Here is a 115,282-nt window from a genome sequence, read left to right on the forward strand (position 1 = left end):
CATTCCTTGGCAAAACCCCTCAAATCAACATTTTGAGAAAAACAAGTACAAAGATGAGCTGTTTTGCCATAAACACAGGAAGAACCTGTAAAAGCTGAGATAGGACATTTATATTTAAAGGAACATAACAGAATTGGTTTTGCTAACAAAATATGTGGTGGCAGTGTAAGCACTCTATGTAATCCACCATTACATGAACTGCCAAATGTGTAGAAGTTTGAGATCGATCGGCCATCTGGGTCACGAGAAAATAGTGAAAACCGATTACACATTTTGCATGACATCGATGGAAGAAAAAAAGGAATAAAACGCTCACTGAGCGATAAACTCAGTTGGGATTCAAACCAGCAACCCTCACTTTATAGAGAAGATGCCTGACCTACAGTGAGTAGACAACATACAGTTCTTATCACAGTTAACACACACAATATAGTAGTCTTAAGGCCGAGTTATAGTCGGTCGGGCGATGGAAATCTTGACGTGCGATCAAAAAAAGACACAGTTTTTAGGCCTCAGCGATGACTATAAACTGTGTTTTTTAGGATCGCGCGTCAAGATTTCCATCCCGCGACCGACTATAAACCGACCTTTACATTCCCAATGCAATTACTATTAAATGATTTACGCCTGGATTTCAAACATAATCAGTTGTCATTGAAGATTGCTTTTTCATTTTCCACAAGTTTGTCCAATCAAAGAGATGAATATCATAAAAACCCTGATGTGACCCTTGACGATGTGGTCTTCCCAATACAAGAACTAATTTACAATACATCGTTCCTGGAATACATTACTGAGGTCCGACTGTTTGATCAGAGTGTTTTTACTTGGCAATGTTTGAATACAATGTGCATAAAGGAATTTAGTTTGATACAGAATACATGTTGCAACTTACATAGAAATTAACTCAAAGGATTGCTTGTCTAGATACAAAATTATTGTACTCAAATAGTTATTTTTGTATATCATGCAATAGACTAGTCAATCCAGCTTCAAAGTTCAGTTCAGTTCAGTTCAGTACAACATTTATTTCCAATTCCTCAATCAATAGGCCTATAAATACAATGTTAGCAAAGTGATACACAAAATGCAGGAAACTGAATATCAAAATGAGTTGTATGAGATGGAATGTTGATTAGAGATAATTAAGTTCCACAAATTAAAGACAATAAACTAATTCAACAAAATGAATCTCCAGATTAATATGGAATGTTCCTGGATAAACCAACCAACTTAAACCCTTCAAAATCCAATTGCATGTTTTGTTTGATTCCATTGGACTGAGGATTGCACTACTGGTAATCTGATTGAATGCTTTCCTCATCAATGTCTAGTGTTAGATTATGTGATGAAGAGTGGTGCAGGATTCTACCAGTAGAAAATAATTCATGGGAGCCATGGTTGATGCAATTTAAGTACAATGATCTATGTACATGTAGAAGGTTTAATGCATAATCTAATTTATAGACAGTGATTATTACAAAACCTAAGTTAGTGCAGCTGCTGAAGTCACATCATACTTAGAACACTACTATAAAAAAAATGTCTCTACAACTACTGCCTAAAAAGTGAAAATTTCAAATATTGAAATATATTACTTTTCATGAATCTCATGATTTGCTTAAATTGGAATCGGGATGATAAATTTTTTATTATTATTAAAAGTTGTTTATGAAAATGTATGATATTTAATTCCTTCAATTTCTTACTTCGGATAAATCTCTCTGTTAAAAAAATACTTGTATGTTATACAATATATAAAAGCCTTCACTTATTCATCATAAACTTAAAATGCATCCAAAATATTTACATTTTGTTTTGGTTTGATGTAATTTTGAAAATATGTCTTCACCAAAATTGGGCTGGAATACTTTTGTTTAAATGGTCCTGGAAAATAATTGGAAAGTCTCATAAGTATAAAAAGAGTATCTGGTTTTTGGTCTATCATGGAGAGTTGTGTATCTGGGTAACAAAAACAGTAGGAGCTTACGCACCCGGTTTCATAAAGCTGCTTAAGCACACAAACTTGCTAAAGTTTACATCGTTACACGTGAAGCCCCACTAATATTTTGCTTAGCAAAGAAACTTGCTAAGGCATGTTTTCTGCTTTTAAACAGCTGTATGAAATTTGGCCCAGGTGTCAAAAACTAACGTCTTATAAAAACTTGAGTACTTCAATGATTTTGTAAAAAGTCTAATTTGTTATATGACAGAAGACCAATTCTAGTTTCCATATAAAGACATAGATGGGATGTCATGAATATCTACATTTACATGTGATATAAACACCATGCAACAGTAAACTAACCCTTGATATTGACCTTTACTCCCCAACTTCCTCTTGAACTTTACTCCCCAACTTCCTCATGACCTTTACTCCCCAACTTCCTCTTGAACTTTACTTACAACTTTCCCTGACCTTTACTCCCCAACTTTCTCATGACCTTTACTCCCAAACTTCCTCTTGACCTTTACTCTCCATCTTTCTCCTGACCTTTACTCTCTCTATCTTTCTCCTGACCTTTACTTTTGACCTTTACTCCCCAACTTCCTCTTCTGCCTCTCCTTCTTGCCAGTCTACTTCCTGTTTCTTGATGAGAGCTTCCAGCATTCCTTCAATACGATCGTTCTGAACTCTTAGCATCTTCAGTCGATATTTCACATTCTTCACAGTGTCTGTCAGATCATCTTGCTGCATTTTAATTTCCTCAAGCTTTGTCTACAACAAATTAGCAAGAAAACAATTTGATATCCACATCTTCTTTTCCCTGATTCTCAAACATCACTCCCTATGTATTGCTTATTTTGATGGATGGGGTGCTGCAGTGAATAACAGGCAGATGCTTGGAATTACACAAGTCTATCTGGTTTGATGTTTTGATGGGTTCTTTGGTTATTGAAGGCTCTTTGACCATATGGGTTAAATCGTGTAGATCACAAGGACATCAATTTCAGGTATGCATCTTCCATGAAGATAGTCAGCAAGATGGCGAGTAACAACAGGTCTACATCCACTGGTATATAGTTTGAAATACAGTTTTTCAGTTAACACAAAGCAGTATTCTCTCCAAGTAGTAAGGCAACCCAGATTCTTAAACACCTACCTGAGCGGAATGTTTTCAACGGAAATAATAATAATAATAATAATAATAGTGGCCTCTTATAAAGCGCTCAGGTCCGTCAGGCATGACGCTCATGGCGCCGTACAAGCAAAAATTTACACAAATACAAAACAGAATAAAGTACAATAAATATCTATACAACAATTAATGACACTGTTACAAGACTAACTAAGTTAGAAATGCTGGGGTGGATTTCACAAAGAGCTGGGACTAGTCCTATCTCGAGTTAGGACGAGATACTAGTCCTAACTCGGGACTATCCATGCAATTTGTATAAATGGTATTGTAACTTATTTATAATGCACTTGTTCACCATTTTAATGTCATTTTGATATGTGTACATTTCTGAATTTTTCGTAATTATCGATTAAAAAATCAGGCCCCAACCTAAAGGTTTTGAAAAAACTAAAAACACTTCTGCCGTTGAGAGCGCGCGTCGAAGGACAATGCCGCTGACTTCATTTGTGGGAGTTTGCTTTGTTATACCTCCATGCTGCAACAAAGCGGCTTTTCAAATTGGAGCTCCCAACTATGACGTTTTGAGAGTGATTACGTAACGGGGCTTTTCGCAAATCTCTCAGAAAAAGCGCTGGATAAGGGCATTCGAAATGATTGTTTTTTTACACAATTGAAATCTATTTATAATCATATGACTCAATTTACTTATTCATTGAAAACATTTGAAGTGAAATTCAGCAACATTCACGACTTGACATTTCCGTTCAAGCAGGTCTTTAACTTTACTGGAATGCAACAGTTAGGATATAAACATACATCCCAAGTAAACAATCATGTTTAACAGCTATCAATACAGGAGTTTCCCTTGGTAATTGATTACAGCGATGAGTGTTATCTTACCATGGGTGGATTGAGTGCAGTGTTTATAGCATCACCAATAAGTTCTTCCCGTCCAGAATACCATCTATAGAACTTTGCCCAAATACTTCTGCTTTGTTGGTTTGGATAAACAGTCAGTTTCTTCATGATTGAACGTCTCCACATAAACCTCGGTAAGGCTTCCTGTACCTCCATGGCTAGGTTCACCTATCCAACACACAAAATAAAGCTGATTTATAAACATGTTGAACATTCCAAAAGTAAGCATAACACTTGTTTAAAGGAAAAGTGAATCATGTTAAAGGATTGTGTCCACCATGACAGCAAATCAGTTCAAAATATTACATTGGTCAGTTTTGCAGACATAAGTCTCATTTTCGTGACCTGTTGTTACAAAGGTGTTCTAGCTCACTGGACTCAATTTATTGTGGCAAAGTAATCAGGGCATGGGATGATGATCCTTATGCATGTGTCATAGAGCAACTTGGAGCAACACACTTCTAGTATTACTTCTCTTCCCTCGGGGGTGGCATCATTAAGGGTAGTAGGTGTTACTGTGGCATAGGCCGCATCAACTCAAGGGAGCTTGGATGGGTTAAAGGAATGAAGCAACTGGAACATCACCCGGTTATGATGTTCAGTTACCATGAGCATCAAACATCATGCAGAAACTAAATTTATATTTCTAGAGAAAATAAGCAATGTAGAAAATGCTAAAGGCCACCAGTGAATTTGGGTATAATAAGGATCTGCTGACTGACCTGCATACCAAGGCGTTGCAACTTTGCTTGTTCCTGGACACCTTTGATGTCATCTACAGCCAGACCAACCTACATGTAGGACAGGAGGAAAAAGTGTACATAAATTCCTGTTCTAGACTTGGTTTGTGATGATGTCACATCATTCACCTTGCCAATTCTTTCTATTCAGTGGGCGTTTACTTTATGGGGTTTTCAAGGGCAAGGGTACCAATGTGTCGTCTCCTTGGTGAAGGGTGCCTCTTTGAAAAAATGTGAGATTTCTGATGGAACATTTCAAGGGCCACAAGGCAATGACCTGGGGCAACAGAGGCAATTCTGAAGCCTCAACCTGAAGACTACCTTAACTTCTTGTTTTCTTTCAAGGATGAAATCAACAGTGGCATCTATGTAAGTGGCCCTTAGATTTGTGACTTACATCTAAGCTGGTTATTACTGTCTTCAAGAAAATTTGAATCCCAGATTCTCACTAATCAATCCATGGCAATGAGTTTGATACCTTACCATATTGCATGGTCCATTTCACACTCAGGTTATCTGCTATTTTAAGCTGTGCATCAAATATACACTGATAGAGAAATTGAGAACAGGGCATTATCCTCTTACTAAGCCTTCTTGCACTTTGAACCCAATTGAGATGTGAAAGATTCACAGAGAAAGCATATTATTAAAATTACTCACCAGTAAGTTCATGACAATGATTGACAGTAGAATGACAAAGATGGTGAAGACAAAGTATGTAACTTCCTTGTAATGAACCTTAACCAAGAACAGCTCCTTGGCATTGCCTTCTTTTTCTTCATAAGAAACGTCTAGATAATCCAGTTGGTGGAAGATGCCGTCAAACTCAAACTCTCCTATCATCATCACAAATGTCTTAAACAATGAGTAGTGAACACGATGAAAGGGTTCCTTTAAAAGAAAAATATTAATTAGCTGTTTAGTTCCATTATTCTTACTTATATTACATATAATGGAACCAAGGATGAATCATAAAGGAACTTAATCACTGTAGCTTGTAAGCATGAGGAAACCTGTAAAAAACATGCTTGCCATCTAAACCAGAAGAAAAACCTACGTCAATCCCTACTGCTCCACGATAAGTGTTTTAAAATTAGTTTTTTTTTGTGAGCACTTTATATAGCAATCCTCGTAGGGACCTAAAATATAATGAATGACAAAGAATTTTATGGAAGTAGTTTGCTCAAGGACACAAATGTTATGACCGAGACTCGACCACAACTCTCTTTAAAAACACCTGAGAGTCTGGTTCTCATTACAGCTTGGCCACGACATGCCATAATCTGTAACCTTGTATCAAACAATACTTTCAACTGTACAATTTTAAATGATTTTACCTGGTTCATGAGCAAGGCATAAAAAGCCAATCCAAAGGCAATGATGAAGAGAAAGAACACAATGGCAAACTGCAGAAAGGTCTTCAACACATCTGTACAAAAAGATCAACATCGATATTGCTGAGAACGAGTTTAGATTCATTACCATGTGAGGCAAGATCCTAGTAAATTCCTCATGGGATCAGGCAATACCAACATACTCAGAGTCCAACAGTTTGGCTGCTGAGTTACCATATGGTGTATGGTTTTGTTAGAGTGTGGAAGGATCCTAGTAAATCACTCATGGGATCAGACATACCACCATAATCAGAATCCAACAGTTTGGGTGCTGAGTTACCATATGGTGTTGGGTTTTGTTAGAATGAGGAAGGATCTTAATAAATCACTCATGAGATCAGGCAAACCACCATAATCAGAGTCAAACAGTTTGGCTGCTGAGTTACCATATGGTGTTGGGTTTTGTTAGAATGACAAGGATCTTAATAAATCACTCATGAGATCAGGCAAACCACCATAATCAGAGTCAAACAGTTTGGCTGCTGAGTTACCGGTGTATGGTTTTGTTAGAGTGAGGAAGAATCCTAATAAATCACTCATGGGATCAGGCAACCTGGCAAACCACCATAAACAGAGTCCTATAGTTTGGACATTGAGTTACCATGGAGATTTATAAATCATCAGAGCATGAGTCTTGAATTTAAAATGTGTGCACTACCAAGTCTGACAACTGCCCCTGAATAAGTAGACAAAACAGACTAGAGTTCCACGGGTCATTTAGTTGGTAGCACTGTGATATAAAAACCAAAAATAACATCATCTCAAAATGAACCAAGTAGATTAAGAATTCTCGAACTACTACTGTACCAACCTGTAAACATGACAATATAAATGCCAAACTGGGGGAACTTTCTCAGGAATAGGATAAGGTTTATCCATGCTAAGAAGACAGCCACAGCGCCACACTGCCATTGCCAGACCTGAAAACAAACCATTCCATCAACTAATGAATGTATTGCTCAGGTGTTATTCAAAATCTACATTATGGAAACTCAAGGGAACATATTGGCAACAAAATCCGAACACAATTCAACTATCCTGAATTTATGTAACATTTAACTTTGATGTTTCCTTCAGAATAATTATTGACTGATCTAGTTCTGAAAGGACAACTAAAAGATAAAGGTTTGAATGTTAAGCACTGACACTAACGTTACTTGCAACCAAGAACTTACATCCTTTCCACCATTCAAAACATTTTATCTGAAAATACAATATGATACTCTAATTTCTGTTCTAACAAAAGAAGAACGTTGGGGATCTGTTTCAGTGTGTATTAACAGCTCGATGATTTTCATTTAAAAAAAAGACAGAGGACTCCTTAAATCCCTCCACTGGCATCCCGTAAAAGATAGAATTCTCTTCAAAGTATTTTTGTTTGTTTTTAAAATGACCAGACGCCATTATATATCAAGGATTGCTTTACCAATTTTTGCTTACCATTCCTGGGACCCATTGCAAATCTGGCGATTCGCACATTCACTGTAACTGCATCCACAGAATGGAACAACGTCCTTTCTTTCATTAAAGCTGCAAAATTTACTTCTGAAAACACATTCTCCCTGTTAAAGCTTTTCTCTTTTTCTCATTCTTTTCAAACCTTGTATGTAGCTTTTCCGGTAAGATTTCCTTATTAATTGTGCATTTTTAGTTTTTGTTAGCGCTTTGATGTGGTTTTCTACGGGGAATGTTTCTGTATACCTGTTTTTATTATTATTATTATTATTGTTATTGTTGTGCAACCCACAAAAGGGGCCTACAATCCTGGTGAAAATGAATGAGAAACATGACAATAAATGTAACCTTAATACATAAAGCTGGTGCAAAGGGCCATGCACAATGACCAGTGGTCAAGAGGGATGAAGGCCCAGTAAGATTGACCAGGATAGTAAAAGAGTACCTTGATATTACCAACAATGACCAGTGGTCAAGAGGGATGAAGGCCCAGTAAGATTGACCAGGATAGTAAAAGAGTACCTTGATATTACCAACAATGACCAGTGGTCAAGAGGGATGAAGGCCCAGTAAGATTTGACCAGGATAGTAAAAGAGTACCTTGATATTACCAACAATGACCAGTGGTCAAGAGGGATGAAGGCCCAGTAAGATTTGACCAGGATAGTAAAAGAGTACCTTGATATTACCAACAATGACCAGTGGTCAAGAGGGATGAAGGCCCAGTAGGATTTGACCAGGATAGTAAAAGGGTACCTTGATATTACCAACAATGACCAGTGGTCAAGAGGGATGAAGGCCCAGTAAGATTTGACCAGGATAGTAAAAGGGTACCTTGATATTACCAACAATGACCAGTGGTCAAGAGGGATGAAGGCCCAGTAAGATTTGACCAGGATAGTAAAAGAGTACCTTGATATTACCAACAATGACCAGTGGTCAAGAGGGGTGAAGGCCCAGTAAGATTTGACCAGGATAGTAAAAGAGTACCTTGATATTACCAACAATGACCAGTGGTCAAGAGGGATGAAGGCCCAGTAAGATTTGACCAGGATAGTAAAAGGGTACCTTGATATTACCAACAATGACCAGTGGTCAAGAGGGATGAAGGCCCAGTAAGATTTGACCAGGATAGTAAAAGGGTACCTTGATCTTACCAACAATGACCAGTGGTCAAGAGGGATGAAGGCCCAGTAGGATTAGACCAGGATAGTAAAACGGTACCTTACCAGAGTCACAGAGACACATGCTGCACCAGACTCAGTGCAGTCTGCTCCGTCCATGTATGGATACGATACTCCAGATAGAGGTAGCACAAACAAGATGGACAGTATGTAGATAAACCATTCAAGTATATTCACAAAGCCAATGTAGTTCAGTTTCTGATGGTACATCTGGACTAGCTGTAAAATGAATGGGAGACAGAGTTCCAACTTAAAAATAACAGGTACTGTTTCTATAGCCCAACAAATATAAGATGGATTTATAAAACTCAATACTTTTAGTTGCCAGTTCATTATCCTATCATGCACACATTAATTCTCTTGTTTTAAGTCTTTTCAGATTGTCACTTGCAAACATTCTGTGCAATAAATGCATTCAACAAAATAAAGTCTTAAATTTCTCAGTACTGTGATCAGGATTTTTCAATATATGTTTTGTTTTGTGACGTTTTGGGGGAACTAACGACACAAATCACGAAATTGCTACCTGACTTGTTCTACCCCCGAGTCTTCATTTCCAAGCTAAAGAGGGCGCACTTCAAGGTCAAACTATGATAGGTTGTGTGTAAAGACTGATGCCACTACTTATGTTTTTCCGACTATTTTTAAAAAGCCCCATACCCAAAGAATGTTTCAAATCCAATGACACTTAAAGCTGTGGTTTCGGAAGGACCTAAGTTGCTATCTGTGATAAGCAGCAGACCTTGGTAATGTAATTATTAAAGTAACTCGACCTTACCTCCTTTAAGATGTTGAATCCTGATAACCCAATGATGACCCAATCACCGACTGTTCCAAATATGAAGTGAGTAATGGGATTGAAACCCATTTCCCAACGCTTCTTACCATCTGTATTCCAAGTGACTGTCTTATTGTCCTCCATGTTGAAATAAAAAGGAGGTGGGTTCGTTGTCACATAACCTGCGGAGAGAGGCAAAAAATGGTATTGTTGCAATAATTATTAATTAATCAAACAAGGGATTGAATAACATAGTGGCAAATTAAGTCAAACAGAAAAACCAATTGATCATTTAAAAAAAATTACTTCATCATTTTATAAAAGATGTACAGTATATTTTAATGCTACAAATATCACACACTTGCACTTCATAAATAGGGATAAAGATTTGTACAACAAAACAAAATACGTACAAATAAAACCTTTATAAAATAAAAAAAAAAATAAAAAAAATAAAAAAAATCCCAAAACCAAACAAAAAACAAACCAGTCAAGAAGATGAGGTATAGAATGTAAAACATCAGTGATATGTAGTAGAAGAATCTGCCGTAGCTGTCCCATTTATGCTGAAGTAAACTGGTGACTAATGGATGACCTAGCAACTCATCCCGCCTAGAATTAACCTACACAAGAAATACAAAAACATATAGAAGGGGAAATGTTTGAATAATAAGCAGCTCATACTGTCACCAGAAAATACTGCTCGACTTAGTTGTTTGCTGAGCAAAAATCAAGGCACCAGAAACTTAATGTAATTTTGGCTTGAAACCTATTTCTATTAAGCAATACTTTTTGTTGGTTATCAGGCTAAATGAAATTGGTCCCAGGTGAGGTGGTTCTACTGGTTAAGACATCTGATCTAGAATGTGGAAGGAAGGTCAATGGTTTTAATTTCACCAAACAAGCCATTCGATGTTTTTAATCCGCATTGACTCGGAATACGCCCAGTTACAGTTCTCATTCTATACTGGTGTAACACAAACTCTACTATATTGTACCGATAAATTATTTGCTTAAAAACACAATTTCCTGTAAGGTGTATTTGTCTATCAACTCAATAAAGAAGACACCAAAAACATTCATGGAACAAACCATTATCGTCAGGGGGTGGTTCTTTCTCAAGATCTCTGCATCTGTTGTGTAAGGAGTGGCAGAGGAAATCAGATTTCCATTGTCATGAAACGGCGAGTCATCAGATCCTCCAGACTTCTCAGATGTGTTATCTAGAGAAAAAAAAGAAGAAGATAATTTCAATTATTTCATTCATTCATTCATTCATTCAAACTTACATTTATTTCCATACTTGGACGAAAGCTTCCTAGGGTATTTAATTAACTGCTGGTTTAGATGAGGGAAAGGTTTCCGTATGGCGCCACCACTTTTTCATTCAATATGAAATAATATAGTCTCTAATTTACCTCAATGAGATATCCCTTTTTGTACAAATGAGTGAAAAAGTGATGGCGCCATACAGAAAGTTATCCTAGATGAGTGTTGAATTTATCAATGATTAGGTCTTCAATGGAAATAAATGGTAACAAACAACAAATTTCAGTAACAAATGAAAATCACAAGACCAAATACTTTAAAGGCTTACTGTCAAAGCACACAACGACTTACAATGACTTTACGAAACATTCTTGTTTTCTACTGGCTTACTTGCTGCTTATTCATTTATTACTAAAAGATGTGTACAATATCCAAGCAGCTGACAACGAGGATCATATTGAAGTATATAGCCATACATTACAAAACAGCAAGTAATTGGCAAAAGAAAACGGGATTACATCGTCATTTAATTAACCATGCCAAGAAATTGATGCCAACTCATCTGTCCTTTGTATAAATTACTTTTTTCACATAGCCATTAGCCTACAAGCAATTCCTTAAAATCAATGGGAAAACAAAACGCTACAAAAAACTACAGTGACATTTAAATCATGCTATTCAACACTCAACACATCAAAACAAAATTTTTTTTTCTTGTTTTCTTTTTTTTTTTTTTTTAGGGGGGGGGGGGGGTGGTTTTGTGGAATGTATACCCCTAAGGGGGGTGCTGCACCTATTCAATGAAGGTATTGGTTGTGTGTTTGCATTTGAAGCGGTGAGAACCTGGTATGTTACGAGTCATGGGTTATGGGTCATTGTCAATACATATTCTCAAAATAATGCTTGGATTTTCTAAGACATTGTGAGTAAAGGGGCACTTTCCTGTAACCTTAGCAACGCCATGGCAACACCATAGCTTTATGGCAACTCTACTGACTGGTTTTGAATTCCTTTCAGCTATGGTTTATGCATTAATTACCCTTTCAACAAAACCTGAACCAAGGTTTTTTGATACCATGGGGGTTTGTAAAGTTGTAGTACTATTACTCTCTTGAAATTTACAACAGGAAAAGACATGATAGACAAAATTGTACAAATAAAATATTACACAGCTCAACATGAGAGATACAAATACAACAGTGAGAAACACTAGCTAACAAAGGTGCAAGCAATACTATACAGGCTATATTATCCTATCAAATGCAGACCATGAAATTAATACAAAATCAAATATAATGACCAAAACTACCAAAGCGAGCAACTCAACGTTAGGGACGAGTTTTAGAATTGCTTTTTGGTAAAAATCAAGTCACAAATGAACTGGAATGTCACCATCGGTTACCTGAATCAAAGTGCGAGTGATTTTTACTTCCTAGAAAGGCATTTAGTTAGAGAAATAAACAGGCAATATTATTCAATTAGTTGAGTTGAAATATAGCACATCTGACTTTAAAGTAATTAAACACAACTTATTTCTGAAACAAAGTACAATATTCTTTTTAAAAACCTATTTTTTATGAAGCATAAAGCTAAACAGGGGCTTGTGTTTATCTGAGGACTGTATTTTCTTTAAAGTTGTAATTATTTATGCAGAAAATGTTCTTGGTATAAAACTATGTGATTACAATAAAGTGACAAACACACAGTAAGACCATGGTGGGATGCAGTTGTACAGTAAATGTCATGGTTGAGTGGTCAAGTGCACTGGAACCATGTTCTGGTTGAGTGGTCAAGTGCACTGGAACCATGTCATGGTTGAGTGGTCAAGTGCACTGGAACCATGTTCTGGTTCACAAACACACAGTAAGACCATGGTGGGATGCAGTTGTACAGTAAATGTCATGGTTGAGTGGTCAAGTGCACTGGAACCATGTTCTGGTTCACAAACACACAGTAAGACCATGGTGGGATGCAGTTGTACAGTAAATGTCATGGTTGAGTGGTCAAGTGCACTGGAACCATGTTCTGGTTCACAAACACACAGTAAGACCATGGTGGGATGCAGTTGTACAGTAAATGTCATGGTTGAGTGGTCAAGTGCACTGGAACCATGTTCTGGTTCATTAGAGTGCTTTCATGCTTTCTACCTCTCTTTTTATTTCTATCCATCTGACTGTTTTTTGTTACACCAATATTTCTGTTACACCAATATTTCTGTTTGTGTGTTGTCATTTGTCTTTTCGAGAAAGACTCTGCCAGGGTTGAACAAAACCTGGTTTGCAGCTTGAAATAACACAATTTGTGGCATTAGCACACCATGTTAGAAAAGAGTTTGATATGGACCAAGTAATATAAATGATAACACTCTTGTTGCTATACGTATCAACCAATCAAAATAAAGAATTAAAGTTTGCTTGAAGATAGTTATTATTGTCCTGCTTTCAGCATAACCCTGTTTGAAAACGTTTCTTGAGGAATCAAGGTGAATTCTCTTACCTGAAGAATTATCATCCCACTTGGAGAACATATCATCAAGGAGCTCATAGTCAAATGTAATGCAATACTTGTAATGCTCAGGTGGGTAGTCATTCTCCATCAAACACTTATTGAAAACCACCTCTGCAACATCTGAAAGAAAAGCAAGATGCACACTTATAAATAAAACACATTTCCACAGGCAGTAAGGGGTAGGGGCCTGGACAGTCCGCTTGGCAACACCTAATATCAGTAGGTATCTGTTTTATAAAATGTTCATCGAGAGGAAAAAGAGAAACAATGATACCGTTTTAAGTTGGTGTATTTCTTACCTGGCATCTTCTTGATAAGTTTTCTCATTGGAGTCAACCTCATCTTGGTATATTTATCCTTGCTAACTGAGCACATTGCATGAAGCCAGTTCTTCAGGCCGATAATAGCGAGGGCAACATTTCTACAAATGGAAAACGATAAAATGGTTGAATGCGAATTCTTGAAGTAATCCAACCATCTCCACACAGTTGCAACTGTGGAAACTCTGATAAAAATAATGTCGACGTGATATTTAAAGTAAACAGAAGTATATAGGATTTGAGGCATTGCATGGTGAGGTATCAATGTATATTTGGTTTGCAGTAACACCATGTGTATCTACTTGCCAGGTAGAGTTTGTTCTTAGAGGACTGTCTTTCTTTATTCTACTACCATGGAGTAGATTTACCCGAAGTAGATTAAACAGAAGTAGATTAAACAAAAGTAGATTTATCAGAAGTAGATTAAACAGAAGTAGATTTATCAGAAGTAGATTAAACAGAAGTAAGTGCAAATTTATTGTTGTTGGGTGTAATTTATTTAAACATACTGATGTCCTTTGTCGACAGCCAAATCAAGGCAGTTGCGATTATCGGCATCCTTGAGCGATAGATCAGCTCCCCAGGTTGCAAGAAGCTTCACCATCTCAACATGGCCATTCCTGCAAGCTAGATGAAGAGGGGTCGTCTAAGGAAATAGTAAATAAAATCATAAATTAAGGAAATAATCAAGAAGTCATAAAGTATTATAACAATGTGACAATGTATTAACTGATATTCATTGAAATGATCGGAAGTGTCAATCGTTACAGTAGGATACAAAATTACCGCAATTATAGCAAGCTGGCTTGTAAAAGAGAAGATGATAAGTAAGTTATCTAACCTTGGATTTATCAATGGGATCCACAGGGCTGTCATTCTCTAGGAGAGCAGTGGCACACTTCACCCATCCATTGGCAGCAGAACAATCCAATGGAGTCCATAAGGTGTGGTTTCTAATCAACAACAGAAAGAAATGCAATTCATTATGACTCAGATTTTGAAAAAAATGCAGTATTTCTTAAACCATAAATCCTTGAGAAAATGAGCACAAAGGTAACCATGTAGCCAACTTTTATCAATATTAAAATATACTTGGGTAAATACCAAGAATGCCTCAAAAGCAAACTTTATCAATGTAGCTCAGAAGCGTCACAGAATAAGGATGCTTGCTTTGAACTGAAACGCATTGTATATATAAGTAATAAAAATCAAACTGCCTCTAGCCACTGGGCTAGCTCAGTGGTCTAGTGGAAAGACATCTGCTCTAGCAGTGTAAAGGTCATGGGTTTGAATCCCACCGGAGTGATTTGCCAACACATAGGATTCAAACTGTCTCTAGCCACTGGGCTAGCTCAGTGGTCTAGTGGTAAGCCATCTGCTCTAGCAGTGTAAAGGTAGTGGGTTTGAATCCCACCGGAGTGATTTGCCAACACATAGGATTCAAACTGCCTCTAGCCACTGGGCTAGCTCAGTGGTCTAGTGGTAAGACATCTGCTCTAGCAGTGTTAAGGTCATGGGTTTGAATCCCACCGGAGTGATTTGCCAACACATAGGATTCAAACTGTCTCTAGCCACTGGGCTAGCTCAGTGGTCAAGTGGTAAGACATCTGCTCTAGCAGTGTTAAGGTCATGGGTTTGAAACACACCGGAGTGATTTGCCAACACATAGGATTCAAACTGCCTCTAGCCACTGGGCTAGCTCAGTGGTCTAGTGGTAAGCCATCTGCTCTAGAATGCAAAGGTAGTGGGTTTGAATCCCACCGGAGTGATTTGCCAACACATAGGATTCAAACTGTCTCTAGCCACTGGGCTAGCTCAGTGGTCAAGTGGTAAGACATCTGCTCTAGCAGTGTTAAGGTCATGGGTTTGAAACTCACCGGAGTGATTTGCCAACACATAGGATTCAAACTGTCTCTAGCCACTGGGCTAGCTCAGTGGTCAAGTGGTAAGACATCTGCTCTAGCAGTGTTAAGGTCATGGGTTTGAAACACACCGGAGTGATTTGCCAACACATAGGATTCAAACTGTCTCTAGCCACTGGGCTAGCTCAGTGGTCTAGTGGTAAGCCATCTGCTCTAGAATGCAAAGGTAGTGGGTTTGAATCCCACCTGCGTCATGTGGCTGTGGAAATATATCGGTGTAAAAAGAGTATAAAACAAATAATAGTATGGGTTCATTTACTCATGGGATCCCTGACTTCACTGTGTGAATTAAACCACTCAGATACAATATAGGATGGACTGATTTGCTTAATACCTTGCTTCAATATCAGCACCAGCTGCAATTAGAGCTAGCACACACTTCGCATGACCCTCTGTAGCTGCTAGATGTAACGGAGAATTAGAGTTTTCATCTTCATCATTGATTCCTGTAATGTCTTGACGTACAAGCTCATTTAGAGTGCTGTGAACAGAAAAAACATATCTCAATAGAGGGTTGCACTGATGGGAGGAAAATCTTATCAATTTCTGCTGGGACTGAAGAGTGGAGAAAAATGCAATTAAGACAACAACATAAGTATTGCAGTAGTGTAAGACAACAACATAAGTATTGCAGTAGTGTAAGACAACAACATAAGTATTGCAGTAGTGTAAGACAACAACATAAGTATTGCAGTAGTGTAAGACAACAACATAAGTATTGCAGTAGTGTAAGACAACAACATAAGTATTGCAGTAGTGTAAGACAACAACATAAGTATTGCAGTAGTGTAAGACAACAACATAAGTATTGCAGTAGTGTAAGACAACAACATAAGTATTGCAGTAGTGTAATTGAAATCTCTCACAAATCTTCAGCAAACTGTCAACTGTACAAAGTGATCCATTTTGTAACTAACAGGTTTTTTTTTTTTGAAAGCTGGTCCTTTCTGTGGCTGAAGCTGATGCTTTAAATAACCTCACTAAAAATAATCTACAAAAGAAAGACATTACAACAATGCTCAAAAATGCCATAAGCTTGATATTTGCTTACTGGACTCGTCCATGCTTAGAAGCAAGGTGCAACGCTGTCTGCTCCTCCTCATTCTTAGCTTCAAGACTTGCTCCTCTTTCCAGTAAAATCTATCATGAAAGTACACAAAAATATCACCATAAATTGAATAACACCAAATCAACCGAGAAACTGGTATTAGCTGTTGCAAACAACTTACCAACCAAATTGACCCATGGTTTAAAGACAAACAATAGTTAATGGCCTGGCAATTTCGACCGACCCTAAAAGAGTCTTTCAAAACTGCTCATTGTATGGCAACAAATTGCTTCTCACTTACCTCAAGCTCACATAATTAATGTTAAATGATTAAGGTGGTACCTTGACTATTTGGATGTAACCTTTCTCAGCAGCAATGTGTAAGGGTGTGTTATTGTAGCGATCTGATTCCATCAATAGCTTCTTAGCCTTGTGTTTACGATGGTCAAGCAGAACCTGCAACCAAAGAAAACAAATTCAGTTCTCTTTTTAGATAGTTTAATTAGATTTGTTTGTTTCTTTTACATTCTTGGCAAACGGCCAAATTAAAGTAAAAACTACAGTTCATACAAAAATTAGTTTACATACAAAAAAGTTACAATATAAAAATATACAGCTTACAATGAAATAGTTCAAACCTTGATCTGCAGATTGGCTTTGAAATAGTTCAAACCTTGATCTGCAGATTGGCTTTGAAATAGTTCAAACCTTGATCTGCAGATTGGCTTTGAAATAGTTCAAACCTTGATCTGCAGATTGGCTTTGAAATAGTTCAAACCTTGATCTGCAGATTGGCTTTGAAATAGTTCAAACCTTGATCTGCAGATTGGCTTTGAAATAGTTCAAACCTTGATCTGCAGATTGGCTTTGAAATAGTTCAAACCTTGATCTGCAGATTGGATTTGAAATAGTTGAAACCTTGATCTGCAGATTGGCTTTGAAATAGTTCAAACCTTGATCTGCAGATTGGCTTTGAAATAGTTCAAACCTTGATCTGCAGATTGGCTTTGAAATAGTTCAAACCTTGATCTGCAGATTGGCTTTGAAATAGTTCAAACCTTGATCTGCAGATTGGCTTTGAAATAGTTCAAACCTTGATCTGCAGATTGGATTTGAAATAGTTCAAACCTTGATCTGCAGATTGGCTTTGAAATAGTTCAAACCTTGATCTGCAGATTGGCTTTGAAATAGTTCAAACCTTGATCTGCAGATTGGATTTGAAATAGTTCAAACCTTGATCTGCAGATTGGCTTTGAAATAGTTCAAACCTTGATCTGCAGATTGGCTTACAATGAAATAGTTCAAACCTTGATCTGCAGATTGGCTTTGAAATAGTTCAAACCTTGATCTGCAGATTGGCTTTGAAATAGTTCAAACCTTGATCTGCAGATTGGCTTTGAAATAGTTCAAACCTTGATCTGCAGATTGGCTTGGTGGTATATTGCCCAGCCTTTTACCCTGGTTCAAATCCCACCTTAGACAGAGCCTCCAATTTGGATAACATTTTCAGTCCCAACCTGATGATTGACTGGTTTTTCCCTTCTAAAACTTAATATTTCTTCATTGTTTTCTCTACACAGGTATCTTCAGCCTATTGCTTGTTGCTTCCTTGGTTCAAATACACGAAAGAATAAAAATAAAATTAAAATAAATTAACTCAGCTTACAGTTAAAGCCTGGACTTCATTTTCTTGAGCAGCCCAATAGACAGCACTCTTTTCATGTTTATCAACAGCTCGAATATTTCCACCACGTTTAAGGAGTTCAGCTATTGTTGCACTGTGTCCATTACTTGCAGCTATTAGCAATGGGGTGAAGTTGTCCTTATCACGTCGCTCTAACTTGGCTCCACTGTAACAATAACACAAAATTTCAAGTGAATTGATGTAAGCTACAACTGTAGTGGCGTGTTGAACTCAAGGGCACCAAACTCAAATTCTGGTATTTCTGATCAGCAGAGTGTGGGTTTGAGTCCTGAAACTTTTAAGCAAGAGTTAGACACTTAACCTAACCATCATTGCTTCGTCCTTCGAGTGGGACAAAAAGCCGTAGGTCTTGTGTGTTGTGTAGGGCACATAGAAGAACAGAGTGCAACTACTGTTAAGAGAAGCGGTTCACCCTGGTGTTTCTAGTTTGATTGGCACTTTGATTTGACAGCACCTTGGTCTCACACTTCAAAGCGTAGCTCTGCATACCTTGCATGAAAAAATACTGGGTTCTTTGAGACACCCATCAGGTGCGATAGCTCTTTAACAACTGCCTAGTAATAGTTCATTATAAAGTCGAGAATCCGACATGTGAAGTTTTCTACGAGAATAAAACCTAGTCCAATATGTACCTCTTTATCAGGAACTCTACCACATGCTGCCGGTTGAATGCACAGGCACGATGAAGCGCTGTGGCTCGTTCTGCATTAAGGGCATCAATCCTTGCTCCTCGCTGCAGCAACAGCTTAACAATGTTAAGATGACCAGCTGCTGCTGCTACATGAAGGGATGTATTACGCTGATAATCAAAGGTGTTCACATTGGCACCTGTAAATCAACACCATGTAGAATAGGAGAGTGTAAACTTTGTGAACTATCTAAGACTGGTGTATGGAAAAGACAAAAGGCAGAGAATTTCAACTGGGGGGGGGGGGGGTTATAAAGATAAGATAATATAAAGGTTAAAAATCAAGCTCTCTATAAGATAGATTTGGACACAAGCAAAGAAGATAGTTAAAGATATACATTTGTTTAAAAATATGAGTTACCTTTCTCCAGACACATCTGCACAATCTCCTGTTTCCCACTATCAACTGCAACATGGATGGCTGTGTTCAATTCCACATCACGGTCTGTTAACATCTGTAACATTCACATAATGTGTATAAATCAACTCTCAAAAAACAACACAGTCACAATCTGCTTTAAAGAATAATAGCAAACCTGTAGTCTTGTTTTGATTAAAAGTAAAGTGAACAATGTCATAGACAAGAAAACTGACAAAAGTTTTCGCCAAACAGATTGCATAGAATTTGCTTCATATTAATTGCTGCCAGCCATTAGGCTACTATTTCATGATTTTTACCTGGCTCAATATTCCTTGGTTCTCCCCAGCAGCGAACAACAGTTGGACGATTTTGATATGGCCTTCTGTGCAGGCAACTAATAATGGGGTATTGTTCTCCTCATCACAGCATCTCAGTTGCGCCCCTTTTTCGATCAGCATTTTGGCGACTTCCAGGTTGCCATGGGTACAGGCCATATGGAGAGGAGTCATTAACTGCTTGTCTACTGCCTGTAGGTTAAAGGTCAGTCAAATACTTCAACTTGGTTTATTCAACTTGGTTTAACTATGGCATGTTTTATTCGTATAGTTTTTTTAAAGAAATTGAGAAAGACTATTTTAAACTGAGAAATACCTCAAATAGAATTTTGTTGGAAGAAAGAAGTTCCTTTGCAGCGATATCATTTCCCCTCATAGCAGCAAAATGCAGCGGACTTTGACCATAGATATCTTGTGCATTTATATCAGCACCAGCAGACTGCAAGAATGTAATGATACCAGTTGTTTCATCAGTAGCATCTTCATCATCCTCATCATTGTCTTCATCACCGCCATCTTGACCCGATACCACAACCGTAGCCGTTGCTTTATTAGGACGCTTGCACCGAGCAGCAAAGTGGATAGGTGTTGTGTTATCATCACCTTTGTTTCCAGGGTCTAGGGATCAAAGATAATCCTGTATAATTAATCTCAATGTGTATTAGGATGGATTGATTTGTATTAATATCAACAGGATGAATTGCTCAAATGAGGCTTTGAAAAACGTAATCCTATTTGACATAATTCAGGACGCCCAGTGCACTTACAGGCACCTGTCCTGTCTGTCATTTTGGAAGTCAAAATTTACACAGAGCAATTGACTCCCAAATGGTGGAAATGGTAAGTGCATTGTACGGAATGCGTTCGGCGTAGTGCAAGGGACCAGTTGGATGGCAACAAACCATTTTCACTGTATGATAGTGTGTAGAGCAGTAAATAGTCCGATATCAGGCTTATGAACTTTGGGTTCAACAAACTGCTGAAGTTGCCAACAAGACAATGAACAAACTGAAAGATTCTACCTAAAAAAAACACTGATCACATATTGTAGTGTGTTGTTTCCTTTTGACACGAGATTAAACAACTCCAAAGATTGTTTGAATAATTTGCAAGACTTGAGTACATGTCTAATGAGTTAGGAACAAGGAAGTCATTCAGTTCAAGATGTGGTGCCACTTACTGGAACTTTTGGAGACCTTGCAGGGTGCTAGAAGGCTCAGACTCACCAGGTGAATAAATACATTTTTCTGCTGCCACCTAGCATTCAAAAGTCCCCCGAAGTGAAATAAAGAAAGCTAAAGTGGAGACTCCCAATTGCCCAATAATGTTCTTTACCTGCTTGGTGTTTGATGAGTAGTTTAACAATCTCGATGTGGTTGTAACGTGCTGCATAGTGGAGAGCACTCAGATTATTCTCATCTAGTTTGTTAACACGGCGACGTTTATTGGAGCCAATCTGCTCCAAATATCGCCGCATCGTCTCCACTTCTCCATCTCTGGCTGCCTGAGGAATTAGGAAAACAAATTTACAAAATAATTGTCACTATTTATCCAATTCCAAAAGAGTGTCAATTGGGAAGATTCTCTGCACCAAAAATGATGACATTGTTGGGGGTACATGTATGCTGCAAATGATTGTCATTAATCCTTGCTTTATGATTGTAAAATGGCACAGTAAACATCCAAGACTAATCTTGAACAGCCAGTTATTCCTACAGACACCCACACACACCAACTTATTTTAACCCCATAAATTCTTTTCGTTCATCCATTGCCTGGACTTTTTGTTAGTGATGTCCCTACTGATTTTAGCGAGGTGCCCAGATCCCTTTTGTCACAGTCTTCAGTATCAAGGAGTTGACACAACTTTCTAACTGTCATTTCTGAACAAAGAATGTTTCTTTGTGCTTCCGATTTTTTATAATCAAACATATTATTTCCTTTTCAGTTAAACATCAAGTTATTTAAAAAAAAAAATCTAACCAAATCAAATGAGTGTTTTATCGTTATAGGCTAAACCCAATAAATTAAAAATGATATAGTCTAAAATAAAACTTCTATTTGTTTGTGTGATGTTTTACATGCTCATTAGAGATGACCTGATAATTTGATCAACATACAAATATTTAAAACTGCCATCAATCAAATATGTGTGATAAACAATCTACAAGTAGCCCCCTATTGACCCCTTGCACGCGCGTTACACGCGGCGACAGATGCCACGCTCACCATGTTGGTGGGCAGTTTGGTTTATGTGTATTAATGCCGCGTTGCCTAAAATGCACACTTCACTGCATAACGCACAGCATAGAGTTATATATGAAAACGCACAGTGCAATTGCCCACCAGTATGGCGCATTCAAGATTTTTCTGATGATGACGTCAGGTGAAATGGGTCAATAAACACTTCCCCAAATGAGCGGGTTTTCTATAAATCATTAGTCGCATACTCCTACTCTGACTAAGGACTAACAGAGAAGTAGATGTTCTTTCCATGGTTCTTTCAAGTTTGATTGAGGGCATCAACAGTTTATGCAATGGTAGGATGGGTGATCAAACATAAGTACAACAAGACTAAAATATCAAACTAATAAACCCCAGATGACTGTGGTTCTTCTCTGTATAAGGGTTTGTTTGTATAGGTATAGTCAAACATCCCACTATCTCAAGGGGGCCATTGTACATGTATAATGTGTGGCAATCATAGCATGCTCAATCATCAATGCTCAGATTAATGAGAAATGGAATTTGGTTTTTAATCATCTAAAGTGGCACCATCCATTTTTTGCTGTTTTATAAACATTTTTAATGAATTTTGACAGATCATTGCTGATTTAAATTGAAATGTATAAAACAACTTTCGCATTCATGCCAAGGGCGATGCACAAAATACACAATCCATGTGCAGAATTATAAATTGTGAAGCAATGTTAATTAACTACCACTAATCATATTGCATCCACTGAACACTTTTATCTTTTCTGAACCTTGATGTAAATGTAATACAGAACTGAAATCAATTTTTGGGGGTCAAATCGGCCTATAACTTCTTTTTATTTATTATGTACACAGATTACCTTGTCTTACTAACTACTCTTATTAAAATTAATATGATAAGTATAAAGATTATTTTCCTCATGGCCACTTTAATGTGATTAATTTGTTCAAAAGCTGAATGCTAAATCTAATAGTGAATCCTTTTATCATGCAGCATATAAGCCTACTTTGAATTAATCATACTGATGGCCAGAACCCATGTATCTAAATGAATTGGCAGTTGGCCTACATCACGTCCATTCATGTTACATTTGCAACCTGTTTATTTGACTAGACAGTTTGTTGGTATGTTCAGGATATGAACTATTGGTTTCTAGCCCTTTCATCTCACTGAGTCAGAATCTATACACAAACTTTTGTACCCTTGACCTCATAAATAAAAAACACCAAATTGAATAAGTTCAACTAATAAGCATAAAATTGAAATCCGGAACTAAACTGAAACAAGTGTAAAGTAAACAGCGAATCCTATATAATCAGTTTTTCAAAAACTTTTATTTATTATTTGTTTTCCTGTAGTTTTTCTGTGCATGGCAACCATTTTGCATTTGAATGGCAGCCTTTGATTTCCAGCGTTTCAAATACAACTTTGTGATTTGTATCACTTAATTTCATGGTTATTGTGGTTTTTAATTATACTTTGTGTATCTATTTGTGTAAAGCTACCAAGAGCTTGTTTTACTATAGTATTATTATTATTACTAATTTCATTGTGAATATTAGCGTTTTCGTTGTTATGAAATATGCACCCATGGTAACAAATTGCAGGTAGACAGGATGTCATGAATTTTCAGTTCACAAATATTTTAATGACAGTTCAATCTAGTCATAAACAGGCAGGCATTATGATATATTATCATTTTCCATACTGATTGCATTCTATTGATTTACTGGGTGGATACCAGAAGGTATAAACTGCATGTTAAACCACCTGCTTATATTTTGAAATCATTAATTGGGTTTACTGACTGTACATGTATGCAACTGTCACTATGGTACAATTTAGGTCAAGTTTATTAGACTCACACAAAACTGACTTTGTACAAAAAGTAAACAATGTAGAGTAGGATACAGCGTTTTCAAATGCCAGTTAAACACATACTATATGAATACCATTTAAAAGTCCCACCACTGGTCTGGCTGACTAATTTAGTGTTGCAAAACTTCCCTATTTCATGTGGAATATTGACTTGTAAAAAGCTAACGGGCTAGTGAAATAACAAGTTATCCTGCTTGCTAGTTACTAAGAAGATTAAGGGCAAACCCTGTATCAAGGGATGCATGGAGGAAGGAAAAGATCAATCAATTTTCAATGCCATATTTCCAGGTTATTTGATCTCTTACTTTAACTTGTATTTAATGAGCGTCTTCCCACCTTAAAATAATATTTTTCAAAAGGAGAAAATGCAATAATGTGGAAAACACAACAGTTACCCTTCCTCAACACACTCTGTACTCCAAGGCATTAGTAGGCTATATGATTCATGATTAGAATGAATCACATTTTCCATGCAGGTTGTATGCAATCAGGGTTTACACAGTGATGGGGCATTTTATCAACGATCAATCATTGATATGAAGACAGTAAACCAGTGGCAGCTTGGTCAGTGATGGGGGGATTGCAAAGTAAAATGTTAAATGTTATACTACTGTATTGTAGATCACACTCAATGACTGTATTTTCGTTTACAAACTGTTTGGTTAGTTTCTATCGAAAGTCACTTTTCCAGTCATAAGGATTTTCAAAAATTCTTATCAGATTTCATTTTGGCTTTGGGGTTGTCATGGTTACTTTTTATTTGTGATATAATCAGAATTGATCCCTTGCATGCACGTCACACGCGGCGACTGTGCAACGCTCACCATATTGGAGGGCAACAGGTTTATGTGTAAACGCTTTGTGGCCTAAAATGCGCACTTCTACCTTACATACACCCCAACCACCGCCATCCCAACCCCGACCACGACCCCACCAGCTTTCCCCAGCCTGCTCCATGAATATCATACAATAAATACAGTAATGACAATAATCACACAAAAATTGCATTTAATATAAAAACTAATTCAAATCACAATATGGTTCAAAATACTTTTTTAAGCCTCCCGGGGTAGGCCTACAAGGGGTTACCTACTAATTGACTGGGTCGATGGTCTCGCAGCTGGTATGAACAATTATAAGTGTTGCTGCACAGAAAAATGTGTGTTCCAAATGTGTGCAGTGAAACTGTTTTCAGTTAGATATGTTTTAAATAATAATCGGTCAATTTTCCAAAGCAGACTGCCTCTTTTTCATTCATTCAAAAAACAAAATAGCATCTTTTATGATTGCTTTCGGTAACAAATGAGTGAATCAGTTTTAGTTTATTTATTATGCATATACCTGATGTATACTGATGAGATTGGCAAGATCTTCAGTACTTTCAGATGCTGCCAGTCCTCCTCCTAGACCATCTGCAGCATCCAGCTCTGCCTGTGTGGGCCAGTTGGGAGCATACTTATTGGCTCTACGATTCGAATCATCATCACTATCTCCACTTCCATGCCGTCTCCGCCATGCACCCATCTCCACCGTGTCCTCACGGTCCAGTCCGCCCTTGGATGTCGGCATATTCCCGGTAGATGATGACACGGATGCTAACCTGTTGTCACTACTCTTCGGGGAGCTCTCGCTGTGTGATGGCGATGGCGACGGGGCAACCTTACCAGACCTCACTGTTGACACTCTAGTCGGTCTTAAATCCACTTTACTTATGCTTGCAATACTACCCTTGGACGCAGAAGATCGTATTTCAGAACTAGTAGAATCCTTGGCAGTTAGCCAAGCCTGAGTAATGGATTGTTTTCTTGGTGTGTTTCCCGAAACGTCGCCACAATCACCGGGAAGATCGTCGTCATCGACGGGTGCTGCGTAGGCGATAGGTGGTAGGTCCTTTGCTGCTTCGGCCACAAGCAATGCCTCTGTGTCACTGTCACAGGAAAGATCAGAGATAGGGCAATTTCCTTTATTATCGTCCTGTGAGAATATCTGGCTCATGACCTCTGCTGCTGAATATTCAACGGCTAGTTGTTATAAATTAGGCGTGCCAGCTAAAAATAACACGATTATCTTGTATCTTTCTCTATGGTAATATGTAACACCAACATGATGGAGAACGGAATACCGAATTTACTCAAGCGTTAAGTTATGTGGGTCATGATTGGCAACCTGCACGGGACACCTGCACTGTGTGCTGTAGTTGCACTCTGGACCTTTGCTGCAACGTCATAGTTAGACTTGACCCAGTCTACCATCGTTTATCAACTCGTCTCTTTTGTGTGCCCCCCCCCCCGGATTATGGTATACAAACTTAGATCTTATATTTAAAATAATAGACAAAAGGTTTTGCAAATTGTCCCAAACTTCCATAATTTCACAACCCATCCAACTATTGCGGACACCGCACTGTTTAGTGTTTCCATGGAGGTATTGTGTTACCATGGAGAACAAAGGCTCATCCAACTTGACCTTCACAATAAAAGCTGAGGGTAACTACGGGAAGAAGAACAAAATTTAACGTATTAATAATTGTTAATTTTAGCTGATGAAAAGGACAATATATCAATAGTTGTTCCATAAGTTTAGTTTCCAATGGAGGTAGAAAAAGACAATAGCCAGGTTTAGGCCCTATAAAATGCTCGGCCATCATTCATTAATCTAACATGTGAACATTTAAATGGATCAGTTAATATGTCCACGTATATAGAGGGTAGGAAGAGTAATCTGTTAGAAACAGACACGTTTCTCACATTGAAATGTTTTTTAATCCCTCTCTCTGAAGTTATCATGGTCATTATTTTTCGGAGTAAGAAGGCTTAGGCAAATTGTGGCAAGTATAGTTTTTAAGACAGTGGACACTATTGGTAATTGTCATGTAAAAGACTAGTCTTCTCACTTGGTGTATCTCAACATATACATAAATAACCAACCTGTAAAAATTTGAGCTCAATCGGTCGTCGAAGTTGCGGGATAACAATGAAAGAAAAAACACTCTTGTCATACGAAGTTGTGTGCTTTCAGATGCTTGATTTCGAGACCTCAAATTCTAAATCTGAGGTCTCGAAATCAAATTCGTAGTACTGCTTTCTCGAAAACTATGTTACTTTAGAGGGGGCCGTTTCACGCAGTGTTTTATACTATCAACAGCTCCCCATTACTCGTTACCCAAGGTTTTATGCTAATAATTATTTTGAGTTACTACCAATAGTGTCCACTACCTTTAATTATTAGAAACGTTTACGTCCCACCATATACACCACCCTCAATGCAGTTTCCTTTTTTTTTAGTTCCCTCTTTTGACTCGAATAGTTTCTCAAACTAGGCAGAAGTTATTCGTTTCTATTTGTTTTGCTGAACCCTTATCTTACCTGTGTGCTATGTGACCTCTACCACCGCGAGCCACCCTCAGAGGCCTCAGGATGACTTCTTCATCTTCCTCCATTATCACACACGAAATTGCCTCCTCGTCTAAACAAGAGAATTACTGTAGAGTGCAGTACAACATCCTCCCCACAGCATGGTGTGTTTATTAACAAACCACTATTTATTAATAACTTGATATGATACCAACAAGTGGAGTTTGATCACTCAGCTCATCTTGGTTTGGAGTGAATGGAGACGATGAGGTGCGGAAAGATGAATCTCCACTCGCTATTAGGGAGCGTGTGAAGGCATGCACTATGTGGGTGATTCTCCTTATTATCCTCAGTGTGACGTCGTCTCAGCATCGCACACATATTTTATCTCATTTCGCTTGATTTACAGATTGTTCGCCCTCAATGTGAAGGTTAATGCTTTCGGCAAGTTCATAATCAACATAACCATGTACATTATTCATTCCTCTGAGTCAGTTAGTACATAATGAAATGCAGTCTCTTTGAGCAAATTGTCCGCACACGACTAGAGAATGTACAGCTTATGAATTGGCCTAGAAACTATCATCCTCAAGAGTGGTCTCCATCGCACCCTTGCACTTCGCCATTATCGGCCTGCCTCCTTGCAGTTACCATAGCAACTCTATTGATATGATGCCGCTGAGATGATTATGATCGCAATTATGGCAATAATGACACCATCCACTGTGGACAGTTATCGTTGGAAAAAAACATCCTGCACTAAATGCAATAAAATCATGACATTTAATATAATCGTGACACAGTTTACTTATGGGAGTCATCTAGAATCGCTTTTATTACATTTGGATGCTTGCTGCACCTAAATAATATTGAGACCAAAGTGTTTATGCCTCGTTGACGATGGCATTTATACCGATAGGCCTTTATGAGGTGAAATACTTTCAATATTTTATGATTATAGTTTATTCATAGTTTGGTTTAACTCATACTCTAGTTTTCAATTCTGCATCATTCAACCATAAATAAATCTTTAGCTGTCACGTTTAGGTTATTGATTTGAAGTTGAAACATCAAGAAATGGTGTTTGTGTGTGTGGTTTTCATCGCGTTATTTCGATGGCGGCAATCGGAATATATAAAGGAGGTTTTTGGGCCCTCAATTACTTTTCCGACTTCACTTTTGATCTGACGAGAACATTTGCCAGAGAAATTAAGTAGTGGGCGTTCAGATTGGAGCTAACCATATTTTGGGGGTTTATTTTAAAACTAAACATTTTTTCATGGTTTCGTGGGCGCCCGATTAGCCACATCGTCGCAATATGTTAATTGATTTGTCAACTGGGCGTGGTTATTTGACCTATTTAAAATGGAGCAACGACACAACATGAATTACTAGTTGGCCTATAATTATGTATACCATTGTGCTTATGGGGGTGAATCATCCAGCTATAGCTCTATGGGGTGAATCGAAACATTCGTGTACTTGCTTCCAAGTGTTCTAAAAATATTGATGAAAAAACAAAGTTGATTTAGGGTAGCAAAACTGAACAGTCGGAAAATTCAAAACAATCAAATTGTCATCCTATGTTAACCGTGTGCAACAATGTGTTTTATTAACAAATAATTGGGAGAAGTCAAAATAATAATCCAAAGTATGATAAATAAATTTGACAAATTGCAGGTCAGCTGCTAATAAGTTTTATTCACGCTCACAATTTAAAACACGGAGCCATAACGACAAATTTATGTTAATTCACACATGATGGTCAAAATGGCATAAAAACCTTTTATTCTAAAACAAAGCACACTTAGTGGTGTTCTATTGGTTTTGGGAAATAAAAACGCTAAATACCAATCTAGTATAGTCAACAGCATACAACATAGTTTAAAAACCTTTGCTATAAAGCCAGGTTTTCATCAAGACTATTGTGCATTTTCAAATGTGTAAAATTAACTCAAACTTGGCGACATTTCAGATGGAAACACTTTAGTATTGGCAGGTAGAACACTTTTATGAAGTTTGTTAAAAGAAACTTTTAAATATTGTTTTACCAGCCAATACAAATAAACATACAAGTATTTAGTGGTTTACTGTAAAAAATGTTAATAAATACACTAGCTGTCAGGTGGAAATTAACTTAAACTTAAACAAGTCCTTTCACTTTCACTGACTTTAACACACACATGAATTTACTTAGAAACTGTTACAACAAAATGGTTATTGTGAAATTTGGGACATAATCATAAAATATTAAAGTACAGCAAAATTGATTTCTTAAAAATATTTAAAGAAGGTATCTTTGAAAACACTACGCAAACATGTTGTGTGTTTTGCTACAGCAGTTTTCTACGGGATACCACCCACCCAACCAGTCAAGTTCCAACACTCCACGGTTATGCTCTTTTTGAAGATTCATCTCACATTGACAGATACCATACTATCATGCCAAGAAATTCTCTTCATGATTCGTACAGACTTGTGTCAATGAGAGCCCACACATTTGTCGTCAGTCAATGTTCCCTGTGCTATGAAATGTAAATCCTGCATTTCTGACCGACAGGTATTAGTATATTATTGTACGGGTACTATTCTACTATGGACCAATTTCTTAGTGTAACCTCCAACACACTTGTATGAGGAATAGTAAAAAGAAATACAAAATCACTGTCTACAGTCTTTATCAAGATCTACTTGACTCGTTTTGCGCCTTTATCAAAATCCTCCTTGTTTAACCGATATCCCCAATGCTGCAATGTTTGCCTTACTACTGGTGAAACACCAAAGTTGTCATAGGCATTCCCGCTGTGTACACACTTTGCAATAAGGTTGTTCCTCCAGCGACCTTTGAACCCAGCACATCTTGACCATCGACCTATCTGTCTTTCATCATCATCACTGCGTCTTCCCAAGTAGAATCTGGATGTCAATATGGACAGAAATGTTCAAGATGTTGTTTCTGAAAACTGCATCATTATGAGAATGAGTAAACTTTTCTTTCATTGATTCTGCTTCCTCACACTGTTATTTGTTCTTGTTCACTGTGATAAGACTGAGGTACAAAGGAATATAAAGCCTTCCTTTAAAAAATAGGAATGAACAACACGATCAAGAAACAAAACAATAGTACAAATTTGCGCCTTGTTGTGTAGGTTCCTATGTAGTTATTTCTGTTATCTATCTCCTTGATAGTTCTTCTTCTTCCTTACGCATCATCTTTAGAATTCTTACCTGCAATACCATTGGAACCAGCCATAGGGGTCTTCCTTACGCATCATCTTTAGAATTCTTACCTGCAATACCATTGGAACCAGCCATAGGGGTCTTGTTTACGCATCCAACCACTGCTCTCCCACATGTTTAAGTCTCCTCCACACTTGACTTTATATGTGTTGACTTCTGTGTTATAAGTTGCTGCTGATACCTACACAAGATGGCAAACAATTCATTAATACTAGCTGAATGGCCGACATAGTTTACCATAGATGAGGTCTTACATGGGGAATGACAGAAATATAACTTGTATAATCCCTCACTACGCTCTTGCAGTTGAGCACAAGAGTTACTTTACTAATTTATAGACTGTGTAAGTCTTGCACATTGGGCCAAATCGAAATCTACAACTTTATTTCCTTCGCACAACTAAAGTATGTTGGTAGCGGAGATAACCAAATGTTCAAATACATGCAGGTCTTGCCTTATCTATAGTCTATTTAACTTCCCATTCACCACAACCCTGCCACCCTAATAATAATAATTAATAATAAGACCATGCTGGGTGTTCAAGGCACAGTAAAAACCCTGCCTGTCTGTTACTGATCCTTTTTTACTTTTCTACTTTTTACCCTTTTAGGAATACTGTGCTAGTGTCAAAAAGTGAGGTCATTAACAATTTCTTGACTTTGTAAAATGTAACAAATTATTGACAATCATCGCTCTATAGATACCTTTTTTGCTATATTGATACCTTCCAGCCAGTCTTGAGGCAGTTCTTTCCATACTCCAGAGTACTTCTCACCTGGAATAAATAATAACCATGAAATAATATTAGAAAAATCAGCATGTGTAAGTGCAGAAGGTTGTATTTTTATTTTGCAAAACGTCATAACTTGTGCATAACTAAAGGGCTATTTTGGGAGACAATGTCTTTGCCAGAGAATTGGACCGGAAACTTTAAATTGTTATCATTAATAGACGCTACTTCTGTGCTAAATGGATACTTTATTTTGACCCTAGGTGGCAGCAGATTTAAATCCATTGTCCTTGAAAATCAACACAAGCTGAGATACTGTGTATGTCTCATCTGCTAACACCTATTGTTCCAAAGTCTCTCATTACCTCCCATTTTACTGCTCCGAAAGCTTTATGCTTCCTATGATTAGAATGATCCAAAGAGCATAATTGGGGGGGGGGGGGGGGGGGGTTCACAACACCTTACCTGTGACACCTGATTTGATGGGACGATAGTAAGTCCCACCAAAGCTACCTGCTTGCAGTATCTCTGCTGGCGTCATATTAGGGTAGATATCTGGGCAGTCTTCAAAGATGCATTCTCCCTTTTTGTTTCGTTTTGGCATGGGTGCTGTGTAACCTTCTCTCTGGCGTACCTCCTCCTCAAATGCCGTTGGTCCTTTTATGGGAATGGAAACTTATTTCAGTTTAATCGTGCATATTTGAAAAGAATGGAATGAGTCAATGAACATTAAGAGGTTTTAAAGACTGAGGTTCTGAAGATAAACTAAATTACTAAATTGAAAAAAGTATTTTAGCTCTTACATTTTATTTGAAATGCGTCGGACAAAAACCCTACAGATACAGCTATGTGCGACAAATTGCTATTTAAAAACAAAATGTCTGCCATTTTTGTTTATGATAGGTTAAGAAATAGGAATAACTTCTGGATGAACTCTTTGCAAAATGTTAAGCCTGTTACAAGTTATGCAAGTTTTAGAAGTGAAACAAGAGTAGATAATACATACAGACCTGATATTCCATCTTTGAAAGGGCAAGGCCAAGCCATTTTGAACGGTCAAGGTCATTTTCATTTAGAAAGGGCAAAGCCATTTTCATTTTGAAAGGGCAAGGCCATTTTAATTTTGAACAGGGCACTCAACATATTTCTTTCCCTGATTTTACCTGAAGTTGTCTTGGCTTCTTTCTTGGCTGTTTCTGTTGGTTTCTTATCAGCATCTGATGTACTCTTCTTTGTCTTCTTCTTTGGTTCTTCATCTGATTTACCAGATGCTTTTCTCTTTGTTGATGTCTGCGCTGTATCTGTGGATTTCTTAGTGGGACGTCCCATCCTGATTAGTCTACAAACCAGATTCAGAGATCAAAGTTGGATCAGGAGTCAACCCCACCCCCCCCCCCCCCCCCCCACCCTGTTTAGCTTCCCTGGGTCGACCCTGGTGTGTGGTGGGTTTTTTTCCCAGGACGAACGTGTGCAGATAATTACCCACGCTCCTCCTGGAAAAAAAACTGCCACACACCTGGGTCGACCCAGCAGGGAAGCTAAACGAACGCACCCAATGCCTCATCCCATGAATCCTCCCATGAGGTTCGTTGTGCCATGGAGCAATAAACTATTGCTCCATGGTTGTGCTATCGTCACCACGAACGAACCTATGGGGCATAGGACAAGCTGTGATGCTTTGTTCAACCATGATGAAGCAATACTGCTGCATGCAACGGGAATGCAGAGCAATTCTTTTTGATTTTAGAAACAGAACCATTGTTGGTTTGCCCTTCCTTCACTCTTCAAACAAGGGGTCAGCATTCATTCAGGCTCAGGCATCACAAATAGTCAATACGAAAGTAATATGAGACTGACTTCTGAACATTGAATAGTTTGAATGATGGATTTTCTTACAATGTAAATTACATGTTACTTTACCTGTTTATATTTCCCCGGACACAAATGTAGCTCAAACACATTCGTCTTTGTTTGAAAACTGCAGTTATGTAACTTCAAGTTTTACCGCGTACCAGACGGAAGAGGGCGCTGTTTACATCGACGTGTAATTATTCTTTTTACATTAGTACGAACGGTTAGTGCATGCCGTCTGCACCATTCTAGATGCATGTACATACATGCAAAAGAAGTAACTGCACGTAACCATTCCTACTTTACGCATCTGTCGTGCAAGATGTCTGCCCAGTTTGAGTACGACGAATCGGGTGGCACTTCTCTCTATTTTCTTGTTTCTTTCTATGCCTTGTTTCTTTTCCCACTTACATATTACTTGTGGCCTTCTAAGCAAAAGAAAGGTGAGTATGAAATGCGAGTAATATAAGTGTTTTTTTTATGAAATATAAAAAATGGTGACAAGTGAAGTTTTATCTTACTGCCCAACTCTGGTCTGCTGCTGATTGGCATGTGTTTCTTCTTGCCTTGAACACTCTTCTCCGTCCATCTGGTATTCATAATCAACATAAATTGATTGAGAAACCATGCCAATTTCATGTGTGTTTGCTGCCAGAAACTGGCAACCTGTCATTTAGTTATTGTTTAGGGCCTACTTACTTTTTTTTTTCTTTTTATTATAGTCATTTCTAGCCCCACTTGTGTGGCCAAGGATAGCTGAATCCAGCTATCCTTGGCCACACAAGTGGGGCTAAGCTAAGACATTTCTTGACATTTCATATTTAATATAAATAATTTTCATAAATACATAGTACGATAACCAAATCTTCTAGGAAGAGCATGGATTTGATCTTCAATGGTGTAATTAATCAGTTAACACTACACATAAAGAAAATATTTTTAATAAATTACCAGAATTTCCATGAACCTAACTAAACCTAATATGCTAGTTGATGTTTTTTTAACTTCTCACTTGCAACATATCTATCAATCACTTCAGTGTAAGAAAACTAATTGACGAGAGCCACGCCTACACAGTGGTTTATTTTATCCTGGTTGGTTGAGATCTCGTTTAGAAATCTCAGGTTCAAAATTTACTTTTGTGCGCATAAAATGATTTTTATTATCGTCACTTTTTTTCCCGAAACTGTTTTTCTAACATAACAAATAAATAAATCAAATTTAAAATTCAAACAAGTTGAACAATATGAGGCAAAGGGTTATAGAAAATGTTGGTACTTTTTTTTGGGGGGGGGGGGGGTGGGGATAATACCCCCACAACTATGCCTCTATTTGTGAGATTATTTTGCAATGAGATTGCAAAATTAGAAAGGTTAATTGGGGAGGCAGACAGTTCATTTGTGTCAAAGGTAATTGTATGACAAAAAACTAAAGAAACAACTTCAAGTTTGAGAAAAATGTATATAACGGAAATTATAGAATTTCACTTAAAGTTCAACAAGTTAACCAAAATGCACCATATAGCAAATCTTTTCAACATAAAAGGACCACAATATGTAGTTTGGTTAGACGGTTACACGTTTGTGAGTTCAATGAACAACCATGGTGTTTTGAGAGCAACTATCTTTATGCTGAATCTGTCAATGATTAGTCTGAAGTTTTATTTTATACATAAGCTACATGTAGTATAAGGGAACAAAAACAAAGGACAACAAAGGAACATCAGTCATGGTTCATCAGGCAATTTTTACTTTGAAGTCTGTACTTGATGGGATGGGTTGCATGCTGCTAGGAGCTGTACTTGATGGGATAGGTTGCATGCTGCTAGGAGCTGTACTTGATGGGATGGGTTGCATGCTGCTAGGAGCTGTACTTGATGGGATGGGTTGCATGCTGCTAGGAGCTGTACTTGAGGGGATGGGTTGCATGCTGCTAGGAGCTGTACTTGATGGGATGGGTTGCATGCTGCTAGGAGCTGTACTTGATGGGATGGGTTGCATGCTGCTAGGAGCTGTACTTGATGGGATGGGTTGCATGCTGCTAGGAGCTGTACTTGATGGGATGGGTTGCATGCTGCTAGGAGCTGTACTTGATGGGATGGGTTGCATGCTGCTAGGAGCTGTCAATATAGATGGACTCTATTATATCAAAAGTGGTAGAAGGAATATTGGAAAATAAGGGACAACTATTAACATTGTTTGTTTGTAAACCGTTCAGTGACTGTTAATGATATTTTTGTTGTCCATCAGATGATCCAGAGAAGCTCAAGAAACAATGCCAATGTCATCCCTGCCTGGTCAAGAAAGCCAAACTCCAGGCAAAGAAACCCACTCAGAAACTACGACATCTTCTGAAGTAAGTTGCATTGATGTCAAGTATTAAAATCAAGCAGCTTGCATAGACATATCTATGGTAACGACCCTGTGTATTGAAATTTCAATAATTTGTTGGATTTTCTGGCATTTTATGTTTGCATTTAGACTATTTTGTTCTTAGTAAAATTACATGTGCTTGATTACCATGAACATAAAATTAAGTTAAGTTTGAACTAAGTTTTTTTCCATTCCTGTAGGTGGGGTTTGTTATTTGGCGCTTGGGTATTGTTCATATATCTTGCAGTCCGGGCATCTCAAGTGGAACGAGATCATGTGGAGTATGATCCATATGACATCTTGGAACTCGACCGAGTAAGTTTTCTCAATTATCAAAATTACTCATGACTATTTATGACTCGTCGTTATTATATTTATATGTAATATGTATTAACACTTCCTTGAAAAAATTTCTGTTTCATTGTTACAGACCTTTTGGCAAATACCCATTGGGCATGCCCTAACTGTTGGATGAGAATTGCGCTTGTATAGTTAGCGATCAAACTTGATGCTGGCTAAACCAGCATGCACCTCATTCCATGCCTATTATGCACGTACCGAGTATTTGCGATGAATGACAGAATTGCGAAGGCTAACAATAAGAAGAAATATTCCTGTCTGTATCTTGTAACTGGACTTTTGAAAAGTGGGCGACACCTTCCCCTTCAGCCTTGTCAATGAGTTTCATATCTAGAGTTCTCTCTAAGCTTATCAAATCATTATGTACACGTTACACCAAGCTAATGACCTTAGTTTCAATCCTTTGAATCCAAAGTCGTTAATCCTTAAATAATGTTAAAGAAAGGTGTATTCATCCTTGTATGTATCTACTGTTTGAATGGGTCAATGGAGATAACAGTTAACCCTCTTATAGGTATATACACCAAGAAGCCTCAAAATCTCCCATATGGTACACACAAAGCAGTGATTTAACTCTTGTCATACTCTCCTGTCATTATGTTTGCATGTGATCCATCAGTACCACAGACTGCCATTGCAGAAACTGACTGAGGTTGAGAACCTTATCTCTTCCAATAGTTGCCCCCAATTCCATTGCAGTTGTGCACGGCTCATGGCTTCTCCAGTTTAACACTCTCAATGAAGAACCTTGAGCAGTAGCTCTACTCTGTGTGCCTTAAAATGCCACTGTTGTGCCATAATGAGGTATGTGTTTGTATGGATAGTAGGATGGTTTTAATCCAGTTGTATTTCTCTTCTATTCAGGGGGTAACACAAGCAGAGATTAAGAGGAAGTACCGTCTCCTGACTAAGACCAAACATCCTGATAAAGGAGGAGATCCAGTGGAGTTTATGAGAATAGCCAAGGCATACGCAGCGTAAGATACTTTCCGCTTTCTGTCATCACGTATTTATCTAAACTGTGAGAAAACTATTGTGTGATGATGTTTAGAGAAATGTTAGCCACACAGTGTTTTGAGATGATCAGTTAAGGATTAAGCATAGTTTATGTAGACCATTTATTATGTGTGACATAGTACACAGGTTCAATGTAACAAAGGTTTTTCAAGAAGGTGTTATATCCAGCATGTCTGAGTTGAAACCATCAGTGTTGCATATTTAAGTATGTCAGTCTAAGTACACAGCTTAGTAGTTTCATTATTAATTGATTAACTTATTTACTAGTCTCACTCAAGTACAGCCCTCGTCATTGCCCAAGCTCTCTGTATCAACTGTCATGTTTTGAAAGGATCAAAAGTGACACTTCTCTGTTGTCTAACATGACTAGTCTGTTCATGCAACAAACCTATTTTATTTGATATTTATTTTGCTTAGGCTTTTGCTATGGCAGTATGGGCAACTCATCTTCGAATGACTGGTAGTGGTTTTTTTATCACCAAAACCAGACCTTTAAACTTGCCATAATTGTAACATAATTTCATCCTCCTTGATGTAGATTGACAGATGATGAATCAAGAGAAAACTGGGAGAAGTATGGCAATCCTGATGGCCCTACAGGTGAGTGCAACTAAACTAGTTTATCCAGTCAATTTAACTTTCCACCCTCGTAAGTTCTTATACAAAGCGCTTCTTACTTTATTGATGGGGTTAAGTTTGAATGATGAGAATTGTGAGACCAGTCTATAAAGCACTTTGAAAGGGTTTATAAGGTGATGTGGTGCAATCTACAACCAACCATGCAACAAATCAAGTGTACTGGGTTCTTTTACATGCATTACAGAAGAGGTGCAGAGGACTTATGGTTAGATGTCAATGACACAAGTATCTTAGCCATGACCTGAACCCACACTCTGTCAAGACCAGAACTGAAGTTCATTTTCTTTTGATTTGCCACTCCATATTCTTCACCATATATCTGTCTTCAAGTGTAGGCAAAGTAAAATGTAGCTGTTACGAAAAGACAATTATCTTCATCACCATTATAGTAATTGTGTTATACACTGTTGACCATATACTTTCTGTTTGTGTCTTATATAAGCGTTTTATCTTTTGATTTCAGCTACCAGTTTTGGAATTGCTTTACCAGCATGGGTTGTGGATCAAAATAACTCCATTCTGGTAATGTAGTCACAAGCCTTATTTGTTTATAATTCAGTGTTATGTTAAGGGAAATTGATTTCAGACACTCTGCATTTATACTAGCATTGTTACCTTCAACTTGTGTGATTGGGTAAGAACTACATCTGAACTGTGGACATGAGAACAAATGAAGTCCACATAAGGATAGGTTTTGAAACACCATGTATAAAATATTAAGTTTTCTACCTTGTAAAAAATGCTTTTCTTTTTTGTTACTTCTTTAAATGTAATTTTGGGGCAATGTTCTGTTTGCAAAGAATATGATTTTTTTCAGTGTAAAAAAGAACGGAATGTCCACAAAGTGACTGCAACACAGAGCTGTATGTTCTAATATACAGTCGACTCCCGTTATAACGAGGTCCGCCGGACTGGCCCATTTTCCTTGTATTATCCGAATCTCGTCTTAAACGCAGCGCGCTAAATATAGATACATGTACATACATCATCATTGTGCATGCACACAACACGTGTACTTGCATATACATGTACATGTACATGACATAATGGCCGCACGTGTGTACACACAGATGCATGGCAGAGCTTCAATTGACTATACATGTACTACTGTGTGCATAGAGTAGTATGTGCGATGTACTGCACAAACAAGCACAACGCGGGGACTATAAAACTGTTTTAACTAAGTTGGTTTAGTTTTAAATTCAATTTTAAAATCAATTTATATTTTACAAGATTGATAAAAAGTGTAAGATTTAAACTTGCGTTCATGTTTTGGGAAGTTTCTCTTACAAAACTTTGGTCGCCGGCAGTTTATTGCCAATGCAATAAATAGAGTCTTGGTTTTCATTGGTAACCACCTGTTTAACGCTGGATGGTTCATTGCTGCTGCGAGACACCAGGGGAAATCTTACTGCTGCAATGCATACTGCACACGCTGTGAAAATTTTCAGTAAATAAAATAAAAGCTGGATTTTCATTGGTAACCACTAGTGTAATAATAGAAGGTTCATTGCTAACGCGAGATACCAGGGAAGATGTTCTGTGCATGTGTGTGCATGTGTAATACACTCGTCGCAGCAACAAAAAATAGAATCTTGATTTTCATTGGTAAACACTGTCATGTTAGATGGTTCATTGCCAATGTGGGATACCAGGTAAAATCTTGCTTTTGCATTCAATAATTGATCACGCAACTAGTTTTGATTGTAAGTTGCGGGTGTTTTTTTTCTTCTGAAAATTTATAATGCGCTTATAAACTCAGTGGATCAGTATCTTTTCTTAAGATTTCTCCAATGTTTGAACCATGCAAACCTCCTAATCCCACCATTGTCCGGAGTTTGGAATTAACAACCTTGCTTGCTGACTCGTGACTCCCGATTTCGGATTAGTGTTGCTAGCGGTAGCGTCCACTTAACACCTCTATTGTATGTCTTAAAAAAAAGCCACAAATATCGACTTTACCAGCTGTACAGGTATTTCTTTTGTTGGTTTTTGAATTGTTCTCGTTATAGAAGGGTTTTAAACAATGTTTTGCTTGTAATGGGTCTCCCAAATTACCTCGTTATAACCGTGTTCTCGCTACTACCGTGCTCGTATAATCAGTATTTTAATGCCTTGAAACACGCATGGGGCCGTTCTGGACCGGCAAAAAACCTCGTATCAACCGGAACCTCGTAACATGCGAGCTTGTAATAACGGGAGTCGACTGTAACTTGTTTTTCTTCTTTGGATATTAGGTACTTGGTGCATATGGATTGGCGATAATGGTTATCTTACCCATTGCTGTGGTGAGTTTTAATTCATAAATCTTCTAACATTTTTATTAAGGTTCAAGCTGAGGTAGTTTGTCTAAATATTTAGCGAGACAAAATGTGTTGAGTTTTCACCCTCAAGCTGGATCCAATCTTGAATCTTTGTTGATGTTTGTATGTCTGATATACACTTTCTTCCAGGGTACATGGTGGTATCGCTCTATTCGTTACAGTGCAGTTGAAGTACTTCTTGACACATCTCAACTCTTTCTTCACTTCATCTACAAGACACCATGCTTGAATCTTAAAAGTAAGCTGTATTTCTACAAATATAACATGGTTTGAAGATGGACAATTGGTATCAGCTCCTTGAGGTATAGGAAGATGACAAACTAATCTGTCAACTTCCTATACCCATGAGGAGAGCTTATATCGATTGTCCACCCTGATGTTTTTTTTATTGTAGTGCATCTTTATTGTCCACTATTTTCTCCAGCAGATTGACATTTACACTTAATGCGATGCATCTTTTTATTTGTACTTGGCTGGCTAGGGCAGAAAGTGCGCTCATAGTAGAATGTTGTTCGTACGTCCCATAGGACAGTATTGTTTGTTTCCGCTTTAGTGTATGTGTGTTTTCTTTGTTCATGAATATGCGTGCCAAGCTTGGTAAACAGCTCAAATAGCACCTGGCACGTGATGGTGAATGGCCCAGTTAGAATTCAACTCTTGATCATGAATATGTATGAGGTAAAGTTATTTTGGTACGTCATTGTTTGATTTTAAATCAAGATATTCCCTTTTGATAATGCCTTGTTGTATGACTTGAGTTGTCTGTATTTTTCTTCAGGAGCTTTGATGATATTATCAGGATCTTTTGAGTTTGAGGAGAAGCATAACAGTGAGATTGTGCTTCGACCAAGTGACAATGAAGAACTTCCCCCGGTAAGCACTTACAGTCCCATCTAACCCAAACTCACTTGGTCTTATGTTGAATGACAATTTTACTCTCCAGCTTTTAGAGAAGACTTGAGTGAATTTATGGCCCTTAAGGCTTGTGAGTTTAGCATACCTCTGATACAATGGATTGTAGTTATACTAAATATCTATTAACCCTCCTAGTGCTGTTTGTCCATTCAATGTCATCCACTGTGGTTTGGAAGGTTTGGAATGATAGATGAAGTATGTCTTCCTGCAATATGATATCATGTATTGAATGTATCAATACAGCACATAGTCAACCCTCCTACTGTCTGATCACTAAATGTCATCCACTGTGGTTTGGAATGATAGATGAAGTATGTCTTCCTGCAATATGATATCATGTGTTGAATGTATCAATGCAGTACATAGTCAACCCTCCTACTGTCTGATCACTAAATGTTATCCACTGTGGTTTGGAATGATAGATGAAGTATGTCTTCCTGCAATATGATATCATGTGTTGAATGTATCAATGCAGCACATAGTCAACCCTCCTACTGTCTGATCACTAAATGTCATCCACTGTGGTTTGGAATGATAGATGAAGTATGTCTTCCTGCAATATGATATCATGTGTTGAATGTATCAATGCAGTACATAGTCAACCCTCCTACTGTCTGATCACTAAATGTTATCCACTGTGGTTTGGAATGATAGATGAAGTATGTCTTCCTGCAATATGATATCATGTGTTGAATGTATCAATGCAGCACATAGTCAACCCTCCTACTGTCCGATCACTAAATGTCATCCACTGTGGTTTTAAATGATAAATAAACTGTGTAAGCCTCTTATATGATATCATGTGGTGAATGTATATCTATACAGCACACTGTCAACCCTCTTACGTTATGACCATGCAATGTTTTGTAAGGCGCATAAACTAGACCACTCTGCAATATGATATGTACACAGTTAGTTCCATGCCTAGTTGTGCCACCATACACAACCCTTGCCGCTGAATGGTTTTAAATGGTGGAAATGTTACAAAGAGTAGGAGAGTTTTAATTTGAGATGACTTGACTATAATAATGTACATGACATAACTGTTTTGTGATTGGTGTTTTAGCTGATGCGTGAATTTGACAGCGAGTATGGGAAGAAGAGTAAGGAGAAACCGTTTGTGTATCCATACAGCCGTAAAGCAAGGATTCTTCTTTATGCTCACTTAGCTAGGACTGAACTCCCTCTAGAAACTCTGGATGTTGGTAAGTCACCTCAAATCAAACTTTGATAATGCACCTATTTGTAACCTATTCACAACTTGAATGATGCTTGTGGCACCTAAACATTATTACTCCTTTCATTCGACCATTTGAAGAACTGAAACTCACACTTACCACATGTAGTTTATTGTCTGGCTGTTTTACTAATTGATTAAATTACCATAAATGAACTTGGACATGGCCTGTGACTAAGTCTACTTTACAACCTTCTTGCTTACAACACTGTTAGTGTGAACATCTTACCCTAATGTTTTGCTTTGATTGGTTACAGACAAGAAGTACATCGTCAGCAAATGTCCGCAGTTGATTCAAGAAATGATCAATACTGCCTCTCAGCTTGTCACATGGAAAAACTATGGCAGAGGTAAGAAGGCTTATACCAAGGGTTGCCAAAATAATACCAGAGCCTGTTTGAATTGTTATACTTCATAACGGAGTGCTTTGTGGCAAAGTGAACTTGCACTTTGGTTTGAATTCTGGTCATGACTCTTGTGTCTTTGAGAAAGACACTTTACTGTAATTGCTTCTCTTCACCCGGGAGTTAATGAGGCACCTGTGAGGGTAGAGGTTGTTGTTGTGAATGATTAGCAATCTGTGCACCCATTTGCAATGGTTCAGGGAAAGATTTAAGTCTGATGAACAGCTGTATCAAATGGTGCAAATTGCTTGGCAGACTATTTCTTTTCAAATAATTTCTGTTATAAGCAACTGTGCTTAGAACTTTTTAATTTACAGGAGCAAGGCATTAGATTTGTTGTTATTGCTTTGGCTATAGTGTTCATGGTGAATTTAATAAATGATTGTAATTTGTTATTTTTTCATTAGTGGCCAAAGAGCCTCGTCTTGAGTCCATAGAGTTCCTGATGCGTCAGAGCCCAATGATTGTCCAAGCTTGCTGGGACAAAACGCCACTACTACAACTGCCACATTTTAATGAAGATACACTGCGAAAAAAGGTACAGTTTGGATTCAGCAAAATCTTGTTATTGTATTTTCTCATTCTGTCAACTTTGGTCCTTCAAACCTGTTTCTAAATACTCAACAAATTGATTGTAATAAGTTTTTCAACTCGTCAACCTTTGCTATTATCTATACTTACAATGGAGATGCATGTTCCTGCAGCACCAGAGATTCAGCTAATTTTCTATATCTGTTATCTTTCCAGCGCCACATTAAAGCCATTAGTCAGTTCGTCAAAATGAAGGATGCCGATAGAAGGTATGAGTAAATAAAGAAAACAATCAAGATGAAATAAACTGCAGGTCCAAAATTGTACTCCCTGTTCCCAAACTTCATTCCTTTGCATTCAAAGAAGTAAACACATATGGGGGATCCTTCCTTTACTGTAGCTGCACCTAGGATTTGGAGAATCATTTTCCCCAACGTCAGACAATCTTCTGCAATAGCCATTTTCAAAATAAGTCCTACCTTTTTTACGAGAGCTTACTGTAGGGTGCTGTGAGTAATGACCATTAGACTGGCACCTTAGAAATTAATTGACCTATTGAGTGATTGACTGATTGGTCTTTATCTACAGCAATGGTTTATTGTTGATCCATAAATTTGTTTCTTGCAGGAACATTCTTCGTCATCTTCATGAGAAGCAATATCAGGACATTCTGAACGTCTTGAAGTCACTGCCTAAATTGGATGCAGATGTGGAGCTAGAAGGTAACAATAATTGTGTAACATTTTGTTATTCCCGACTATTGGCACTTAAATAATCAAAACCTACTGTCCCAAAAAAATGTTATTCATTATGTGTTATCCCAATTGGCAATTATGTTACAAACTTATTATTTATCTCCTTTGAGAAAATCTCCGTCTGCCATTTGATGAGACAATTGTGTTTGGATTCAACTGACTAGTGATTGTTATTTTGATGATTTATTTAGTACTTGCTGATGAGGACAAGAAGTCGATAACTGCAGGGTCTTTGGTAACGGCTACAGTCACCCTAAGGAGAGGCACATTTCAGGTCAGTTACCATGGAAATACTTACATTTTCAAAATTATATCAGGAACACGGATTGAATCCTCAGGATTATGGAATTTTTAAGTTTCTATTAACCCTAACCCTTCAAAATCCGATGTCGTATGATTTCAGATGATTAAGAACTGTAGTGAGTAACGATTGCTAATGTATACCAATCTTATCTTGGTCCAGTTTGTTGTGGAGTACCAGTGAATGTGGAATGGGGGATAGTGGTGGGTTTAGGTCACCTGTGGTCAACTGGGCCTAAGGAGTCGAGGGTTAATGAGTACTTCATTGGCACCAGGCATGGAATTTCTTCTTAGAAAGGGCAAGGCCATTTTCATTTTTTGCAAAGGGAAAACTTTTGAAGGGGCACAAAGGCCAAGACCAGGGCCAATTTCATAGAGCTGCTAAGCACAAAAATTTGCTTGGCATGAAATTTATTCCTTGATAAAAACAGGATTACCCACCAAATTTCATTTGTTGCATAATGCTTGTTACTGGTATTCAGCTGTTGTTTGCTTATCCTGAAAATCACGTTGAAATTTGATTGGTAATCCTGTTTCTATCAAGGAAAAAATTTCATGCTAAGCAAATACTTGTGCTTAGCAGCGCTATGAAATTGGGCCCTGGGGCACTGAAGCCATGGCCTCCGTGGCCTGCGTGTAGCTCTAGGCCTGTGGCACTGTGCACAAAGAGAATAGATTGCAAGTTTTGTGCTAGCTTGTTACACTATTAATAAAGTGATGAGTGTTTTTCTTGTTTTCTTTGTAGGTGTTGGATGATGAAAGCAATGATCCAGTAGATGCTGTGGAAGACGCTGTTGTAGAAGACGCATTAGATGAAGATAAAGTAAGACTAGAACCTAATTGTCTTGATAAGAACTAAATCTTCAAGTTATACTTCACAAACAAGATCTTAAATTTTCTCAATTGCAACTTTTTAATGTAGATTGACGAGGGTTGTTATTAACACGCATTATCCATATCCACCTGACTTGTCACAGAACATGAACACCAATCCTGGCTAAGCCCATATAGGGCTTTATTACTGTATTTCAAGAAACACTCATTATTAACTGCTTTGCAAATAAACATATCCCAACAAACTGTGTACTGTTGGAAAGAGTACATAAATCTCTCTTATGTGATAAGTATGTTTTATAAGAGATGTTAAATTTGCATCGGGGATAAAGAATATTAATTTTGGTTTTACCCATACACCGATGTGTGTTAGCACTGTATACTCAGTACTTTCCCAAGTCCTGTGAAAAATAAAAATCACAGGCATGTTACACGGGTGGGATTCGAACCCAGGACCCTTGCAATTCTAGAGCAGTGTCTTACCAACTAGACTACCGAGGTTGCCCGGTAGCTAGAGACGGTTCGAATCCTGTGTTTTGGCAGCGGGTACCGCAACGATGTAAGAGATGTTAAATTTGCAGGTATATTTTAGCAAGTCGGCTAATTTCGATTTACAGATTTGACTGTCTGAAGAATCGAGTGAATAACCAAAACCAATAGTTCATGTTGACACCAACTCGACTGCAATCAAATCTTGAGTTGTTGATGATTCATGTTGCATTTCTCATCAGACTGATTCACCAGTACCACACAAACCCAAGACTCATGTTTGGGAGAAACACAGAAGAAAAAAGAACAAAGGAGGAGGAGGAGGAGCTAAGAACAAAGCCCAGAAGAAGCAGGCTACTAAGAAAGCAGCCGCCGCAGCAGCACTGAAAGCAGCGGAGGAATCACCTCAACACAACGGCAAAGGAGCCGCTAACCATGTTAGCAATAATACTAAAGGGGTAGGTTGTTGCCCAGAATAATATTGCACTGAGTTTCCATACAGCTGTATGAATTCACTTAGGGAAAGAATATTCCAACGTTGGTTGATCAACCTTAACCACCCCAACCCATTGAAATCCAACTGTGTGTTTTGTTTGATTCTGTTGGACTAAGGACTGTGCTGTGCTCCCTTAACATGAGATCAGGCATACCACCATAATCAGAGTCCAACTTTGGGTGTCGAGTCACCAAATGAGGTTTTGGATTTTGTTAGAGTTAAAAAGGCAGTGTACACAGATTGCCTGAACGCAGATACGCACAGATAAATACTGTTACAGCATACTCTTTTCAGGTTCCATACGCCTCTCTTAATATTTATGCATGAGGTACGTCACAATCTAACCCAAAACGAGGCTAAAGGCGCAGCACTGCAAGTGGTGGCAGACTTGCGCCCATAGCCTCATTTTGGACAAAAATTATGACGTCATGCATAAATATTAAGAGAGGTGTTTAGATGTGGAACTACAATTAGGTTTGAAGAAAAAAGTTCATGATCTTTACTGAGAATCGAATTGAAATTCAAAAAAAATTTATGCCTTCTAAAAATTTATCAAAATTAATCAAAAATTAATGAAGATGCATCTGATGTTACTGTACTCAGGCTATCCAGGAGCTGGATCCCAATAAAGACTCGGGTGACAGTGGAAGTGAAAGTGACAATGAACAGGAGGATAACAGTAAACATTCAAGGTCAGTTTATAAATTTACCCTTAGATGTTTTGTAGTCAACAAGTTCACCAATCGCTTGTTAATGTCTGCATCTTTAGTTGTAGATGTTGCGCAAAATAAATGTTGAGTTTAGTTGATATGCCTTGACTCCAAAGAGAATGATTGTTGTTGTGTATTCTGTCTGGAAGTGCATGTCAGATTCAAGGAATTCAGCAGTGACTTACATTGTAGAGTATTCTTTCTGGAAGTGCATGTCAGATTCAAGGAATTCAGCAGTGACTTACATTGTAGAGTATTCTTTCTGGAAGTGCATGTCAGATTCAAGGAATTCAGCAGTGACTTACATTGTAGAGTATTCATTGTGCATGTCAGATTCAAGGAATTCAGCAGTGACTTACATTGTTGAGTATTCATTGTGCATGTCAGATTCAAGGAATTCAGCAGTGACTTACATTGTTGAGTATTCATTCTGGAAGTGCATGTCAGATTCAAGGAATTCAGCAGTGACTTACATTGTAGAGTATTCATTCTGGAAGTGCATGTCAGATTCAAGGAATTCAGCAGTGACTTACATTGTTGAGTATTCATTCTGGAAGTGCATGTCAGATTCAAGGAATTCAGCAGTGACTTACATTGTAGAGTATTCATTGTGCATGTCAGATTCAAGGAATTCAGCAGTGACTTACATTGTTGAGTATTCATTCTGGAAGTGCATGTCAGATTCAAGGAATTCAGCAGTGACTTACATTGTAGAGTATTCATTGTGCATGTCAGATTCAAGGAATTCAGCAGTGACTTACATTGTTGAGTATTCATTCTGGAAGTGCATGTCAGATTCAAGGAATTCAGCAGTGACTTACATTGTAGAGTATTCATTGTGCACGTCAGATTCAAGGAATTCAGCAGTGACTTACATTGTTGAGTATTCATTCTGGAAGTGCATGTCAGATTCAAGGAATTCAGCAGTGACTTACATTGTAGAGTATTCATTCTGGAAGTGCATGTCAGATTCAAGGAATTCAGCAGTGACTTACATTGTTGAGTATTCATTCTGGAAGTGCATGTCAGATTCAAGGAATTCAGCAGTGACTTACATTGTAGAGTATTCATTCTGGAAGTGCATGTCAGATTCAAGGAATTCAGCAGTGACTTACATTGTAGAGTATTCATTCTGGAAGTGCATGTCAGATTCAAGGAATTCAGCAGTGACTTACATTGTTGAGTATTCATTCTGGAAGTGCATGTCAGATTCAAGGAATTCAGCAGTGACTTACATTGTTGAGTATTCATTTTAGATGGTGATGGTTTTTATAGACACTGGACACTATTGGTAATTGTCAAAGACTAGTCTTCCCGCTTGGTGTATCTCAACATATGCATAAAATAACAAACTTGTGAAGATTTGAGCTCAAACGGTTGTCGAAGTTGCGAGAAAAAAAAGAAAAGAAAAAACACCCTTTTCTCACGAAGCTGTGTGCTTTCAGACGCTTGATTTTTAGACCTCAAATTATAGATCTGAGGTCTCAAAATCAAATTCGTGGAAAATTACTTATTTCTCACAAGCTCTGTACTTAAGAGGAAGCCGTTTCTCCCAATGTTTTATACTATCAACCTCTCCCCATTACTCGTTACCAAGTAGGGTTTTATGCGTATAATTATTTTGAGTAATTAACAATCGTGTCCACTGCCTTTAAGGAAATGTGTTATTTAACACCGGCATATGGGCTAATCTAGCCACAGCTGTCGCCGTTTCGCATACAGCCTAACTTTAAAATCAAAAGAAATCATTTTTCACCAAGGGAAGATATTATTAGCATATTTGTATCTCTTTGTTGCCATGGCAGTGATGATAATAAAGGAAGATATTAATAGCATATTTGTATTTCTCTGTTGCCATGACAGTGATGATAATAAAGGAAGATATTAATAGCATATTTGTATCTCTGTTGCCATGACAGTGATGATAATAACAGCAGCGATGGTGGAGAGCAAGAGGAGGAAGAATGGGAAAGGTTACAGTCTGGGATCACAAGGAAAGAGAAAGTTCTAGAAGGAACATCTAAGACTTCTCATGAGGTCCATTGTCCATACTTCCCAGAGGTAAGATATTATGGTTGTGTGCCTTGTAGATTGTGAAGCACATTAGAATGTTGTGTGCCTTGTAGATTGTGAAGCACATTAGAATGTTGTGTGCCTTGTAGATTGTGAAGCACATTAGAATGTTGTGTGCCTTGTAGATTGTGAAGCACATTAGAATGTTGTGTGCCTTGTAGATTGTGAAGCACATTAGAATGTTGTGTGCCTTGTAGATTGTGAAGCACATTAGAATGTTGTGTGCCTTGTAGATTGTGAAGCACATTAGAATGTTGTGTGCCTTGTAGATTGTGAAGCACATTAGAATGTTGTGTGCCTTGTAGATTGTGAAGCACATTAGAATGTTGTGTGCCTTGTAGATTGTGAAGCACATTAGAATGTTGTGTGCCTTGTAGATTGTGAAGCACATTAGAATGTTGTGTGCCTTGTAGATTGTGAAGCACATTAGAATGTTGTGTGCCTTGTAGATTGTGAAGCACATTAGAATGTTGTGTGCCTTGTAGATTGTGAAGCACATTAGAATGTTGTGTGCCTTGTAGATTGTGAAGCACATTAGAATGTTGTGACTGTCAGAGTCATGGTTTTAGTTACATGGACCACTCTGAGAGATTGTGTTAGATTGTCTGTTCAACTTTGTAACTACTGGGAACTAGAGCTTGACCATCAACATTGTTGTTCACTCTAGGTTACGAGAATCAGATTAGGCTATGATAAAAGTACTCTAGTGTTAACGCAAATATACCTTGCAGTGAAATCAAGGCATTGACATTTTGCTGTGCCTAGAGGACTGTATTTTCAAATACTACAACGATATAGTAAGGTTTGCGGTAACAGCATGTAATGATAATCTCTAAATGAGTTGGAGTGGTTCTGAAAAGAAGATGATCAGAGCATACTGATTGAAGCGTCAAATTGAAACCAGCGGTGCTTTTCAGAACCACCCCAACTCATTTACAGATTATCATTACAGGGTGTTACTGCAAACCTTACTATGTTGTATTTCCACCATGCAGAGTTTCTAATTCTACAAATACTTCAACATTGATTCAGCCAACTGCCACAGACATAGCCCAACACTTCCTTAGCCCGAAACCCTCAGTTCAAACAAAGCCTTATTGTAGACCATGGTGGGTTGACTACAATGTCAATAAGTATCTGGTTCCCCTTGGACTAACATTCCTTTAATATTTATCACCAGGTAAAGCAGGAATGGTGGTGGATCTACCTAGCTGATAGGAAGACACATCGTATTATCACTTTACCTCAGATGATTTATGACCTTGTTGATGAAAAAGATGTAAGTATACAAATCGTATCAAATACCTAGTTGCAAGTTAGCTTAACGTTTCTGTGCACAAATATTGGACAATCTTTCCATTAATTGGCCCAGGTTGACCATTAATGTGCACAAATATTAACAAAGCACAGTATAACAAGAAGTGCTATATAGCAGAGGCAAAACATAATTAATGTAGTAATTAGTTGTCTAGTGGCTAAGATATATGCTTTGGAATGTGCAGGTTGCGGTTTCAAATCCTACCTTAGGCATAAATAAAAACATGTTATGTTAGGGTAGGTAGGTAGGGATTTTGTTCCTTCTTTTTTTCCTCGCAGCAACGAAAATTACATGTTTTCTAATTGTTAAACACAATAACAAAAGAAAACAAACAACAAATAGTATATTTTTAAACTCTTGATGAAAATTATTTTATTTATATGTCTTTAATAGATTTAAATCATTAAATTTCTTCACTTGAAAAAATAAAAATATCCAGGGTCGGCCATATTTTTAAGGTAGGTCGGGTTATGCCAACATAACATTTTTTTGTATGCCTTAGTTGCCTAGCCTGAAGTGTAAAGTGCTTATTCAGACAGTCTTTTGAAACATTTATTTGAGTGGTTACAATTGATCTTTTCCTCCCTTAGATCGAGTTGAAGTTCCCTGCACCTGTTAAAGGGTTGTATCAATACCAGCTCTGTGTTCGCTCTGACTGCTATCTTGATCTGGATTACATCAAATCAATCAAAGTAAGTGTAGCATTAAATACTCATTCATTACTCTCTTCACTAATATGGATAAAGAGAGCCCCTCAAAAAGGAGTAGACCCTCTAAAAGTTGCCTGCTTTCTAGAATGTTGGGTTGAAATCTGGCCCCGATTTCATAGAGCTGCTTAAGCAGAAAGTATTGCCTTACATTTTTCAATAAGCAGGTTACCAGTTACATTTTGAACATGTAAAATGGTGTTTTAGTTGGTAACATTATTCTGGTGAGCATAATTTTGTTGTGCTTAGCCACTTTTATTGCTTAAGCAGCTCTATGAAATTGGGCCGTGCCCTTAACTTCCATAGAGATGTAAACAAACTGATTACTGATTGCATTATAATCAATTCTGATTTCCTCCAAGGTGGATGTGAAAGAAGCCAAGAAGGTAGAGGAGATGCATCCTCAATGGGACATCTCAGATGATGAAGATAAAGAAGAGGAAGGAGATAGTGATGTTTCTGATTATACCACCGATGATGAAGGTAGTGATGAAGAATAGATGGAGAACAACCTCCCAAATGATGACAGCCTACATCCTCATCATGTTTGTCTTCATTCCTAAAGAAAACATCAATACTTGACACCAATAGACCTTATCCACATGATGTCATATCAGTCGGGCGCCCTCACCTAGAGTAGAGGTAGAACAGCAGCCGTTCGTTGGCCGAACCTGTGTGTTGCGCATACAAATCTCTACGTTTTGATTGCTTCGTCATCGTTTTACCTCTAAGATGGTGGCTGGATGAGTGGATGACATCAATGCATAAGTTCTATGTCTAAAAGTTACAGACCTATCCTGCATGTATAAAATGCTTTATTTAGGCTCTGGGGTTAAATATGCGCTATATGCCTTCTATCCATTTTAGGTTGTAAATGTTCTGTTATAATGTAGGCGACGGAAAACACTGTCATGTTTTGTACCGTAACAGTCATCTTTATTGCTGGCATTTCAACCAAAAGTGCTGTTTAACACTGTGTTATGATGACCCTTATGAGGACGTTGGATTTAAGGATTGATTTAGTTTCATTATGAGGTGTGGTGATGAAATAAACCAGGCTCTTAGCCCTGGGTGTTTGACTGCAGCAAGGACGCTCCTAAGGGAGACAATAAAGCATGGTTCATACTTCCTGCGAATGCAAAGCAAATTTTCGTTACAGGGCTGTTTTCGTAGCAAATGTTTCGCAAAACTGAACTGTTGCAAATTATTCGTTTTGAATTTGTGATGTAAAAATTTAAATTTGCTACGCATTCATATTTGCAAGGTGTATGAAATTGGGCTTTAGGGATGGTTCCAGTCATTTTAAGCTAACCCAATGGACTGGCAGTGTGTCATGATTTGTGGAATACATGTAGATTGGATAGGTTTATGTTGGACAGCAGCAGAGGAGATTCATCACAATCCTTTCCAAACAGATAAATGTATGATGATTAGTCATTTTAGAATAGTCCAGGTGAAAAGTAGTACTGTAGATGATTTCAGATTTTATTTGGTTTTTCCTGGCAGATTTGTTTCTTCATGTCAGTTTGACATTTCTTGTTGATGGTTTTTGTGATTACCATTCAAAAACAAATTTAATCTCAATTACTGCAACGAAGCTGCAATTATCTTGACAACTTGTGTCTTCTATGTAAATTAAAATATGTATGACTATTTTTGGGAGTATGTTGTGTTGAAACTGTATTTTGAGCTTGTTTACTTTATTAGTCCATAGAGTTTGACCCAAAGGAAACTGTTGTTTTAGAAAACATCCAAACATGTACCAGATGTACTGGTCTTACATAAATCTATATTTGATGTCTACCGAGTGTATGAAGATGGTAGGACTGCTGTATTATACATCCCTTGTTAATCAAGTTTTGGGTTTCAAATTTGTCAAAGTCAAAACCCATATAAAGTTATGATAATATTTTGAAGCGTTTTTTTTTAAAATAATGATGATCTAAATGTATGTATAATGTTTAACTAGCAATGCGTACAATTTTCAATGTCTCTTGAATTTTAATCATAAGTGAAAATGGGCTTTGATTTTGGGTGTATATACAACCAATAGTGAAGCATCGTTTGAGCATCTGTTATATTAATAGAAATCACAAATGCTGTTCAGGTTAACTTGCCAACAAACACTGGTGAGACTGTTTTGTATTGAATATGGCATTCTGTAATTGACTTTTACCCAACAAAATGATAGATTAAGATAATACTCTTTTACTTGACAATAAACCCAATTAATACTTACTTGCCTTCAGCACGCTTGAGTGTCCATTAAATACTATAGTTTTTTCTGAAACCCTATAATTGTGATGATCATCACATGAACATTAAGAATTGTACCTATTTAAGAATGAGGTGTGCAAGGTTATATTTTGTTTGCTTTGGGGAAGGAGTCTTTACTGTTTTATCCAATTGTGGCATTAGTTAAAAGTAACATGTTTTTTAAGGTATTTATTATCAACAAAACGGGGATTATCAGTGAGAATTTCTTAGAGATAAGGACTTCTGTGAAATAGATGTTAATTTAATAAGCTACTGTTGGCAATAGGTGACTGCAGATTTTACCAGGTAACAGAATTGTTCTTAGAAATGCGTGCATGCTCAAAACTATGCAAACAACTGAAGTTTAGCTGGTAATTAAGTCTGCTGCCACCTTGTGTTTCAGAGTATCCCAATCTGATCTATGTGTCTTAGCAGCTTTTAAATATTTATGTAATCAGTTTAAATTCCGACCCACTCTCAGTATAAATTATATTTCTTCAATCAATAATGTTTTAATTTCAATGTTTTCAATCTTCAAGACCTGACTTATTTGTCAATATAGTTGTGTTCCTTTATAACTGTGAAATTGCTGAGCTCATGTTTCATCCTTAATTCTTAAAAAAAAGTATTGTACTAGTCAAAATATACTTTTAACCTTTTATTTTTTTCTGGATAATGATTGTATAACACACTTGATGTTTTGATGTAAGCTTCCTTCCCCATGAATTATTAATGAAGAAAATAAATGAGCACGCTTCCAAAAATAGAGTGTTAAATCTTGTTGTCATTTGAAATTAGTCTTTGTTCGCTGAATATTATTTGCTATTCCATTTTTTTAAAGCGGAATTTTAAAAAAATTTTGTTTTTCTACTTTTGTTTGTTTTCTGAAATTTCCTCAGGGAAAACCTTATTGTACATCCTGCTTGCATTGTCAGGGTAAATCATGACTAATACACGTGTGAGGGTGTGTAATTCCCAATTACGGCTCTGCTGACTGTGTTTTGTGTAGGGCGCCCTCAATAGTTACCGTTTACACGTTCTTAAAAAGGTAGTTCATGGTAAAATATTTTTAGTGTTCTTGTAGGAGATTAATGTAAAAACTTGATATGTTGTACTTATGAAATATTGCAAATTTTTTTTTTTTTATTAGTTGCAATTCAAAATTGGAATTTAAAACTTTATAAAGGTATAAATTAATGGAACTTCTGGTTATCATCATCTGCACTACAAAATTGCAGTTGTTAAGCATTGAAATTAATTAAGTTTAGTACCTCGACTGGTATAACATGTTACAAACGCATTATAATGAAGGTGACCTGATTATTCTGAGGAGGAACTCTCGAGATCTCATTTGCGAAAAATGCATACGTATCGTTTTAGAAGAACTTGTTGGTAGAGTTATTAACTACTGCGTATTGATTAAAAACTTTCACTCAACAAATAATGGAAAAACTTAAGAAAGTCTTGAATGGAAAAGAAGAAGAGGAGGATGAGCAGGGTATCGTGACACAGGTTTGTTTGGATTATGTAGTCAGTTACACTTCAGTCTGACAGTAGAACCAACCAGTTTGTAAAAACAAAAATTGGCAGCTGTCGTTGTATATACTATAGTCATAGTGCACACGCACTTGCACTTGCAGCTATTGCAGGTTTCATGTCAACCAGTTGGCATTAGTAAAATAGGAAAATAAATGCCAAATCAATTCTCTTTAATATATGCATTGCATGGGTTAAATAATGTTCACTACTTTATATCAGGTATGACAATGAATGACATAAAATAATAAATAACCCATTGATTGGGTCTTTTGATATTATTGTCATTGACATTGATGACATGACTGACATTTTCTTTTGATAACTGAAATGATTTCATATCGAACGAAAAAGTGGTGGCGCCACGCAGAAACTTTTCCGTACTGACTGTGTCAACAGTAACATGAGTTGCAATAACTAATAAGTGTAAAACCCCCATTCTTCCCTGGCCTATGGTGAATCAATCAACGGGTTGGTTGTGATGAATTTTCAACATTTTGGTGGGGACCAAGGCTGTTTGAATTCATGCTAAACTTTACAAAAATGTGTCATTTGTTTTTGCTTTGTTTTTATGAGTTTTTTTCCAAAGGATACATTGTAGTTTGACAGGATTAGGAATAACAGAAAAATACATGCAGTTGCTGACCCAAAAAAAATTCTGCACATTTTAAAATCTTGCCCACAAACAAAGCACAATTTTAATTGTACTTAGTGCTTAACAGTACAGTAGAACGTGTGTGTGTGTCATTCATACATATTTTGTATGAACTATGATTAAAAGAAGTAAAGTGGCTCTTGATTCAGGATACCTACACTCTACAGCATTTTATCTGCAATAACCACATTCATTTTTTTTAAATGTCAGCCAAGTTAGTCAGTTTATTTCTGATGTGTGTCTAGACAAATCAACACTGTATTAAACCATTTCACTCCATTGGCTCAAATATCACAAAACAGACTGCCACAAAAGGCCACCCACAAGTCACGTGCCAGTATCTAATAATAATAATAATAATAATTTTTATTGTCTAGCAAAGCTAGCAAAGGTAGATTTTAACAAGCCTGTATTGTTTGACACCAGATTTATGAGGGGTCTTCGTTGAGCTGGTCTACGAGACTAAAGGGGTTCGTCATCTGCTTTGTGCTTGGATGTCTCCTGTCTGTATTGGTGAGATGATCTCAACTGTTTTTGTTGTAACAATCTTTTAACAAATCAATAGTAAACATTCCACCATCTTTCATGATTCATAAACAGATGGAAAATTCAAAACATCCTTGGGAGAACACTTGTAAGTTAACTTGAGTGTAATATTTTGCAAAGTGTTCTTTGGTGAAAAAGAAATGATAAGTTTTTATATTCAAACTTTCAAAGAAAGTCATATAGCTTTTTGCAGTTTAATTATAATGACTCAATATGATAGTTTTTGAATTGTTGGCGTGTCTTGGCAGAGTGGTTAAGAGCACTGGATTCAAGCTCTGGTGTTTCTGATCAGCAGAGTGTTGGTTCGAGTCCTGGTCGTGACACTTGTAACCTTCAGCAAGATACATTACCATAATTGCTTGGTCATTCAGATGGGACATTGAGCCATTGGTAGTGCACACTAAAAACCCAGAACACTTATCAAGGAAGATTAGGGGTTAACCCTGGTGTTTCTGTTTCACATAGTTGTGATTGAAATGCCGTTTATTATTATAGCAAGCACCCTTGTTTACAGGTTTCCTCAGGCTTACAAGCTACAGTGAATATGTTCATTTATGAGGTATCCTTGGTTTTGATACCAGAAATGTGTAACCATAATATTAATAAAGAAAACTGAATTGTAGTTCCCAAACCATCAGTGATGCAAGTTTACTCGAACAATTTCAAAAGTGCTAAACGGGTTAAAAACCACAAAAGAAAAAACAAGTCATTGTTTGTTTAGATCCATGATTTAAAGATGAGCGTGCTAGAGTTTATCTGACATTGTGAACTTTCCACCACCTTACAGTCCACTGTAGCATTGATATTCCCAACAGCCAGTAACATCAAGTTATTTGCTGTACTCTACTCATTTGGTAATCTCACAGCAATGTCAGGGTAAGTACAGAGGTAGCAGCATTCTTTCCTGGTGGCTTGACTGTGTTGCTTGGAATAGCTGCTGTGGTTCCTGGTGGCCGGGTTTAATAGGAGACTTTCCAACGCTAGGTGGCAGCAGACATACCGGGTAAATTTCCATTGTTTACGTAGTTCTGAACATGCGCATAATTCTGCGAACAATGGATTTACCCGGTAAGTCTGCTGCCCTCTATCGTCCCAGAAAGTCTCCCATTGCTTACAATGATGGGAACTAGCAGCCTTAATTTCTGTTTTGTTTTGTTTGTTTCTATTATATGCTGCCAAAACAACAATTGTTGTGCATGCATGACTGCACATTAATTAGAGCATTATATACTAACTTCAAACCACTTTATTATTATTAACCACTTAAAGACATTGGACACTATTGGTAAATGTCAAAGACCAGTCTTCTCACTTGGTGTATCTCAACATATGCATAAAACAGCCTAACAAACCAGTCTAACAGTGAAAATTTGAGCTCAATTGGTCGTCAAAGTTGCGAGATGAAGGAAGTCAGATGCTTGACTTTGAGACCTCACAAACTTATTCTGAGGTCTCAAAATCAAATTCGTGGAAAGATACTTCTTTCGTGAAAATGATGTTACTTCAGAGGGAGCCATTTCTCACAATGTTTTATACTATATCAACCTCTCCCCATTACTCGTTACCAAGTAAGGTTTTATGCTAATAATTATTTTGAGTAGTTACCAATAGTGTCCACTGCCTTTTATGTTTGCTGTGTAAGTTTTTACATTGCAATTGCTTCACAATAACTGACATCTAACATGTATTTTCTGTTTCTTTCTTTGCACAAGTAGTTGCTTCATCTTTTCACTGGCAAGCTTTTAGACAAAGAACAAGAGTGGTAGTTATTGCCGCAGTAAACAAATTAGTTTCAATCTGAAAGCTCACTGATTCTTACCAGCACCAACTCTCCGGAGAAGTTTGTCTGACTGAACTCGTTAAAATCCAGAGAAAGGCATTGAAAGACCTCCTAAACCACTGCTGCTTATTTTGATTGCCAAAATGGAAATGAGCCCAATGTGAATTTGCACAAACAATCAATGATAAAGTGTACACCATTTTTTCTAAGTTTTTTTCTCTCTGAAACACAAGTTTATTGAATTTTCACAAGTTGTTTGTATAGTTTAGGCCTGTTGTCGCATGGAGGCCCCAAAGTCCACAGCCAGACTTTTCCAATGGAAGTGCTTTTTGCAAATGAAATTGGGTTGCCCTACCCCTTCACAGATGAAATTCTAGGCATGCTGGTGTGATTATTATAAACTAAGAGTGAAGTGTGAAGGGAATGTATTTTCCTGATAACCATGGTGATGATATTTAGCTGATTAATATGCACGCCTTGCTTTGAGTTTTTACTTTTAACAAACAGACAATTTTTAAAGGTGGGATTAATCGTTTGGTTTTTGTGAACAAAATACCTACTTTTAATAGCCAAAATATTACAGGAGCTCACCTGTTAAACATCAACTGAAAACAGTGCTTCCTTTTAGAGAAAACAGCAACAAAAATGTTACAATGGTTTCACATGAACATCAATTCCTGAATGTGACAGTTTTTTTGGATAGTAATCACATTTCTGGCAACGGCATTCATGAAAGAACAACACACTTAAAGGCAGTGGACACTATTGCTCAGAATAATTATTAGCATAAAACCTTACTTGGTAACGAGTAATGGAGAGCTGTTGATAGTATAAAACATTGTTAGAAACGGCTCCCTCTGAAGGAACGTAGTTTTTAATAAAAAGAAGTAATTTTCCATGAATTGGATTTCGAGACCTCAGATTTAGAATTTGAGGTTTCAAAATCAAGCATCTGAAAGCACACAACCTCGTGTGACAAGGGTATTTTTTGTTTCGTTATTATCTCGCAACTTTGACGTCCAATTGAGCTCAAATTTTCACAGGTTTGTTATTTTATGCATATGTTTAGATACACTAAGTGAGAGACTGGTCTTTGACAATTACCAATGGTGTCCAGTGTCTTTAAGAACACTGACAGACGGTTCATGCATGAATTGTTTCTGAGATTCGAAAGTTTTTATTGATTAATGATAGCATTTCAAATGACATAATTTTGCAGCATGCTTTTCTACTACTACATGTAACATCTTTATAAGAAGAAAGTGTTCAGATAGAAATTACCAAATGATGACCCTTCCTTTAAAAACTGAAATGTGGGTGTTGCATGAAGATACTAGTCATTTTGTTATTTCTTTGTTTGTATTGGTTATCCGTGTATACAGGGTAGCATGTTTCTGTTCATCTCCTTTGGCACAGGGCTCACTCTCTTTGCTGTCTGCTACACCTTTGGTACTCTCTTTAGTTTAATCAGGTACCTTTAGTTCAGTCTCATGTTTGTAAACCTTGAAGAAAGTATTGAAAGTCAGGGAGTCGTGTCAAGAGAAGTTGATCCAACTTGACTGCATTCGTTTTATTCCCACTTAAGTTACATTTTTTTAAATGGACAAACCCAACCCACTTGCAAAGCTCCAGTCCGGGCTCAAACAGAGTGTAAGGCATGGAGAGAAGCCAGCGTGCCACCCTGACTGCCCAAATGCATTTTACATATTGAACACAACTTGAAGCTAGCAATTTAATTCAAGTTTGTCAATAGCACACTGTTTGAAATGTCAAGACTCTACCATATCATAACCCTGGTTCTGTTCAGAACACACTTTTAAAGGGATTTTATTGACATGGTTCTTACAAGGGTCCAATTTCATAAAACTGTTAAGCATAAAATACTGCCTATCAAACTTCTTTTTTGCTAAGCAAAATATGAGTGGGGCAACAGCAAGATTTGTCTGTGCTTGAAGGCCTTATGAAATGGGACCTGTTAACCTACTTTTGATAGCTTGAAGAATTTGTGAAATCTGCTCACAATTCTTCACTCCTAAGCATTCAAATTTAACGCTGCTATGAATTATAAATAAGAAGTTTAAATGTTTAATTTATAAATGACATTCTTTATTTGTATGATTTGGTTACCATTTCAGCACCATGTTCTTGATGGGCCCCGTCAAACAGCTTAAAAATATGTTTAAGGAGAAGCGTTTGATTGCAACCTGTCTGGTCCTTGTATTCCTGGCATTGACCTTATGTGCAGCATTATGGGTAAGTAACATATCTGATTACTTTGTACAATACTGTTGATTTCTTTTTACAGCGCAATTGGCTGGTTAGCATATCTAGCTATATACATAGAGAAGGAAACTCTATCACTCATTCTCTTTCTCTTGGCTTTGCTTTGGGAATGTAGATTTGATGAAGGTGTTCCTCCTCTGGTGCAGGCTCTCTGGTGACTGACAAGGCATATATCCAAAATATGCAGTTCCTGTGACATTTTATCTTCTTTCAGTGTTTTTATTATATGATGCACACTGGAAAACAATTTTCATGTTTTTAACGTGACGTTTATAATAAATTAAATTAAATTAAATTAAATTAAATTAAATTAAATTAAAATTAAATTAAATTAAATTAAATTAAATTAAATTAAATTAAATTAAAATTAAAAATTAAATTAAATTAAATTAAATTAAATTACCTTTTCACTATGGCCTTTATAGTTGTGCCCACTTTATATTAACTGTTTAATGATTGTGCTCTTTTATTTCAGTGGGGGATAGCTATTTTGGCAATAGTGTTTTGTGTCCTACAGTTTCTGGCGTTGATATGGTGAGTGTGTGACTATATATTCCCTCAGGTTTTATTTAGTTGTATTTCATTCCTAAAGCTCTAACATGCAGTGTAACTGATGAAGATTGTTTGCAAACTGTTGCCTCAGCTCCTAGTGTTGTACTAACCAAGTCACGTTGCAAGTCATCTTTGCTCAAGTCACATAGTGTCCCAAAATAAGCCCAGTCCTTTGAATTGTGAAGATGAAAATGTTGAAGATTATAACATAAAACATAAAAATAAAAAAATAAATAAAAAAAATAATAAAATGAAGAGCATTTCACTTCTATCAAATTTTTACAAAATGCCCAATGCGATTTGTGTTCTCCAATATTTAGTTCAGAAAAAAGGTCATTTTCTGGAATCTACATTCATGCAAATTGCTTTCTTAGTAACTCCGAGCTCAGAAAACCTATTACCTTGAAAAAAAAACCCACATTATTCTCAATCTCAGTATTTTCCTCAAGATTGGACCCAGAGAGATTATGAAAAAAAAATCGTTTTATTCAGTTAGAACATCATCAGGATTTGGAATGTCCAAACCCTCATCTGTTGTGAGCTTGGTACAATGCTTCTTTTTCATGTTGCTTTTCTCCTGGCCAAATGAGTACCTAATCACTTTTCGTCTTTTCAGACCATCTTACACATAAGCCAATAAGATACCTTCAATTAATTTTGCATCAATCTCCTCTAGATCATGTTAGACGACCTGAATCTATTTTAAAAACTTCCCATTGTGTTTGTGAGCAAGAATATAATGTAATAAATCTAATTTATCAAGAACAGACAACAAGGGAAACTGACTGAACTAATACATGTTCAGCAATATTTCTTCAGCCGAGATTTCTCATTAGCAAACTTCTTTGTATTTTCTCTGACCTGAAATTAATCCCACTCCAATGTCACTTGCTGATCAATTATTTGATTAGTCACCAAACCAAACTTATTTCCTTTTGTATTGCTATGTGGTTCTTTGAGTAAAATTAAATCTGCCTGGGACTTTTTGAACCAATTGAAAATACTCCTACATCTTGAATATTCCTAAGCCTCTCACATTAAAAGCGATAAGTTTAAACATTTTCCCAGGCACTCACTCAGTAATTTGACTATAATCAAACAAGGACAGCAACTGATGGGGCCTTAAATCTCACAACAATAACCACCTGGGTCAGACAGTGTAGTTCTAGATACTTGTGCTTCAGCTCTAATGAATCCACACCATGTTACCACACAATGTAACTTTGCTGCCCTTGTACTGAGAGCAGAGAACTTTGGCAATCCTTGACAGTACTTGCGTACATCACGGTACCCCCCAACGACCTACAGGACGGTCTGACTGACTGACTGACTGACTGACTGACCGACTTAACCAGACAATGCTACAACACAATTGAAGCCTGAACCAGTACTTTAAGCCAATTGATGAGAAGGCTTCCTTAAATACTGATGTCCTGCAGCTGAACCTGAAACAGTGCTTATCATACATCGGTGTAATTGTTACATCAAACAATAATTGCAGTCCCTGCTGCTAATGAAAATATTGTTACTGGCTTCTTGTCACTGGGAACACTCGGATGTCTAGTGGTTATGACATCTACTCTAGAATCCAGTATTGTAACTGGCTTCTTGTCACTGGGTGCACTCGGATGTCTAGTGGTTATGACATCTACTCTAGAATCCAGTATTGTAACTGGCTTCTTGTCACTGGGCGCACTCGGATGTCTAGTGGTTAAGACATCTACTCTAGAATCCAGTATTGTAACTGGCTTCTTGTCACTGGGTGCACTCGGATGTCTAGTGGTTATGACATCTACTCTAGAATCCAGTATTGTAACTGGCTTCTTGTCACTGGGTGCACTCGGATGTCTAGTGGTTAAGACATCTACTCTAGAATCCAGTATTGTAACTGGCTTCTTGTCACTGGGCGCACTCAGATGTCTAGTGGTTATGACATCTACTCTAGAATCCAGTATTGTAACTGGCTTCTTGTCACTGGGCGCACTCGGATGTCTAGTGGTTAAGACATCTACTCTAGAATCCAGTATTGTAACTGGCTTCTTGTCACTGGGTGCACTCGGATGTCTAGTGGTTATGACATCTACTCTAGAATCCAGTATTGTAACTGGCTTCTTGTCACTGGGCGCACCCAGTGGTCTAGTGGTTGAGACATCTACTCTAGAATCCAGTATTGTAACTGGCTTCTTGTCACTGGGCGCACTCGGATGTCTAGTGGTTATGACATCTACTCTAGAATCCAGTATTGTAACTGGCTTCTTGTCACTGGGCGCACTCGGATGTCTAGTGGTTAAGACATCTACTCTAGAATCCAGTATTGTAACTGGCTTCTTGTCACTGGGCGCACTCGGATGTCTAGTGGTTATGACATCTACTCTAGAATCCAGTATTGTAACTGGCTTCTTGTCACTGGGCGCACTCGGATGTCTAGTGGTTAAGACATCTACTCTAGAATCCAGTATTGTAACTGGCTTCTTGTCACTGGGTGCACTCGGATGTCTAGTGGTTAAGACATCTACTCTAGAATCCAGTATTGTAACTGGCTTCTTGTCACTGGGCGCACTCGGATGTCTAGTGGTTATGACATCTACTCTAGAATCCAGTATTGTAACTGGCTTCTTGTCACTGGGCGCACTCGGATGTCTAGTGGTTAAGACATCTACTCTAGAATCCAGTATTGTAACTGGCTTCTTGTCACTGGGTGCACTCGGATGTCTAGTGGTTATGACATCTACTCTAGAATCCAGTATTGTAACTGGCTTCTTGTCACTGGGCGCACCCAGTGGTCTAGTGGTTGAGACATCTACTCTAGAACCCAGTATTGTAACTGGCTTCTTGTCACTGGGCGCACTCGGATGTCTAGTGGTTATGACATCTACTCTAGAATCTAGTATTGTAACTGGCTTCTTGTCACTGGGTGCACTCGGATGTCTAGTGGTTAAGACATCTACTCTAGAATCCAGTATTGTAACTGGCTTCTTGTCACTGGGAACACTCGGATGTCTAGTGGTTAAGACATCTACTCTAGAATCCAGTATTGTAACTGGCTTCTTGTCACTGGGTGCACTCGGATGTCTAGTGGTTATGACATCTACTCTAGAATCCAGTATTGTAAATGGTTTCTTGTCACTGGGCGCACTCGGATGTCTAGTGGTTAAGACATCTACTCTAGAATCCAGTATTGTAACTGGCTTCTTGTCACTGGGTGCACTCGGATGTCTAGTGGTTAAGACATCTACTCGAGAATCCAGTATTGTAACTGGCTTCTTGTCACTGGGCGCACTCGGATGTCTAGTGGTTAAGACATCTACTCTAGAATCCAGTAGTGTAACTGGCTTCTTGTCACTGGGCGCACCCAGTGGTCTAGTGGTTGAGACATCTACTCTAGAATCCAGTATTGTAACTGGCTTCTTGTCACTGGGTGCACCCAGTGGTCTAGTGGTTGAGACATGTACTCTAGAATCCAGTATTGTAACTGGCTTCTTGTCACTGGGTGCACCCAGTGGTCTAGTGGTTGAGATATCTACTCTAGAATCCAGTATTGTAACTGGCTTCTTGTCACTGGGCGCACTCGGATGTCTAGTGGTTAAGACATCTACTCTAGAATCCAGTATTGTAACTGGCTTCTTGTCACTGGGAACACTCAGTGGTCTTGTGGTTAACACACCTGCTCAAGAATGTAGGGGTCCTGGGTTTGAATCCAAGCCGATTAGTTTGACATTAGACTTTTTCACAGTACCCAGGAACTGCATCGGTGTAGGGTAAAAACACCATGATAGTATACCTAAAGATCTGTCAAACAAGCTGTGACATGTTTGGTTAAGTCGACCCCCTGCCATTGTTTATCTTACAAGTATTTATTTTATCTTTTTCAGGTATTCATTGTCGTATATCCCGTATGCGAGGGACGCAGTGACTAAATGTTGTCGTGGATGCTTGGATGTCTAAAGAACCCGCCCTAATCTAGGACCTGAGTTACCATCATGCCTTCAGACCATAGCTCTATCCAAAATATGAAATAGAAAAAATGACCAACTTTGCTGTAAATTACAAAATATGGTGTCTAAAGCTGTGTTCCAATTGAACCTTTTTCTTCCGCGGCCATGTGTAAAGTACTATGACTGGCTTTGGTGTCATTCTACCATGCGTTCCCACCTGGACTTATAGTCCCGGCGTTTGCATAGCGTTTTACAGGGTGGTCATTCTAGGTTTACAGTGCGGAGCCGCTCCCAATTGTACTTTTAGCAGCCCTGTTGTTTAGTTACCGTGGCTGCATGGAAGTCTTCTTCAAACTCAGTAAGTGGACAGGGAGGGCATTTTACCTTACGTACCCATTCAATTTAAATTTGTTATTCCACAGAAAAGTCATTGCATTTCAACCAAAAAAAGGTTTATAGGGAACACAGCTCAAATTACTTTGTAAATGGATGGCCGGTGTTATCCTTACATGGCTAATGCTAAGGTTTAGACCAGCTGTGTTGCTACTGTATTATATTATAAATCCTTGTACAAAGTTATATATTACTTTAAGTTAAGTGGTCTGTATTTTGTCTGCACTGCTGCTGGTGTAGATGGTTTATGTATGTTTGCCTTGAAGGTTTTGGTAATGAATTGGTTTTAACGCAATAACAAAATGGTTCTATTTAGGATTTTCTTTATTGAAGAGGTTTAAAAGAAATGTTTTTGCCTTTTGTCATTTTATAGTTAAGAGGAGGATGACAGTTTTGAAGTCGAAAGAAAGAGGAATTCCTTAAATGTGGAGGTCATAATATGTTCTTTTTTTCATGTTTCCGTTTAAATTGTAGTACCTTGTATAGACATTTGCATAGAAACTATCTATGAAGATAGTAAAATTCAATTTGAACAAATTTGTTGTTTTCCTAGATAGCTCAGAATAGATTGAATCAAATGTACTTTTGATAGTGACCAATGAAATTTTAGTTGACATAGCTGAAAGATGTGCCATAAAACTCACTCTCCATTACTCACCGTCCTTTGGCTGAAATAAGGCTAAATACTTTTGCAGAAGCAAGAGTTTGTTTTGTACACTGGAATGCATCAGCACTCCGCACATGTTTTGCTGGTTGGTAGCTTTCAGGAGACTTTAAAAAAGAAATGCTTCGTTATTTTACTGTGATTTTGTTATACTACAGTGTTTTACCTGTTGAAACAAAAACTTTATGAACTCTGCCTTATCCCATTGAATTGTTTTTGTAAAGTCAATCCATCTATAAAGGTTAATAATGAGAAAGACCATGCAAACAGAACATGGGATTCAGAAGAAAAAATACTTCATGGCACCATATGATTTGTATAAACTTTTGTATGAAAAAGGGGAAATATCTCTCGGTAAACTTATTCAGTTGCAACTTTTTTACAGTTCTTTTTTTTATTTAGTAAAAACAATTGAAACTGTTTTCAGTTTTAACTGTTTACCAGTGTAGTATCTTGCCTGCCAGAAAATGCATAGGAATGCAGATGCACAAGGTTTGTCAACAATGTGACTGACATGGTAGTTACCTTGGCATGTAGTTGTTGATAACATTTTCAGGTTAGACAATTTGGTTTGAGTTCATGGACTCTAGAATTAATTTGCATGCAGGGGCATGTGTAGAACTTCATATTTAGCTTATAAAGTCAATGTAAATATTTTGAGTGTCACAGAGGCCAAGCCTATAGGCAACAGAGGCTTTGGTTTAATTACAGGTTGCCCAGGAAATCCAGAACAATTTAGTGATAATTTTGTTCCTGACATTTAAAAAGAAAAACGGCCCTTGTGTACAAAAAAATAATTGATGCCAAAATATTTCGCCTTAGAGGGTGCCTTGATATTGTCGTTCTGTTAAAACAAAATTATTTCTCATCAAAATGATTGGAAAGTACTATTTATATTTTCACATCTTAATTGCAATTTGGAATGATTTAATTAATATATTTTAAGAAAATAAACTTGCTTTAGAAGCACCGTTTCGTTGTAAATATTGACAAATTTGTGTTGCCTTTTTATTTGTTTCTTTTCAATTATCACAGCATATATACATACAATGTACATATATGTACTACACCCTCACCCACAGTACCCCATAACTTTGTGACTAGATGCAGAGATGATCTCGCAAAAAAACTGAGCCCCCCCCCCCCCTCCCTTCCCGGCCAGTCTATCCAAGACGCCTCTTCCTCCACTCACCAATTATGCCCTTACCCTAAGCTCAGCAAACTTTGTTATCATGAAAGCAAACTTTATAATTTTATCATTAAATGTGGACAAATCCTATCAACAAGTTGGGTTCGCATCTTGAAATTGTGAGGTTCTATACATGGTCAACGCTTGTATTTATACTTTTCGTTATCTGAACCCCCCCCCCCCCCGCCCCGCCTATTAATGACAACAACACCACTTGCATTGCACATGCGCAATACATTACATTGCACATGCGCAATAATGCATTACGCATGCGCACAGACAACGCTGACAAAGTGACAATATTTGTATCGTCTGCTAAACTCTGCTTTTACGAAAACATTGTTAATTTCTGAGAGATTGTTTGCACAATTCGTCCTGGTCCAACGACAGTTTCGTGTTTCATTGTAAGTAGAATTTACATAGTGTGATTCAGGAGTCAATGTAGTTACGTTTGACGAGTTTATTTCGACAGAGAAGTAGCGAAAATCTGGTTTTGTTTTGTGGCTGAGATGCAGCAGTCATGACAGTGCTACACACTGACATTGTTACTGTAGGCTAGATCGTAGATGCATATATCGATACAGTCATGACAGTGTTACACACTGACATTGTTACTGTAGGCTAGATCGTAGATGCCTATATCGATACAGTCATGACAGTGCTACACACTGACATTGTTACTGTAGGCTAGATCGTAGATGCCTACATGTATATCTATACAGTCATGACAGTGCTACACACTGACATTGTTACTGTAGGCTAGATCGTAGATGCCTATATCGATACAGTCATGACAGTGCTACACACTGACACAGCATACTTTAAAAAAGAAAAGCTTCTTTATTTTACTGTGATGTTGTTATACTACAGTGTTTTACCTGTTGAAACAAAAACTTTATGAACTCTGCCTTATCCAATTGAATTGTTTTTGTTAAGTCAATCCATCTATAAAGGTTAATAATGAGAAAGACCATGCAAACAGAACATGGGATTCAGAAGAAAAAATACTTCATGGCACCATATGATTTGTATAAACTTTTGTATGAAAAAGGGGAAATATCTCTCGGTAAACTTATTCAGTTGCAACTTTTTTACAGTTCTTTTTTTTATTTAGTAAAAACAATTGAAACTGTTTTCAGTTTTAACTGTTTACCAGTGTAGTATCTTGCCTGCCAGAAAATGCATAGGAATGCAGATGCACAAGGTTTGTCAACAATGTGACTGACATGGTAGTTACCTTGGCATGTAGTTGTTGATAACATTTTCAGGTTAGACAATTTGGTTTGAGTTCATGGACTCTATAATTAATTTGCATGCAGGGGCATGTGTAGAACTTCATATTTAGCTTATAAAGTCAATGTAAATATTTTGAGTGTCACAGAGGCCAAGCCTATAGGCAACAGAGGCTTTGGTTTAATTACAGGTTGCCCAGGAAATCCAGAACAATTTAGTGATAATTTTGTTTTCTTTGTTTGAGAAAGTTCCTGACATTTAAAAAGAAAAACGGCCCTTGTGTACAAAAAAATAATTGATGCCAAAATATTTCGCCTTAGAGGGTGCCTTGATATTGTCGTTCTGTTAAAACAAAATTATTTCTCATCAAAATGATTGGAAAGTACTATTTATATTTTCACATCTTAATTGCAATTTGGAATGATTTAATTAATATATTTTAAGAAAATAAACTTGCTTTAGAAGCACCGTTTCGTTGTAAATATTGACAAATTTGTGTTGCCTTTTTATTTGTTTCTTTTCAATTATCACAGCATATATACATGCAATGTACATATATGTACTACACCTTCACCCACAGTACCCCATAAATTTGTGACTAGATGCAGAGATGATCTCGCAAAAAAACTGAGCCCCCCCCCCCTCCCTTCCCGGCCAGTCTATCCAAGACGCCTCTTCCTCCACTCACCAATTATGCCCTTACCCTAAGCTCAGCAAACTTTGTTATCATGAAAGCAAACTTTATAATTTTATCATTAAATGTGGACAAATCCTATCAACAAGTTGGGTTCGCATCTTGAAATTGTGAGGTTCTATACATGGTCAACGCTTGTTTTTATACTTTTCGTTATCTGAACCCCCCCCACCCGCCCCGCCTAGCAATGACAACAACATCACTTGCACTTTCTGCACTTTGTGTGACTGAACATAAAATGTGAAATTTCAAGATCGAAGTCATGTTACAATAGTATAAACTCCATCATGGTTTTCAAACATCAGGATTCAGACTTGCAGGATCAAAACTTTGTTTACTCATTTCTCAAAAACCACAAAACATTTCATGCATAAAATAGCATGCACGCCTGGAATGACACGGAGACCATTGCTTGCCTCTTTTGGTCTTGGTGCTCCTTCAAAAGTTTTCCAGAGACTTTCAGATTTTCCAAAGGAAGTGCCCTTTAAAAAATGGCCTTGCCCTCAAAAAGATGAAATTCACACAAAGATGAAATTCCTAGGCCTGTGAATGGGAAGTTTCCTACATGACCATTTTGATACTGTGTAAGTTGTATGTACATTTAAATTGTCAATCTTAGCACATATACTGTATACAGTTGAACCATGGGGTGTTAAATTTTACACATGTTTATTTGGGCGCTTAGAACCTATATTCGCTCAGTTGTCATTAGTTTGTAAGGAGCAAATTATAAGGAGGCTCCTAATACTGTTACTCAAGTGTCCACTTAGTTTTAGTGAGCAATACTGGACTGTCTACAATGCTCTTAAAGGCATGCAGGGTTTTGAGAATTCAATCAACCTTGTGCATACATATAGGCTGAATGTATTTTCTTGTTAAAGACAGGCTACTAGGCTGTTTTCAAACATTTGTGGGACCATTGGGTGGCACGTTCATTGCTTTAAGGCACGAAGGAAACAAACTCGCATACTTTTACAGGTCCATATGTTCCAATCTGCGCATGACTTACAGTCTATAAGTATAAAGCCAGCTATGAACAGTTGTAGGATTAGTATTTTTATAAAGACCAACCAACTAGTTTGAAGTTGAAAGTAATTTTTTGTATTAATTTTGAAAATAAAATTAATTGAATCTCAACTCTCAAAGAAACTTGGAGTGAAATGTGGTGTGATTCTTGATGATTTAGAAACTGCAATCTTTTGACACCCATTTAATTGAAAGATACTGAAACATTTATATCAACTCCAATTAAACTTTATTTATTTGTCACACTAATTTGTTCACAAATGTGTGAATGTTTACTTTTTGAATCAAATCTACTGGAGAACTTTTGATGGATAAAATATTATTGGTTTTTGGGGTAGATTTATTCCCATCCTCTTGTAAACTTGCCATAAAACCACGCACTGATGAAAACTGCGTTTAAAAGTTGGGTAATCGATTTTGACTGAAGACAACTGAAACATTCCTTGAGAGGGAAAATGTTCTCTGTTGTATTTTGTGGATATATGAACTCCTTCACCGAGTGGAAACAAAGACCTGGGCTCGAGTTCACAAGGCACTCGGGTTAATCTTATGCTGAATTGTCAATATCGGTATCGGCATAGTGAATTGTGTTGTGACATGAAACTTTTCTTAGCAATACAAAACGAGCTGGATTGTTATGGCGACATTGACCGCTATCTTTGATAAAATTAAAAAACAATGGAAAAGTGCACATGTGTACATGCTGTGCAGGACTGCAGCCAATATCCATAGCCTTTCAGCATGCATTGCATGCACATTTTCATTAACTATGCCGGTGAATGCAAATCTATTAGATTATTAGTTGTACACAGCTTTAAAGACTCTGGACACTATTGGTAATTGTCAAAGAACAGTGTTCTCACTTGGTGTATCTCAACATAGGCATAAAATAATAAACCTGTGAAAATTTGAGCTCGATTGGTTGTCGGAGTTGCGAGGTAATAATGAAAGAAAAAATACCTTGATTTTGAGACCTCAAATGCTAAGACTGAGGTCCGGAAATCAAATTCGTGGAAAGTTACTTCTTTCTCGAAAACTACGTCACTTCAAAGGGAGCTTTTTCTCACAAAGTTTTATACTATCAACCTCTCCCCATTACTCGTAATCAAGAAAGGTTTTATGACAACAATTATTTTGAGTAATTACCAATATTGACCAACCCTGCCTTTAAAAGATATCGACCCCAGACAACAGGCTTAAGGGGATCCCAAGCTAAGTCTGCATTTACCAACAAAGCTACCAAGAGCCTTAATTAACTGAACCTGACTTTGTAGATGGTTTAAAGGCAGTGGACACTATTGGTAATTGTCAAAGACTAGCCTTCACGGTTGGTGTATCTCAACATATGCTTAAAATAACAAACCTGTGAAAAATTGAGCTCAATCGGTCATCGAAGTTGCGAGATAATAATGAAAGAAAAATAACCCTGTGTCACACAAAGTTGTGTGCGTTTAGATGGTTGATTTCGAGACCTCAAGTTCTTAATCTGAGGTCTCGAAATCAAATTCGTGGAAAATTACTTCTTTCTCGAAAACTATGGCACTTCAGAGGGAGCCGTTTCTCACAATGTTGTATACCATCAACCTCTCCCCATTACTCGTCACCAAAGAAAGGTTTTATGCTAATAATTATTTTGAGTAAATACCAATAGTGTCCACTGCCTTTAAGAAAATTATATTTATTTCTATTGTGTCATATGAATTTAGTGAGTTTTCAGATTCAAAATCAGTTAAAAATATAAAATACCAAGAATAATCTAAATAGTCGGATGCCGAATTCCAAGGAGTAGGAGTACGAACACACATGGAACTATAAAGGCAAACATTACTTGTATCATTGGTAATCGTTTGATGTGTTAGCATTTAATTTTTTTTTTTTTTTGCAGTGATACTGTGGCGGGACCGGGGGGGGGGGGGGTGGGGCCAACAAGTCTGGTCTTGTTCGACGGGGACACCGGCCCCCGGGTTAATTATCACACCCCAAACTATATTTATGAGCCCTGGTGCTCAGGTGAGCGGCTACTCAAACACAAGGGGGGGGGGGACTAATAACGAGCGGCGGCTAAAGCCTGCGGGCGGTTCGTTTGGTGGAGATGTACCACCACCTAGACTTAGATTAACCTCAAATTATAAACGAGCAGTTAGGAAACCTCAAATAACCTCACGAGGATTCATAGTTTTCAAGGCACAATAATTAAATGGTTTATTTCAAGTACAATAATCAATAGATAATTCACAGGTTTATAATCACAACACAACCCAATAACCTCGCCTAATAATAGTATCAGGCCCTTAGACAATGCAATCAATAAATGCACTAAATCTAATACAAGTTAAACACAATTGGGCCCAAGTGACAGGTGAACCTCACACCTCATACAAGTTACACAATCTTCTCAAATACAGACTATGCCTCACACGGCGTAACTTCTAACCCACAAAGGCTAAGCAGGAGGGAAATTCCCCAGGAACCTTCCAGCGATAAGCAGTGAAGTGGAAATACATGAATGGGGTTAGAAAGCATACATAAAAAAGCAGGGGGTAAACAATGAATAGGGGGACAGAAAGGGGGGGTGAAGGGAAGGGACTGGCTTGACCACAAGCAAGAATATGGAAACACAAAGGACAACATCAAGGGTGGTGAGGTTGGGTAAAAAGTAATTTATATTAGTGAATGAGGCTCAGGCTAAAAGGCTATGGGGAAAAAAAGGAGACGACAAAACAAAAGGTTTATTAGTCGTTTCCTTCTTGGCTGTTCAGACCATGGGGTTGAATGGTCTGGAGGCGTCTAATCCAGAGTTTCTCCCTACTCAAACGCACAGTCTCTCTGTGGTTGCCTAGTGCCTCTATGCCCTGTAAGATCATGTCAGAAATGGAGTGATTAGGAAGATTGAAGTGATGACCTACAGGTGTATCTAGCTTTTGGGTCTTGACTGTAGATCTGTGGCCGTAGAAACGCCTCTTGAGTGTAGTTCTTGTTTCACCTATATATTGAACACCACAGACTCTGCAAGATATGAGATAAATGAGATTAGTGGTGGTGCAGGTGACATGACCCCTTGTCTTATGGGTGGTACCGCCGGTGTTACTGGTGAAGGAGTCCGATTCCCTGATGTGTTGTCTACAGACGATGCATTTGGAGATGTTGGAACACCTAAAAGTTCCCTGTGGTAGAGGGGGATTAACATCATCATTAATGGGAGGGACTTCTGCTCGGACAATGAGATCCCTGAGACTTGGTGGGCGTCTGTAGGCAACTATGGGTTCTTCCTGCACAGCACGTTGAAGTCGATCTGATGTGTGAAGAATATGATGGTTAGAACTGGTTATTTTACGAATGGGAGGAAGTGAGGGGTGGAAAGTGACAACAAAAGGAACTTTCCCCGTAGGACTCTGTTGTTTCTTTGGTCCTTTGGAAAGTACTGACTCCCTAGAACGAGCCTTGACTTTCTGGATAGCTCGATGGACTGCTAGAGAGCTATTATCCCTGGAAACAAGGTGTTTCTTAAGTTCCTGTGAGTGGTGGATTAAATCAGAATCATTAGAACAGATTCGACGGAGTCTGAGGGCCTGACTGTAGGCTATGCTGGTTTTGCAGTGTCGGGGGTGACAGCTAGTGGAATGTAGGTATTGGTGTTTATCTGTGGGTTTAACGAAGAGATCTGTGGTTAAGCCTACATCCGTCTTGAGAACCTTGACATCCAGAAAGTGTGTATCCTTGGTTGAGTATTCGCTCGTGAATTTGATGGTCCTGTGGAAGGAATTTATGTGATTAATGAAAGCTTTGAGGCTTGCTTCATCGCTTGTCCAGATGAAAAAGATGTCATCGATATAGCGCCACCAGATCCAGGGACGGCAAGGGGCTGATGCCAACATGCGCTGTTCAAGATGGCTCATGAAAAGGCACGCCTTTGATGGTGCCATACGTGTGCCCATTGCAGTACCCTGTACCTGTAGGAAATTCTTACCCATGAAAGAAAAGTTGTTTTTTGTTAGAACATGTTGCATGAGGGATACAATGTCTGAAATGGGCGGTGATGTGTGACCACTCTTAGCCAGAGCTGAAGAGCAGGCAGCAATCCCTTCATCTTGGGGAATGTTGGTGTATAGAGAGCTGTTACATCAAAAGTACCGATGATGGCTGTGTTAGGGACCTGCTTCTGAATACCTGCGATTTTGCGGAGAAAATCTGGAGTGTCATGAATGTATGATGGAATCTGCGGCATTAACGGCTTCAGAAAACTGTCAACAAAAAGAGAAATGTTCTCAGTGGGGGAACCATTGCCAGATATGATGGGTCTTCCTGAGTTGTCTGGTTTATGTATCTTTGGAAGGAGGTAAAACCTGGCTGTTCTACAGTCGACCGGGGAGAGAAACTTGTGAGCTTTCTTGGAGAGGTTGTCACGGTCATGCATTTCGTCCAGTGTTAGTTGAATCTCCTTTGAGAAGGTGCCTGTTGGATCAGTGTCAAGTGGTTTATAATTAGTTTGGTTGTTCAGTTGTCTCATACTTGTTATTTTTTTCGAGATACCAAGTTATATTTTTGTTTAGTATTCTACACAAAGAGGTATACTTTTTCATTATTCTTCTGTTCTGTTTCCATTTTTACAGCTGTTGTCATTTTCCAAGTTGCTTGCTAAGTCCAAGTCCAGCCTTTGTTTAATTGTGACGTAGGCCTATTTTTCTACAGGACTGTTGTCTTCAGTGTTGTGCTTGTTGGGAAAAAATGGTTTCTTGCAATTTGCACAGATAGAGGCCCAGGGTTAATATACAAAGATTAAGATAACACCAATGAAGAAACTTGTTCTCCTTTTCCTTTTGGGGAAAGTTTTTATTTAAACACATACCTATAGGCCTACTGATAGTATAGGTGTTACCAAGCAGACCCTATGCCCCTACACCCCATTTTGAAAATGTGTTGTATATTAATAGTGCATCTTGCTTTTCTTGCAGATGTTGCAGAGGTGGTTTTCAATAAGTGTTTGATGGAGAATGACTACCCACCTGAGCATTACAAGTATTGCATTACATTTGACTATGAGCTCCTTGATGATGTGTTTTTCATCAAGTGGGATGATAATTCTTCAGGTAAGATTCCTGTCAGAAGGCTGTATCCGGATCCCTGATACAAACTAATTTTGAGTATTATTTTTTAGAGTCTCAGCCCCCATCTGATTGTGTACATTGCACTAAGATTTTCATATTATTGTCCAGACTACATAAGGCTTGCTGCTTGGTTTACCTTTTTCCATAATTAATCATTTATTGGCAGTTCAACATTGTTTGGATGTCTCAGTTTTTAATGGTTTCCCCTTTTAAATTGTTAACAGTAAGCCTTGGCCATTTGTGCGCTTCTTTATAATCAATTATGATTTGCTAATAGTTAAAACTTAAAGTGAATATACAATGTCTGATCAATGGATTTGTTGAACTGTGTAACTCTAGAACCAAGGTTGAGTCTCTGAATAGCTTTTGGTTTTCATGTTATTTAGCAAATTTATCTTAATGATAATGTACCGTATCCATAACAACATTTTGAAATCACTCCATTAAAGCCTGATTCATACTTCATGAGAATGCGAATGCGATGCGAATTAGACATGAATTTGCTGTCACAACTTTTCGCTGCAATATTTGCAAGAGAGTTGAGCATGTACAACTCAACTGCTGCGAATTATTCGTTGCGAATTTGTGACGTCATCATTCGTATCGCATTCGCAGGAAGTATGAACCGGTTAAGTGTTCAACACCCTCTGGGCGACATTTTAAAAGAGCTGCTTAAGCAGGAAGTATAATTGCCTAACAATTTTCTGCTCAGCAAATAGGAGCCGGATACCTGTCATAAATTGTCCAATCGTGATATGGTATTTTTACTTGTATCCTTAGTCCGGTTGGCAAGCATAATGTTGGGTGCCCCTTAGTGCTTTAGCAGCTTTATGAAACCTGGCCTTCATCAAATAATTTTGTTCATTGGGTGCCAAGAGAATAGCCAAGTTTCGAGCACCCTCATGCTCAGAGCTCAATGCAAATATTGAGTCCCTGTCACCTGCATTGTAAATTACTCATCAGAGGTCAGGGATTTACCTGAGATCATTAGGTTTAATTTGTGGTATGGCTACATATCTACTTACAAACTGCTCTACCACCCCCCCCCCCCCCTCCTCTCGCAGTCTCTCTCTTTAATGATGTGATTCTGCAACTGTACTAAGATGCATCATTGTGAATCTGACTTACAACAGAACATTATCAATTGCGTTAAACATAAGTAATTATGCTTCCCTCTCTAAATATTTGAAATCGGTACTATCTGTCATATTTATCACAGGTTGGTCTTGCTGATAACAAAAAGTCGAGGAACCAGTCAAGTTGAACTGCCTTGTTATGTAGGTAAGTGAAATTAATAACTGATATGATTGTGAAGTAAAATAAGACATGTGTCCATAATAGACTGGTGCTTTGTCAACAATGTCTTTAGTATCAATTTAGAAACCACAAGGAAAACTTGTACATTTGAAATATTTGAGGTTGAACAAAGAAAAATTGACTAGTGGGATTTGAACCAAACATAAAGTTACTGCGCCGGCACTCTTTAAACTGAGCTATCTAACCCTTGGTTGGTTAGGAGTTTGGGAGTAAAGGTCAAGAAGAATTCGTTGGGGTAAAGGTGAGAGGAAAGTGGGGGAATGTTATAAATATCTTTATTTGTTTAAAGGAGCAATGCAAAACTTGCACAAACAAAAAACTCTTTCACAAAATTACCTTGATTTTCTGAGGTATTTTATTCTGTTCCTGATTTCTTTAATGGCTAATCAAAATACTTTCAATCGGCTTGCAACCCTGACTTTTTTTATGAGATTGGTGAATTATGATTTCTGCCTAATAAGCAAAACTTTTAATAACAACAATTTGTCTTTCTACAATCTCTCAAACACTAATTGTGCAAAGCTGTAACATGCCATCGTGCCAAGGCTTATGTCTTTGTTTTACGTTAGCACTGCTGATAATCTGTTCGTACGATTACAAAATTTCACATTTTATTTAATTAAACTTGAAGAATTTTAGCGCCGAAATTATACAAAACCACCTTTTATGTTTGATATTCTTAGCCTTTAAAGGCAGTGGACACTATTGGTAATTACTCAAATTAATTATTAGCATAAAACCTTTCTTGGTGACGAGTAATGGGGAGAGGTTGTTGATGGTATAAAACATTGTGAGAAACGGCTCCCTCTGAAGTGCCATAGTTTTCGAGAAAGAAGTAATTTTCCACGAATTTGATTTCGAGACCTCGGATTTAGAACTTGAGGTCTCGAAATCAACCATCAAACGCATACAACTTCATGTGACAAGGGTGTTTTTTCTTTCACTATTATCTCGCAAGTTCGATAACCGATTGAGCTCAAATTTTCACAGCTTTATTATTTTATGCATGTTGAGATACACCAACTGTGAAGGCTAGTCTTTAAAAATTACCAATAGTGTCCACTGCCTTTAAATTTGAAAAATTTAAGCGCCGAAAATATACACAACCATGTTTGATATTCTTAGCCTTTAAGATGGGTCACCAGTTACGATGGCTGTTGACATATGGAATTACGGGCAGATATAATTGCATTAGATAAACTCGTAACGTACCGTAAAGTGGTTCCGCAATGTACCGAATAAAATGCGTTCCTCGCCGTTTCTAACATTATCAAAGTTGTCTTTCAAGAGATGGAAAGAAAAGATCATTTGAATTGTTTGTTTAAAGTTATTCACTGTACGTGACGTCAGACGTTAATCAATACTCTCCCCGCGTGCAATACCAAGCTCCTTTGCAGTAGCCCTGGGAAGGAACGATGTTAGCTGCCAATCTTCCCAAACGAATATCACCGGCTTTTAGTACGGATTATGCACGCTTGCATTGAAATGGTTTTAGTATAGCCCTATACTAAATATCACATTAAGAGCCTTTTTGGTTGATTTGTTTTGACTCAAACTGTATGGTACGGTATAGTGGGCGGTGACCGTGATTGTGATTGATACCAAGGTTGCTCTTGGCGTTGTAATCGTTCTGTAATCAAGTTTCAATCAAGTTCCGTCTTACGGGTTACTTGGCTTCGTCCCAAGGCTTATTACGCAAGCGGCCCGCTTCGAATTCACCTGAGCCAAATTTCATAGAGCTACTAAGCACCGTAAATTTGCTTAGCATAACATTTTTTCCTTGATAAAAACAGAACTACCAGCAAAATTTCCATTTGTTGCATATATTGCTTGTTACTGGTATTCAGGTGTTGTTTGCTTATCCTGAAAAGCACGTACAAATTTGGGTGGTAATCCTGTTTTTATCGAGGCAAAAATTTCATGCTAAGCAAATTCTTGTGCCTAGCAGTTCTAAGAAATTGGGCCCAGGTACCAGGCAGCATGAATAACCGTACCGACAAGGTTGTGCAATACCATGTGAAGTATATCGTGGGGTCGAAGAATACTTTTTTCAAGCTCGAACAAATGAAGCCGAAAACGAAATCGCTGTCGAGAAACCCTGCTTTGACCCCACGGTATATTCAAAGTTGGGTGCTTGCGGTAAAAGGCTTGGGACAAGGCTACTCCAACCATGGGGGAAGACATCCTTCATGCTCCAATCATAGAGCAATGACAGCTCCAGTGACCAGTGCTCGAGCTGCGTGATTAATTGCACTAGTCGGGCATATAACATCTTTCTAATTTCACATCAGCTTTTGACAGATTGAAGCTGATGTGAAATTAGAAAAGAGTGTGTCTTGCCTGAGTTTGATTGAGAACATGGCAGCTCTGCTATTGTGACTTACACTATTTCGACCTCTTCCACATCGGTTGGTTAGGTCACTTTGGTTTTATGAAAGTGATTTTGTTTTATCAGCTAGGCGCATTTATATGCTTCCAAAAATAAACAACCCAGCTCAACTCGCACTGATCCTCCTATCGCAGGATTTAATAACAAACCTGTGTAAATGTGAGCATAATCCCAGTGTAAGCCAGGGAAAAAGATGGTGGAAAAACGTGCAAAATGTTCAGAACAAACACATTGTCCTTAAGTTTGGTCGTACAACCAAATTCTGCTGTTCAATATACATTTATTTATATTTAAATATGACTTCATTTCAGAGGGAAATATTTCACCGAAGAAAGTTATGAATTACATTATCAGTACAGACTCAAATTAAAAAATTGTGTTTTTATCCTACATTTAATTCCATAATCAATAACAGTTTTGTCAACACATTTCATTTGATTTAAATGTTCTCATTGTAAGTTACTGGACACAAAATATAAATTGCATTTCCACAAATTGCTCGTGATGATAAAAGTGCGGTCACAGCTATATAGGACAATCGGGTTTAGGTGAAGCAATGGCTTCTAAGCCTACTCTATACAGACTGGACACAAAGCACAAGAGACTTGAAGGCGGTTTAGTCAAAGTTACTTCCCAAAATACATAATGCATTTAAAATGTGATGACCTATACGATGATAAATACAAGTGCTACAATTCTGTGTTTATGGTTATTAAGCTCCCTTAATGTCTATTCGAGGTTAAGCACTTAGCGGTGCCACAATTTGGCTCATTTCAAGGTTAATTCTTTGAAAGATTTTTTTTTATGCAAGTTTTCGATGAACAGACCTTTAGTAAATGATCTTAAATAATATAAAGAGAAGTTGTGCTACTGGTATAATCTTGATTGGTTATATGGGTTAAATTGGTTAGGCCAAGAAAAAAAAATACCAGTTGATCGTTCAGATTTTTCAAAAAAGAGGAGAATTAGGTTTTTTTTCCTTTTTGTTCCCCCTTTTTTTTTTAAGATGGCCGCTTAGTATTTCAAATCAAACAGGCATCAATTTTTCAGTTTGAACCCACTGGAAACTTATTTTACACCTATTTGTTGCATGAGGACCTGTGTTAACACTTTTAACATTACAGGATTACACTAAAAAGATTTGCTGGTGCATTCACTAATATTGTTTTATGAAACAGACGGTTACACGTGTTCGAGAGCATCACGTTAGATTCGGGAAAAGTTTCTAAGCCAGTCCTTTTGAAAAGATGGATTAAAATAAAAAAAGGAAGCGGCCCCCAAAAAGGATGCGGCGGGGACGATCAACTGGTGTTTTTTTTATTTGGCCTAAGACAGAAAGCCAAGTGTTACTCTTATTGAGTCACTAAAATTCGACATGACCGTTTTTTTCTTCAGCAGAAACACACAAGTGATGCGTCTTACCACACTGGATAAGTGAGTAAATCTTTACAATATTTTACCATCCTTACAATATGTACAAGTTGCTTAACAGTTATATTTGTATACTAAAGGCAGTGGACACTATTGGTAATTACTCAAAATAATTATTAGCATAAAAACTTACTTTGTAATGAGTAGTAGGGAGAGTTTGATAGTATAACACATTGTGAGAAACAGCTCCCTCTGAAGTAACGTAGTTTACGAGAAAGAAGTCATTTTCCACGAACTTGATTTCGAGACCTCAAGTTTAGAATTTGTGGTCTCGAAATCAAGCATCAGAAAGCACACACCTTCGTGTGACAAGGGTGTTTTTTCTTTCATTATTATCCCGCAACTTCGATGACCAATTGAGCTCAAATTGTCACAGGTTTTTTATTTTATGCATATGTTGAGATACACCAAGTGAGAAGGCTGGTCTTTGACAATTACCAATAGTGTCCAGTGTCTTTAAACCATCATAAGAAAACTCACACCAAAACTATGGTTATAATAAAAATGAATATCATCCTCATGGTTAGCAAAACTGTATTTCATCTAAATCAACCGATTGATTTGCAAACGTAATAAGGAAGTAAACAACAATTGTAAATTGACTCGTGACGTATAAACTTGTACTTGAACCGAAAGGCTCGGACTCGGCTCGGACTCGGCTCTGACTCGGCTCGGAATCGGCCCGGACTCGGCCCGGACTCGGCCCGAAAGCGACTTACGAATAGCAAGATGTCCTACCTAGCCACGATGTAAAAACTACACGAGTCTTATTACGTGTTAACAGCTAACTTGTGTTTTGGCTTAAATATTTGAAAGTGTGAAACCCTCGTAACAAAGGTGTTGTTCCGAGACATATCTTAAGTGTTATTTGCATGAAGAGCAGCGATTATGTAGCGGATATGGTACCTGCATGTATGTATATACATTACAATGTGTATACCATGTTTGGAATTTCTAATAATTTTCTTTTAAAATTGTATAGAAACTTCAGCTTAATTTTGTGTTTATGAGTTCAGTTGTAGAAGTGATATTAAAAGATCATTGCGTTATACACTAGTTCTAGGACCCTTCCTACATATATGCTGTATACAGATAAAGTGTACATGAAAGGCCTCCAGAGCTATGTTATGCACATTTATCTTTCGACGCGATTGAAGTTTTGCATTTCGAGTTGAACTTTCTATGCTATTTGTGGCTTATGGTGACTTTTTATAGCAAGCACTTTGTCAAAATGCCAAACTTTGTGTTGTGAATGGTGTATTTAATAAGCAACATTTAAGTTTGCCGATATTGTGCCGGGTGCCGTGCCACTACCAGCATAGGCGCTTGTAGAGGCAGTATTTCCTACCGTGTTTTGGCAACATGCAGCAATTCCAAGAGCCTGTTTCAAAGCTTGACGATGCTGCTTACTTTGAAACCCATAAATGAACGGGTTTACGCAGGAATTACAGAATGCTATCAGTACACTTGCGTGGTAATACCAAGCGGAGAAGTCCAGGTTCCAACCGCACATGAAGGCGAAGAACATGAACTGATTTGGTGCCCAACAAATCGCAAACGTCACCACTACGATCAGTAGCATCTTGATGACTTTCTTACGAGCACGAAGAAGATCTCTGGATAGCTGGTTCTCTCTGCCATCGCTCAGTGATTGGCGCATAGCCATGGCACTCTTATGCAAATTACTCATAATCTGCCAATAGGAGAGACCCTGCAGAGTCAATGGGATGAAGTAGATAACGCTAAAGACTGCTACACCAACAAACTTCTGCCAAGCGTCACTTGGCCAACTGATGAAACATCGGCCATTTTCATCATTGTGAAATATATACAGAAAATAACTGTTCACTACCATCCCTCCTACCCATAAGCAAATGATCATGATGGTGGCCTTCTTGACAGTGAAGACGACTTTATATCTTAAAGGATGCACAATACTGAAGTACCTCTCTAAGGTAACGCAAGTCAATGACAGCACAGAGGAGACGAAGCTTGCCCACAGAGGGAACTTGGAGAGAAGAAGACGGCACAGAAGCTCACCACCAAAGCCCTTGGGTACGGGAATCACAAAACCTGTATATAGGGAAGGGATTATAGTTACATACATTTCTCACAAATACAATCAGAATCAAGATTCCAATTTTCATCATCTTGAGACTTTGTCTTGGTTGTGAAGATGAGTATTAGGCAGGAATGGTGTCAAAGTTGTATGACTTTTCCTATAGAGGACTTACTTTGCGGTGCGTAACTTGAGACACAATTGTGGTGTCTATTTACCTTAAACAATAATTGTTTGGTTGGATGTTCAGTTATTTAGAAAGCACTTTTAAAAGAATTGCTTTCTTTTTCTTGTCAATTGATACTTTGGGAGTCCGTCAAGCCAACTAAGTTTATATTTTATTAATTTAAAAATCGGTTTTTCAACTATTTTGGGTTTGATCTGATGTGAACAGTGTTGTCAGTAGATAAAGTAATTTCAAATATCGTTGAACGTTTTGCAAACCACGGTTTCAATATAGAAGCCTTTGGACATTATTAAAGCCATTATACACTTTCGGTACATAAAAAAAAGTTCACAGATTTACAAACAACTTACAGGGTTTTCAGAAAGTAATGGTGAAAGACTTCTCTTGAAATATTATTCCATGTCATGACACGAGGAAACGTGCGGAAACAAGGGTGGGTTTTCCCGCTATTTTCTGCCGTTATTTTCAGGTTTGTTATTTGATATAGAAGTTGCGATACACGATATGTGGGCCTTGGACAATACTGAAAGTGTCCAATGGCTTTAAGGACAGTCATATTAAGCCTAAGGACATAATGTCCTTACTGTGATATTTTTTGTATTACATATTGTTTCACCATACACTCAGAAAAATATTTACACAATTTGTGTAAAAAAAACCATGTTTTAGAGGCTGGGTGTGAACCTGCTAACAGTTAGGTAAACTTTTACCAGTTCGTTGCAGGGTAAAACTTACACAACAAAGACTTACAAACTTACTTCGTTTAGGAGTAAACATATTTACCTAAATTTTCAGTAAACACTAGATATGTAAAATATTACACATTGATTGTGTAAACCTTACACTTTATTACATGTAAAACTATTCCGCGTTACCCTTTTAATGGGCAAAAACTTTGATTTACCTTATAGCTGTGTAATTATTATTATTTTACCGTTTGTTTAGGTAAAATGTTTACTTGGATTGTTTGTAGTCGTACAAAATTACATCTTTTTACCGTTGTTTGTACCCTTTTCCCGTCTGAACGTTTGAGTTTGTTCTAACACGACCCTAAGGCCTTACTGCCTGTTTGTGCTCGTTACAAGCATGGGGATTTTGCTCTTTGATGGGCGTATTGAAAGGTGAGTTACTCAAAAAAATGTCGATCTTCAGTCATATACAGACACTGATGTTTGCGTATTATTATTTGTTAGTTTTTACAACCATTTCGGCCTACACGTTTGCCATAAACGTGAACATGTCTTCAGCGCTATAACACTCTCTAAATGCAAAAGAGTGAAAATCACTCTTTGAAGAGCCATATGAGGGACAACTCCTTTTCGGGTGGTCTTCCACTCTTTGAGATTGAAGTTCGCATCTTTTTTGGGTGATTTTTAACTTTGTCCTGGAGTGAAACCCCTCTAAGAGTGAAATAACCACCACTCTTTTTAAAGAGCTATGATGAGGGACAACTCTAAATGTAAAGAGTTGTGTTGTTCACTCTTTTTCATTTAGAGAGTGATGAAGTGGTAGGCTAGACCTTCTCACCGGCTCGATTTTTCTAATTATTGGGTGTAGTTATATCATTGTTATATATTATTGAATCTGAAAAAAGGCAATTTTTTTTCTTTTACAAGTATAAAGAGCAAATCATTCGATTGGTTAAAAAACAATTGTTTAAAAAACAATTGTGTTTGTGACATTTATACGGAATATATTTTGTTTTGTAACATACTCACCGAGATGTAGCGGTATGAGGAAAACGGATACGATGAAATCACAGACGGCCAAACTCACGATGAACATGTTGGTCAGATTTTGTAGCGATGGTACCCTTGCTACAGTAAACATGACCAAGAAGTTACCGGTAATCCCAAGTACAGCTATGATACCATAGACGGCCCGTAACCATACCTGGTCCTCGAAGGCTCCCTCGGCTGACCATCCTCCTCCTCCTTCCTTCTCAATCAGCTCATCTTCGCTATTCATCTCAGATCCAACTGATAACTCTACACGATGCACGTAGTGTCTTAACAGCCCCTCTTATTTGGATGCCTAAAACTCTAAAATATATTTATTCAATTGTTGGAAATACGTCTTACTGAACGTGTCTGTTGTGATGTTCGTATTTTACGTCGACATCATCAGATACGAAAGTTGTGAAAAGAGAAAAAAAAGACGGATTGGTGAGAACTTGGAACACTAGAAACCTCCACAGTTTAATGCTGTGTACACTTGGTGTCCTCGCTCGGTCTAAAATATTGGCAATCCAACTGGGTACCCAACTATATAGAATGGCTCAGCCCAGACACGTGACGTTTGACGAGCTAATGACGTCACATTGTGTTTGCCCGTGGTCTTTGTGTGTGTGTTTATTTATTTTTTGTAATACAAAACTACTTCAAGTTTAACACATCTTGAACAATCCAAAGACATTTCAGAATTATATAACTGATTTTTTCCCTATATGAACAATTTAAGTTTTCTCTGCGGGTTTGAGATGCATTTCAGTGGTGACCCCAAGCATCTTCAAGGTCGGCATTTTCACGTGATGGTATAAAGTTAATTAAAAAACAACGTGCGTGTAAAAACATGGATACAGTGTTCCAGTAACTTAAAGGCTCGCCTGTTTTTCTTTATTAATTCCATAGAAAAGTGAAAAACATAGTACAGAGTTTTTGAAATTACAAAATTGCATAGCAGAATAACGATTATAAAGCACGAGTATAAAGCATGTAATTATATTTATTTTATAGCGCTGGTTCATACACAAAAACAAAGTTTGGTCTCAGATAAACCAATGGTGGCTGTTGCCGCTTTGCTTGTCCCTGCCCTTTCTCTGTATTATACAGGCCTAATAGCATCTCACCTGTAGCAGATAACACATACCCTTTATACCTTTGAATGTACCCACTGATGGCCTGCTCCATATATGTAATCTGGGTAACATTTGAGTTCAAATTTCTTGTGGATTTGTTGACAATATTTCAACGTTGTTTAGAAGTTCATATCATGGACTGCTTTTCAGAAATGAGTAAAACAATGTCACGAGTGACGAAAATTATTTTTTAGATTGTACAACGTGTGATATATTTGCTTTGGCCCACTTGGTTACACCCAGCTCATAAATATTAAGTACTGTCTACTTTGCATACAGCTCATGTCAAAGGTCACACCATGACCTGCATTCCCAGGTATAGTTAATAAAACGTTTTTCCAGTATGGCAGCTCCTTTGCACAGTGTGTGGATTATTGTCTACCATCCCACGCGAAATATACTACACAACGTATATTAACCAGTAATTAAATATGTGTTTATATTTTATAGCCCACAGCACCACATCAATATTCAAACCGTGTAAGTTGAATGTAAACCTGAGGACATTATGCTTTGTGTCACACAAAGGTTTTCGTTTTTATTTTATTTTATTAAATTGGAATCTGCATATTAAAAAGACGAGGTAAACGTGTCTCACTTGTGAAACCGATTTTTGCACAATAAGCGTGTGTACAGAGCTCATGCAAACAATATTCAGACATTGGGAACACAAACAAAAACATCTTGGATAACTACTGACAGCATAGCAAGGATGTTATGATGTACGGTCAACAACTTCACATTGACGACCGTGACCCATTTACACGCTTGAAATCTCCCAGCCATTATTGCACCCGTGGGGAACCCCCATGTTCATGCAACACCAACACCAATATTGATAGACTTGTCGAAAAGACTCAAGCGTTTGCTCCAAATTGCTGACAATACACCAAAACAGTGCATGTGACAAGATTTGATAGACTGGTAGACTAACATATCTATGACAGTGATATAATTAAATATGTGTTAGTTTTCACTAGATCGAAAAAAAAAACTATAAATACTTATAAGCATCTTTAAAGACATTGGACACTATTGTTAATTGTAAAAGACCATACTTCACAAATGGTGTATCTCAACATATGCATAAAATAACAAACCTGTAAAAGTTTTAGCTCAATCGATCGTCGAAGTTGCGAGATAATAATGAAAGAAAAAAACACCCATGCTTGATTTCGAGACCTCAAATTCGTGGGAAATTACTTCTTTCTCGAAAACTACGCCACTTCAGAGAGAGCCGTTTTTTACAATGTTTTATTCTATCAACCTCTCCCCATTACTCGTCATCAAGTAAGGTTTTATGATAATAAATATTTTGAGTAATTACCGATAGTGTCCACTGCCATTAGCATGAAGGCATATAGAAATACATTACCAAGATTTGTAGTGTATGTCTATTCCATTCTAAACATGAAACAAGCTCCATACACAAAGTACAAACAAAATGTTACTCAATTGTGGGTATTTTACAAACTTATCGGATAACATCATTGAACATGCATGCTGCAGGAGAGGTTAATGTCTCTAGAGGATCATAACTGTTACCTTTCTGCTACACCAAGATTCCAGGGGTTCGGATTGTCAAGATTTTGAGGTTTACATCATTATGTTACATTACTATTTTCCCGGAAGAAGGTTGTTGTCGGCTCTGATAAGAGTTGTTGGTTTATTTTGACTTAATCATGGGACACGGATCATAATTATTGTTGACACCTTATGGAGATCTAAAAAGTGAACACCAATAGTTATTTCTACAGCAAACCATTAGGGAGCTTATCGATGATACCTAAACAACTTTACAACATGCCATGATTATCTCGATAACAGCATGTACAATCGAAGTACAGCTTAAAAACAGTTGACAGTAACCACGACATGTCCATGTAATGGTGTGACAATGGTCAGAACACTTATACATCGACGCCAGAAATGATATGAAGAAACCCAGAATACCTAACGGCAATGAAACTGGGTCACAAATAGCGCTAATAGCGATGGAAACCACCAAAAAAAATATTTCCAGTTGTTCTGTTTCCTTTGATGATTCTGTGGCACCCTGGCATCCAAGTCTCAGTGTGTCATGTGATGCAAAAATCAAAGGTATTGCACCAATGATTAAGGCAAATAAGCACGATTCTATCCGCATGATCAGTTGAAATTCCCTGCAGTTGAAAAATAAGTGGAACAGTGTATTTATGTTTATATGATTTGAGGCATTGCTTGGTGAGGTATCAATATATATATAGAGTGTTTGCGGTAACACCGTGTGTATCTACTTGCCAGGTGTTACCGCAAACCAAATATATAGTGTATATGTAATTGGAAACATTGATAAAATGAATAACTCTTATAGAATGAGAACTGAACCGTATATGGAAAAGTTTAGTTTTAAAAAAGGAGTCTATTGGCGCTCGGTAATTAAACACACACTCAAAGTACTTGAGATTTGGTACTTGGATACCGTATGATAAAATCAATTTGAATATACATGTCTTGTCTGAGTTTGTTTGTGTTTTATTATGATTTGTTTTAATTCAAGCTTTGTAATTGTAATTCATTGCAATTTCCTGTAAAAACATACAGGGGAGATCATGCAAAAATTACTTTGAGATTGCATAAAGAAGTAGACGTAAGCCAAAGGATCAGAACGAATCTAGTTTGTTGTTATTGGACTACCAAAAATATCAACTCTTACCGCACTTTGCTGAAGACTACAGTGAACTTTGTGTCCGTCGGGAATAATAGAAACGATGTTTGTCTCTATCTGGGTCAGTGATCTGTATACAAAAGTTTATAATGGAATTGTATTATCACATCCCCTAATGATTTATGTGTGGTTTGAATGTAGATGTAACCATAATATATGTGTGGTGAGAGTTTCCTTTTAATCTAACAACAAGATTTATTTATACACCAATTACATTTTTGTCCCATAATTGTATAAGAGTCTGTGGTGGGGTTTTGTGTAAAGCCAAACGGGATTGGTATGTGTACAAAAAAAACACACAATTGTATAGAAGCTTTACTGATTATGAAATTATCAACTTTTTTGTTGAAACTGTTTCCTCTGAAATGAAGTCAATATTTTCGAAAATCTGTATCTGAAAACGCACCAGCTGTCTTCGGCGATTGTTACAACTAATAAGGACAATGTGTTTGCTGAATAGTGTGAATGATGTCACACCACTTTCTCCTCACTCAAACCACGAATGAAGCCAATATTTTCACAGGATTGAAATTCCATACGGGTTGGTCTCACAAAACATGAACACTGTCTCAGACTAGTTTTTTCTAGTTATATCGTAATAATAAAGATTCAATTTAATTTATACTGGCTAAATGTAAATAAAAACATATAACAGATCTATGAAAAAACATCAAGCATTGGCGGTTGTCAGCCTTTTTTATCTGTACCAGATCATGCACATAAAGCTAGCGGGAATTCCCCCAACCAAACGTTGTGAAATGCCAGATGTTGTGCTTATTGCACATTGGGTGCGTTCACATTGGGTGCGTTCGTTCGTTGGCATCTATGAATCAGCCAAAACCATCAGCCCAGGGTCAGGCCAGGGTGAGGCCCGGGTCAGGCTAGAGCCAGCCTTCGGGTCAGGCCAGGGTCAGCCCCAGGTATCCCCGTGTCGTTCTAGAAGCACACCTGCTCGTAAAGTAGTGGAGGCAGGACCCGGACTAATGACGTCATAAAAGATGGCGCCTTGCAGCGACGATAAATTATCAAATTATATATGCCTGCTTTAAGATTAACAGGTAGGCCTATTCGTCGTAGTCTTCAATAAGTGTTTAACTATTAAAAACAAAAATTAATTATTAACGATTTTTTAAATACAAACACAAAAGGTGAACATTTACCTTTGATCTTTCCGCTCTCTCCCACAAATCACACGAGAAGGCCAATGGATCGCTCCCTTTTGTTCACTACTGTTTGACTTGGCGACCTGGGTAACGTCGGGAAGCTAATCGAATGATGCAATCTCTGTACGCACAAAAGGAAAAGGGGAATACCCTAAGTCGATGTGAAATGCCACTGTGGTGATTTTTAAACGAGCACAAATGTTTTAGATGAAACTGGAATGAGTTCAATTCGACGATAAACTCAAGATAATTTGTAAATTACATTAATTCACAAAGGCACCAAACTCTAAGGCAAATTAGTTCACTTATGGCACCGTCCTATTGACAGTATGTTCAGGAAACGATGATGAAATTTTTTGATTGTTGTTTTTAATTTGCACTTCCGATGATTAAATCTCGTTTATGTTCATATTGACTGTCAGGTCGACTGTCACACAATGAGTCTCTTCAATTAATTAAAGGAACACGTTGCCTTGGATCGGGTCGAGTTGGTCTTCGAAAAGCGTTTGTATATGGTTAGAAAGATGATTTAAAAGTAGAATACAATGATCCACACAAATTTGCCTCGAAATTGCATGGTTTTCCGTTTACGAACTAACACGGTCGGCCATTTATGGGAGTCAAAAATTTGACTCCCATAAATGGCCGATCGTGTTAGTCGACGAGGAAAAAGGAAAACCACGCAATTTCGAGTGATACTTGTGTGGATCATTATATTCTACTTTTAAAATATTTTTTCTAATCATATACATTTTATAAGAAACAGTTAAAAACGCTTTTCAAATACCAACTCGACCGATCCAAGGCAATGTGTTCCTTTAAATTACTGTACAAAATGAAGATTCTTACCAAGTTTGTTCACTGCATGAAGTGTGTAGCCACCCTCAATGAACGTCCGAAGTAGACTACGAGGTGAATGGGAGTGCCACTTTCGTCACAATGCCAACTTATTGACGAACTTCACATCCACAGACGGGAATTTTTTGTGTGAGAAATAGGCAGACGTTTTGTAAACTTAACCCAGTCCATTGAGCATTTCGTGCAAATGATTTGCAATGTGAGTGATATAAAAGTTCAGTTAGGTCGTCACACACTGTAATGTGTCACACACGGAGCTGTATGTCCCTACCTCAAGAAGCCTACTATGTACATTATAAACCGTATGTACTGTTCTTTGTTAGAGATACATAACATTACACATTTTCTGTACATTTATGTCGAACGTTAGAATGATGTTGAATCATTGTTGCTGATCATTATGCACACGGGAATGTTGTTAGAAATTAAGTCTAATAACCAGCTATTACAAACGTCATGACATCTACAAACAAAGTGCAAAATCCCCAACAAACAAGAACATGCAAATAAACAAAAACAACAAGGAATAGGGATTCACTTTCACTATCCGCCCAGATAGTGAAAGGTTCACGAGCAGTTGTCGCTGTTATTATTGATACATAATCTGAAAACAAAGTTTGATTTTATCTTAACGATTTATACATTTCTGTAAGATGTTCTACCATTTAATTACCACATTGAAGATGGTGTTTGTTCTTGTGTAGACAAGAAAGAAGTAACCAAATTTATAGACAATTCGCTATGACAGTATACTGTTAGTAAAACATCGACTTGTTTGCATAATGTTGAACCATTTTAAATATAACGCGGTAATAAGAGAAGTAAGAGCGATCGATGTCTTTAAGATTGAACAAGAACTCATTCCAAAGAAAGTGAAGTGAGTAGTATGGGAGGGGCGTTTCGTACCCCAAAACCTCCCAAATCCCTCCCAAATCCCTCTTCCTCCCTGCCTCCCTCCCATCTGACCCTCCCCTCCAAGACCCTCAGCCTCCCTCTCCATCCTCCCTTCATGCAATTTCCTCTTTTCCCTCATCTTCCAAGACCCTCTTGTGTAGTGTGGTCATAGCGCGCAGTATAATAGGTGTTTTCGGTTGAGTGATCACACACGCACGAGTGTGTACGGGACAGCGTATGATGAATGGAAACGAGGAACAAAAGGGTCTGAAGCCGTTATCGCTCGGCGTCCCTCTCCATCCTCCCTTCATGCAATTCCCTCTTTTCCCTCCTCTTCCAAGACCCTCTTGTGTAGTGTGGTTATAGCGCGCAGTATAATAGGTATTTTCGGTTGAGTGATCACACACGTACGAGTATGTACGGGACAGCGTATGATGAATGGAAACGAGGAACAAAAGGGTCTGAAGCCGTTATTGCTGAAGATCCTTTTTGGAAGGAACGTAAGGTGACCTGCCCTGTATAAAGTCACCACGAAGTGAGGGAATGTCATGACCACGCAACGGGTCAAGTGACAAACAAATACATTCAAGGAACAGTTAACGAAATAGTAAAAGATAGGAGTCAACAAGATTCGTCTGTTGATAAAGTCACCCGTGTGACGTCACGGACAAGTCGTGACAAGTCGTTATGTAACAAAGACGCGTTTACAACGTGACGGATGAAGTCATCCTGGCTATGTCACGGACACAGCCAGACAGTCCGTGACGTCACGTACGTTCTGTGTGTTGATTGGTTCATTGAGTTGTCCTGGGTCACTGAGTCGTGAATGGTGAACTAAGTTTGGGTATAAAGAAGTACGATTTTGAGTTTGAATTTACACCTTCGCTCATACTATACTCAACTGATTTTACAGCCACTTGTTCTCTAAAGTAAGATCTAACGAAACGATGGGGTATTTCAGGACACATCCTTCCATCATCAGGGGTGAGAGTTACCCTCAGAAAAGCTCTGGTGATTGTTGTTGTGCACGCAGAAGCCATCGAATTGCAAAACGGCGCATCCCTCATTATGCTAAAAAAGCGTTTGCGGCCGCCGGATCGGAAGTAGAGAAATTTCTGGCAACGTTTTGTGTGTTAGCTGGGAAGCTGAGTAAAGTTGATTTACATGGAGTATGCTCAAATATGCTGAAAGAAAGCACCGAAGCAGACTTAGAAACGAAGCAAGGTATGGTGATGTTGGCCACGGTGGTACATACCATGGATCCCGTGACCCGTCTGATGGTTCTATTGAATATCATAAACTAAACATTTCTACTTTTCGTAGAAGCGGGCTCCTTTAGGAGCCACCTATCAAATCAAAAGTTAGAATCATTCATTTACACCGTACCCACACTTCAACCTCACCCGGTAGACCCCGGTCGGTCACCGTACCCACACTTCAACCCCACCGGGCAGGTCCGGGTCGGTCGGGGACAAACAAAAGACATGTTTACAACGTGGTGAATGAAGTCGCCCGTGTGACGTCACGGACAAGTTTCGACAAGACATTGCGTAAGATTGGCTCTGTGCGCTGATTGGTCAATCATGTTGTTATTGCTTGGACTAGCGGGGAATAAAAGGTATGTTTTGATATTGCTGGTGATAGAAAGAGGACATCTGAGCTCCCACAACTTAACTTCTGCCGTATTAGTGCACGATGACTGGACAGTCTAACATTACACTACCTTTCTTTGAGGATTCATCTTCCTCACAAGAACCACCTACCGCCCCAAGGTCTCTGGTAGATGCTGGACCATTTGACTGTGTAAAGCAACTTACACACGATCACGTTAAAAATGGGTGGCGTGAAGGTTTCAGTGCGACTGCGGAGAGAGCTTACTACTTCAACGTCTTCACCAGAGAAAGTGTATGGACCCTACCCAATATACCGGTGCAGCGTGAGCAGAGAAGAGTGGTGAACTCGACCAATGTTGATATTCTGGCTGCAGCAGTTAATGAGTTGACCGAATCATCATCTCAACCCAAACCAGCCGACCAAGCAGCATCCGTCTCCGGTGTGAAAGGAAAAGACACCGTCAAACGAGTCTACGCCGCGGACCCCAACGAGGTGGAGAACGAGAAGAACGCCAAAAGATTCAAGATTGGAGGTGAGCGTTATGCTTATGTTAAACGGTTCAAGGGTAGCCCCTACGTTAACATCAGAGAGTATTATTGGAACCATCACAAGACCCGATTACTCGCTGGAAAGAAGGGATTGAATCTTACTCCCAAAGAATGGATGATGTTGGCCGGTCAGAGTAGTGCCGTAACCAAAGCTCTGGGAATGGTTTAAATCTCTTACTTCAAACTAATGACATTTTGGTTTTTTTTGTTATTTTAATTCCTTGTTCCAGAAGATGATTCAGTATCTACCCTGCCCATCACCACTGATCTCACTGAGGGTTCATTCCCCGTCAAAATGGTCATCAAACGAATCCTGACCAAGATCGTCACGGACGAGATACTGAGGTTCGTGTACGCCGCTCAGGAGGCCTTAGGATGCGAAGGATGTGAGGAGAACTGGGGGACCCAAGACGAACATCAGTGTCTTTTCTTTGGTATAAGTCCAGCATCCAATCTTTACAACTACGTAGACGAGTGGTATTCAGATGCAGCACCGTGTGTAAAACCGAACAAGGTTATTGACATTTTCGACGCAGTAAACATCAGCCTCAATGTAACTGAATCAAGCGAAGATGGACAGAACATTGATAAACACGCGATAAGCAAGGAAATCATGGACGGGTGGGGTGAGGATCCCGATGATATTGCCCGTTCGTTCTACTCTACGTTCTTCAACAATTTAACTGAGCTCATTGACAGTACTATCCAACAATTATTTATTAATATATTTGTTTCATATTATACTTTTAACTGCTTGCTGTTTCCTTTTAAAGCTTTTGAAAAATAATTATACACATATTGGTGCTTGCAAAGAAAAAAAACTAGAGCGTGCATCCCCCAATATAGACGAGTTACCAAAAGAGGGATCTGTATTAATTAACCCCACCTGACTGTGTTTGAGCCAACCAGCAGAACTAGCAAGAGGTGTTATATAAACGCAGATAGTAGACAAAAAAGAGAGTCAAATTTATCTTATAAACGTCTACTTGTAGGGTTCTGAATGTTGATAGCCAGGTGTGTTCCTGATTATTGTGCTCGAAGACAAGTTCATGTTGAATGTTATATGACGTAGCATTTTCATGAGAAATTAAGCCAGTTGATGTGTCAATATAGTTTGATCTGCGGCTCATCTTCTCCATGTTGCGATTGATCCACTGAGATGGTGTTGGACGAAGAACTACTTGTTACGAAACAGATAACCAGAAGCCGCTCCGATACCTGCTGAAACAGCATAACCAGTTGTACCAATTCCAGCTGCACCCACGGATTGAAGGACTGCAACAAGCCCCCCTGCTGCAACACCACCACCATTAGCTATAGCTGCAGCAGACATCATGCCTGCTGCAGTCTTACCTGCGACTATGCCTACTTTTGAAAAGCCAATTAAAGCAGGGACATATTTACATGTGAGGATTCCTGCAGATGTAACTGCTGCTCCTATAGCGACTGGAATAAAGACCACCATGTTAACTGCAATGGGAAAACAACACAATGAATCAATGGTTGAAGCAGCTAGGATGAAAATGTGATGGAGCAGACTGCTCAAGTATTCCACATTAGTTATAAACAGGGTTAGCTGTAATGAGCAAATTCATCAGAAATTGGAAACGAGATAGGGAAACAGTGTGGATGGTAACTTATAATATTATAAATGCACCCATAATAGTTGGTATGTGACAAACTGTCTTCTCTATTAAATTAATGCTGCACCCTCAACTGGCCTGCAATGCCGCTGCAAGTTTTGTTTTTATTGTAATCTGAATTTAAATTCAAGTCTCATTTTGATTTAAATGACTTCACAGACACCTTAAACTCCTATCCAGGAAAAATAAATGATTCGGGCCGTGCTTGCGTTTCGGTGATCTGAATGTCGCTGATGTTTAGTCTATTTTGTTGACGTAATTGTGACTGGCACAATGATGTGCTTTACTGTGCATTGTTTTATATTAACTACTGTACGAAATAAAAATTCTTACCAAGTTTGTGTAGTTCAGGAAATATGTATAACCACCCTCAATGAACATCCAAAGTAGACTGAATGGGAGTGCCACTTTCGTCACAATGCAAATTGGAGACCTTTGGACGGTCCTTTTAATAGTTCTCGCTAGGTAGTGCGCGTGCTCAGAGCATAAACCTGTTCGTAAATACCATTGCGCAAGCGCTAACTGTTGAATGAGGTGCATGCTAGTCTAGCTAGGGATCAAACTTTAGCGCTAGCTAGACCAGCATGCACCTCATTCAGCAGCAATGTGTGCGTTCGTTTAGCTTACCTGGGTCGACCCCGGTGTGTGGAGGTTTTTTTTCACAGGACGAACGTGGGTGATTATCTGCACACGTTCGTCCTGGAAAAAAAAAACACACACCGGGGTCGACCCGGGGAAGCTAAACGAACGCAGCCAAAAAAGGACCGTTTATATCTGCGGCCGCCAGCGTCTCAAAAGTCTCGCATTTACGGACGAGCGTCACAGGCGGGAAATAATTCGATGAGAAATACGTGGACATTTTGTAAACCTATTATGATCAATAACCAAAGTCCGTTTGTGCAAATGCAACGTAACATGAAAGTTCAGTTTATAGTCACTGCTCATTGTGACATAAAGATAGATGTCTGCCCCGAGTCCATGTAATCTACATACATGTACATGTAGTTTAAAGGCAGTGGACACTCTTGGTAATTACTCAAAATAATTATTAGCATAAAACCTTTCTTGGTGACGAGTAATGGGGAGAGGTTGATGGTATAAAACATTGTGAGAAACGGCTCCCTCTGAAGTGCCATAGTTTTCGAGATAGAAGTAATTTTCCACGAATTTGATTTTGAGACCTCGATTTAGAACTTGAGGTCTCGAAATCAAGCATCTGAACGCACACAACTTCGTGTGACAAGGGTGTTTTTTCTTGCATTATTATCTCGCAAGTTCGATGACCGATTGAGCTCAAATTGTCACAGGTTTATCATTTTATGCATATGTTGAAATACACCAACTGTGAAGGCTAGTCTTTGACAATTTCCAATAGTGTCCACTGTCTTTAATATAAACAGTGTACTGAACTTAATGCGTGTACACGAATCACTGCCAGGTGCTCATCCCAAGTTGTATGTTCATTACACATTTTCTTTCCATACGGATGCTATATCAGAGCGATATTGAATCATTCTAACTAATCATTTACAGCAATATCACTATAAAGGAAATAAAGGCTAATAATCATTAATTCAAAAATGTCATGACTTCTTATAAAGATACACAATCCGAAACAAGTAAACTAACATACAAAATGAACAGAAACAACAAGACATATGGGTCATTTCATGTCAGACCAACGCACTTTTTTACCTCATGTCTTCCGATTTTGATAAAAATTGCTGTGCTTGTAGGTCCTAATGAGCAATGAATGCACACCAATTTTCAGCCCGATCGGACTTTCCATGTGGTCAGGGCAGAAACCACTAAAATCTGACATTTTTAGGGTAAAATACCACCTTTTTGGTAAAAATATGTCATAACCATGTCAATTTTTATCACATATATGCAAATCTGGTATCAAATTGATGAGAATTGCATGCTCAAATCAATTCTTTTATCAAAAATAAATTTTCTGAAATGTAGGTCACTGTAATCTTTAATATGTTATCGTGACCTTTGACCCGGTTTTTGAAATAATGTATCATTCCAAAAATCAACGAAACAAAAATCATTTGATAGAGCATGTCCCATATAGGGATTCACTTTCACTATCCGCCATGTAGTGAAAAGTATAAAAACGAGCAAACGGTAGTTTTTGGTATACCTAGCCTAGCGTAAAAACAGAGTTTGAAAATCCAGTTTAACCTTTGATTCAAGATTGTACTATGCATCTTATACAAGGCTCTAAATATATTTGAAAAACTTTCTACGAATAGGCCTACTTATAGCACCAGCGTATAGAGGTTTTTTCCTTGAGACAATAGCTGACTGATCTTAGTCGAAGTATAGAGTCAGCAAGCAGCTTACAGTTAACAAAGCATCATACGAATATCTAAACTGGTATAATATTGAAAATTTAACTTTAAGTTTTTGCAGTAAAACAACTAAACCACAATATTGTTAAAATATACATGGATAATAACACCAGAACGACTCAAACAAATACACAACTAGACTGTTCCAAGTATTGCATCCATCTATTGTAGATTGTTACAAAGTGCATAGTGCATAAACTGATTGTATTCAAGACAGGGTTTATGCACAAACTCAATTTGGTACATACAGAAATGACCTATGACTTTGGTGTCGTTTGTGAGACAATTTATAAACCGAAACACTGTCTGGGTGCTTCTCAAGTAGTGACGTTTTTTTGGTCTACTATACTTCTGATGCAATTTCAAAGTGTGAGCATCATATACCACAACAAAAATAGAAACACGTCATTAAATGTCATGAAATAACAAACAAAAGCTCTATAATAAACAAACCAAATAAAAACAGGAAATTGTAACTTTTTTGTCACTATCCATCAGATATTATCTTGCATGGTCCATAAAACAAAATTGTGTTATTATTATCAGGACGTAATGCGCTATAAAGTAACAACTGTATAAAACACCAAAATACAACTATACTCTTATTGTTTTGCAACCTATATGGAAGCATTAGTGCTGCTATATCACCGTGAGCCATCGCGGGATTGTTAAACAATTCACTTGTCTCTGTGAGAAATTTAAATGTAACTTTTCTGTCTATGGTGTTCTGTCTTTAAAGACATTGGACACTATTGGTAAGTGTCAAAGACCAGTCTTCTCACTTGGTGTATCTCAACATATGCATAAAATAACAAACCTGTGAAAATTTGGTCGTCGAAGTTGCGAGATAATAACGAAAGAAAAAACACCCGTGTCACACGAAGTTGTGTGCTTTTAGATGGTTGATTTCGAGACCACAAATCCTAAATCTGAGGTCTCGAAATCAAATTCGTGGAAAATTACTTCGTTTGTCACTACAGAGGGAGCCGTTTCTCACAATGTTTTATACTATCAACCTCTCCCCATTACTCATCACCAAGTAAGGTTTTATGCTAACAAATATTTTGAGTAATTACCAATAGTGTCCACTGCCTTTAATTTTGCATTATGTATAGCAATATCATTTTAGTAAAACCATGTGGTTGTATTTTCGAAGAATTTCTGTTATGGCTCTGATGTAAATTTGGTCTCACATTTCAACTATGCTGTATTCGTAATCAGGACATAAGTGACGTCGTGACTTTAGGAAGCCTTAAAGGTAGAATGTTTTTTTGCAACAAAACAATACAGATCTAAAGTGGGTTTATATTGACATACCTAAGCACGTCTAGGCCTACTTGCCAAATGCTCGCAAATGGCATGTGCAAACGAAGCACCAGTGCACATAATTTGGCAGGTACCACGACAAGTCCATGAAATGGTGTGGCATAATGCAGGGGAGGAATGATAAGTCACAAAGAATGATAACAATAAACTCGGTAAACCAAAGATTATTGACCTACGGTCATGATTGAAGTTAACAAGAAAAGACACGAACAAAATGATTAGTCCTATCGTCTCTATTTTTTTTCCGTCTTTGCTTGCACCACCGCCGCACCCTACTGTCAGCGCCTCATGTGGTGCAACAAACATAGGTACCACTGCACCGATGATTAAGATGATGATGGTACACTCCCACATTGTCAGTTCAGTTTTTGCCTGCAGTTCGAAAACAAAAAACGGGGTACTATCACGTTAATATTCGTAATAATAATAACAATATAATGATGAATAATATTGATGTGTTTCATTGATGGTATGAGTTTACAAGAATGGGAACAGGAAATTAAAATTACATTGTCTACAGTCAATACATTTTGTTCCGTCTGCTTGTGATGACTGTGTTTGTTGTTTCAAAATTGTTGGCTTCTACCCACCAACCCCTCCCATTTGCAAAAGAAATGCATAGGGTTAAAACAATAATATTAAATGTTGTTGCTGTAATCAAATAAGTTAATTTGTGGAATTATAATCATCTGTATAGATATATTAAAGAGAATTATCAAAAGTTAACTCTTACTGTACACTCTGTTGACAGACACAGCGGATTTTCATATCAGTCGGTTCAACCTCTTTGCCTGTATCTATCGGTTGTTTACCTGCGTATAAACAAAACAAACTAAACCGACTTTGTGGTTTTGATTAAAATACAACTACACGATGCTCTTATGGCATGAATTTGGCTTTGTACGAGCTACAACCCTACCAAACACGCAAGCTAAAGGGGATTACCCAAAATATTGAGCAAAGGATCTCGACATGTCGGATGGCACCTCCAGAGCTCTGTAGTTTTGGCCTATACCATTTTCTGACCCTACCATTAGACTTGATGACAAGTCGTTAGGCGCAGCCTATTTGTTACAAACACACATTCCGCCGTTATGCAACAGTCACACCGATTATACATACATGCAACTGTCGTATAGGACATCCCTTTGTTCCCCCATTGTTTGGACATAGTTTTTTTTAGCGATGTCCCCATTGGTTTTGTGCACAGAGCCTAGCGAGGACTGTCCCCGGTATGTCATTTTCCCGGATCCCTTTTGTTATAGTCCTCGGTTTGAATGCGTATAGACATGTACACTCACACTTGCGTGTACCGTCCCCGTGACCACACCGCGCTTAACAATTACCGACTTGACTTCAAGACTACACTACCATACTACCGCAAGCTACTAAGGGTAATACCCATATTGAGCAATGTCAGGTCATGGTCAGGTCAAGCTGCCAATGTTGATTGAGGCTTGAGGGCACACAATCACACCGACGCCCATAAGGCATGCATAAAGTGTTTGGCTACTTTTTGTAGGACACAAAAAACAATGTCCACAGAGTTACATTACACTACGGTTTCCAGATGGAAGAAAGTTTCTCTTACTGAGGTGCTGTCGTTTTTGAGAAAATAATAAAACAATAGCGTGTAAAACGTATTTTCGTGACAGTGTCTCATTTCTCAAAAACTACAGTTACTCAGCAAGTAATGTTTTAAGCGAAGCCTAGTGTTATAATTATCTTCAAACTGTTTAAGACACAAAAGCACTTCAAAATCCAATCCTGTCAGTCAAAAAAACAATAACAACAACAACAATTCCACCACTCGGCACGTTACGTTTCAAAAACGATTGTGTGAATTTTGGAAGGCTATCAGTGTAAATGCCTCATAAATAATATGTATTCTGCTCATGGGTACAATATAAATTCAGTTCTTTACTAAAAATAATGTCTTATACTTACCAAGTTTGTGCACTTCAGGAAGTAAAACAGGTTTCAACGAACCTCTAATGAACGTCCAAAGGGGCAAATGAGAGCCACAGTCAGTTCACGTACACACATCCAATAGGCCTATGCCGCCCACCACAAGAGTGAGACACTCAAAAATGCGTAAACTCAACCAAGTCTGTCGAACATTTTTATTTGGGTGAAAGCGTTTTGCATAATAAAAGAAAGTGTTTGTTATAACAGTATAATGCATGGTGTATGTCATGTATTGTGTTACCTACGCATGTACGTTTTAGTTAGGTTTAACGAGAGAGAGAGGAGGTACATGAACATTAATGTCCCACACCATGTATTGTGTTACCTACGCATGTACGTTTTAGTTAGGTTTAACGAGAGAGAGAGGAGGTAAATGAACATTAATGTCCCACACCATGTATTGTGTTACCTACGCATGTACGTTTTAGTTAGGTTTAACGAGAGAGAGAGGAGGTAAATGAACATTAATGTCCCACACCATGTATTGTATTACCTACGCATGTACGTTTTAGTTAGGTTTAACGAGAGAGAGAGGAGGTAAATGAACATTAATGTCCCACACCAATTGGTTTTCTTCCTCTGTATCTAAAGCAAGAACTGAATAGGAGCAAGGGAAAAGTAAACAAATTTGTAAACAAATTAGCGGGTATTTTTATTATACAGATGTTATTTTTGTGTTACAAACTTGAATTTCTTTTTCGCTGGATGCCCCAACTGAAATTACTTCGGTCCCTTTTTTTTAAGTGCACAAGCACAAACAAATTATTTTAAGTGCTCCCCGAGTAGGCCCTATTATTTGCCGAGACTTTGGGGGTATATTCTTTACTGCAGTTCAATGAATGTTTATAATGAATTTATTGATGGTATTGTGAATAATTATTTCACGCGTATCAGTTACTTGAACAGGATTATTTTTCAATTTGATTATTTATTACGACTTCTCTGTGATTGTTGCAGGTACTAAATGAGCGCCCTCTCTTGGGTAAATTGTGGTCTTATAAACAACTACATGAAACAGTTTAACATATTTTATCATTTCGCATGTCATGTTCCACAAATTATGATAATGTCAATAATGTGAAAGCCGAAAGACTGTTACAAATCTATCAATGTTTAAAGAACGATTACATCAAAATCCCGTTCCACTTTCTCAAGTACATAGATCATTTTTGGCGCAATGAGTTGTTAGACATGCGAAAACCAATAATAACTCTTTTCCAGCAAAACTACGTTTACTTAGGCTAACAATATTAACATAAAACAAAACATCAACATGTTTGTGTTCAGACGTTCATTAGGCTTAAACATAAAGAGAATAAACAAATAGTACATCTATTTATAGCAAAGAGTACATCGAATTAAAGTAACAATTAGGGCCTACATGGAGTTGAAGTCACATGACTAGTATATCGAGTTCGGAATATGAGAGTACATCAAGTTCGAGATTGAACGGTTCACTAAATAACAAATTTGATTCGTTTGCAAAATTTAAATTGTCTAGATACAAACTTTCATCTGTACATTTAAAGCTCATGATTTGTTGACTCCAGTTAACCACAAACAAAAGTATAGTAGGGCCTACATGTACATTGTATATCAGATTACCAACATTATTTAACATCACATTTATTTCTTTGTCTCGCGAAACTTTATCTCAATGATAGAAAACGCATACAAATCGGTAGTGTGAACACGCCTCAAGTTAATTATATCAGTAATAAAATTACACACAATGCGATGGAATTTCATGTTCCTGTTTACAACAGCTTTATATAAACATGTCCCTTCTAAATGCGACAGAACATTTGAACCGAGCGATCGTCCGCAATAATTAACCGAGTTTCATCCTCTGTTAGACTGATACCTTGTGGAAGTATTAAGCCTTGAATCACACACTCAATGAATATGCCTTCATCATCGTAATGGTGTACATGACCCGACCCTTCTACCTTATTGTGCATGGCAAGGTAAATACCTGATTTACTCCAGCATACACCAGTACAGCAACGCACCTTAGCGTTTTTGACATAAGGAGTGATGGTTAACTGTCTTTTACCATCAGAATCAAGCACTTCAGCAGTGCCACTATATTCGCCAGATATAACCAACATTTGTGAGTGCTTGTTAACAGCTAGAAACTCCGGTGGTGTTTGTACGGGAACTACACGTTTTATGCTACCATCGATGAGAGACAGCTCGCTTAGAACTTTACTCTTTGCATCACCCACAACGATAACGCCATCTTCCTTTACAGCTACACATCGAAGATCTACTTGAGTCTTCTTAACGTCAGACGCATGGACCGTTACAAACTTTCGAGAGATCGATGTCTTATTCCTGCTGTATACTTTAACAAACTTGGTTTCGTCTACAGCGATTACATAGCTGCCAACAGCTGATACATCTCGAGGGTCTGAAGAAAGAAAGAACTATTCATTTTCAGTACTACTCATATAATTGTTTTCGACCTATATTGGTTTTAATTGGATAAAGTTTTTAGAAAGAGTCTTTCAAGCTCTGAAAAAAGTTGATTGTTTGACAAAGTTTGTTTTGTACTCTTGTTTAGAGACGAATGGAATGCTTATTTCACATGTTGTCTTTATTCCTTTCAACCGGGACTGTGCATAAGAAGTTCTTTTGAGGACAAAGACACTTTTGCCAACTTAAAAGTATCCCAGCAGAGCTGGTTGTCATTGTAAAAGCATCTTCAACTTAATAGCTCGTATACATGCGAATTCAAATTGTTAACATTATTAAATTGCTAACTTACAATTTGGTTTGCAATTCATCCACACAGTATTCGACGATGACTTGGTGACAATGACTTGACCCCTTGGGTCTGCTACGACAAAGCCGTTATGTAGTGCTGCAACACCTCTACCACCGCATAAAACTCCTGACGGTATTTTCTTCCACTTGTTGCACGGGCTTTGTGACTGATGTGGGAGGAGTTCTAATTTCTCAATGTTATCCAGGTATAGGGGTGTTTGTTTTAGTTTCCCAAAAGAAACACCCAGAGTATTGGTTGATTGAAAGCTTGCCAGATTTGTTTCAAACTGATGAGTTTTATATTCATTTAGAGTATGAAAATCCCTCGTCAGTGGACTGTAGCTTTTAATGAAGTCACAATTATTGTGTACTTGGAGTGCACGTTTTGAGTACGTCATCAAATTCTGTAAACTTCGCTTCTTATCTTCCAGGTTGTCTGCATATTGAGAGAGTCTAAACTTTTTCTCTTTTTCAATTGTATCTAGTTCACTAAGTTTGAGTTGTTTGTCTGAGTTTACTCTAGCTATTTCTTCAATCGCTTTATCTTCTACGTCCTTTCTCCTGGTCGCAAATGCTACCTGCAATGTTTGTTCGATTCTTGGAACAGTATCTAAAGCCTGGTTGAAATTTACAAGAAGTTTTTCAATTTTTGAAATATGGTCGGCAACAAATTGTCTTTTCTCGTCTGTGACTGTTTCGCTCATTTCTTCAACCGCGTGGCCATTATGGCATCCCGTCACACAGGTTAAACAGATGAATTCATTGCAAGCCTCACAATACACCCAACATTTTCTCCCTGTATGAGTTTTGCAAGTTGGTGATTCTTGTTTCTTGGCTCGTTGGTCTTCCTTCTTTATTGTTTCAACCATACTAGTTATTTTGAAGTCTGTTGTGAGGCTTGATATATACCCTCGTACTGGAACAGTGATCTTTCGACATATTGGACATGTTCCCTTCCTACGGGGTGATTGTTGATAAGTCAAGAGACATTTTTCACAAAACGTATGAAAGCATTTTAACGTCTTTGGTTCCTTGAATAGTTCATGGCAGATTGAGCACATTAAATGTTCCTCACCAAACCTTTGTAAGGTTGAGTTATGGGATAGTCCCTCTGCCATCGTAGATCTTATGGGGATCAGCAACCGAACCTGAAATATTGGTTACAAAATAAACTACATTTATTTGTTTTAATATAAGGAACATTTTAGGTCACTCTTTTGTAAAGAAAAAGTATCAAATATTTATTCCTAAAAAATATGTGAAACTAAAAGGCACCAGCCCACACTAACACATGTGGATCGCTTGTGTAATGTCATTTGGTTTATCTTCCATGTATTAAAAATGGTATAAATACACCGTATAAGTAGACCATTATTCATAAACATTGACCCCCACTTTGTTTAGACAGCCTTGAGTAGAACGCAATTGATAACTGGATTAGCACATTATTTTGCAAAAAAAAGCACAATATCGGATTTGTTTAATCATCTCACATACCTTATACACTGACTGTAGAATGTGTACGTCATCTTGGTTGTCAGAGTCGCCACATGTTAAAACGAAACGAGAGTCAACAGCTAAGGTTTTCAATTTAGAGCTTTTCAGCTCGGAGACAAAATTACAGCACTCGATATTGCGAAAAATTAAATTATGGCTGGGGGAATTTCCACTGCATTTCCTTCCTCTTTGATTGCACCGTTTGACCTGCATAAACTTAATATGGAACGCGAAAGCGACAATTAGGCAACAAACATTCACACACTTGTCCTTTTTACATGTATGACCAGAAGAGTACTGAACACGGGATAGCCAGGCATATTACACATACATGACAAAGTCTGACGTAAGTTTGTATACCAAAGTCAGACATTTCCCCCACCTTTTTTAAATTTCAATCTAGCTGTTGAATGCTCCAGTTTTTATTTGTATGCATATTTTATATAGCCTATGTCGTTGCCATGGCCTTCTGAGGTCAGAAGTGTTTGTGACTCTTGTTCCGAGGGATTTTTATTTTCATCAATTTGTGAATCTTCAAATTAATCGTAATTTCGTTGTTTATGTTTTACATGCAAGGCACCATATCAGCTATTTCATGAAATATATTATGAGTTATCACAAAGTCTAAAAGGTACCTGGGAATCCAATAGATAAAGGCTACGAGGCTTACATTGTTAACTCTCATCGCAATGTATGTGAAGCTTAGACATCAAATGACACGCAGCCGGTGCTAATAACAACATTTAACTGTTGCGAAATATTATCAAATGTTTTGGGTAAGTCCCTTATACCTTTCACTGTGTGTGTCGATCGTCATGCATTCTATGGAACGCCAAAATGCCAAGTGAAAAAAACATTACTAACTGTTTTGCACATTAGTAGGAATATTATGTCGGGTTTTCAAATCATGAAAAGCAAACAAACGGTCTTTATGAACTTGAATCTATAGAAGAAATTTACGTCTCGTCACTAAGCGAGCAAGGCATGCTGGGAATAATGGCGCGGTGAGATAGATCACCCCTGGGAACGAGGTTGAGGCCTGCTGGTCTGGATTATGACAAAATATCAGCCAATACCAACCCGCCCTCAACGCTGGAACTGTTCGACGGCCAGCTCATTATAGTCTGTTCTTTGTGGACTCCAATAATAATACCGAAGTCATTATTGCTTACGTATCTAACCAACAAGGTAAGGCCTACTCAATGGGCTTACACATTTTTTAGATGGAGTTAAGCATTCTGAGACAGAATTATGTACCACCAAGGGTTTACAAGGTGCTACGGCGCATTCAGCAGCCACTGCCAGGAGTACGATTCCGGTGCGAACCCCCTTTCCTCATTAGCGATTAGTGTTACTGGGATCTTTTTTCGTGCATTTCACAACGCACGGGATCAACGGCTATACGTCCCATCCGAAGGGCGAAGCAATCATGGCAATAACGAGTGTCTTGCTTGAGAAAAAGGTGTCACGACTCTCGGCTCTGCTGATCAGAAACATCAGAGCTTGAGTCCGGTGATATCAACCTCTAGGCCACGACAAGCCACGAGTAGAAAAGTATATTGCGTGAATTATTCACAGACCATTGAGTCCTCTGTCGTTGCTAAGTTATATGTTGTCAAACCTTTCAAATATTAAAATCAAGCTCTAGGACTAGTTGATCTAATGGATAATACTTGAATATAAGTAGACCTACTTCACATTAATAGCAATCGTTAAATCAGATGAGGATGTCTGTATCTTTGCTAAAATGGCTGCAACTGTATTGCAAATAGTGTTGACATTGTTTATTACTGCGCTTCTACTTATAAGTACATCGTGATATCTGCCATGCTATGAACTGTCACAGACCACGCATTGTATAATCTCACATGAATAACATTACCAGATATCCCAAAGCATTTTTTTATAAAAATAGAGTGCACTTTATAATTAATTACCATGCAATGAAGATGCATGAAGCGAAAGGCACGCTTTCAAGGGACTTCATAATATGTTAAATCTTTTTACTCAGACTGTTTGTATTTTTTGTTTTAAGTATTGGTGTGTTTTTTGTTTTTTTACACAGGACCGTTATGTAAAACAGCTCTTGTGGTGATTTTTGTATCCTGCATAAAGATTTAAAAAAAAAATAAAAAATCAATTTTGACAGCAGGTTATACGGTGAAATATGTGTTTAAAATAATGAACTATTTATACACACGTATACACTTTGTAAGGGTTTACATAAGTTCACTGATATTAGGAATGAATTTGAACCATTCAAGTCAATGATATAGCGGGTGAGAATAATAGTGCGAGAGTGTTTAACATTGTGCTCATTTTGACAGCCATGAGTGTTGTTGAACCGAGTCAACAGTTTTGTTGACTTGCGACTTGACTTGACTTGGACAAAATGACTTTCGACTTGACTTGACTTGACTTGACTTGGACAAAAATTACTTGCCACTTGACTTGGACAAAAATGACTTGCGACTTGACTTGACTTGACTTGGACAAAAATGACTTGCCACTTGACTTGGACAAAAATGACTTGCGACTTGACTTGACTTGGACAAAAATTAATTGTAACTTGTTGACGAGGACAAAAATGACTAGTGACTTGACATGAATAGAGCAAAGATGACTTGCGACTTGACTTGACTTGAGGAAAAATGACTTAGTTACAACACTGCATTTTGAAAGTTTCGATAGAACTAATAGTTGTATGGGATTTGAGGCATTGCATGGTGAGGTATCAACATTGGTTCGCGGTATATAAACACCATGTGTATTATTATCTACTTACCAGGTAGTGATTGTTCTTTAGAAAACTGACTTGCTATATATTCTACTACCGCTGAGTAGATTTAGGATTTTTCAGGAGGCTTATCAGTTCTGTGAAGACCTGTCCTGCTTTTTAAATAGCCTTGACGGAAAAATCAGCAGGGACTTACGCCTATAGGATCGATTAACTGCGCTACCACGGAGTTGGTTCTTTATTGTATCAACGTTTCGACTTGCTCTAGTCATTGTCAACAGGATACATCAGTGGCTGTTATTAAAAGTAGATGGTAAAATCATGCAACGGACCTCGGAAGCATGTATGACTGAAAAGAAGTTAATGGATGAACTGTTAATCGCATGATTGGTTTAGTGTGGCGAAACTTCAGATGCTGTAAAAATTAACGTGTACTTGGAACCTTGTACTGTTCTCTTATTAGACCTCGATTGGAGTATTGTACTCTTGTTTTTAACTCAATTTCTCAATCACAATCTGACCGACTAGAAAGACTACAAAGGCGTTACAATCAAGGTGATGTTACGCATTTGGAAATGTGTAAATTATTTAGCTTACCAACTCTTGCCCAGAGGAGAGAAGTTAACGATTGCTTGTTCCTCTACAAACATACCCACAGCAAGTATAATTTAACCACTGCTAATCCTTTCAGTTTTCATGTTCCAGAACGTTGTACTAGATCAGCTTCCAAGCACATCATGCATGTTCCCATGAGCCGAGTTGAAAACAAAATAATAATAATTAAGTCTATTGTATTTTGGGTTATATAATTGTCGAAACAAAAAACTAAATCATAAGACGGAAATAATGAGAATCAGGCATGGAAAGACCACTTAGAAAAATAGATCTTAAAGCATCTTACTGCGACTGAAACCACGCACATGTCCCTAATGATATTCAGAACGGACAACTGAATCTAGTGTGATAGCCTGTGTTGTTTAAAGATGGGCAGGATATTGGCTGGATACTCTTATAAAACAAGGAGAATATGACGTTCGCATCGTGTTGTGTCACGGCAACCAAAGTCTCTCGTTCTTATAATATATTGTTTGACTTCCTGTATAATCCCAACGACGCTTAACGTCTTCATTTTCAATATTGGACTTGAAATGACAAAAGGAAGTTATTTACTCAAGTATCGCTGCTTCAAGTTGCCAATTCAACGTCTGATCACGAAGAGGCGATCTCTTAACCTTCGGATGCCTCAATCGCTATGACTTAGCTGCTTACACGACAAGACACACCAAACTTTACTCTTAAATAACTCTATACCGTGTAAGAGCCTCACAAGATGAGTAGCATTGATGGCCAGGATAATGGGCAGCAAGGATGGTCAGCCGAGGGGGCCTTCGAGGACCAGGTATGGTTACGGGCCGTCTATGGTATCATAGCTGTACTAGGGATCACCGGTAACTTCTTGGTCATGTTTACTGTAGCAAGGGTACCATCGCTACAAAATCTAACCAACATGTTCATCGTGAGTTTGGCCGTCTGTGATTTCATCGTATCCGTTTTCCTCATACCGCTACATCTCGGTGAGTGTTAACTTGTTATTTTCTTAAACATTTTCAATATTTTCTTGCAATCAAAATAATGTTAACTTCTTACAACTTTGTGAATGCTATTTTTCATATGCACCCACCACCTTTGTGATTGGACAACTGAAAGGCACTGGACACTATTGGTAATTACTAAAAATAATTGTTAACATAAAAAGTTACTTGGTAACGAGCAATGGGGAGCGGTTGATAGTATCAAACATTGTGAGAAACGGCTCCCTGTGAAGTAACGTATACGTTGTTTTTTAGTCAATTCTCACTGAAATATTTGAATTGATTTCGTGACCTCAGCTGAAGTTTCGAAACCAAGCATCTGAAAGCACACAACGTGTGCGTCATTATTCTTTCGCAACTTCAGCGACCAATTTAGTTTAAATTTTCACTTATTGGTTTTTTAATGTATATCTTGAGATACACCAAGTGAGAAGACTGGTCTTTAACAATTACCAAAGTTGGCCGGTGCCTTTAAAGGCAGTGGACATTATTGGTAATTGTCAAAGGCTAGCCTTCACAGTTGGTGTATCTCAACATATGCATAAAATAACAAACCTGTGAAAATTTGAGCTCAATCGGTCATCGAACTAGCGAGATAATAATGAAAGAAGAAAACACCCTTGTCACGAAGTTGTGTGCGTTTAGATGGTTGATTTCGAGACCTCAAGTTCTAAATTTGAGGTCTCGAAATCAAATTCGTGGAAAATTACTTCTTTCTCGAAAACTATGGCACTTCAGAGGGAGCCGTTTCTCACAATGTTTTATACCATCAACAGCTCCCCATTACTCGTCACCAGGAAAGGTTTTATACTAATAATTATTTTGAGAGATTACCAATAGTGTCCACTGCCTTTAAATACCTCAATGTTTATTTCACTATTTTATTCCCTTGCCGGGAAAGTGTATATATTCTAATATTGTTGAAGTGAAGATAATGCCTCATTGCTACAATTGGATGAAAGTTCACAATTACCAAGAATCCACTGAAAACGTTTTACCAAGCTGTATTTTATTGTATTTTAAAGAAAAATGCAAATTTTATCGGACATCGTATTTAGAACTTTCGAGTTTAATACAACAACAAGGGTCTGTCTGGTCTGACTGATCGTCACAATGATTTGCTCTTGGGTTTTTCGGCAGTCACGGACGAACAAAAAGGAAACATGACGGGTGAACGATACCTCACAAAGCCACATTGTCGAAACATAACAACGACCATTACCGGTGATGTGATTTCCCTCTTTCTCTTCTAAAAATTACCATAAACAAAGGTGACATTTTCAAATTTGTACTGCACAAGGACCTCAGTTCCATAGAAATAAGTTATTTTGTGACAACGGTTGGTTTTATGGTTTAATTTAATTAAGTAACACTGGTTTGATTTGTGTTCAAGTACATTTTTAATCGGTCACCAACAGTATTTTGTATACCAAAATTGCACACAAATTTAATTGTAGAGATGGCATCAAAATGGCATCAAAATGTAATTGAAGGCATAAAAGCATACGTCAGTTATTTTGTTAATGGTTTCTCAAGGGTGGACTGAAGAGGCGATTGGAAATTCGGCAAATGGCTTTTTTCACAGTCTGCTATTCGGACCACAAACACAATTAAAATGTCATAGTCATTAACTGATGGAAACTATTTATTGAGGAATATTTTAAAATGTGTTGACTTTAAAGCTGCCACGTCAGTAGCGTATACAGTTTTTCCATCGGTTGGGATTGAGGGAGTGGGGGGGGGGGGGGGGTTGTAGACGGAGGCAAAGACAATACTGATTGCGAAAAGGGGAAACTGCCTTGCCATGTTTATACAAGAATGAAGTATATTATTATGCAGGCCTGGCTTGCCATTCCTGATTAGTACCAATGTGAAAAAGAGCATTCTATTATTTATGGGTCGCCGTTTGTCAATTAATAATATTGCTATGACTTGTTCGACATGTTTCACCGTGGATAGAGTGATTGGATGTAAACCATAGAAAGTGCTGCCGAACATGAATATTAAGGCATTTTAAAAACATGGTTTACAAATAATCCTTTTATTAACCATCAAAAAATGTGCACTCACAAATCATGGTTTATAAACCTTAATAAGACTGTGCACTCACAAAATGCGATCCATATCTTATTTATTGACAATACATTTGAAAACATTGTTAAATATTATTGAAAAGTACCATCTGGAAAACCTTAAGTTTTGCTCGACCAAATAATGAATATTCCAACATACTCATCAGAAAGACTTTGATGCAAAATAAATAAAGCAGTGCAATAAACAGCAGACTCGGTTTTACCTTGATCTCATCCATCTATAAATTCATAAACACAATCGACATTTCACTGAAGTCCAAGTCAAAACGTTTTCACCCATACATTGTCTTTTCAAATTCATTGCAGAAGATTGCAGTAGTCTGATGAGTATCATATAAAAGAACCATCCAACTTGATTCCCGTTTTATGATAATCGTTGATGTTCAATGATGTCATCGATGTTTTTATCAAATTAATTTGTAAAGGTCTTGATATTGGTTACCTAAAGGAACATACATAATTGTTTTTGCTAACAAAATAGTTGCTGGCAGTGTTAGAACTTTATGTAATCTACCATAAACATAAACCGACAAACCTGTAGAAGTTCGAGATCGATCGGCAATCTGAGTCACGAGAAAATAGTGAACAATTCTCACTGAGCGATAGACTCCAAACGGGAAATTATATTGATCTATTTCTTATCGAATTATACATTTCAGATATAAATATTTCCAAAGATTTTTTTCTACTGTCGTCTTCATATGGACCGTGTAGTTTTGTTTTAAGTCTTAGACGAGCTTTGTTTTCCTATTCCTAACCTATTCTGTAGGCCGTTAATGTTCCTTTAAAAACAAAAACGTTCGACGTTGAAGAAGTGATGACTGCCATTATTGAAATCAAATTAATTTGTTTTGATAAGATAAATTGAAATAAATTCTCTTAAGGCACTAATTGTGATTTTGTTCATTAAGGAGCTACACCTTTTACCGGAAATGAGGTTTTCGAACCGGTATTATGACGTCCGGATATTTTATATTGAAATTAATTTTGATTGAGAGTTTATAAACCTTGATCGTCGTGTCAGATTACAAGAATAACAAAGCGTGCGGGAAAACGTCCTTCGTGACCTAATTTAACGTTTGTGCTTAGAATATCTGTTATTTTTGTTTTTCTTTATTTCTTTTAATTTAAACTAAAAAAATCATCTGCGCAATATTTACTTTTCATTGAGAGAGAGGAGAAAAAACAAATCTCTCCGCAATGTTTTGAATTTTAAATTCTAGCTTGTGTCAGTATTGGAAGTCCGGTCCAAAGGCTGTTTTATGAAAAAATTTCACTGCCCAATCCTCAGAAAACTCTTGTTTTCACACGAAGGAAAAGAGCAAATATTTACCTTGTCTTATGTCTTTATTGAGTGCCCCGTTCATTTTTTGTTCCTTATCTTGACAAGTACGTCCCCTAATAAGTTAATCGATAGACATGTAAGTTTTTTTTTAAATGGTATCGCCGTTTATCTAAAATGATAATCTTTTCGATAAGACATGTGTTGTTCCTTTTAGCGTCTTCGTTTTATTATCTGAACTGTTCATTTGGAAATTCTAGTCCATGAAATTATTCAAATTGGGTTGCAAAGTGGATACTTGGAAAATGTACACAATTGTCTTTGTACGTATAGTTGATTTAACTTACTTTTTGAAGATCGTAAACTGTTGATTGCATAAAAAGAGATATATCTCTTTTGATGCAAGCTTCACGACATTTCCCGTTGCATTTGTTTTGTTTGTTTGGGGTGTTGGGATGATATGTTCGGGGTTTTGGGAGTTTGTTTGTTTGTTTGTTTGGTTGGTTGTTTGTTTGGTTTGTTGGTTGGTTGTTTTATATTTTCGGTCGTCTTACACAAAACAAAGTTAATTGAGTGCTGATTTAATTTGTCTGTACAGGTTTTGTGATTCCCGTACCCAAGGGCTTTGGTGGTGAGCTTCTGTGCCGTCTTCTTCTCTCCAAGTTCCCTCTGTGGGCAAGCTTTGTCTCCTCTGTGCTGTCATTGACTTGCGTTACCTTAGAAAGGTACTTCAGTATTGTGCATCCTTTAAGATATGAAGTCGTCTTCACTGTCAAGAAGGCCACCATCATGATCATTTGCATATGGTCCATGGGTATCGTCATGAATAGTTTCTTTTTGTACACGTATAAAAACACTGACGTGGGTAGTTGTGCTCTTAATTGGCCAAGCAAGGCCTGGCAGACATTTTTGGGAGTGGCCAACTTTTGCGTCATTTACTTAATACCATTGACGATACAGGGCCTCTCCTATTGGCAGATCATGAGTAATTTGCATAAGAGTGCCATGGCTATGCGCCAATCACTGAGCGATGGCAGAGAGAACCAGCTATCCAGGGATCTTCTTCGTGCTCGTAAGAAAGTCATCAAGATGCTACTGATCGTAGTGGTGACATTTGCGATTTGTTGGGCACCAAATCAGTTTATGTTCTTCGCCTACATGTGCGGTTGGAACCTGGACTTCTCCGCTTGGTATTACCACGCAAGTGTACTGATAGCATTCTGTAATTCCTGCGTGAACCCGTTCATTTATGGGTTTCAAAGTAAGCAGTATCGCAGAGCGTTTCTGCAGGCATTAGGTAGTCCCAAATGCTGCCATAACGCGGTTGGTGGTCAACAGAGGGCGTCTGGGGGTGTGATGAGTGTATCTGGTGGTACTGCTGGGATTAGAGAGCACTATGCTAATAATAACAACAACCCTTGTTCAACTAGGGGATACCAAAACTCTCACCATGCACTCTAAGAAAATACAGGTTGGACTGAAACAGGTTGGAGTGAAGGGTTTGAAGATTGTAACAAAAATAATAGACAAACAGGAAACAGGAAATATATACCCGATCAGTTTTTTTCTGAAATTGCGTAATCATTTAAAATGTATTTGAACAGCGCTTTGTCTATTTCCATACTGAAGCCCAATTCTTCTACTAAAAACTGTTCCTCACTTAACCAAACAGTAACGAAGATAGGAATAGTTGTTTGAAACAAAGTATATCAAGTTTGTTGTCTGTACATTGATTAGGTCTACTTAAAATCCAATAGCCCTATAAGATGTTCAAAATTAATAGTTACTATACTTGATGTGATGTGTTATGTGTTGCCTGTTTTTAGTGGCAGGTATTCTTATATCACATGGATTTGAATATCCAAATGCAAAAACTTCACACGTAGGCCTAAACACTATCTATTTCCTATTTTGTAATAGTGAGCACATATATTATGTGGTAATATTAAAACTCAAACCAAATAGGCTATAAGTCACTATTAAAGTAACCTATCACAAAACGTTGATGTCATTGTATCTTCACATAGTTGTTTAGATACTCTGTATAATTCATCAAATAATTATTGTACTGCAATATTGTAAGAGTAGGTATACCAATTTAGCCAAATGAATAAAATACAGAATACTTAATTTCATTCTTCATAATAACTGTTTGTATTTGATAAGTAAGTAGCCAATAGTACGGCACCAAAATATTAGATCGAAGAATGAAACTATGAATATTACAAAAAACGAAAATTAAATAGATAAATATCTTGTACTGTCCTCATAAGTAAAATAATGTTATTCAAACTCGAGCTGTGCATTTGCGCTGACATCAGCATTTGTAAAAAACATCACACACTCTAAAAACCAAAAAGTTTAATTCAACACTTGCATGAGTTCGGTGAGTGACTACACTTTGAAAGTGTTGGATCCAGCATTTTGTTTGTTATTAAAATCATAGCATTTTAAGTTTTTGATCCAACGCAACCGCCTCCTTATTCATGGAATTAGAAGATACATTTATATGAATCAGAAGTGCTTAAAAAGTATGTTTATTCTTCTAAATTTATGCATAGAGAGGCTTGGTTTTTCACCCCCAAAACGCCAGAATGCTTCGCCCCTGGACCCCACCAGGGGTACGGCCCCTGGACCCCACCCAATAAAATGGTTCGAGCCCCCCCCCCCCCCTCCAAGTAGAGTGTAGATTGGTAGCTATGGACTGAATATAATCTGATTCAAAATGTCTGTCATTTAATTGATTCCTCCTACTTGTAATCTACATTCCCCAGTTCTCCTACTTGTAATCTACATTCCCCAAAGTGTGATGGTTGCTATGGACTGAATATAATCTGGTTAAAAATGTCTGTCATTTAATTGATTCCTCCTACTTGTAATCTACATTCCCCAGTTCTCCTACTTGTAATCTACATTCCCCAAAGTGTGATGGTTGCTATGGACTGAATATAATCTGGTTAAAAATGTCTGTCATTTAATTGATTCCTCCTACTTGTAATCTACATTCCCCAGTTCTCCTACTTGTAATCTACATTCCCCAAACTGTGATGGTTGCTACGGACTGAATGTAATATGAGTCCGTTCAAAATGTCTGTCATTTTATTGATTCCTCCTACTTGTAATCTACATTCCTCAAAGTGTGATGATTGCTATGGACTGAATGTAATCTTAGTCCGTTTAAAATGTCTGTCATTTAATTGATCCCCCTACATGTAATCTACATTTGGTTTAAGCAGTTAAAACACATTTGCATGAATAAAGTTATTTGCACTACCCCCCCCCCCCTCCCCCACCCCATCATCAAGTTACACCACCCGTCCTCTTCACTCGACCTCGTAAATTCAATTTCTTTTAGTTCTCAAACCTTGTTCTAAGGTTTATTCATAAAACCATCAAAAAACCTTTGATTGATATGAAATATTTTGACAACCGAACACGTGTTGTTCTCGGTTAGCGTCTGTCAATGCTTGTTAATGTTGAGTAAATCAATATGTACAAAATACCAATAGGCAAAGGATAAAGAAGCCCAGATCATTTATCGTGGAATATTTTGACAACCGAACACGTATTGTTCTTGGTTAGCGTATGCAATGCTATTCTGTGAAAAGCGAGACACAAGAATAACAATTTCGAAGTTATGAATAAAATCGTGAAACGTATTTTTGTTTCTGTGTATTGTTGATTGATC

The 115,282-nt window shown here is 37.8% G+C and overlaps 7 protein-coding genes and 2 long non-coding RNA genes across 11 annotated transcripts; 3 read left to right on the forward strand and 6 right to left on the reverse strand.

The window, feature by feature from the left end:
• Nucleotides 1-955: 955 nt before the first annotated feature.
• LOC117296448 (transient receptor potential cation channel subfamily A member 1 homolog) lies at nt 956-27,919 on the reverse strand. 3 transcript variants are annotated; one of them, XM_033779388.1, is made up of 26 exons: nt 27,167-27,919; nt 25,143-25,728; nt 21,041-21,209; nt 20,022-20,323; nt 19,688-19,897; nt 19,371-19,464; nt 18,954-19,149; nt 18,283-18,466; nt 16,959-17,072; nt 16,620-16,708; nt 15,903-16,049; nt 14,488-14,599; nt 14,156-14,292; nt 13,626-13,747; nt 13,315-13,446; nt 12,221-12,250; nt 10,642-10,772; nt 10,037-10,172; nt 9,550-9,731; nt 8,817-8,990; nt 6,944-7,052; nt 6,076-6,167; nt 5,399-5,629; nt 4,721-4,789; nt 3,981-4,166; nt 956-2,719 (listed from the first exon to the last, which is right to left on the reverse strand). In XM_033779388.1, the coding sequence occupies exons 1-26, from the start codon at nt 27,238-27,240 to the stop codon at nt 2,537-2,539; spliced, it is 4,191 nt and encodes a 1,396-aa protein (XP_033635279.1). In that variant the 5' UTR covers nt 27,241-27,919; the 3' UTR covers nt 956-2,536. The 3 variants fall into 3 exon arrangements, with proteins under 3 accessions (XP_033635279.1, XP_033635280.1, XP_033635281.1); XM_033779389.1 differs by lacking the exon at nt 12,221-12,250 and having other exon boundaries at nt 27,167-27,918; XM_033779390.1 differs by lacking the exons at nt 12,221-12,250; nt 27,167-27,919 and having other exon boundaries at nt 25,143-25,921.
• Nucleotides 27,920-28,725: 806 nt separating this feature from the next.
• On the reverse strand, nt 28,726-33,153 carry LOC117296450. The gene is made up of 6 exons (XM_033779392.1): nt 33,045-33,153; nt 32,288-32,463; nt 31,590-31,781; nt 31,099-31,169; nt 30,445-30,575; nt 28,726-30,070 (listed from the first exon to the last, which is right to left on the reverse strand). Exons 1-6 carry the CDS (start codon nt 33,083-33,085, stop codon nt 29,842-29,844), a joined length of 840 nt encoding a protein of 279 aa, XP_033635283.1. The 5' UTR covers nt 33,086-33,153; the 3' UTR covers nt 28,726-29,841.
• A 63-nt stretch (nt 33,154-33,216) lies between these two features.
• LOC117296449 (translocation protein SEC63 homolog) lies at nt 33,217-53,480 on the forward strand. The gene is made up of 22 exons (XM_033779391.1): nt 33,217-33,418; nt 35,225-35,330; nt 35,548-35,662; nt 36,572-36,684; nt 37,263-37,324; nt 37,827-37,885; nt 39,601-39,651; nt 39,817-39,925; nt 40,466-40,560; nt 41,669-41,807; nt 42,097-42,189; nt 42,651-42,781; nt 42,991-43,043; nt 43,402-43,496; nt 43,721-43,803; nt 44,575-44,652; nt 45,395-45,610; nt 46,252-46,340; nt 48,278-48,419; nt 49,612-49,710; nt 50,340-50,441; nt 50,819-53,480. Exons 1-22 carry the CDS (start codon nt 33,232-33,234, stop codon nt 50,954-50,956), a joined length of 2,355 nt encoding a protein of 784 aa, XP_033635282.1. The 5' UTR covers nt 33,217-33,231; the 3' UTR covers nt 50,957-53,480.
• Nucleotides 53,481-54,057: 577 nt separating this feature from the next.
• LOC117296477 (vesicle transport protein SFT2A-like) lies at nt 54,058-65,802 on the forward strand. The gene is made up of 6 exons (XM_033779424.1): nt 54,058-54,224; nt 55,330-55,416; nt 56,237-56,325; nt 59,365-59,482; nt 59,988-60,046; nt 63,937-65,802. Exons 1-6 carry the CDS (start codon nt 54,156-54,158, stop codon nt 64,007-64,009), a joined length of 495 nt encoding a protein of 164 aa, XP_033635315.1. The 5' UTR covers nt 54,058-54,155; the 3' UTR covers nt 64,010-65,802.
• Nucleotides 65,803-80,701: 14,899 nt separating this feature from the next.
• On the reverse strand, nt 80,702-83,654 carry LOC117296744 (adenosine receptor A2a-like). Its single transcript, XM_033779788.1, has 3 exons — nt 83,405-83,654; nt 81,353-81,513; nt 80,702-81,133 (listed from the first exon to the last, which is right to left on the reverse strand). The coding sequence occupies exons 1-3, from the start codon at nt 83,652-83,654 to the stop codon at nt 80,702-80,704; spliced, it is 843 nt and encodes a 280-aa protein (XP_033635679.1).
• A 2,161-nt stretch (nt 83,655-85,815) lies between these two features.
• LOC117297039 lies at nt 85,816-89,494 on the reverse strand. The gene is made up of 4 exons (XR_004519847.1): nt 89,263-89,494; nt 88,411-88,534; nt 87,239-87,320; nt 85,816-86,705 (listed from the first exon to the last, which is right to left on the reverse strand). It is a non-coding gene; the product is annotated as an uncharacterized LOC117297039 (long non-coding RNA).
• A 7,862-nt stretch (nt 89,495-97,356) lies between these two features.
• On the reverse strand, nt 97,357-99,713 carry LOC117297042. Its single transcript, XR_004519848.1, has 3 exons — nt 99,604-99,713; nt 98,390-98,468; nt 97,357-98,028 (listed from the first exon to the last, which is right to left on the reverse strand). It is a non-coding gene; the product is annotated as an uncharacterized LOC117297042 (long non-coding RNA).
• Nucleotides 99,714-100,649: 936 nt separating this feature from the next.
• Nucleotides 100,650-104,167, reverse strand: LOC117297040. The gene is made up of 3 exons (XM_033780163.1): nt 103,891-104,167; nt 102,395-103,541; nt 100,650-102,037 (listed from the first exon to the last, which is right to left on the reverse strand). Exons 1-3 carry the CDS (start codon nt 104,101-104,103, stop codon nt 101,412-101,414), a joined length of 1,986 nt encoding a protein of 661 aa, XP_033636054.1. The 5' UTR covers nt 104,104-104,167; the 3' UTR covers nt 100,650-101,411.
• Nucleotides 104,168-106,933: 2,766 nt separating this feature from the next.
• On the forward strand, nt 106,934-113,055 carry LOC117296745 (adenosine receptor A2a-like). The gene is made up of 3 exons (XM_033779789.1): nt 106,934-108,201; nt 112,193-112,353; nt 112,573-113,055. Exons 1-3 carry the CDS (start codon nt 107,958-107,960, stop codon nt 113,053-113,055), a joined length of 888 nt encoding a protein of 295 aa, XP_033635680.1. The 5' UTR covers nt 106,934-107,957.
• Nucleotides 113,056-115,282: the final 2,227 nt, after the last annotated feature.

The sequence above is a fragment of the Asterias rubens genome, chromosome 11 (genome assembly GCF_902459465.1).
Source record: "Asterias rubens chromosome 11, eAstRub1.3, whole genome shotgun sequence".
Taxonomy (NCBI): domain Eukaryota; kingdom Metazoa; phylum Echinodermata; class Asteroidea; order Forcipulatida; family Asteriidae; genus Asterias; species Asterias rubens.

What these genes read in the sequence shown, in the direction of transcription:
- LOC117296448 (XM_033779388.1), bottom strand. Translation starts at nt 27,240, where the DNA reads ATGGAGGAAGATGAAGAAGTCATCCTGAGGCCTCTGAGGGTGGCTCGC. An exon ending in ATCCCATTGATAAATCCAAG is followed by an intron (nt 14,293 to 14,487) that starts GTTAGATAACTT and finishes CTATTTCCTTAG; the next exon opens with ACGACCCCTCTTCATCTAGC. An exon ending in ATGCCTTGCTCATGAACCAG is followed by an intron (nt 5,630 to 6,075) that starts GTAAAATCATTT and finishes TTTCTTTTAAAG; the next exon opens with GAACCCTTTCATCGTGTTCA.
- LOC117296450 (XM_033779392.1), bottom strand. Translation starts at nt 33,085, where the DNA reads ATGTGTTTGAGCTACATTTGTGTCCGGGGAAATATAAACAG. An exon ending in AGAAGCCAAGACAACTTCAG is followed by an intron (nt 31,782 to 32,287) that starts GTAAAATCAGGG and finishes TTCCCATAAAAG; the next exon opens with GACCAACGGCATTTGAGGAG. An exon ending in GTATCAATATAGCAAAAAAG is followed by an intron (nt 30,576 to 31,098) that starts GTATCTATAGAG and finishes CATCTTGTGTAG; the next exon opens with GTATCAGCAGCAACTTATAA.
- LOC117296449 (XM_033779391.1), top strand. Translation starts at nt 33,232, where the DNA reads ATGTACATACATGCAAAAGAAGTAACTGCACGTAACCATTCCTACTTT. An exon ending in TTATCTTACCCATTGCTGTG is followed by an intron (nt 39,652 to 39,816) that starts GTGAGTTTTAAT and finishes ACTTTCTTCCAG; the next exon opens with GGTACATGGTGGTATCGCTC. An exon ending in GATAACAGTAAACATTCAAG is followed by an intron (nt 46,341 to 48,277) that starts GTCAGTTTATAA and finishes TTGCCATGACAG; the next exon opens with TGATGATAATAACAGCAGCG.
- LOC117296477 (XM_033779424.1), top strand. Translation starts at nt 54,156, where the DNA reads ATGGAAAAACTTAAGAAAGTCTTGAATGGAAAAGAAGAAGAGGAGGAT. An exon ending in AATCTCACAGCAATGTCAGG is followed by an intron (nt 56,326 to 59,364) that starts GTAAGTACAGAG and finishes TTACCATTTCAG; the next exon opens with CACCATGTTCTTGATGGGCC. An exon ending in CAGTTTCTGGCGTTGATATG is followed by an intron (nt 60,047 to 63,936) that starts GTGAGTGTGTGA and finishes TATCTTTTTCAG; the next exon opens with GTATTCATTGTCGTATATCC.
- LOC117296744 (XM_033779788.1), bottom strand. Translation starts at nt 83,654, where the DNA reads ATGAATAGCGAAGATGAGCTGATTGAGAAGGAAGGAGGAGGAGGATGG. An exon ending in CCTCATACCGCTACATCTCG is followed by an intron (nt 81,514 to 83,404) that starts GTGAGTATGTTA and finishes CCCTATATACAG; the next exon opens with GTTTTGTGATTCCCGTACCC. An exon ending in TGCATCCTTTAAGATATAAA is followed by an intron (nt 81,134 to 81,352) that starts GTCGTCTTCACT and finishes TCCTATTGGCAG; the next exon opens with ATTATGAGTAATTTGCATAA.
- LOC117297040 (XM_033780163.1), bottom strand. Translation starts at nt 104,103, where the DNA reads ATGCAGGTCAAACGGTGCAATCAAAGAGGAAGGAAATGCAGTGGAAAT. An exon ending in TTCTACAGTCAGTGTATAAG is followed by an intron (nt 103,542 to 103,890) that starts GTATGTGAGATG and finishes CCAATATTTCAG; the next exon opens with GTTCGGTTGCTGATCCCCAT. An exon ending in GATGAATTGCAAACCAAATT is followed by an intron (nt 102,038 to 102,394) that starts GTAAGTTAGCAA and finishes TTCTTTCTTCAG; the next exon opens with ACCCTCGAGATGTATCAGCT.
- LOC117296745 (XM_033779789.1), top strand. Translation starts at nt 107,958, where the DNA reads ATGAGTAGCATTGATGGCCAGGATAATGGGCAGCAAGGATGGTCAGCC. An exon ending in CCTCATACCGCTACATCTCG is followed by an intron (nt 108,202 to 112,192) that starts GTGAGTGTTAAC and finishes TTGTCTGTACAG; the next exon opens with GTTTTGTGATTCCCGTACCC. An exon ending in TGCATCCTTTAAGATATGAA is followed by an intron (nt 112,354 to 112,572) that starts GTCGTCTTCACT and finishes TCCTATTGGCAG; the next exon opens with ATCATGAGTAATTTGCATAA.